The following is a 144,179-nucleotide window of genomic DNA, read 5'->3' as shown; positions in this document are numbered from 1 at the left end:
TACTGTAAAATAACCTCTTACAGATGAGTTACAGAAAACCTGATATCCAGGTGCTCTTGTACACTGTTACAGAGGAAAATTAAGTTTAACTTGGTTTGTTTTGGAAAAAAAAAATCAATGTTGCCTGCTATATAATTGTATTTTATCTTCAGGAGCTTATTGATTGTGGTGGGGAGTTTTGTTTGCCTCACTGTTGGTGCCAATGCTTTTTTTGTTCTGTTTTGGGTTTGGAGTTTTTGTAGAGCTCAAATTAAGCTGCTTAATGATTTCCCCAAGTCCCCTTCTGGAAGATCCGTTCCTTATTTCCCTTTTTGTTTTTCCAGTGTTCTGGCACTACCTTTGTCTTTCTTGGATTCTCAGAGAATACAACTAGATTTCTTGGCAAATGAAATATTTTAGGATGAAATCCATTTGGTCTAACAAATTTAAAAAAGTGAAACTAGTCCATGTGCTGTAACCTTGCCTGTTCTTACTATCTGACTTTTTTCTCTGAAGGCTTCCATGAAATAAATGTTTCAGCTGAGCTCCTGAAAACATTGATCAGATTCTGTTCAGACTTAAAATTTCTACATCACAGCTGTTTCACTCTGCAGAACATTTTGCAAAAATAGGTTAACTCTTGGCCTTTCCTCAAAAGTGTTTAGCACTTCTGAATAAACTCTTGTGCTTGCCAAGGCAAGTAATTCCATGTATTTCCTGTTGTCCTTGCACTCTTTGCCTGTTGGTAAGGAGAAATGTGCTATGGGGTTCAAAGTCCCTCCAGTGCCTCCAGTCCTGAGGTGCGTATGTTGATTATTAATAATTAGTTCCTGTACCCTTCCAGTGTGTCTGACCCATTCCAGTCTCTTCTGCAAATGCTTAAATCTACTTATTTATTCACCAAATGCAGTCAGGGTAATATAGAATGCCAGATCTGTGCAAGGAAATTTCTCAGCTAAATTTTTGTTCTTTGGTATTCACACAAGTCCTGCACTGTGCAATCTCACAGTTCTTTGAATAGTTAATGGTTTATGTTTTCTCTGTGCTGATTGTTTTGAGCTATCCCCAGTTCTTGAACTGAGATTTGGAGGATGCCCATAGCTGATTTCCTAACTCAGCAGCCCTTACCCATGTATTGTGCAGCTGGGAGGTGCACATGGTGCAATGGTCTCTAGCAAGAGTTTCTTCAAGTAGAAGCTGACAAGTGACATGAATTCAGAGTAAGCCAAAAGTGGTAAAGTTTGGTTGTGTGAAGTTACTGCTTTTATTAAGCTGACTCTCAGTTTTCACCCATCACCAATGTCTCCTGAATTTTGAGGGAGCATTCTAAGGAAAGTGTGTTTGTTCAAAGTCAGTCTTGGGTGATTTCTTGTTATCTTTGTCAACATTTCAGTTCATTGTGCTGTCATTTCAGCAGATTGGCATTGTTTGAAAACTCCACGCTATGAATTTTCTATTTAGCTCCTACTGATAAAGACTGCGGGGTTGGATTATTTTTTGCTGTGTGTGTGCTAAATTTGTGCTATTTACCAGAACCCCAGATATGCTCTTTGTACACTGAGCAAAGGAACTGTGTAGAAACCAGGGGCCCAAGAGTCTAGATTAGAATACATACATAGAATATTACCATTGCCTATACACTAAAAACAACCCAATAAACAAACAAACAAACAAAAAACCCCCCAAAACAAAAACAAAAAACCCTCAAAACCCAACAACAACAAAAAAGGAGTGCCTGCCAGAATTAATTCTATGAAAAGAAAAATCTCTTAAATTAGTAGTATAGGACTGACTTCTAGCTACATGGATCTCAGAACTATGACTGTAATGGCAGTTGAAACTGAAGGGATTTTAAATTGAAGAGATAAGTAGCAGTGATGAGGGATTTTTTCCAGAAGGAGAAAAGAAATTGATATTAATTTTTCCTTAAACTTTCCGTTTCAGTAAACTTCTGAATTTTCCATTCAATATGCAAAAGCAAACAACATATAGCAGAGCCCAGAATTGCTATATTTACTGCACAATATATTCAAGTTGTAGCACCTTTTATGGTACCTGATTAAAGCTGTGACTATTTCATTCCATTAGAGGGGCAGTATGGCACTTTCCCCCAAAACTCTCTTTCTTTTCAGCTGCTTTGGCTGCAGAGAACATACTGGTGGCAATACAGATGGACCCAGCACCAGGGCCTGCATGCACAGCAGCACAAGGCATGAGCATATGTGTGTTTTTCTGCTCCTTGCTCACTGTAAATAGTGTACAAAGAACATAATCCATCAGATATGGTTGCTGATTACTGTTCAGCCTGCTTGGCACAACCACACTGCACTAGATTTCTTGTCTGAGGGCAGATTAAAGGTATTAATAACAACCTGATTGCAGAGGATTTGTAGCAAGCAGCTTTGAAATCAAATGATATAAAGGGTAGTGCCTATGACAAACTGTAGATGTGCTGTGAATCCCAACATGAAGCTCATAAAAAAGCTGTTGAAATTCTAAAGTGGGCAGACTTGCACACAGACAAGAGCTTGCAGCATCCAATCAGTTTAAGAGCACAAATATATTATTCTTCAGGTTGAAGGGCTGGGTCTATTACAAACAGTAAGGGTTTTCAGATGCAGTGTTTTACAGGGTTTCAGTAATGAAATGGATCACTTTAATCTTAACCAAGGAACTGCCAGCCTTTATAACAACACAATATTCCTAAAAAGTGCTCAGCAGTCTAATGAGAGCAGCTCCTATTTGAGCAGTGCTGAAGTTCCAGTGAATATTCAGTGTCTTGTTCTATAAAGCTCAAACTTTTGAATCTGCAAATGATAAATGAGGCTCACTTACCTCTCTTCATTTTAGAAATGCATCTGGAGGTTTAACCTGCATCTCTAGCAGGTTGAACATTTTGAGGGTTAAGTGGTTATGGACAATCTCTGGCATGGGCTAAAATGTATTTGGGAATGTGTCTGCTGTTTGAAATAAATTTGGTACAGCACAAATGACAACAGGTTCTGATTTGGGAATTAATGTAAGATGTGCTACCTTGAGACATGTAATTTAAATGGGGTACCTAGGAAATTAAAATACTTTTGGGGGGTTAGATCAAGTTTAGTACTTCAATCTCAGGTCAAAATCTTAGCCCTTTTACCCTTATTTAGTGCACTTTGCTTTAATAAATGAAAATGCAGAAGCACTCATGAAGATGCTTGTTTTAGCTGCAATAAATACAAGGAGAGCAGCCTATTATTTAACTGAACCTTGTTTTTGTGCAGCTAGTACTTCTTTTTTCCAAGTGCTGAAAATATATTGCTTCTGTCAGTATTGGGATACATGCTGCACATAGATCCTGTGGGGTTTCTGGATTTTTCTTTTTTTCTGCCCTGCTGTCTGAGTTCATCTCAGAATGACAGAGCACACAATTCACTAACCCAGCACGATTGTTTGAAAAGAGCTTGTTTAAAAAGGCACTTGACAGTCCTGTGAAACTCAGGGAGAAAGTTCTATTCAATAGGATAATGTTAAAAAATAATTTTTATGTCAAGTTTTAGGAAAGATGCCATTTTTCTATTAAAGGTTTATTTCTTCTGATGCTTAGCTTTCTGTGACACATGCAAGATGTTGAATTTTCACCAGATCCAGTTGGACTTGTGCACATGGAGTAGAGATTCACTAATTAAGTGACATATCAATGTCAGATAATTTTCACTCATTAGTGTAATTTGGAGGGGAGCCCTCAAAAACCCCAAAACTCAAAAAAAAAAAAAAAAAAGTATCAGAAAATCCCTTCAGAGTGTTATTTGTTCATGCATACTGTAATTTGGTTGTTGAAAGCTGGGAGATCAAGGGCACAGATTTCTGGTGAGAAATCCTCATGGAAAGTCTGCCCTCCTGTAACATGTGGGTGATGAAAGAATTTTGGCTCACCTGTAAGGGCAGCCTTGGCCCCTTGGGATGAAATGAAAACCAATGGTCAGTGATTGCAGAAAGAACCCTGCTTGTGGGTCATAAATAAAGAGTGGTGGGCTCTGGGTTGTAAAGCCACCTGTCAGCTGGCAGCAGAAAGTAAATGAAGTTTGGAAGTTTAGAACAGCTTCAGGTGTTTAAGCAACACCTGTTGTGACTTGTTTGTCTACTTTGTCTTGGTTTCAAATTGTTTTTAATTTCAAGCTATTTCTGGCTGTAAAGGCCATGCAAGTGCAGCTAGGAAGGTGCAGAATGGGTTATACTACCCTTAGTTCCAAGCAGGAATGCCAATATTAAATTTAATTATTTGGTATAGGTCAAATGTCAGAATAGCTCCAGATTGTACTTTGCTGTTTATATATTAGTGCATAAAATGGCTGTGGAGGGGATCTGCCTGTGTGGCCAGGGGCAGCTGTGGGATGCTTGAGCTCTCAGCAGCTTGTCCCAAGGCTTTTTTTCAGTGCTTCTGCTTCTCATTTCCATGAGTAACATTGTTTTGTTGACACTGAAAGACAACTGCAGATATGTTGGCCTTTCATTCCTGTCCTGTGATATCTGTAATCATTAGAATGCTGATGGCTTCTCTTTGTGGCTTCCCCTGATGGCCCACAGTGGTGCATGGAAATGGTTTTAGCTGGAATAAATGAGTTGGATGAGAGGGAGAGGGGCTGAGTTCACATCCTGCCCCATTTTTCTTTAAATGAGTTATTTTTGTTCCAGGTCTCACTGAGCTGACTTTACTCACTAGATGATGTTGATGATCATCAGTAGCTTAAACATGGGCCAGGTGCCTGAGGATTTTGTGACTTTGGGTCAGTTGCCTGTTAATTATTTAACCACTTGTAGCTGAAGAAGTGTAGATCTGCAGTAGATAGCATATTTGGTGTAAAATCCTGATTCAGCAAAACTCTAAAAAATCTGGGAAGTTGAAAAAAGCATTGAAAACTTTAGCATCTGCTGCCTGTGGCAGTTTTGAGGGAGAAATTTTACTTGCTGAAATGTTTCAGAAGCAATTCCATTGATTTGCATCCTACCTGCCAGTGGCAGTGCAGGCTGGGCTGGGAATGACTGCACTCCATCAAATGCTAGTTAGTACAAATACTCTTTGAAAAGCATAGTGAAATGCTGGCCACATGAATCCTTTAGAAGTGAAATAAATATTTCAAATCCAATAAAATTAGAGATTTGGAAAAAGCAAAAATTGTTTATGTACATTTTAAGTAGTGTGGAAGGGTGAATAGGGAATATAACTTTCATGTAGTTCAATTCCTTAAATGCCTGTTCTTTGAAAATACCCAACATAATGTAGATTAAGGCAAAGCCAATAAATGTTTTTAAATTTTCCTGATATCCAAGGATTTTTATGTCTTCTGAAACATTAACATCACCACTGGATAAATGGGCTAGGTGTTCCTTTATGTTAAGGAAAAACTACCTCATTAAAAGGGCCAGACAAATGGTGGAAAATGTGCTCAATCCCCATTTTCAGTATGCTAAAGTGCTGTTGTTGCCTCAACAAAAATACTGGTACTGAATTAAATGCATGTGGAAATATTGTGTTATTCAGCAGGGTGGTGTGATGGGGTAATTGAGCTGTTCTTGGTGAATGTGAATTAGCTGTGGCTGGATGTGCCATTGTATAGCAGCGAGGAAATAACTTCCTTTTTCATGATTGGTTTGCTTCTGCCCTTGAAAAAATGGGAGCCTTAAGGACTGAGAGCTAACAACAGGAAGAGGTATGAATACCCAGGGAGCTAAGGGTAACATGGCAGCCTGATGTAAAAATTTAATGAGCTTTCTTTTGACACTGTGATTTGTTTTAGCAAATTTTTCTAGGGAGCAAGGCCAGGAGCCATATGTAAATGAGCTTTTCTTGAGATTGTGCTTGCCAGACAGCTGCAGGGAGTGTTAGGGTGATGAAATGATGCTGCACATAATGGGGTTAATGAAGATTACAAGTTACTTCCTTCAGGGAAGTGTACTCTGTTCATTTTTTTCTTTTGTTTTAAGCAAGCTTAGCCTGAAAGTCAGAAGTTTAAGTGTTTAAAATGTTGTGAAGTCTAAGTGGAGTTTGAGGCAAGGCAGCACAAATTGCAGGTGGCTAATTAGCTATTGTGATCTCACGTGAGTGCTTGTACTTCTCTCAGTGTGCAGTTCTCATTTCTGAATATTTTGCCATTCAGAAGAGCTATGGAGCTTCTCCCTAGGCCTGTGCACACCTTTGCAATAGTTAAATACAACACTTAGAAAAGACAATACCAAAATTGTTGAGCTGTTATTTAGGTGTGGAAAGACTTCTGCAAATGAAATTATTTAAATATTTAGATTCATGAACAGCTGTGGTAAAAAAAGAGAAACCAACCAACCAATCAAACAAAACCCTTCTGATATGTTTACTCAGGAAAGGAAATAGATGTGAGAAAAGCCTGTCTTAGTATAAAGGTAAGTACTTCATGTACTTCCTATCAGAGAAGACTTAAAAAGCTGTTACCTCATGAAAATGAAATTTTCTATATACTTCTCTGTCATATAGTAAAGTTAGATTTTGAGAAGAGCCAAAGGCAGAAATCTTCAGTGCTTTATAGAAGTTTTAAAGGAAAACCAGGAGGAGGTGGCATATTTTTTTTGTCACACTGGGAGAACTGTGGCCTGGATTTTCAGTTACCCAGGTCCTTGAGTCCAGATAATTTTAAATTTTATTTAATGTATCATAGAAGGGGAAGAACTGTGTGGTTATTTTGCAGAAAAATGTATCCCAGTCTGTTATTGTCAAGTCCGGTGCTCCACTGGATTCAGGGATACACTATAAAAAAAACTGCTCCTGTTTTTATTTTCAGTTGTATTAAATCACTTTGGGGTAAAATTACCTTTATTTCTACCTTTTCCTGTCTGATTGTCCTCTTAATAAATATATTTGAAGTCAGTTAGCAAGTGTTAATATTGGTTACCTTGTCTGTTCCCAGTCAAATAAGGAAGGTTACACAACATTGGGAATAATTACTTTTCCTTCAAGTTAACAAACTTGTTATGTGTTTGGTTTTATATTTATTAAGCAAAAATCCTAGCACATGCTTGAAAAAGGATGCTTCTCCTACCAATACCTTTGAGGCTTTTGTTCACCTGGGGGTTTATGCCTCATATATTGCAGTATTTGAAGAGATGGCGCCCAAGGAACAAGGTTGTTTTTTAATGTTGTTTATAGATATTGTTATTGTGTGGAAAAGATTATCCTGAAATGTTCATTTAAAGCAAATCAAATAGGACTACATATGTTTGCCTATTACGGCTTGTTTTAATGTTCTTAAATTATTTTCCAAGGCATTTCTTACAAATCCCTTAGTGCTGTGCTTATGTACATGGTTTTGGGAAGCAGATGACACAGGCTGTAGGGCTTGACAGGCTGAAGCAGAGCCAGGATGAAGAGAGAAAATGTTTGTTTCGTTTTAAATGAGGCACAGTCCACGAAAGGCACTAGCACAGTGACAGGATAGACAAACATCCATCCTTTGTAGTCATGGCCTCAGAACAGAGAGTTAGCAATGCCCAAATGAAACAAGAGAATGCCCTTGACTCAACCTTTGCTGAAGACAGGGAATGCTTGTAATCATTCCTGACAAAGGCTAGCAAAATGGTTTACTTCTAAAACAAAGACATGTTCTGAGGCACTCAGTGCATAACCTCACAAGCTGTATCACAAAATAGAGGGGGAAAACTTAAACTTCTTAAACTCTGACTCCCAAACTGTGTTTGCTGGAAGGGCACATTCCCCTCCGGACAAGGGCCTGAGCTCAAGTCTCAGATACAATTGGAAGAAGTTAGAGGTGAATAACCAATTAATTCCAGGAATAAAGTAAGTACTTCAGGAGTGCCAAGGAATTTTTTTTTCCCGGAGCTGCCAACTAAAAGCTCATTCTCTTGCTCTGTCCCTCTGCTGAGGCCTTGCTGGTAAAAGGAATTTGTGCAGCCTGCTGGGCAGGACTTGTGCTGGGCTTTGGTGTGGCCACTGCAGGCACTCAGAGTGTCACCACAGGTTAAAACTGGAAAGTGAGGGGCAAAGGGCTGACAGGAAAGTCAGTCCTCTCAAAGTTCGGCAAAGGGAAGTGCAAAGTCCTGCCCATGGGAAGGGCTGACTCCATTTCTTGGACAGGCTGGGAGCTGGGCAGCTGGAAGCAGCTCTGCCAAAAAGCACCTGGGAGCCCTGGTGGGTGACAAATGGGAGTCAGCAATGCAGCCTTGCAGCCAGAGAGGGCCAGCAGTGTCCTGGAAGAGCTGTCAGATGGTTGAAGGACACGATAATTTGGATCTCGAAGCAAGGTTCTGTTCTTAAGGCTCTTTAGTTTCAATCTGTCTTCTATTACAGCATGTTTCATTTGCAAATCTGTGCTTTTCTGCTGCCTTGAGCCACATTTTTGCTGTTCTGCCCTCTCAGTCTATGTTTTTCATTTAATTTTCCTCTTATCTGCTTTTCTGTTCCATTTCATAATTTACCTTGTTCATCCTTATCATAACTCAAATTTAGCTATTGGCAGCAGAAGTATTCTGACCCTTTCTTTCAACTGGCTTATCCAATGGTTGTTATTGTTTCTGTAAGAGAGGTTGAGTATTTCTAATACAGTTCAGTTGATTTATTTAATAAAGAATCACAAAAGCAGGTTCCTTGGAGCACAGCAGGAATCAAACTGGTTATAATGCCAAGCCTTTACTCAGGAAAAATAATGTGCCTCTTTATTGGGTGCTAAAAGTACTTGTTCAGGTTTTTCTTCTTTGCTACTTTTTTGTAGTTTCTTCAGCAGAAAGGCACACTTCCACAATTATCTGCTGAAACCCCAAGATTAGCTGTGGATGTATCCCAGTGTGGTAATCCATGTCTGTGTTGATAGTGTAGTGTTAGTCTTCCTTTAAAAAGGTATACATGCTAATGTTTAGATGCTGGAATAATTTTAGGGAATAGTCTATGATGCATAAATATTTAGTCATTCTCCAGTCCAGGCTGGATATCTTTCTGTGAGTGTGAGGGCAAGAAATTCTAACTGGCACATGCAGCTATTTCAGAATGCAGTTGACCGTTATTATGCCAGACTAGGCAGAAAAGATAAAAAATGTAGTTTACTGGGACTGTTACCTCTTAGTATATGTGTACAAAAATGATATATTTTGTACTGTGAAATGTAAAATTTAGTCCCAAGAACTCTTCTGCTTTATCAAAATAAAGTTTATTGCTGTCTTGCAGTTTGACAGAACATAATAATACATTTTATTATATGTACTTGTAATCCTTTGATTGAAAGAAACCTTTATTCCAAACTCATCCTTTTTGATGTCATGTGAAGATGATTTTGGTTACAGTACATTATTATTTTGTGCTGTTGGCTTTTGTCTCTATTGTTTTCCTATTGCATTGAAGACTTTTGTGATAAGGATTCTTGATGCATGTCAAGATCTGAGAGGGATGTTGAAATGGAGACCTAAGACTTTTTTGTAGACAGACAGAGTAATAAATGCAAGTCCATATTTTTATCTAATCTAGCTGAATTATTGATATGAATGAACTTGGAAAGGATTCTCTGCTTGTATTGGTTTCTGTGGTGTAATGAACATGCATGAAATTTCATCAGCACATTTTCTTACCTTTATAAAAATTACAGAATATGAGCTACTCAGAGCAGGAGAGAATATTTCCTTACAGCATTACCTCATCTTCCACAAGGGTTTAGTGCATCTAGCATTGCATCTGCCAAACAATATTACACACAAACCTTTAATTAATTTGAGGATCAGCCCTGTATTTTTTGATATCTTTGGTTTATGGGACACTTGCACCTTTGTGTAGCAAAGATTATTGGTTTTTTATACATGACAAACTGAGGAATGTGGATGTGCTGCTGTGCACTGTTTATATCATATAGAAAGTCTGGTGCAGACAGAATGTGAAACTTTAATCACAGCTTTGTGCCTTGGTGACTGTATTATCATTTCTCTGACTTTACTGTGGGGGAAATTTACTTAACTGCCTCTACTATTCCTCTCCTGCACTCTTTTATCTTGATATAACTCTTGACAGTTGTACATAGTTTAATGGAGTTCCCTTCACCAGTTTGTACTATCATAGAATTGATGCCATCAGTAAATACTAAGTTTTCATGTAGATCATCTATTTCTGCCCTTTGCAAAAGGTGAGGCAGGTAATTTGTAGATGAAGAGAATCTGATTAGTGTTGGAGATCCTGTATACCTCGTGGGGCTGCTTTCTGGTCCTGTACATTGTGGCTGGCAAGAGTTGAATATCAATAAACTTTGCACTGTAAGACAGTTCCTCACCTTTCCTGTAGAATCAAAGTTGCACTCTGTTTCTACCTGTTGATTCTAGAAACTAGAACGAGTTAGTGTTCGTTACTGTGTCTTGTATAGAAATTTTCATTTTAGACTGTGCCCTATGTAAAGGTTGGGAAGAAATCTATTGATTCTTCTTTGGTGTATAAGAAGAAAAGATAAATATTATTATACATAGTTAAAGTGACATAAGTATAATACATACATTTAATTTCGTTTCTAATTCTCTTTCCCATTCACCCCATATTTACAAAAATCCACTTCTCATTTAGGCTACCATTTAAAAATTACAATGTCTCTAGAACACATCTAGGAAATGACCTTTCTTCACTGGAAATGCTCTAAAATTAACTTTTCATAGACTGTAAGTAGCACTCCAGAGACAGGTACTTTAATGTACTGGTTATTGCTTTCAAACGACTCTTAATTGCCTAAATTAATAATGAATTTTTTTTCCTTTGGTTCTTATAAGGGACAAATGAATTTGAATCACTCTCTAAAGATTTGAATCACTGGACATATTCTGATTACTTTCTACATTCATGATGAAATTTAAAGATGGAAAAACATAAAAGCAAGGTCACCTTCAGAGTGTTTTCTGTTTGTGAGAAAATCAAAGGGAAGTGACACAAACTCCACTTAACTGTTCTTAGGAAAGAATAGAAACTTCAAGAACAGAGGAACTTAGGTCAGCTCTGAATGGCACAAGTGTCTGCAAAGGCAGTGTGGTAGCTTCTGTCTTGCTTAATGAAAAAAATATTTTTATTCACCTTAAAATATTGGTGTAATAACACTGTTTAAACAACTGAGGCCAATGCAAAAAGATTACTGACCTGATCTGAGAACAGAGGAGAGGGTAAGCCTGTTTTGTGAGAGCTATTTATATATTTTAGGAATATTCAAGTAAAGCAGATATAAAATTTTCCCTTTTTTTTTTTTCCTAGCTGTAAACTTTATCCATTAATATGAAAATCTTTATTATGGGATATACATGGGTATTCCATCTGGCAGCTCAGAAGAAGACAGAAAATTAGTCAGGAACTTTATTAATCACTTGGGAATCAGCTGAGTATGTAATTAGCCCAGAACAGCTTTTTCAAATGTTGCCTATAAGATATGGTAAATCCATTCCAGCTCAATAAATTAGCCTTGTTTGCAAACTTGAACTTCCAAAAGCAGCACATTCAGAATACTGATATACCAACAACTTGATAAAAAGCTCTTTTCTGCTGGGTATCAGTGATTTGGGTCCTCAGTGGCAGAACTCAAATTAAAAGGGAAGTGTGGGAACTTAAAAGATGGAGAAATTGCATTTTGGGCAGCCTCAGGTGCTGCTGTGAGGGAAGGGAACATTCAGGGTCATGCTGGTGGCTTGGCTCTCATGGTACATGGATTCTCAGACAGTACCTGCCACTGATAGAAAAAGCTGAAATTATCTCCTGTCCTGTTTTACTTATGTCTATGGGAATAATTGCTGTGAAATAATGGAGCCAAGTAAATAACTACAGCCACTGAAAGGAATGGTTTCTTTAAGGGTTTTCCCCTCTATTGCATTAGGGCTGCTACTTCAATATTAATGTTAAATAATATTCTTAAACAAAGCAGATGTACCTTTAATGATTAATTCAAAGAAAATTAACTGAGGTAGGAAGACTGAGTAGAATCTGGTAGCCAGTTTCTTAAAATTTCCTGGGTAAAGGAGCTTAATATGGGTCTAAGTTGCTTTTTTTTGTTTGTTTGTTTGGTTTTTTAAATATAAATGTATAGCATACTGTGAAAGTGATGGTTTCATTCTGAGTTTATTGTTTTGAGGGGAATTCAGCTTCATTTTATGTAGGGTTTTCCCTGGAAGAATGCATGACTTGACATTTTAATGCTAATGTTCTTCTCTTAATATCTTCTCTGTTTTGCTTTTTTAAAGCCTGGCTGGCAGTTTCAGCAATCCCAATGCAGTGTATTTTCATGAGACAGGGATGCAGGGGTTTGGTTTGTAGACCTATAATTTCCTGTTAGGAGCCATTTACTAGCCCCACTTTACACTGATCCATGGCAGGAATGCTACATGGAATTATGGCAAACAGCTGCTGTGGAAGTGCTCAGGGTACTCCAGCTTTGCAGCCAAGAGAAGCCTGCATTTTGCAAAGACTTAGAGAATTTATTAATCAAAAAAGTAATATCACAAGTTTGTTATGTATAAAGTAGAGAGTTGCCTTTTAATTGCTTAAATTTTAACATGGTGGATTTCAGGGTATCTTGAAATGCCTGTATAACTGGAGATGAAAATTCTCTGCTAGCATGGCAGAGTGTGCATCACACTCCTCCCAAACTTCCTCTCTTAATGTTTGGGATTTCTACAAGTAGAAGAGAAATCTTATTCTTAAAGATTATACAAATGTTTGGATATGGCTGAGTCTTCAGTGGGCTTTCAGTGCTGTGCATGATTTTTCATACTTTTAATCTATATGTATGTATTTACTGGGCTCTTTCTATGCAAGCTGTGAGATGATGAAAAAGTTTTATTATAGAAGGAAATTTCTAGGAAATAGCTGAAATTTTTCAGTCACTATTATATAAACTGATGAGATTGACAAGTATTGCATGTTGCAGTACTTGGCATAGCATAGTAGGTCAGAGATTATTTCAGTTCTCTTCCTATTATTTGGACCCATTGAGCCATAGTTCCAATGTCTGTCTGTGAGTGGAGAGCCCAAAGTGGCACTTTTTCTCTGATAATTACCAAATCTGAATTCATTTCAGTATAAGGACATTTCCCAGAGCAAGATTTTTGATATGCTGTAGAAGATTAATCTCACTTTTAAGAGAAATATGTGTCTGTTATCTTAAAGAAACAAGCTGCCACAGCTGAGACTCTTTGTAATACCTCAGTAGGGCTGGACCCTGAAAAATGCTTGCAGTTCCCTGCAGTTCTGAATCACAGAATGGTTTGGGTTGGAAGGGACCTTAAAGCCCATCCAGTGCCACCCCTGCCATGGCAGGGACCCCTTCCACCATCCCAGGCTGCTCCAGCCCCAGTGTCCAGCCTGGCCTTGGGCACTGCCAGGGATCCAGGGGCAGCCACAGCTGCTCTGGGCACCTGGGCCAGAGCCTGCCCACCCTCCCAGGGAAAAATTTCTTCCTAAAATCTGTATCTCCCATGTTTATTTTGAGCCCATTACCCCCTGTCCCATCAGTGAGCACTACAGGAAGGTGTTAGTTAATCTTGTTGCAAAAGCAGCAGTGTGCAGCTGCTTGGTGTGGAGTGCTGCAGTTTGACTCTGCACACTTGTGTAGTTTTATTTACACTGCTCAGGAGGCAGCAGATAGTTCAGAGAGCTTCATTGCTTTTCATGGGGTTTGGCAATTCTCTATAAAAAGAGATCAGATCACCAGCAATTATAGCATGATGTGTTAGAAATCCCTCCATATAAAAGGTTGTGCAGCAATTTCACTGGGAACTTTTGGGTCCAAAATATATTCACAATCTTAAGAACACATTAAAGAGACCTTCAGATATTGTGGTCGTGTACTTCTGGGTTAACTTTTTAGTTCCTTGAATGTTTGTCAGAAAAATAACACCTGCTGAAATGATCAAGGGAATCTTGGGGAAAAAAAAGTTTTTAGATCTCTAAAGGCTGTTCTCTGTACTCCTGTAGACTGTGCAATCATACTAAAGTTAACAGTAATTGTTTCTGCATCTTTCTGTACATCTCACTTACATAAATGACAATTTGCCAGGAGCTCTGGGATTGATTTGACAATTGGGATCAAGTATCAATTTGGGATCAAGACCTGAACTGGAGCATAGTGCATATTTTTATTTTTTTAAAAAATACCTTTGGTATTTTTGGTATTTTAAAAAATACCTTTGGTATAGGGACCTATTTTTTTAAAATTGCATTTAAGAACAAACATACAGGCAGCATCAACAAAGCCTCTACTTGTGGATCTTTCCTTTTTAACAAGCTTTCTTCAGAATTACAACAATTGACACATCAGTTGATTTTAACAGTATTTTCAGCTTTCTACAATTTTGCAGAGATCCTAAAATGATACTGGAAATATTAATCTAGGAAGATGATATTCTGCCACTCTATTGGAGAGAGCTGATTTTCCACATACACATTTTTCCCTGTTTTGGTGCAATTGCTCTCGTGGCATAGCTGGAAAGGACATTACAGGTGAATGTGAAGAAACCCTCCTGGCATCTGTGACACACCACCCTTTACTCATCTCTGCAGCTCTGAGGAATTTAGCAAGCAGCTGATCTGCCCCAAGGTTTCAAATATGAGTTAAGTGGGTCAAAACTCAAAAGATTTGAAGTGGAACAATAATTTCCAAATAAATGTGTGGAGTATTTCTATCTATCACCATATTTTATTTTTTTTGTGACATTGTCTGTCCTATGATGTGTCTTTGGCGTTGAGTGTACTGTTCAAACTTAGGAAAATTAACTGCTTTTGTAATCTTACAAAATGCAAAAGCAAACCCCTTGGTATTAGAAGGAAACTCTGGACTTGCTGCAGCAGAGCCCTTCCAGGTGTGTTGAGCACATTGCAGGGTTTAGCAAATGGGATCTGCAGAGCACTTGCAGCTGGTGGAAACCACACAATTATCAAAAGCCATTTTGTGGTTCATTACCAGTTAGAGACCATTTTTGAAGGGATATGTGCAATATACAGCATTCTCTCAGAAGCCTATCACACAAAAAAAGGAAATCTGATTAAAACGGTATCAGAAGAAGCCCTGGGATGTTCTGTTCTAACTTGAAATCTTGTTAGACTATGGCAAGTTGAAGGCAGGGCAAATTTTATGCTTCAGCAACTCGTAAGGGTCTCTTTGACATTTTCAACCATAAATAATTAGTTCATGGTGATGATACTTCAGCTTCTCTTGCAGCAGAGTATTCTGAAGCAGAACAATCTGTTGGATGCAGATAAGCATTTACTGAAAGTCATTATAAGGTAATAGGAAATTGTTGAGAGACCTCCACTAAAGCTGAAGTTGAATAACCCCAGGAGCAAAACCTAGATACTAACGGCCCAATTACACCCACAACTTACAATTAATTACTATTTAATAATTTATAACTAAGAAAGATTATATAATGGTGTGTTTCACTGCTGGCTTACAGATCTGAAGTAAACTGTGTATAAACTGGGAGTATGTTGTTTTTCCAAACAGTCATAGCAAGTGGCATTATCTTCTTCTCAGTTTGGAAGCGTGTTTGCTTGGGTTATTTAGGTTTATTTAAGTTAGTGACAAATGCAATAAATGTTACTGATACTTTTATTTCTGCTGGCACAAGACAAGAAATCGCCTTGCTTCCTTAAAATGTTGATGAGGTTATTTGTGTAGGCTGTTTGCTAGTCAAACACCAGTGTTGTTATTTTTCCTGTTTTAAAATGGAAATTATTTTGGCCATAGAGCAAATGGACTTACACACTGGAGTGCAGTGAGTGACACAAAAGGAATCAGAAACATTTTCTGGCAAAAGTAGGTGATATAAAGATGAAAAGTTTCATCTGTTGCTTAGGAGAAAATGATGCCTTTCAGAAGGAGGGGAGACATAAAATGAATTTAATACTAGGAATAAAAATATACTGAAAAGGGATCTAAGTGAGATCTGAGAAAATATTTTGATAGAAAAATTTGAAGGAAAAAAACCCACTATTATATCTGTGTGCATAATGTAAAATGGTAGAGATAGTTGACAGATTTAAGATTCAAATTAGAAAAATCCTGTATTAAAAAATACAGAAGAAAAGCATTAGAGAAATGTCTGTGTTTCCCCTCATGTCAAATTATAGGGGACTTAACATAAATACGTGTAAAATAGAAAAATTACCAGCCTGAAGACAAGTATTTCTAGTATTCAATTTAGAAGTTATGTTTATTTGTTTTTATATGTTCTTCTCCAGCCTGTCTAAAGCCAGTAGAAAATAGTGAACATTTATAGGATGTTTTGATAATCAAAACCACATTGAGGAGTTAGGTTGATGTTGAAACAGATCAAGTGGTGCTTTAAAAAATGTTAACAATTAATGATCTGTTTATGAGCATTTAATTAATGTAGGCTGAATTCTAAGGTTTTCTTTATTGCTGTATTAGACAATTACCAGGTAAAATTTTACTGTAAGATTAATGTTATTTTTAAGATGATATATTTACAGGCATTATTACAAATGAAGGCATCTGAGAGAGAATTTGTAGAATTCTTTTGAATGGATTAATCATAATTTCTTTTCCTCCCCATAATTTTTCTTATTAAAAACACAATGTCCTGGCCTTTTAATGGCCAGTTTTGTTTGACTCACCAATGTATAAACACAAAAGACAACACAATAATATTCAATATTACTCCATTAACCTTCTAGATCTGCTGTTCACTAAGTCCAAGATTATATTAGCAAACAAAGTTCCTTACAGACTAATGCTGTTTTGTGTAATACTCCCTCTAACATATCCTTAATTTATGGCATTAATCACCAATGACAAAAATTTTAACCTTTTATGGCCTCCCTAAAATTAATGAAAATGAAGCTTCACAGCATATCAAAGTATGTAGATTACTGCCATTGATGGCCAGTCTGCCAAACAAATGACTGTGTCTTTATGCTCCTTTGTGAGCTAAATTCTGTAAAAATTAGAAAAGTAATATATTTCCTACCTTAATCTATGGTAAATTCTTCAAATGGAATTCTCCATGGGAACTAAATGCTGGAATTTTCAATCCCATCTCTGATGTTAAAACCTTGTTTGTTGTTTTTGCTCTCCAAAGAGATGCTGTTAAATAGTGTGTCTCAAAAATGAGTTACTTAATTTACTTACATTACATTAAAGGACAAAATGAAATTGATGTAGTAAAATAAAATTCTTTTTCATTTTCTTGTCCTACTAGATTTATTAACAGGCTCTCTGGATGTGATTATAATTATCCCAATGTCATAAATGTTTTGTTGTGTTTTCTGCAATGCTGTTATTAAGTACCTTACAAAAAAAGGTTCACTCCTTTTGCATAAAAGTGGCCTATCCTTCACTGGGTGGGAGATTTCAGACACTCTTTGACTATTTACAGTAGCAAAAATTGAGAAAAGTGTGTGTGGAGAGTGGTGGAGATGATCCTCTATATACTAGAAATTAACTCATAAAAATATGAGTTTTCCTAGAGATGCAGAGTTATTTAAAGGACAGATGGGATGGAAAAACTGTTTGTGGCACTTTTGAGCAGCAATAAATGATGTGTTTGAAACTACTTAGATTTAAATTTTACTTTGTTCTGCAATTAAAATACTTTATTTCTGTATTCTCTGGAGAGCATAATGTCACAAATTCATTGTTCATTCTGACTGAAGAGTGAATCCTTTTTCCATGTCTCTGTCTTTTATTTATATTTATTTACTTACTTATCCTCAAATTCTTTTTCAGTGCACACTGCATGTCTGACTGAAAAGGGGTGGTCTCCCACTGCATGAAGCAGCACCTTTTGCTTCTTCATTCTTCTGCAGATGCAGGTGTGGGCCAGGATAAAGCACGAGCCTGGAGACACAGAGGTGAGTGCTGTGTTAGGAAACAGCCTCACTAAAAAGAATTGCCTTGCAGGAGGAAATCCTGTTTTCCTGCCTGTCTGTGAGACTTCCTGTGGCATGTCACTGTGCCCTAACTTGGAATGAGATATTGCAGTGGGATTCACAGCCCAGTCTGTGTGCACGGGGCAGGATTGGCACTGCCTCGGTTTTATTGAAGGGACTTTGTGCTAGAAATTTCACAAACTATCAGTATGCTTAACTTGACATTTACTTAGCAGATGCTCCCTGGCTGAGTCACTGTTTGTGGGTGCTGAGCAGCATGTGGGCACAGGCTGTGTCCTGGAAGGTGAAAAAATGATGAACACCTCTGCTTTTCTGCAAATAAAAATTAAATAGATGAATGTGGAACTGATATTGGCTCACTTTGAAATCTCTGTGTAGGTTTAGCTTAGGCTGGCAACAGGTGTGGAGGTCTAATGAGAGCATTTATGTTATTTTCTGAAAAAAACACATCATATAATGTATGCTCCTGTAGGTGGGTATTTAGTTCTTGCAGTAATTTAAATTTCAGTATGTTCCCCTTTTTGGAATTGCTGTCTGTAGACTTCTGGGGGATCCTGAGAAAGAAAAGTGTCTTGGTAGCTAACCCTGGGCATATTTCTTTGTACATGATTCTGTAGGATAACCTTGAAGTGGCTGAACAATTTTCCTCAGGTCTGAGACTGAAATTTGGTCTCTTTTTGAAGTTCATTTCTTTGCTTCCACCACTATTAAGCCTTTATACACTAACACTGTGTGTAGGTTGAATGGGGAAGGCTTGAAGGAAACTTTTAATGCTCAATGTGTCTGCTATGAGTGGACACATGGAAAGTCATTCAGCCTCTTGAAACAAGCAGAACTATTTTATGCAGGAAAGGACTATGGAATCCAGCACTTGAAAACTGGGATGCTGTGCTTAGATAATTCTTCCACCCCCACTCTGGTCCCCATAAAATGCTGATTTACCTATCTTTGCCCAATTCAGCTTTGCCATTGCACTTGCCCCATTCATCTTGCTTGCAGGTGTGCTTTGTAATTTGTCCAGAGTGCTTCAGCATTAATGCTGGGGGCCCATGGCATGGAATCCTTTGGAATAAAACAGTGCCAGGAAAACAAAGTATGGGAACTTCTTTTCCATAATAAATTTATGATCAGTAGAAATGTTCTATTTCTCACTGTGGTTGAGTTGGTCAATTAATTGCATGTAAAGGTCATTCCCACCAAATGCTGAATGTATGAAGTGCATTATTCTTTAACAGAAGCAAGGTCACCTGCTCCATATGTTTGCTTTCGTTGTTAATAATGCACACATTTTTCCTGAACTTTAAGCTAAATGAATGTAATCATGTGTGACAGGTGGTTTTCTGAGTGATAGGGAAGAGTTTAGGGAGTAGATTTTTAATAAAATGAAGGCTCATATATAAGTTGAAAATTACAGCCTGGTAAGTAGGTTTATGCTGGTGAGAAGAGCTCACAAAACAAGCCAGCTGAGGGAACAAATTAATAATTAAAGTATTGAGATGTGAGAATATATTAAAAACATAGTTTAGGGCCCTGGAGGAAATGGGAACAGCTATTTTGAGTTTGTCTTTTCTTAAGGGACAATAGTTCACAAGTGGAGGTCAGCTATTATTAGAGGAAATGCACAAAACCTGGTTGGCTTTTTAACTTTTCAGTATAAGTCCTTCAGTAACACATCTGTTACTGAAATATTTCGGGTCTGTCACTGAAATATCTGAAAAAACATCTTATGTCAGAACGTGTCAGCAAGCATTGGTGGTAGATCTGGCTAAAAAGTGTTCAGTCATCTAAAGTAACCTAATTGAAACCAAAAAGAAATAAACAGTTTTTTTTCCAAAGTCTGGTGATCCATACAATTAAATGCAAGATGGAAATAATCCTACCATGCTTTACCTTACATAGCTTCAGTGATGGTGTCATAAGTTGCCAGTAAATTCTGCCAACTTTTATCCTCCTGGGAAGAACAAAATGTTTCCTGATTTTCACATTTCCTTCAGCTCCCAATAATAGGCTAGAAAGTCTCACGACTTTTTATTTTGTTCATCCCACACAAACATCTCTAAGGAGAAGAATTGCCCTATGTATATTCATCAGAAATCAATTGACATTTTCAGTATTAATCAACAATTTGCCATTTATGGGATAAGAAAAAAAATATTTGCCAGCTGTTCTGTGTGCTGATGGATGTGATTTGTCAATGGCTGGCTGAAAGAAGCCCTGTGTTACATGGGCATTGAGATGTTTGCTGCACTGTGTGTAAATGAACATGACAACTTCCATAAATGCAGCAAAAAAATACGGCAGCATATATGACAAAGATGTCCTAGTTAGATATAGCAGTTACACAGAGAGGCTGGTGCTTTTCTTTTGACAATTTGGAGGCCACTTCATGATAATTAATGAAGAAAAAAAAATTCACACATGGGTTACAGTAGCTCAGATATGAAGAGGAAATTGCTGGTTTATTTGAAGTATCCCAATACTTTAGATGTTGGCCATTTCTTTTCCAAGAGAAGGTTTACAGTGACAATTTATTTTAATTTTTGACTCACAGTTCTATAGTACATCATGAAGTTGGAGGGAAAAGAAAATGTCAGTTATCTGCTGGCTCTGGTTTAACTGTGGAAATGAAATACAGATTTCATCATCTGATACAAGTTTGGCTGTATAAATATCTATTTGTGTATATTTATATATGATTTTATATTTCAGTGGTAGTTCTACAGCTTGGAATATCAATGGTATGTCTTGTAGTCATGCAGTGATGACAGCACATTTTGTTTTTATAGCATAGGCTGATATTTTATTTATGTTTTATGCACAATAATGTAGCCAACATAATTAGACAGTAATTTGTGACTTCCAATGTAAACATTTTAGGAGCTATGTAGTCAGAAGCGATTGCTAATTAGAGAGCTGTTAGCTAAACATATATAATTGGGAACAGACTGACAGGCTATTGCAAGCAGCAGGCTATTTATAACTCCATGCTGTTCTTAAATTATATTTTGTTTAATGGACTTTGGACAGCACATAAAAGGAAGGTTTTGTGACTTGATCTGCACTTTAATTTCTTTAAATAACATGAAACCTTGCAAATGTGAATGCCACACAGGCTAGCTGTGATAATTAAAAGCTATTATTAACTAGATGACTTTCTGGCTGAGCCATTTTCTAATTTCTTTAGGAGTGTGGACTCCCTGAAGAGAGTTATAAATTCAAGTATTACTTAATTATGCTTTTAACAATAAAGGGCACTTTAATCAGCAACCTCTCAAAAACCCCTCTCCTGTAGTCATTTATTCAAACAATGAAAAAGTCAAGAGACACTTATGTTATAAAGTCTTCTAAAAGTACAATGTACCTGTTCACAGGGCTTAATTTATGTTATATTGGTTCCTATTGATCCTTACCCTCCAATATCAAAATAAAAGTATTATTTTAACTGCTTTTGGCTAGCAGAAATGATTTTACTACAAAGATTTTTGTTCATTTTAAAGAAAAACTCAAAAGATCTGAGCATCGCAGTCATGCTCATGGATCCACTAAAGGATGTGCTATATTTCATAAGCAGGAAAAGCTAAATCTACCCTGGAGACAATTTTAACACCGAATGGGAGGTTTTTACCTTGAATTTTGAGAGACAAATCTGATAGTTTCTCTTTAGGACAGCTGTCTTTGGAGGCTGGGAGAAGGACTTGGGGTGCTGGGGGGGGGGGCTGGTGCTGGTGTTTGGGATTTCAGCCCTGGGCTGGCTCAGCTCAGGCAGGGGCACTGGGGGTGAGGTGGCTTTACTGGTCTTTAAATGTTGGAAGAAATTGTCCATGTATGGAGGAAATCCACTTGCACAGGGAAGAGCACTTTGCAGGACCCAAGGGAAGAGAGAATTCCTGTTCCACAGCCACCAGGGCAGTGCTGCTGCAGGAGTGAACTGAAACTAATATTGACAGAATACTTCAGACCAAATGGGGTCAAAAGAAAGGAATATTATCTTTAGTTTTCACATGTTTCGCTTCTGTGAGTAAATGTGCTCTGCAGACATGGAAAATAAAATGATTATAAAATGAAGACTTAATGATGAAACAGAGTAGGTTTCATTCAATTAAAATTGCTTTTTATTTGGGTTAATTTGTTTCAAAAGTCAAAAAACTCATGATAAAGTCTTTTTTTCTCATATTTATCATAAGTGTTGGTTCCATTGCATGTGAAGTACAGCTGTGTTGGTGTCCACAGTGAGAAATGAACCACCCTGATGTGGCACCAAGGGCAGAACCAGCAGAATGAGGGCACAGTGCTGTTGGGTGTCTCACAGCCTTGGTGTGATGTGCTCACAATGTTGAGAAGGTTGTGCATGCACAATGTGAGGAGCATGACCCAGCTCCTGTGGCAATGCCACCTCTGCCAGCAGCTGCCAGGACTATTTGTGTGTAAGGTGAAACTGTAGTCAAAGAGCAGCATTCCTCTAACTTTGGCTTTTCTGAGAGAAGAGAGCTAGTTCCAGTAAAATGTAAACCCCAGAGAGGTTTTTTCAGCATTTATGTGTAGTTTGGCTAAAATTGAAGGCTGAACCTATCAAATAAATGTTATATTTTAAGGATTCTGAAGCTAAAGATGAAATTCTGTCACGCACTCAGAGAACATGCATAGACCAGGTGTAAAGCCTTGTTCTGTTGCTGCTAAAGCTTGGGGGAAGTTGATCTAATTGTAGGAAGGCACAGAGACCTCCCAAACCACAGCAGAACAGGGTAACATTTAAAGGTCCCTGTTGTTGTGTGACTGAAACTGCAGGGAGAATAGAAATGCTGCATTGAGGTCAATCAAGTGGTGCCTTGAGAGTGTCATGAGACTGCTTTGGGAGCTCTGGGTCCTACAGCACTGTGAGGTCTCAGCACAGTAACTGTGCAGGATAAAAAATTACAGATGATGTACAAAGAGATTCCCTTAATCAGAAAGATTCTTTGAATTCGTGAGCCTATGAAAAAATGAGTGGTAAATTTATGAGGCAGCTTTTATCAAGCTGCATACTAATGATAATTTTCAATCTATGGTGCATAAATTGGAAATGGGGAAAGGCTGAGGTTTTGTGACATTTTATTGAAAATATTCTCTCACATTTCTTAAGTTGCTTTCTGCCTTTTGGATATCTAAGGTGGCTTTGACCATAACTGTAGCTGCCCTCACTGAAGTTACAGAGATTTTTGAAAGTAAAATTTGAGTACAAAGTGTTCTAATATTGAATAAGTGGCTTCCAATTGAAAACCTAGGGAAAGAAAATAAGGGGGAAAGTTTACTCTCCTTCTTTTATGTTTTGACAATTTATTTTCTCTTTGATGGTCTCAATTCTCATTAAAGGCCTGTGGATTATTTAAGGTTTGCTTACTTCTGTGACTTATCCAAAGGTTTGGTGATTAATTTGAAGGTATCTGTTTTTTTTTTTTTTTTTAATTAAAGATATCTTTGTTTTTTGATTAAAACCCACCCTGGACATGCTAGTTTCTAATTCGCCATTTCCAATTAAGTAAGTTTTAACGTGCTAACAACAAACAAACACTAAGGGTAAATCATTAACAGAATTGTTTTTAAAAGGCAATTTCCATTTCTTAGACTGTGTTAGTGTTCTGACATTTCTGTGCTACATTGCATTGCATTTCTGTAAACCTTATTAACTTTTTCACAAGCAATTAATTATGAAAGCAATGGGAGTAATAAGACTTGGTTTTCAATTCATGGTTGGACTCTCATATAAAAAAGCAAATCAGCAAATGCTGATTAAAGTTTTTCCTGTGGTTGGGACGTTCAGAACTCTCTCTCTGGTGTATAATGAGAGCAGGGCTCATATTGCAGCTTTTAATAAAACTTCTAAGGATGTAACTCCACAGATTCAGCTGTCAGCAGCACAGGTGAGCAGATGGGCAGATGAAGAAATGCTCTCAGAATTTCTGATTTTCCTTGGTCTCAGGCTAAAGCCACATCAAGGGGCAGGCAAAAGGAAAAAGCAGGAGTTGCACTGAGCAGTTTCTGCTGTGTGAAATACTGAAGCTCCTATTCTGAATGAGGATGCACAAATGAGACTTGTCTCAAGTTCCTGGGAGAAAACTGTTCTGGTGTGTATGGCTATTAAACAGAAATTTCCACAGAACATCCCACAAAACTGCAGCTTCACTAACTTGAATTTGTGATGGGAAAATTATCTACCATCTTTAAAGGTGGGTCCAAATGGGTCCATTTGAGCTAGCAAGGCATTTCTGACCACCTGAGTGATGACTGGATTATTAAAAAAAATACAAAAATCACAAATCCAGTTCTGCATCTGCATAAGGATATGATAAAGGGCAGGGCTGTGATTGCCAGTGAAAGGGCAGCTTTGCCTCGTGGCTCTGACTTCAGCTGGCAACATCTGTTCTCTCTTCAGATATTTCCGTTTTTTGAGTCACCTGTCTTCATTCTTGATTTTTGATACAATTTATCTTCATCTCTCCATTAACATTTCCCTATTCACCCACTAAACATAACTTTGTATTCTTGGAATCCTACCTGAGATGGCATATTAAGCATTGTAATTAGTCATGAGTTCATTAATAAATCTGAATGAGCCAATTATGATGCATCTCTGAAACAGTGATTAGTTCTAGAAATGCAGCTATTAGAAACAAAAGATATGAATCATACAGATATTTTTTCCTTGCTGTTGTTCTATGTGCTTATTTCTATTATTGGAAAAGTGTTTAGTTTATTTTTAGTTGCAGCCTGCTCTTTATTTTGAGCCTGGTCCAGGTGGACTCAGGAGAATTTCTGTCAGTGTCTTTGTTGCTTGCTTATTAATTGCATTTGTACAGGCTAGAAGAGCATGCTGACCTGTTGGTACCAAAAACTTAGCTGAAGACAGCTGTTTAAAAAATTCAGATCACTTTTCTTATTCTAAAATTGTTTTAATAATAGAACTCATGTATTTCAGCTTACAGAAATGGCTCAATTATTGTCAGTCCTGTTTCATAGAACTATTTTCAGCTATTAGTTAAGTGTTTGCTTTGAAATAGATTTTGGCAAATATTGCAAACAATATGTGAAATTAAAAATTCTGGTAAACAGGAATTTGTCTCAAGACATTTCTAATACCTGTGTGCTATTTAATCAAATTTATCCAGGAATAATTTTTAGTCAAGAAGGCATCCTGTCTTCTTGCAATGGGTTAATGTACATTAAAATTTTGTAGATTTGGCTTAAGAACCATCAGAAATATACAGAAAAAATATGGGATAAATACAATTTTATTTTCCACAAACACTAAGCAATCAAAGGCTCAAATAAGGAATTTCTTGGATTATTAAGGGCCTCGTGTTTATAACTAAGGAATCTCTGTGTGTAGTTTGATGCCTGAAGAAGAGTTTGATATTGGGAGACCTTAAATCAGTTCTATACTTCATAATTCATAAAAGTAGGAGAAGATCATAGCCTGGAGAAAGATTTGTATTTTATTTAGGAGGATAATGAGATTGATTCCTGTAGAGGGCAGAAGTCACAGAGTCAGTTTAGCTCTTGGAGCACAACATGTCAGCAGGTGCCCCTAAAACCTACCCAGAAACTCCCACACCGTGGAAATCCCCAGGGGTTTGGATAGCCCAGTCTTCATTTGTACTCTTACTTTGATTATTGCTTTCCAGTTGCTGCTGAGATCTGACAGTCTATGCCAAATGCTGAATTGAGGGTGTTGCATATTGGAGCTGGGAATAGAAAAGCGGGGGGTGGGGTAGTGGCTTCGGAAATGAAATCAAATCACAGTTAAATAAAACAGGCAATTATGCAAAAGGAGGTGATAGTCAATGTAATTTTTACATGGAGGACCCAAGTACCTAAATTTGCCATTTTTAAAACAACATAAGAAGTTGTTGAGGGGTTTTTGACAAATGTGCATAGATGAGGTACTGTTCAGTCAGGAATGCAAGGAAATTTTGGAACAATAATTAACTTAAAGTGTGATGTTAGAACTTACAATTATTTTATTCTGTCTAGTATAAAACAGGCTATAGGGACATTGCAAAATTACTGTATTTCCTAAAAAATTTATTAATTAAGGTTAGAAGGGGAGTATTTTGTGGTTTTTGGAAGGACAACTGGCTTTTTAATTAATTAAAAATAAAAAGATAAAAGGATCAGAGGTGAAAATTGGCAATGAAAGGCACTTAAAATGACCCTTCATTTTGCCTCCTCTGCTCCTCATAGACTTTTTGGTATTTGGGAGATAAGAAATTAAATTTTTAAAAAAATAATTAAAATATTATTAATTTAATTTAACAGAATAGAAATACTTTTATTGGCCAGAATGGGAATTCCATAGAGAAGGTCAAGAGTTTGTTTCAAAAATAATTCTTAATCCTCAAAATGTTATCAATCATGTAAAAACAATTTTGAAGTGTTGTGTCGATCTGTTTCTCTAATCTCAAAAGGTTTTCATATATATATATATATATATATATGGCTAGTTCTCTTTATTAGCGACTAAATATATTTTTGTATTTTGTTCAGTTTTTAATGAAAGTGAGAGGATATAACTGGAATGTGAGCTACTGTAAACCACAGTTTGATTCAATCAATAGATCTGATTTCAAAATTACCTGGGGATTCAGTTCAAATAATACAGCAGAGTAACTCCTGGGATTTGCTGTTACTTCCAGCCCCTCTCTTCCAGCTTCAGCTGAATTTGTTCTTGGAATTTGACTTGTTAAAGGTTTGCAAGTTTAACATTAAGCAGTGCCTCAAACTTTTTGGAGCAATCTGCTGTGCCTTTGGTTTAACAGGCTTAGCTAATTGGCACTGTTAGCCCCTACTTAAAATTTCTTGATATTAAGCTGTGCTTCCTTGAAAATGAAGTGTGATTTGGAATCCCTTGCCACCTGCTGGTGTGAGGATTTATTTGAATAACTAAGCTGTCCAGAATTTTAGTGGGATTTCTGAGTCTTAAATTTTGCAATCCACATGAAGAATAATTTACTAAATCCACAAAAAATCTTTTTTGGATGCCTTCATATAACTCAAGCTTTATTTAGAGTTTCTAGTTTCTCTCTTGAATCTCAATATTCTTTCAGTCTGGTGTGCAGCACTGAATATTCTGTGGAACTGAATATTTTCCTATAAATGGGTGATGAACTTGCCAATGCACTCATGAGTTGCATTGGTTGTGTGATTCCTGACTGTAGTGGTCTTCAAACCTTTTGATTATCAGCAAAAAATTTTGAGTGCTCACCCCCAGTACATGTATTTTTATTTGGACTCTGTTGCACCAAATTGCTCAGGATTTTCTTTTCTAACTGAACTTTGAGTGTTTTCAGGCATAGAGATCCAAACCACTCTGGAATTCTGTTCCAGGGCTTGATTGGTTTCATGGTGAAGAATTTTTCCATTCTATCGAATCAGAATTTTGTTTGCAGATTATGACTCCTGTGTTCTCTTGCTGCATCCTTCTGAGCCTGGCTGTGCCTGCTCTGTAAACCCTGACTGCCTGAGGTAATTGAAAGCTGCCATAGGATGCCCTGGGATGGGATTCCACTTGTCAGCCTGTGCAATTCCAGCCCCTCCTGGTGCTGTTCCAGGAGTTTTGCTGAGCCTCTGCTGGAGGGTGTCTCCTCCAGCATGAGCTCCAAAGCAGAGCCCGTGCTCAAGGCATGGCTTGGAAGTGCTGGATGTGGGGGACAACCTGGGACAACCTTCTGGGCTGGGCAGGGTGGGCTGGCTGGGCTCCTGTCAGTGTGAAATCACTGCTTCACTTCTGCTGGGTTTGAAGGTGCTCCAAGTAGAGAAGGATGAAGTGTTGGAGCACTTCCCATTTATATAAAACCTGTGCTTGACTGAGCTTCTAAATATGCTGCTAACTGTAAACCTCTGAGCTCTTCAATATTTAAGATTAATCCCCAGCATGTTAATGTGAATCCTGTCAATGCCTTATTCATACAGGCTGCAGCTCTTCCTTTTTTAGTGACAGCAATTTAATTGAGCAACACTTTTGGTATTTTAAAATCCTAGGATCTGTATTGATTTGTATTATACATTTTAAACTAAGATTATACTGTTTGATTAAAACCATGAACTAGATAAAACACTGAACACTTTTTCTCTTAAGAGATTTCATTTTGCCTCTTGGTAGGAAAGGAAAACTAACATTGACCTGGAATATTTAATATCAGTATCATTATTAAAAGCAAAAAAAAATCCCTTTTCAGACCAAAAGGATAAAGGCTTTCTGTACTTGAAGTGAACATTAGGTGATATAAGATAATGGCTGGATAAAATAATAGGAAAATAGCAAGTTGTGAAGAACAAATGGCTGGAGAGAGCAAATGTGGATCCAGGGAAGCAGCTGCATTCTGCTTCAGCATGATCATGCAGAAATAAAGTGTTGGTGTCTGTATCTTCCATAGGACTAAGGTTGGAACCTGTAAAAATACAGGCAGATGATTACTGTCCTTGAATTTAATATAGGCAATTAATTTTGACACAGACAATCTACATAGAGATGTGATTATCTACACTCTAATTTTTTTTCTGTGTTTATGGGAAATAATAAATTCATGATTCCAGCTGGAAAACTGCTTCCTGTCAGGTAAAACTGAAGTTTTGAGCAATCCTTTTTGATACATATTGTGGCAAATAAATAGAAGGAAATTCATATTATGCACATGAAATAAATATTTCATTTTCTGTTCTTCTGGCAGCAGTTCATGACATGTAACTTTTTCAAATAATGTCATGATGCTTGATCCTGTGCTATAGTTGGTGGAAATGGCAACTGAAGGAATTAGTGAAGTCCTGGCAGAATTTACTGAAAACCTGACTTCAGCAAATTAAAGGGGTTTGACTGAGATTTAGGCACCGCATGTGAGGAGAAGGAGGGAATTTGCATGCTTGCCCATATTTTTAGTTAGGGCAATCCTGCCCAAGTGATTGGCATATGAATTCTGCAGTGTGAATATTTTTCCATGTTCAGGTTACACAGAGCTCTTGGTGAACTTTACCACTTGCCCTTCCACTGCTGCCCTTTTTTTGTTATGAATTGTATTCACTTTTCTTGTGCTTAATGCTGACACTCATATGACATTATTTTGAGTGTGCTCTGAAATTCTGCTTTAATTTTCATGGTCAGTTCTCAGGTGGGACAACACTCCCTGTATCTACCTGCTCAGTTCTTACCTTCCCCTCTCTCAGTGCTGCTCCCTGGCACTCCACAGTCCACTGTCCTCACCTGCTGCTCTCAGGTCAGGCAGGTCAGAATCTTTATGGAGCTGTTATGTTTAGATGAAAAATAAGGGAATAGGGAGAAAGGCTCAGGCATTTCAAAAATAGGATTTAATAAATGCTAGGTTTGGATTCTAAGGCATTTAATCTGAGAAATTAAAAAAATAGAGAAAAGTAACTGATAAAATCAAACTTAACATGGCAACAGAAATTGTAGCTAGGAAGAATATTTTAATTATACTTTTCAACTGCTGTAACTTTATTTTTAAATATTGCATTTTAACTTCTATTTCTTGCATGATTAATCCTGTTCCTGATTAATTTGAAACACTCTGTCTGTGCTACTCCCACGTAATACTCCTGGAGGGATAATGTGCTTCAGGGACAAATGTTAACTGAATGTGCTGCATTATCTCTTCTTGGCATGGCAAACAAAGGAGAAAAAAAATCATTTATTTCCAACTTCAGAAAGCAGCTTTAGGGGATCACAGTGGCAGTGCTTTGAATTCAGTGGAATGATTGTGGCAGCTTTTCCTCAGTTTTATCAGTAGACAGGAATGATGACACTTCTTCAGTAGACTTGGCAACATAAAACTTCTATGGAATCCATTTAAGTTGGAACAGCAATTGTGGAGTTGCGTTATGTATATGTTTTATTATCCCTGTATTATGTATTGGTTTATTCCTTTGTACCCCCGTATGCAACTTGGTTTATCCCCAGTTTTCCCGCCTTGTCCTCCCTTCCCGCCTTCCCAGTATCTATCCATCACCCTGAAAGAGGCATTTTACCCCCCCCGGGTGCCTTGTCTATCACTCGGTGCCCCTTCCCATCCATCCAGAAGCTTCTACTCAGGGCACCGGGTGATTGGGCGAGGACCTGGGGCTCCCCCCATATCCTTCCCCCATTGGACCCCACCATATCCCCCCATCCCGGAGCCACCCCCTATCCCTATCCCCATTGGTCGTTGGATACCCCTCCCTTACAGTTTATAAGCCAGTGCAAGCACCTTGTGCTTGTTCCTGTTGGCTGGCACCGTTCTAGGACATTTGGCCCCGTTGGGCTACAATAAACTCGGACTTAGCCCCCAGCAGGATCCGCTCTTCATTTACCACCGCGAGGCTTGCTAGCGCTGCCCGGGACCCACAAAGGCACTCTCCAAACCCCAGCTGGGAGCGGCGGAGGGTGCCTCCATCGCCCGCCCTCGCCCCACAAGAGCTAGCCGGGGCTGAGACAAAGGGAACCGGGGCGGGAGCGCGGCAAGCAATCCTGTTTATCTATGCAACATTCAGTTATCTTCTCTACCCTCTCCACTACTCATTCTAGAAAATGAATATATTGCTGGACTAACTAAACAATTATAGATACTTCTAGACTTTGACCTAAACTAATCTGATTTTGGAGATGCAACGATATATTTGAATGAGATTTTTAGAGAGCTTAGCACTGCTACAGGAATGACATATAGATCCAAGGCATTAAATTATTCTGCTGCTTTATTTTCCTGGGAATGTGTCTGGTGACTGATAGCAGAGAATGGTATAAAGGTTCTCTGCAAGAGAAAAGAGGGGAAATGTGGAAGGCTCTTTAAATAGATCAGGAGACAAGTGAAATGACATTTGGATTCAATTATTACTGCATATTACTCCAGTTAATACTGCATTCATATGTTCTTTTCTCTGTGTGAGGTTTATATGCTTTTCTGTCTATCTGTTGTGACTGTGACTTGATGGGGGTGGAATTTCCAGTAACATTTTAAAAAGATCTGCATGCAAAAGAACAGATACAACCATGGTCTCCAGATGAGATACTTTGTTGTAAAAAAAATTCATTATTTTCCTAACTGCTAAATGAATGACTCTGTATTTGTTTTTTTTTTTTTTTTTTTTTCCTGTCTGATTGTGCTGTATTTCCACACAAACATGTAGATCAACTGTTTGAGTATATAAAGACAAAGAATGCATCTCTTGTACCACATCCACAGTAAAGGATCTGCTGTCTATAGTCAAGTTGGCCTTAGGCTCAAGTAAAATTCTGATAAATGCTTTAGAAGTGCTTATAGCTGTATCTAGCTGGGCTGTCTAATTTAGCTGCTATCTAATTTGGCTGATAGTTATCTTACTGGGAACAGCTCTTAATGGAAAAACAGAATTATCTTTCCCCCCTTATAGACTTTAAAATTACCATTTCATTCAAAGAAATAATTTCTCAGTCTAGTTTAGGGAAAAAGTCTTCATCTGAGAATATTTCCTCCTGTAAACATACATAAGCATGTCCCTGATTTTTGTACTTAGTTGACTTTGAGTTGCAGGAGAACTGTCACAGTTGAGTTGTTGGGTCCATTTCAGGAAAAGTATACTTTGAATGAAGGAAACAATCTGGAAACAGAGTTTGGAAACTTCAGGCAAATCAATATTCCAGTTGTGCAAAGAATTGCTTTATGTGCACAAATGGAATGAACACACATGAAATGAACTGGCCAATGTGCACATGGAGTTTGGTCATGGTACTTGTAAATCAGACACTCAACTTGAACACAATAATACAATAAATATTGTATTACACCACCACCAGTGGTGTCACTGGGGAATTTTTTTTTGTTAGGAGCAGGCTGGAGTTTTGAAGTCTCTAAGAATACCTGCCTTAGAATTTCCTCCTTTATCTGCCAACACAGCCTTCCCTTCATTTGCTACTGAGCTGTGCATAATGCACAGCAGAACTCATTTGAAATGGTGCATGACAAAATCCTGTGTATGAAAATCATGTGTGCATAAGAACAGACTCAGGACAGATAATAATCTCTAATGTGAATAAATCTGTGAGCTCTTGTTGGGCCCCAAACTGCAACTAAAGCAGAGTCTTTTTCAAGAGACATTGTAAATTATGGCCATGTGAACTAAAAAAGCAGATAAGGCCACAGTGTTTGATGGTCAGCAGTTCCAAATCATCCCAGCACTGACAATTTGTAGTCTTTCAGCTCCTGTTCTGATACAGCCACACAAATTAAGATGGTTTCTGAAAGCTGCTTCTTACTGATTTAACTAAATACAACATAAGTAATGATTTCCACAAGCCCATTAAAGAGCTCAAAAAAAATTTATTTGGAATATTTTACAAAGGTAAGAGCTGGAATAGAATGTGTTTTTCCAGGGAAGAATATTTGCTAAGTTAACACATTCTGAGTCTCACTGCATCATCCATTGGTTGTTAAGCATTAGGGTGAAAGGCTCCTGTGATTTTTCACCATAGTTGAAGATTTTAAGCACTGCCAGCCTGTCACAAAGTGAGGATTTTAGGGGCACAACGAATGTACAATAAACCAAGTGATTTTTGCCTTGTTTTACCGTGTTGGTGCTAGGCTGCCTTTGGCAGTGTTTCAGATCAGCACCAGCTGTATTCTGCCCTGTCCATATTCCTTTTTATCACTAGATGAGTCTCCACTCTGGGTGTATACTCAGTCTGTATTATTCAGTGCATTTTGGCTCTTTTAACAATGCAAATTAAAACCAAGATGTTTGCCCTGCATCAATAATGAACTCTAGGTACACAGCTATACATTCTGTCCATGAGTTAATTCAGCTTCATTACACCATTGTTGTGAGGTTGCTTCAGTGTTATGTTGGTTAACTAAGCAAAAAATGTAACTCTATCAGCTGTCTTAAATATAAAGGAATATTTATGTGCAAATAAGATATTGCCTGTGTCTAAGTTTGGTCTTATTGATTTATCACAAAATACAGAAGCAATTTATAAAGGATGTGACTTGTGAATTCATGTATTTACAAAAATTTATTATTGGCTGTGGTTAGTGGTTGGTGCTTCTGTCATCTTCTTTACTATTTTTCTTCACATTTATTAATTTTTTCTCCTCAAATGCTATATTTAACCTTCAACTATAAATGCCAGACAAATTGGAGAGATGGTTCTGATAGTTGCATCCTTTTTTGTTCAGTTAAATTTACAACTTTGTACCCTTGCATTATTGACTGCTGCTGTGAGAGAGGATTCACTCAGGGTAGGGGTGGGCTTTTCCTTTGTACCTCAATTTAGAAAGAGAGATCTTATTTATCTTCCTAGCAGAGCTTCTTCAGGTATATGGGCAAATTGATCATATCCAGTAATCAAAGAAAGCTATTGACTTATGCTGCAGTTCTTGTTCCATTCGAAATTACAGATGGGCATTTTGTAGTGGAATCCTCATCTTATTAAAATAAAAAAAAAAAAAAAAAAGAAAATATTATGAACATTTGTGCTCAGGAGCCCTTTTAGTTCGCTTTGACAAATAGCTCAATTGGTCATTTTTAACAGTGACATTATGCATGAAAAAGTAAAGTATTTTAAGATCACTTCTGGTGAATTATATAAGTAATGGCTATTGAGCTATCAATCAGTCAAGGTGGAATTGTTGGAAGCCACTGAAGCAGGATTTCCAGGATGGTCTTCTCTCTCTTATTTTTACATGTGTTGTGAAAAATGGAATTTTTGGAGCAAGTGATTGATTGAGCTGGCTCAGATTTGATTAGGAGAACCATGTTTTTCCCTGGCCCCCTCATGTTCAGGTAAGAAGTGTCAGGCAGTTTCCCCAGCAGAGGACACTGTGTTTCTGCTGTTGGCTTTGTGGGGTTTTGTTTTGCCAAAGACCCATGGAAATAATTCAAGATATGATTTTGTACTTGGTATTCTGTATGGACACCATGACTGACATTACAATTATAGGTTTTTGCATTGTTTATGCTTCTCCAAAGGTGCATCTCAGTGCTCTGAAGCAGTGCCTGAAAAGATCTGTGCAAGGTTTTATTACAGTCTATAATTGTATTTACCCGTTCAGGCTTCCAAGCGTATTTGTGCTTTTCATAGCTCAAAGGCTGTTTGTTTTATTTGTAATTAAATAACTGATTAAATGAGTCTCCAAATCAGTTTTGTAAAGAATGTGATTTAACACAGTTCATGTGAAAGAAATAGACCATGCTCTGCTTTATATTTCTTTCCTTGATGTTCAAGGGCATGGCTTGTTATCCCCCTGCCTTCATTATTTACATAAAACACATTTCCTCCAAAGCAACAACTGAGCCAGCCCAGGTGTTTTTACAGTGTCCCTTGAGCTATGAAATCACAGACAAGCAGCTATCCCACCAGTGTGTTTTGTCAGAGGACACTTGGTTTGCAGCGTCCTGAGAACAGGAGCCTGTTTTGAAACAATGGAGGTTCAATTTCTTTTCAGTGATGTGAATTAATCTTGCTGAGTTGATTTAATGGGAGATCAGATATTTTCCATCAGCTGAGTATCTATGAATTAACTTAGAGCTTTCATAAAGGAAGTCATAATTGTATTATTTTAAGAACATCCTAAAGAGGCATAGGAGGGTCTGTTGAGTAGAATTGTTGAAACATAACAGATAGGATGAGAAGAAATAATTAATTGAAGAATGCTGCTTGTCAATTTTGTTTTTCTTTGCAATGTTTCTAACATTTGCTAGGGGGAAATTAAGATTTCATAATAACAAATATTTGGAACTGCTTGTTGCAGTCACAATGCAATTTAAGATGGCCAATTAGACACATAAAAAAGGAATATGTGATGAGCTGTCAATTTGCAAGACAAATATAGAACTACAAATTGTTTCTTTTAAATACCTTGAAATGTTTTTACAAATTAGATCCATATAACTGTAGCTTTCTAATTATAAAATTATCACAATGAAAACCTGAGACATTTATTTATGCAGTTTATGGCTTGCTGCTTTTTGTAAATCCTGTTTGATCACTCAGTATATACTTGTGGACTTCAAAATGCTTAATAATGAAGACAGATGTCATTTATAGCCCCAGTAAATACACAGAGAAATAGAGTTCTGAAATTAATTATCCAAGGAGGTTTCTACAGCAAGTCAATAACAGGATGAGAGAACTTAAAATTTTCCTTTATTTCCAAAATGGAATCTGAAGAATTCTTCCTTTAAGTTTTAAAAGTTTTATTTATTTTTATTTAGTTTTATCCCCTCCCCAAATAAATTAAAAATATCAAACTCTGCATACAAGCTTTATGTTGCTGGAACTTTTGAGTGATGATGATTTATGTACATTTTAGTGCATGTCCTAGGTAGATGAATTATATTGGATCTATGGAAGAAACTATTCACACAGGTACCAAGGAGTAGAGAAAGCAGAAAACTTCAGTAATGATTGTCTCGTCAAATTTGGTGCATAAGATAATGAACATATTTTGTGTTCGACCAGTTTCTAAGGCTTCCTACACCACTTTTAAGAAGATATGTACTATGTTAGGGATTAGATAAAACTTGTCTTCTGGCAATATCCACCTAAGTAGAAATAATTCTAAATACTCAATCTTGACATTTTCTTTTAATAAACTCTATTTATTGGAGATCTATTAACCGCATATAGATTATTTGCCACATAATGTTGAAATTTTTAAGTGTACTAATAATTTACATGTGTAAATGATTGCTGATGCTACTAAGGAAAAGATCTGATTTTTTTTCCAGCTACTGCTTTTTGTAGTAAATTATTTTTGAATGGTGGTCACTCAGATCTGAGATATAACTGTGATTTACCTTAATTTGAATTCCATTTTGGGAGTAAAAGATTTGTATTAAGTGCAGTCCTTCTCTATGTTTTGGTTGATTTGTTCTAGATTAGCCATTTAATGAGAATGGAGTGTGTTTGGAGAGCAATAATGCTGCTGTCAGTTTATAAAGTCTGCACAGGAGTGGAATGAAACCAGTTTGAGAGCTCTTTTAACAGGAATAGTGCTACTGTGAGCACATTTTCCTTAGATTAAAAACAATGGGTTGAGCATCAAATAAAAACATGCTATTATGGTCGCCAAGCAATTGGTGTATTGGTGTAATTCATTGAAACTCCTAAAAAAAGAAAAAAGCCCCCAAAGAAAGCTAAAACTGAATCCCCCAAAAACCCCAAACCAAAAACCAAACGCAGTCAAACAACAAAACCTTCACAGAGCCCTAGGCAACTTGAGATAACTTGACTGGTGCTGGTGAGGAAGGTGGGACTGATGTAACAAACCTATGGTGAAGTGAAAGGGCTTTTTCTTCTTTTTTCCCCTCAAGTCCAGAGCTCCCTTCTGGTGTGAGAAGACCATAATAGGGTGTCTGTGTGGAGGTCTTTTCTGTGCTTTTATTTTAATTTCTTTTTGTTGAATGTAAGTTATAGTTAATCGTGGCAGAAAGAAATACCATGACTGCCTCAACAATCGCACATGGATATTGAAATAATTTTGACATACTGTTTTCTGACAATTTCTTTAAAAGTTTGACACTCTTAGCATATTTAGAAATATGACCCAAACATAGCAATTTAGTCCCAAAAAAAGACTGTGGCAGGTTGTACTGTGCTCATTTTTCCCAAGATAAACACATAAGTTCTGTGCAGCTGAGCTACTTCTAGTAGAACATTAATTTTTACTTTTTCTTAAAATTGCTTACAAATTCTAAATAAAATAAAAAGAAAGCTAAATAAATAAATAGACAAAACTTTTCTGATGACAAAAACTAAGTTTAAAAGTATTTTGTGAATTAAGTGAATTGCATCAAGTAAATAAAATGTATTCTACCCATTTAGTATAGATGTTCTGTCACCAAGATAAATGGAGTAGCTATTACAAGTATCTGTGTGGCTGAAATGCATAACAACATAATTACTTTGCCAGCAAAACGCTAACCTGCTTTAATCATTCTGTTCACAGAATAATGTAAAGTGATTTAGTAGGTAGAATGAATCCACTTACAAATTGTTTTATGGTCATAATGCAGTCCCTTTGTAGAATGTAAATTGATGATTATAATTTTATGGGCAAATGATTTTTCAATTAAAATGTCTTTTCACTGACAGAATGGGAATGTAACAAACTGCTCCAAATAAGAGTATGTCAGGGTGAAGGCGTATAGGGTTATCTAATGTCTCAACCAGAGCTTTAGCTGAAAGAACAACTATGTTAAAAATGTGATTTGTTTTAGTCAAGTTTTTAATTTCTTTTCATTACATGTGCAAACTCTCCCTATTTGGTCCCATTTGCATAATAACCAGGGTAAAAATTTACCACATAAACAATATCTACTAATATTTCTTCTGTTCTCTTTGCCTCTCTTATATGCTAATAACTTAGGCTTTAATAAATATTTTCAACTAACAGTACCATTTTCTATATTACAGTAATTGCAATGTCTATAAGGATCAGAACAAATTGCTGCAGTACAGTCATCTTTAATTTTAAAATGTGATGAGGAAATGAACTATATTGCCCAGACTAACTAGATGAACTCCTATTCAGCATAGTAGGAGATGATTTGATTATTGCTATATTGCTGTTCTATTCTAAGGTGTTTATATAGAGCCTGTGTAATTTTATTAAGTAAAAATCACTCCAGCCATTGATAGTGTCTGCTACTGCATATAAATATTTGTTTATTTGGTGGTAGATCAGCCAAAGGAATGGTTGAATAATGACTCTTAAAGAGTTAACTCAGAAGTCTTTACAACAGAATCAAAGGCTCTGCATGTTTTCCATACAATCAGAGTCAGACCCCCCTGCAGAGCTGCCCCAGCCTGGCCAGCCCAGAGGAGGCACAGGAGGAGCAGAGGATGGAGCAGCTCTGCTGGGAGGAAAGGCTGGCACAGCTGGGATTGCTCACCTGGAGAGGAGAAGCTTTGGGGAGAGCTCAGTGTGGCCTTGCAGTGCATGAAAGGAGCCTGCAATGGAGAGAGACAATACACAAGGGATGGAGGGACAGGACATGGGGGAATGGCTTCACACTGGCAGGGAGCTTTAGATTAGGCAGTAGGAATAAATTCTTCTCTGGGAGGGTGATGAGTCCTGGTGGGCACAGGTTGCCCAGAGAAGCTGTGGCTGCCCCTGGAAGTGTCCAAGGCCAGGCTAAATGGGGGCTCTGAGCAACCTGGGGCAGTGGAAGGTGTCCCTGTCCCTGAGAGAGGACTGGAACAAGATGATCATTAAGGTTCCTTCCAATGCAAACTGTCCTGCAACTCTGAAAATTGAAACGGAATTTGTGTGGTGTTGTTTTGTAGCTGAGTTATTTGTGGAAAACATTTTGTTGTCTTTTAAGAATCATATAAATATTTTTTTACTAAGCTGCTCTGCAGCATTCAAGACACCAAGTTAATGACTCTAAACTTTGCAGTTTCCTGAGTGAACTGATGCAGTAGCTTGTCCTTGATGCTAAGGCAAGTAGGGAAGCTCAAATATCACTGTAAGATGCAATGCGCAGTTGTGTTACAAATATAATTAGCCCCAAACAGTTCTGTTGATTGGAGTTTAGAAATTTTTGATGAGCAGCATCAATATTTAGTAGTTGCAGAGATAAATATGTCTTGTGAGTTAGAACCAGCTACGAACAAAAATGAGCCCCAACGAGAACAATCACATGTGAGCAGCATTGTACCTTGGGAGTGCAGTTTAATGAAGGATAAAAACACAGATGGGTGTGTGATGTGTTGTTCAGTCTAAAATGGCATCCTGAATGAAAATTTTAAATTTTGAAACCTATAGTAAAGGAGGTACCAAAAAAAAGGGGGCAGGTGAAGTCATCTGTAATGAATGTGAGTTATAGAGTGAAATCTGTCCGAGGTTTAACAGCCTCTTAATTCTTATTTCCTATGGACTTTAATTTTTTTCTTTCAGACTTTTCTCACTCCATTTCTCCTCTGCATGAGCTCTGAGAGTTATAACCACCCTTTGAGCATCTCAGTTCAGCCTTCTGTTTCAAGCTCCACATGTAATGTTTAAGCTTTCCAAACCCTCACATATAATCTGATTGTTTCTGCACTTCCCAACAGTAATCTTCTCTCAGGCTGTTTTTTGCTGTCCCTTTTCTGTCATCACTTCCTTACAGAATGCTGCTGTTAACAGCATCTTCCTGACTCTACTGCTCTGATCATCACATGCCTTATTAAAAACAAATTTGTGCTTCCTTTTCATGATTGCTGCTGCTCCTTTTCTAATCTGATCTGTAATGCAAGATTCTGTTTTACAGTTTCATTTTAAAGGGATTAAGATAGATTGGTTAATTCCTTAATTCTGTCTCTAGTCCTTTCACACTGTACAATGCTCCAATGAAGGAGGAGTCCTTCACCTTCAGAGACAGTGTGTGCTCTCCCTGCATTCTGCTTACAGAGAGGGATGGGACAAGTTGCATTTGCATTACTGTGGGCTAAAACCTGTGCTATTTAGCTAACTCTGCCACCCCTTATTTTACCAAACTTTTGATTCATGTGCCTGTTCTATCTTCAGATTTAAATATTACAATATTTGTAGTGAATGCCTTTAGAAATTTCTTCCATTTTTTTATTCTGTTTGGTTTTCATCATCATCACCTGTAACTGGGGCTAGTGACTCTCAGTTAACTTGGCTGAGTCTTACCAGACAGATCTTTTGGTGTTTTGTACAAAATGAGAAACCCCAAACCTTTTTTTGTTATTCATACCAGTTATCAATCACATGTTAACAATTTGAAAATTCTGAGAATATGCATGTCAGAGTAGATTTTCAAGCCAGTCACACTTTACTGATCTCTTGGTTTTAGCAAAGAGCAGCTCCATTGTTAAAACCAGACATAATTTTAAAAGTATTTGTATGAGTGTAAAAAGGATTTTTTTTCTTCATTTCAGTAAGAACTATTTTTAAAAAAATTGAAAAAGTGAAGGCAATTCTCTCTTTTTCTGTTGTGTTTTGTTGGAGCATCTAAATGTTGAGTCCATGGCTGTGCCCTCATCACGTATCTCTCTGATATTTGAAGGTCCATTGATGCTTCTTGCTTATATTGAATGTAATAATTAATAAAGAAGAGAGCAGTCTTGGGATGCTAAATCTTTTCAGTTCATAAAGTTTATCTTATGATTCTGCATGGCCTAATTTCTGGAGAAAATAAGAAAAATATTTTGTCCAAGATGATTTCGCATTTAGATTTTTAATTTGTAGGGATTCTTAACTGCAATATCAAACAAATGATTTATAGGCCTTCAAAATTTTTAATCACTGTTTTGGGTTCTAATTAATTTTCTTTCTTTCTTTCTTTCTTTCTGATAAATGACTGTAACTTAGTAAATACCCTCACTCTGCTACTATTTCTGCCCTTTTTCATTTTAACTAGAAATTATTTGTCTTCATTTCTGCATCAGCAGCCAGGATTCACTTTGATAGTATCTCTCTCATAACATTTTTCCAATAGGGATTGTAGCTGGAACCCTAACAAGAATAGCAATTTGAGAAATGTCTATAAATTCTCAAGGCTTTGTCATATTGGAAGGAATTTAGCTGTATGATATGGGCAGGAAAGATGCAGAATCAATAATAAAAAATAAGTAAGAAGCAGTGGGTGGTCTGAATTGATATCGACAAGCCAACAATACAAGCTGTTTGTGCTGATTACACTGACTGTAACTCTGGGAGGACTTTGATGCCAACTGATGGTTTTGTCATCTTCTGATAGTTTTGAAGTGCATCACCTTGGGGTGTCTCGTGTATTAGTTCCTTTTGTGAATGTAGGAAGGAGCTGTTCTGTTCCTGAAGCTGTAATTTTATTACCTGCAGATCTTTGCAAGATACAGAGATTCTTTTGTCCAAAAACCAAAGGAAAGAATGCAGATAAAATCATGCTATAATTACAATGTACTTGATGCCAATCATAAAGAACAACAACCCAAACAAAAAAAATAAGATTGTGTAAGTCAAAAAATAAGAGGTAGATTTGTTTGTTTGTTTTTTGTTAAGAGAAATGGCTACAAAGGAGGAACTACAAAGAGGAACACAGAAGGAAAAATAGTGTAGTAACCTTATAATACAATGGGAATATGTGCATAAACCTATTAAAAAAAATGGTTAGTCAGCTTCATGATTTAATTAAACCTGGTTAAAACCAGTGTGACTTTGTGAGCTCTGGCTTGTTATTTTCATATTGGCAGGCATAGACCTAATTCAGGGGGAACTGGGTTTTGGTATTAAACAAGTTTTTTGTACTTTATAAGCATACTTAATTGAGAATAAATCTGCCACAGAAGAAGTGGGATGTACAATATTTGGACAGTAGGTTTATATGAGTGTTCTCTGCTGATGCTGTTTGATCCTAATGGACAAAATCTGCCCAGGTAACTTTGCAGGGCCTTAGACAATTCTGACTCCTAGCTGCACTTGTTTAAATTTTCTCAGAATAATGCAGGAGGTGGGTTTTTCACTAGAAAAAAATGTGCTCTGAATTTAAATTAGAATTAAATTTTCATCGAAAATGCTATCAGGCTTACATAAATTGAATTTGCAGAGCAACAAAGTCAGTTTGAGTGGGATTTTGGGAATAGGCAGGGAATGTGCACCTGCAGCCTTTATGACATCATGATGGAAGGATGATTTCATACTTCTGATATTTTGCTCATCATCAGCATTTCTCTCAGGCCTGTTTCTGCTGAATCTTATATCCTATAGTTCTTGGTAAAGATAAACAGAAAACTGAATCAGAACTCATCTCTGTGGCAACTGTGCAATAACCATAATAAATCATGGCTTCATACAAATATGGTGACAGCCCTTTTTGACATTTACTTGTAGAAGAAGTTATCTGTGGTTCTTTGTATTGAAATAAAATCAGAAAAGTAATTTTTTGAGCTGAGAACAATATGAATTATGGCATATTTAAACAGTGTCACACTGGATCCTCTGTTAACATCTTGCATTGGGGGTAGCAGTAACGGTGTGAAGTTTTCCTTGGCTGGGTGCTGCTTATCTTCATTTGAAGAATATTTAATGAATTATCAATGTATGAGGGGAGAAACATGAGTCCATGACGGAGTAGAATGTCTTCCATATGAAAAACGGTTAAATAGGTAAGAACAGTTAATGGTGGAAAAGTAATGGCAGAGAAGGATGAGAAAAAGGCCAGTGATATAATGAGTAATACAGGGAAGGGAATGATTTTTCCCTGCCTTTCACAATAGGGCAACAGATGGCATCAATATTAAATTATCAGGAGTGTGTTCCAAGTAAATAAAAGGAGCACTTCTTCTCATAGAATGTAACCAAGTTCCAGAACTCACTGGATGAGATGTTATGGCTCCTTGCAGGACAGTTTAACACAAAGATATAGCTTCTGCCTCAGCCTGGGAGCTTTTGGGCTCTGAATTGCTGGAGAATGGCAAGACCAGGGCTAAGACAGATGGTGCAGAGCAGAAGGGATGAAGGAAGGTCATGGGGTCATCACATATCAGGATGTGGAAGAATAACTGCAAACGCAGTTGTGAATGTTCTTGGATATCAAGCCAGATTCATGACCAGAAGCTCTGGCTGACTCTCTACTGTACACATTTTCTTTTCCTAAATGATGTGAAGTGCTGGAAAACAGGGAAAAAACTACTCTCTGATTGATAGCCCTATATGTGCTACACAGGGCATGGTGAGCCAGGTCTGGGAAAGGGACAGCTCCAGCTGGAGTCCATTTCCCACCCATAGGCAGTGGGGCAGAGTTTGGGATTTTGTATATGCTGCAGTGACTAGAAGGTCCGGATAATTCATCCAGGTTTCCTTTAGCAAAGGCTGGTTGGGAATGGTACCTGACACTACTATTATCTTTTCCTGTTTATTTATATGTTGAAATATTTGCTTGTAATTTAAAACATGAATATTTTTCCCTGTGATTTCATAATTGCTCATTTCAGTGCATTCTTTGTCTTGGCATTAGCTCTTTTTTTTTTGTTTGTTTGTTTGTTTAATAAACAGAAAGTATCACTGCAGTGAAATCTTCTATTAGCTATTTTCTAGAGTGATTTTAGTGCATTTGTTACACTGTTGCTATGGAAAGTTTAATGTAAAAATAGTAATAATAATGATAATCTTTCATGTAATAATAAAACAGAAGCAGAAAAGAAAGAGGGAAGAAAATAAGGACAACCTGAATAAATAGGGGGTTTGTGGCTCTCATAAAAAGTTGAAAATACTTTTTGAGAAAATGCTGACCTGAGAGGAGCTTGGAATTCCTGGGGAAATACACAGACTCTTTGTTTTATTGCACACGCATCTCTTGGGAAAGTGTTTGGTTCTTTCAGTAAGACCCCAGATATTTATAGAAAAAAAATCTGATAGAACATCATAGTAAAATATGGGGTTCTCGGTAACAATTAAAGTAAAATTTTCTGTTTATAACACACTAACACAAACAATAATGAAAATTCATTTTGGGAGGAGTATTGAATAATTTATTGTGTAATTTGATAGATCTTAAAAATTCACTATGGCAAATATCTAATTATATTTTATTTCAAGTATAGCTTAAGATAGCAGGGCTGATCTTTTGATATTTCAAGTTACAAGGCTATTTCTCAGCTGAGATAATTAAGTTTAGCATATTGTAAGAATGATTATGGAGTGTTTAATTCTCAATTGTCATTAAAAGCTTCTTAGGGGATGCTTTTACTAAGGTCTCTGCTTCAGTTTGGATTTCAGAACAGCCAGTATCATTGTGCTTAAAAGTTATCAAAAAATAGGAAAGGATTGAGCTGACAAGGTAAAGATTGTTTCACTCTCTTAACAAAAACCCATAAACATTGGGATTTTAATTTTTGCTTTTCATATAAATAAAATAGGCTTTTCAGGGAGAATATATGCAAATGATTAATTTATAGATGTTAATCTAAATATCAGATGATATATTTTCTGTAGAAAAGTGTGTTTTAACTGAATTAAATGGATTTCTGATGAAATCTAAGATTAACTTAATATATTCTTACTCGTGGATTGTGTTTCAGGTATCTCTTCTGTTGATGGGTGAAGTCTAAGAGCTGTCAGTAATGTAAGAAAAGATGGACAATTGCTGGTGCTCTATTATATGTATTTTCTTGTTTACATATGTGCTATACTTGAGAAATAATTTTTGCCATAGCAGAGGTTAATAATGTATCTTATAGGGAGGTTATTTAAGCCTTGTAAATTAATTAGTTTGCCTTTCAGTGCATTATCTTCTACCTCATTCAGTTTTGTATTCTGATTACTCTGTTGCACTGTAGTTGTCCTTGATACTGAATTAAAAAAAAAATCCTAATTATTATTTTATAGCATCAAATAAAAAAAAGTCAATGAATTGTCAGAATCCAGTTTTGGACTAGCAAAATACTATGAATTTGAGTTAGGATTCTAAATAGAATAGTGGCTTTCAGCCCAACAGGAAGAAGATCAGTGTTAGTCAACTAACTGCTTTTAATGGTGAACATTTTTCAGAATTACAGTTCCAAAAGAAGGATTCCCATGACATTGTTGGCTTCTATGTAACCTTTTTTTCCTGAGTAAATTGTTCATCCATTTCTAGGTTAGAAATATAGTAATAGAGCATTTTTAATTGCAATGGAAAATAAATTGTAAATGCTATGAGATGGAGAGCATTTGATGTGTTTAATAATCTAAAGAAAAAAAAGTCATCTTGTCCAATAAATTATGTGGTTCTCCCTTAAAAACTGTCTTTGGCTTTGCAAGGGGAAGAAGCAGCTGGTGCTGTGCACTCCTTAATTATGCAGCTAAACCTGGCCATCAGTGGTGGGGATCTGGGTGACCTTCCCAAGTGATGACCCCTCCCAGGGCACAGAAAACATCTCTGGTTTGCTCTAAATGATCTGTGGACCTCTGAAAGTGTGAGTGAGAGTTCTTTGGGCAGTTCCCCTCCTTGCACTGCTCCCAGGAGGGCACATGGTGGTTTCTACCCGTGCAGGTCCTTGGAGAAAGCAGCAAGGCCCCCCAGAACCATTCTGGTCCCCACTGAAAGCAGAGCAGGACTGCTCTAAGGCATTAGAAACACACACGTGTCACTGCTGGTGCTTCTGCTGCCTGTCTGCACAGATTTTGCTGGGCTAAACACCACCACACATCTTGGAAGTATCAGGTTTTCTAATTCTGTGTTTTTGGTACTGAAAGTTACAGATAAAGCTGAGCAGTAGCAAGTGGGACAGAAACAGCAGCAGCACAAGCAGAAAGGACAGAGGGATTATCCAGTGCCTGACTAGTCCATGCTTGTAGAGGGAGAGTAATCAACCCGAATGTCAACATTTATTAATGCTGTTCACATCAAAATCTGTCAGATGAGCACTACATGAGAGTCCCTGGCTTCAAAAAAGAAATATTGATTGAAATAAACAGCAATTGGAGTTCCAGCATCCTCACTCAATACACACCCAGCTTTGTGCTCTCTGAAGGCTGGCAAAATCAGGAAAGTACTTACAGAAATGTCAAATCATGATCTTCATCTGGTGAATACTTGTCTGTCTGATTTCTTCCATTTACTGTTAAAGTAATAATAACTGCAAATGGAAAAGTTGCTAAAATCCTAAGCTCAGACTCCTGCACGTGTACAATGTACTCGACATGCCTACAACACATGTATTACCATATGTGTTTTAGTGGCACTATGTAATGTATCAAATTGCTGTAAAATAATGTGATATCAAAAGCAAATATTTAGGCACTGGAAAAATCTTAAATGTGCAAAATTTTTAACATAAAGAGATGAAAGTTATTTTAAAATAAAATTATGGACTTCAATAGGGTTATGTGATTGCATCTTTGGCAGGGCTTTAGTGATCCAGTTATGTGGTCGGCTAAGAGAGACCAGTGCCTCAGGGAACATATATTTATGTTGAGAGGATGGAAATTCCACAAAAACAGAAGGGTTTTAGAGCCATTGCCAGAACACTAGCACTGCTTACATTGCTCAGCCAGTACCCTACTCAGCCTTTCCTCCTTTCTCATTTCTGGTTTATGTCTTGGTCTTTACACGAGCCTCAAATGTAAGTGAAGATAAATTTAAGTATTACCTTTGCAAAGAATGGTAACTGCTTGAAGAACAATAATGCCAGCATTAAAGTTCCTAAAATGTGTACCCTCTTATTCTGTATTCAGTACCCCATAGAACTCTCCTACAATACATAGAGGAATTTAGTTGCTGAAATTGGAAGTCTCATGTTGTTATTTCAGGCTATTTTCCATTTAGCTTTTCATGCTTTTGCCATAACATGCACAGCTTTTGATGAAGTTTTGAGCCTTGTGGCTTTAATATCTCCAGGTGCTTGGATATCTGCATATGTCCATAGCAGGCAAGCATATGTTAAACTTTTATTATGACCAGAAAGATCTGAAGCACCAGGTTTATGCATTGCAGTTGAAAAGATGGAAGGCAGAGCTCAGAGGAGTTGCCATTGAACCATTGCTTGTCTTTACTGCCAAATTCCTCAGTAAGTATTGAATAGAACTAAGTGACTTGGTTGTCTTGGTTTGATTTTTATTTCTTTTCTTCTTCTTTTAATGCTGCTGATCTTGTCCAGTGTTGTAGAAACTGTATAACACCCACACTGGAATATAAGGCAAATAGTAAAAAGAATTTTTTTCCTTTTTTTTGATGAGAATTGCAGAAGTTGTTAGACTTAACTTTAGCCCTCTTCTGCTTAGGGATGAGGGTTCTTAGCAGCTTTTGGAAAGCTCTTCTAAAAAAATTTTTCAAGTTTGGATCAGTTACCATTTAGAAGTTGCTGTCTTTTTAAAATTCTGCTACAAATTATGTCTGAATTGAGAAAATGGTGGTGGCTGCCTGACAATGCTACCATTCATGCTACAGTTTGTGTAGAAATGTGGTCAGGCTCTATGGCAAATACAGCTCAGTTTTAAATTAGACCCAATCCTGAGTAACTTGGACTACTGGCTTGCAACCATGCCATGATTCAGGCATCCTTTTCAACTCTGAAAGTGTATCTTATCTTTTGTTCTAGAAAAATGGTTTCTTTATCTTCTGTTTAGTAGCTCCTGTTGTTTCATGGATCTTCTCAATGTTTCATGCACTGCATGTGTCTGAAAATGTGTTTCTTTTACTGAGAATGTGTAATTTCTGGTTACAAGTTTGCATTTTGCCTTTCTCTACTGAAAGCAAGGCAGAAGTTACTGTGTTGTTATGTTTTTAAAATTTGTTGTTAGCTGTGTATTTTGAGGATTTCATGAGGTTGAGGAACATCCTTTTTTAGAAATAGGTCAAAAGTATAATCTGTGTTTCAAATGTTTTATTTCTTGGTTGCTGGGAGTATTCAAGGTAGTTAAAGATTGTGCCATGTTGCCTCAGATAGAGGAGCTGGGGTCTCATCAGTGTATTTTTGCAAAATTTTTATAGCAAAGAATTAAACTAATTGAATTTTTTGATACAAGCTTCTCTGAGGTTCTGTGTGTGTGTATATTTATATATTTTTTTTTTTTTGAAAGAAGATATGGCTGGTACATGCTTTCACAAAGGTTATCTTACAGCTTTTTGTTTTGCCCAGAGAAGCAGAAATACAGTGGAATATGTGTTTAATTTTACTCCATCTTACTGGTTTTCTCTCAGAACATTTTGCATAAGGTTTATAAAAGCAAATATATTTTGTATCCATATATGCATAAACTAATAAGGGATAGAAAAGTTATTAAAATGGATGTTCTTAACCACAAAAAACACTGAATGTTCTGCTGAAAATGTCTCCTGTTTTGAATGATTAGGCAGAAAAGAGCTTGTTAGTGTTTTTCTTATTGCAATCTTTACATGTCAGAAAGATTCTTAAAGCAAAAAAGCAAATTATTCAGATTAGTTCCAAATTTCTCTTTGTTAATATGTATGATATGCAGCTTGGAAGATGAATTTCAAGTTGTTTTTCTCTGAAAATGTCCAAATAATTGATATCAGTGGTGTATCTTTTAATATATATTCATAACAATCATGTCTTTCAAATCTGATTTCTTTTTTTGTTTTGTTTATATCACTAGTAGCTAATACTTACTGTGGCATCTCATGATTCCTTCTGTCTTTCTCTGTATCCAAGCAGAGGAAAATGGGGGGACAGCGAGTGTTGGGGAACAGTTAGATCCATCTGATAGTTGTTATATTTAGGCTAAAAATATTTCCTTTAGCATGTAACTGTCAATCTGATTTGGAACAAAAATGTATAAATTGTATTCAGTCTAACTTATGCCATCCTTAAGTGGACATAGTAAAAGCTTTTGTGTTATAGCAGCGCCAGGGAGAGGGGCTGGGACCTTGATCCAGATGTCCTGCCTGGCTGAGAAATTATTCTCTGAGTGTGCAGTCAAGCAGCAAGCCTGAAACCTATAGAAAATCTTCACTGTGCAATCTTAAATATGCACCTGTACCACTCCTCCTGGCATTTTCTAGCCCTGGACCCACGGTACAGGAGGTACCCAGCTCACACACAGCTCACACATGGCCACACTCGTGTGCAGCAGAGCCCTGCGTGGCTGCCACCAAGGACTGCCCCCTTGTCCTGGCACAGGGAGCTGGGGTGCCAAGGGCCAGTCACACCCTGCACGGCTGCAGGTTCTCTGTGTGCCCTGCATGTGTCAGTGCACTGACTCTGGGAGATGAGATGCAACATTTAGAGATGATCTGAACCGTCAGAAAGGGATTTGTAGTGGCAAAAAAACCAAAAAAGTGATTTATGGGATAAAGTGTGTATTGTGTGGACAGGCAGGCAGTTTATTGCAATGGGTGAGTGTGAGGGCTGTGCTCTGGCTGGAAATGCAGGGACATCCCTGCATTCATGTGTCACCTTTTTCCCTTCTCTGCCAAGGGTAGCTCTGCCCCTTCTCCCCCACAGGAGTTGTAGTGTGAGCAAGAAATGTAGAATCAAACATTTTATAAAAGATTCTCTCCTTTCTATTTGCTTTTGTTGATCTGTTCAGTGAAGCCATGCCAGTTCATGCCAGCTCAGGGTGGAGGAATGGATTGCATGATCACAATGCCTCTCTGGAAACTCAGGTTCAAATAAAACACAGTCTCCCTCAACATGGTGAGAGTGAATGTGAACCAGTCACAAAATCCAACCAGTCACAAAATCCACTAGAGTGACCACCAATAAGGTGGTCTATCAAGCTTAAGAACTGTCTAGACTCATACTTTTGGATCTGGCTTACAATATCAATTACCCAACAGAGACTCAAGGTATTTTTTGAATTTATGATTCTTGCTTTGTGTAAATTTAGAAAATTCGGTGGGTGAAACAAAGGCACCCATTGCAGTGGTTCTTCTGAGCATCTGGAATTGTTTAACACCAGGACTGTTACTATTACTGAATTGCTGGATATCTTTTCCTTTTTGCATCAATAGGTGAGAATTACAGTGAGGACTGAGGTCTATTTTAAATGCTTCTGTTCAACTTTCACAATTGGAGCTATCAATCAAACTGATTATATTCTTGGATGTGGCATCACATCTAATAATAAACAACATTTTTTGAGTGACAGGAAAGGTTAGGTTATCTAACATGTGGATTTAACATCACATCCACTTGTTACAAACTTTCCTTGTGACAAGCTGTAAATGAGAATTTTATCATTGACTTATGGTAGGAAATAAAATGACGTGTGTATTTTTCACAATTAATCTTTTATCATTTTATTGACTCATGAAAGGAGGAACTCTTTGGTTAGTAAAGGTAAGGTATGAGTTTCTGAGTTTCTGGTTTAGCACTGTGCCAAGCTGGACCTCTATTTTCATTTGTTGTGTTCAATTTGTTGTATACTTACCAAAGAAAATAATAACATCTGTGTTAATCACAGTCCTCTGTAGTGTCAGGGACAGCAGCAAGTGCTGCTTCAACACAAAACTGTGCTGAAATAGCAATGGCTCCAGAGTCTGAACAGAGTAATCCTGGCCCTGAGAACAGTTTGGGGGTTTGTGTATCATTCAAAAACTATAAAGTTCAGTGACAAAACTTAAGGGACTTGGTGGCTTTGATATCTTAACACATAAGGACATCAATTCCAGTACCCCAGTGATTCTGGATACGAGCAGGGCAGGCACACTGCACCCCACCCTCTGTGGTACAGGATTTCCTTCAGCATGGGTGAGGCATTTAAAGAAGGTACAGTCATTTTAATCCATGCTGGTTTTATGCTTTGGCACTGAATCTGGCAGAAGCCAAGAATATATTTGCTGTCACCTGAGCTATTTGAACACAGGACTTGCGTGTCTTGGAGCAGGGGAACAGTTTGAAATGTAGCAAACATTGGCTGTAATAATGCACCGTTGTTTTCGGCACATGATCACAAGCATTTAAATTCAGGAAGAGAATTAGTTTTGAAACCTCACTCTTGAAACTCGACCTGTTACCAAGTAATAATGCATCCTAGGACTTGTTCTTTGATCAAGACCCAGATTGTTTTAGCAAAGCTGTGTTGTTGTGCACATTCTGAAATTAAATAGATCTGCCTGAGCAGCTGAAAAGTGTTGAAGCATGAAAGAGAAGCTTTTGACTGAGTAGGCAGCAGAAAAGAGAAAATCTGAACCAGGCTGTTGGATTCTGAAATGGAGCTTGATCATAGGCATTTCAGAGGTGATTTCCTGTACTTCACTATCTGGACATAAAATATCTATTTATATGTAAATAGTAAAACCTGACAACTTATCTTTTTCCACTGAAGGTTGAAAGGTGTGCAGTGCAGCAGTTAGCTGTGTGGAAAGGCAAGCTCTGTATGTTTTCTATAATCTCTTGGAAAGGGTAAGGAGTTTTTTATCATTCTGAACCTCATACCTGGAGCCTGAAAAGCAATGACACAGTATTCCTCTCTCACCACTGTTTTTGGCTGATAGTACATGTTGCATTGCCAGATTCTGCCAGATGTATTTATTTGCTCTTTTTAATCTGGCAGAACTTCATTGGGAGTACCAGGGGTATTTTTTCCTGGAATAAAACTGTGGGACCAAGCACCATATCTGTGATTCAGGTTTTAGAACTGCAGCTGTAGGCAGGGACTGGGTAAATTGTATTAAAGGTAGAATGCAGTTCACTGCCACAAATTGACCATGAATAAACTGTATGTGCTCAATGAGATATTTGTGGTTGTGGCCCAAAGACATTGCTGGGTGACAGTAACATCATCTGGTTTTAGTGTTTCAGCATGTGCATTATCCCAGCAATCTCAAAACCTGATGGAAGTACACATGTGTTTGATATTTACCATTTGGAGGAAGATGTGTTGGTAGAACTGGAGGTGTTAAACTTATTTATTAAACTTATAATTCCCGTGGCTGTGAGGGGCCAGTGTAGGACTGCAGGCATTGGGTCTCTGAGGATGGTCATACCAGGCTGGGGAGGGAGCAGAGTTTGCACACAGCTTTTCAGAACCTTATATCTAGTGTTGGAAGGCTAGAAAAGTATAATTCAACTTCCAGGAGTAATTTTTAATGTATGACTTGGCAAACTAAGCTTCAGCTTAATGCACACACCAGTGTCAGTAAGGATTGGATGCAATTTAAAGACCATGGCAAGACTGATCTACTTTCACACTGTGATAGAATATGAGCATCAGAAAATGATCTGCTTCTTCTGGGTAGATTTAGTTTATTTATCATCTGCTCAAAAATTAGAATGCCCACATGACAGTGGCTTAATATTTGACAAACAGTGGTGCTGTCAGCAAGAAAACAGAAATAAAGGGCAGGGAAAAGTTAATGTTCTCTTTGAGAGAACAACTTTCAAGAATGTTACTATTCAAAGTAGAAGTTCTTAAGTCAACAAATTAAATCTGAAGAGAAAATAAGTTTATATAAAGTCTGTTATAACTTAACAAGCTCTGAAAGGAAGAGCATCTGCAAAGGTGAACTAAGGTGTCCATGGTTAGAAAAAAAGTCTTGAACTCCATTTAATCTTGTCCCTGAGAGAACAGGGAAACCAAAATCATAGGGAAGGGTGACAGTTATCCAAATATAACAGAATGTCCTCAGTCACCGAAGAAACTGCCCCAAAACAAAGATATGGCATGTTAACATACTGTGTTTCTATTGAAATTCTTTCAGAAAAGTCTCATTAACTGACCCTGCAAGTAATTTCCTGTCACATTGTTTGTGAGCACCGAAAGAGCTGTGCTGTATTTTGTAATCCTTTAGACTGGGGCTCTTTCCCATATACCGCCCATTTCTCCAGTCTCTATTTTGTTCTGTTCTCTCTCTTTTTTTTTTTTTTTTCTTTTCCTCTCCTGAAGCTCTGACTTACATTTTCTTATTTAATTTCAATGCACTGGGAACACAGAACCTGATGCAGTTTTAATGCATTGGTTAGCATGAGACAAGGATATGTCTATATTGTGTAGGTTATGTCTATATTGTGCTAGGCTGTAGTGTGTCACTACAAGTCCCATCTGTGTCTTGGAAACATTTACTAATGAGCTTTTCCCTGGCTTGAAGGAGCCCTGGGCATGCCCTGGGAGCTGCTCCTCCTTGAAGAACATCCCTGGATGCCAGGAAGCTCCACTGACCCACCCAGTGACCCTGGTGACACTCAAATATCTGCTGTCTGTGTTAGCTGTGATCATAAAGGTCTCGACTCCTTACCACTCATTTTCCTGCATTCTGTGACACAAGCAGCTGTTCAGGATCACACAGAGATTCTGCCTTTATAACCAGCCCTCAGATGGAGTCAGTCACAGCTGATAAGTGATAAAATTACATCAAGGGCTCCTGAGTCCTGTTGAGATTCATCATTGTAGCTCCTCTTGGCTGGGCTGCACTGATACCTTTGTCAGAGGAAAACTACGTGTTATTTTCAGATCTTATGGAATGAAACATCAATTTGAGACTTTCAGCTTTAATCCTCTCTCCATGAGAGAGTTTGGTGCCATATCTGTGTGCCCCAGATGTTTCAGGAAACCAGTTGAGTAAATCAATAGGTCATCAAAGCAAGCTAGGAAAATAGGAAAAGTATTACTCTTACTGTTTTGTAAAAATCAGCCCAGTGTGGTGGAATGTTTTTCAGATCAGAAGATGTACTCAAAGAATAAAACCTTGAGTGTCACCAATGAGGATTTCACCGAGATTGTTCTGCAGGAGTTTTCTGATGGTTGTCTAGATAGATAGAGTTCTCAGTGCTGGACATTTTTTATTTTATTTTGTTTTATTTATTTCATCTTATTTTAATGGGGAAAAGATGAAGAGAGCTTTCTCTGTGTGTTTCTATACAACTGGATATTAAAGCCATGCTGGGGAGTATTCAGTCTTTAATTAGTCCCTCTTCTAAGCCTGGAGATTTCAGCACTATGAGCTGTGAATTGCTGTTCTCAGCTTTGCCTATTTCCTAATGTTGACATATTGAGATTAAGTTAATAAAATGATGCATGAATGTTGCAATAGGAGAAACAGAAAAAAAAAAAATCACCCAATAGGAAGCAAAGATTGAACAGAAATAATTCAGGTGGAGTGAGAGACTTCCCTGGGAGCAGACTGCAAGTGCAAGCTTTGGAGCACTCGCCTGCTGTGGGCACAGGCAATGAGCTGGCAGCCAGGGAAGGAGGTGAAATGCAGCTTGTCACCAAGGCTGCCAAGGGTGGAACTGGTTTGTCCCAAAAGAAAATAAAACTATAGTGACCAAAAAAGTATGTCTGCAGGAAGGCCAAATATAAATATTTTGGACTCAGTAGGAAGAAAGCTTTGCTGGCTTCCAGATAGGAACTGCAAAGGGAGATATGGAGAGGAAATAGTCCTAAAGTAAGGGAGAATCTGGGGTGGGAGTTAAAAATACCATGTTGAAAAAGGCTGTATTTAGCATTATCTTGAGTGAGCTGAATTTCAATCTTCGTATCTTCAAAATAATTACTTGTGGTCAAATTAATTTATAAATTTGATAAAAAATTTCATTGTCATGTTTTTTGTTTGTAGGAGAATCACAATCCCTGTCATTGTTAGCTATTTTTATACTTCACTTCAGCCATCATGAAGAATTAACAAGCAGTTTTTGAAAAACCTCAACTGGTAATTCCAATAGTGAGACAGGTTTGAAAAATGCCAGCAATGGAAATAGATTGTGCTACTTTTTCCTCAGGGAAATAGGATCTTTTCATCTTTTTTTTTTTTTTTTTTTTTTTTTTTTTTTTTTTTTTTTTTTTTCTGGAATGAGTAAAACTGGAGAAAAGAAATGTCAGAGTCATTGACAAATCCTCCTCTGTCCCCAGGGAAATTACCCAGCGTGGCTTTGGGCATCAGGTAAGTTCTCAGGCCAGAAGACAGTGCAAGAATCCAGTAATGAACACCATTAGCTTTTTTCTGCTCTGCTCTGCTGTGCTATGTGTAACTATAACTTCACTAGAATACTTTTGTTGGCGACTTATTTGCAGTCCAAAAGGCAGATCAAGAAGCTATTTCTCCACATCTCCCCAGGCACAGCAGCTTCCAGGGAATGTAGTTCTGTGTCACCTCCTGCCATGGCCAAGAAACACCTGGATTTCATGTCAGAGAAATGTTCCCTTCAGCTGATAGCTCTTCCAGTTTAAAATTCATTATTACAGAAAGATAATCCATTCAAGAATTTAGTTATGACTAATAAGGCTAGATTGCCAGAACTGATTGGATTGCATCTGGTATTTCTGAAAGGAAACTCCTTGACCAATTGGAGTAATCATATTTTTATAGTAGAAGTGATTAGACAAAACCTAAAGAGCTGAGACTGAGGAAGTCTTGATTATTGTCTGTTATCTCAAGAACAGGCTGTGGGAGCATGGACTTATTTTCAGCTTTAGTACAGCAACTGAGGTTGAAGTGACCACAAATGGAGTTGTTTTCTGTTTTTGCAGATTTAATGGATGCCTGAGAGCTTATGTAGCCCAACAGAAAATTGTCTGAATTTTGTAGTGCATTAACAGTATTTCTCTGCATTTCATTGAGTCTTTAAGTAAATGACATAACAGATTGAATTTATAATCAGTGTTCTTTATTTTCTTGATGCTATGCAGAAATCATAACAAGTGAAATTTAATTGCATATTGGAAATAGGAAAAATGGTTGAGGTAATTTGTGTGAATGAGAGTGAGCCTCTTTCATATGTATCACCTAAATCTCTGCTAGTTCTGACCTTGTCATTGTTTAAAAGTAGTGCCAAGGGGTGACTTTAAGCTCTTTGTTCATCTCTGCTGTTGTCAGTACTAATTAGTCAAAGTTAAAAAAGAATCTTTCATGTGAAATAAAATATGTTGATGTATAAGCTTGTTAAGGATATGTTGCTCCTCCTCTTAAAACCTCATCTTTCTGTTTGTGCAGTCTGACATGTGAATTAATCAGAGAGATTCAGGGCTATTTTTTCAAGTAAAATAGAACCATGTCAACAAGCTATCCACATTTCATTTTTATCTTGTGAACTGCTTAAGGCATGAAGAGCAACGTTCAAATTGTGATCTGTTCCTTGTTTCCTATCTCATTTTCCTACTCGTTGTCTTTGCTTTTGAAATGCTCCCATCTGGATTTACATCTAAGGGTGACAGATGAGAGAAAATTTCAGCACACTGTGGTGTTCTGTGTGTCTGGCAGAGCATCCCACTTCAGTGATATGCTCTTATTTACATAGCCTTGTCCTCAATGTTTTCTGCAATTACTTGACTCAAAATCAAGATCCTGCCTCAAGACAGAACAGCATCTATTAATAAATTCAGGTGAAATTTTTTAGGAATTTTTAAATGATGACAATTTTTTAATAGTCTGTCAAAATGCAGAAGGGTTTTAAGAATAAATAGCAATTTCTATTCTGTAACAGTGTTATTTATTCTGAAGACTTCCTTCTCATCCCCTGAGCTGCAAATTGAAAATGGATCTGTTCTAAAAAACTAAATGAAATTTACAGCCTTGAAGAAATTGAAAATATTCTGGTTTTAGGATACAGTTTTCACTATTTGTCACTGTACTGTGGAATGCACTAAATTAAAGACCTGAGTATCTTAAGATGCTTTGGAATTTCAATGTGCTCCATCTGTTTGAGTGTGAGTTCATACCTATGGAAGGATGAGTTATCTCACACATCTTGGCAGTGCAGATAAATGTATATCAGAGATCAGCCACTGCATTAAATAAATAATACAAAACCTACAGTATGGGGTCGGGGGGTTGGGGGGCCCACAAGGTAGACATTTATGAAAATAAACCAACATTTATGAAAAAGAATGTGAGAATTGAATTATTTTTACTTGTGGGATGTTACGTTTTTGAATATTGAAGTAATACCCAGACATCTCTAATGGACAAAACAAATGGAATCTTAAAAAATACTTCAGTAATTTAAAAACAAATGTGCTACTTTTCAAGATACTTCAGTCAATGATAAATTCTTGCATACCCATGTTATTTTTAAATTTTTTTCACAATGTGGGCATTGTATGGGTTTATTTTCTAAATAGAAATATGTGCATTTCAGTCGTATATCTTAGTCCTGTATTAAAACCTAAAATATATGCAAAATGTACAATGCAAAGAAAATGGCAAATGCACAGAATTGATTTGTCTGCCATAAGGAATAATTGCATTTATGATTACTAATTTTTAACCATAGATTAATATTTTATTACACTATATTCTTCTGTTCTTAGGAAATCTCAGGGGGAAAGTTGTGTATCTTTGTATTATCTACTCAATAGTAGTTTTTAGGGCAAGTAGAAGAAAAAAAAAATTCAAATTATCTTATCAATGAGCATTGCCAGGTATCAGCTTCATGTCCCAAATGGTTAAACCGAGGCTGTGCAGTGACAATTCTCTGTGTCTGTGTTGATGTCTGTGTTATCTTATGGAGTTAAGGAACCTGGTAGATGGATTTTCATGTCTCTGGATTCATATTATTTGGATTCCTTGAGCTTTCTGTTCTGATTGAAATGATTCTTTATCATTACTGTAAATCTTCCATAAACTCATTCTGGGCTGCATGTAAGAAAAATTGTGGACTTGAAATCAGTTGATTTCAAGTAAATAAAGTGTTTTCTTTGAAAACAAGTCAAGGCAGCCTTTGTGCCCTGAGCTGCAGAACTCCTGTCTGAAGTAGGTACTGCTGGGTAAAAGTCATCTCTCTGGCTTTGTAGCATCATTGCGTTCTGATCTTACTCATTTTTAAAAATACAATTATTTTTCTCATTACAGATTGTAATTTATTTAAATAAATTATATTAATTTATCTTAATATTGCCACATAACAGAAAAGGGCCATTTGAGGTCTTTTGTCTCTGATAATATAATTTCAAGAATTGATCTTACACATATTGCAAATTGCAAAATAAACAAATGACAAAGGTATCTAAAACAGAGTTATTTTACATCTTATACATTGATAGTCAGTAAATCTTGTTTGTCCAGTGTCACATGGCTTTTGGAAGCAGGTATGTAATAATTTTTAAAATAATGATCAGAGAATAAACAGTTTTATAATTTTGTAATTAATCTTCAGTAGTGAATTTTTTATAATATCTGTTAAAACAACCTTTTTACTGGAGCATCACATGGAGCTAGTTTATGCAAAGATAGTATTAATGTTTGTAGCATTGCCAAACGGAGCAGAACCTGACAATAGGAACAAACAGTTCTTGTGATGTAATTAAATCTCCACCACAACTGAAAAATTGCTAAAAGGTGAAAATATTTTTTAACTTGTAGAACAATATTATTTCCATTTTTCTTTTTTTTTTTTTTTTCCTATTTTTTCTTTTGGTATTTTTTTGTTTCAATGTTTTTGTGTACTTAAAAATATATTGTATTCTGTGTAAAGTTTGAAAACAAGTTGAAAATGTTAAGTTCTTGCACTGTTCAGGTAATGAATACTCTTTTTTACAGAACTGCAATAAAGTCAATAGACTTATGACAAGTATGATTTTGACCTGTTCATGCTCTTATGAATGCATTAGTGACCATGCTAATAGCAAGTCTGGAAAGGATTTCCATTCTCATAAATGAATTGCAGATATTAAATAATTAATGTATTTTATACCTGCTTCAACAAAGAGACTTTTTTTCCTGAAAGCTATAAGAAGCTAAAAATTATTCTTGGTGTAAAGCAGATTTAATTTAGTCTTTTTCCACTGTAAGGAAGAATCTGCTTGTTTTAAAAGCTTGTAGTTTACCACCTTAACTTCAGGGCACTAACAGTAGTAAAAACCCAAAAATTAAAGTAATGAAGCATAAACATCAATGCATACAAAAGGCAGTAAAATAGCTGTAACAAGGCTTTTAAATTTTTATTACATTTTCCTTTGTCCTGTGAATGCAAAGCAGGAACAAGCATTTATTGGAGAGAGGTGGTGTGAGAACGAGGAGCTGGCTGAGCAGCAGGTGTGCTTAGTTCCAAACACTTGGGCTCCAAGGTCTGTTCTTGTTGCCTGGTTTTATTTCCCACTGGAGGATTCTACTTTTCAAAACAGACATAACTAGAATGGCTTCAGTCTTTGTGTCCTGTTCTCTCTTTTCTTTCTCTCCATTATTCTTACTTATGTTTGTCTTTTGCTTCAGAATTCACTCTCATGTATGTTATTTACTTCCACGGTACACAATTCTCTGAAGCCAGCAGTGTGTAATCAGTTCTCTTGCTTCTTAACATTTTGTGTCTTTGGTTTCAGAAAAGTACAACTGTGAAGAAATTTGCTTGCTTGTTTTGTTGTCTATCTCGAGATTCAGAGAAATAATTCTAACAAAAACCTGCTGGTAATTTTTTTTCCTTAAAGCATCTCTTAGGAGACTTCTACTTTATTGAAAAATGAAATGCCTTTGGAAAGCATTTCTAGATACATTTATCTGAAAACAAAATCACCTCTGGTAGAAATGAACCACTTGAGGTCTTCTAATCCAAACCACTTTTCAAAGATAGGTTAATTAGATTGGATTGCTCAGAGCCCTGTCCAGTCAGGTTTGAGTTTCTCCAGGGTCAGATGTTCTGCAGCATCTCTGGGGCCCTGTTCCAAATTTAAGTGCATTCAGATCCCCAGCCAGGTCTTTGCAAACATCAGGTCCAGCAGAGAACCTGCACCTGCTGCCGCCTCGGTCAGAGGCATCAGGGAGTTATTGTCAACTCACTCTGATTTTGGGCTCCTCCTGGCTTGCTGGCGCCATTCTGCCCTTCCAGCAGGTACAAGGGTGGATAAAGAATCCAGGAGGAGCCAAGATCTGCAACTGTGGAGCACTTGCAGTTGTCTGAAAAGGTTTCACCTCCTGCCTCCTGCTGACGAGGCTGTGGCAGCAGGAACCCCCCACCATTTGTGCCATGGTGCTCTGCCCCTGCCCCAGGAGCTCATCCCCTGCCCTGGCACAGCTCCACACATTCCAGCTGCCATCCCACACTCAGGACACTTTCCTTCCCCTCCTTCCTGCCTGTCCTTCTTAAACAGGATGGATTCATCCAGCCCTGTGAGCTGCCCACAATCTCTGTGGACACTTCTTGTGTTTGTTTGAATTAAAGCAGATCAATAACAAGATCAGATTTCCTTGGATGATGTACGTTTCTTATCTTCAGGGTGTATGCCAAGAACTAAAGGTATTCCTAATCACAGAAGTCAACAGATCAAAATGCTTCCTGATCATATTAGTCTGATTACAAGGGCAGCTAAAATCAAACCTGTTTCCTCAAAGCAGCAATAGAACCCTTGTATGGTGATGCACGTGGTTTTACCTGATTTTGTAGGAAGAGTTAGTTAACTTCCTTTCTTCTAGGTTCCTCTACATTTTGCACTGTTTGCTCTGTCTGAAGAACCTGTCGCTGTATTTTTGGTTCCCCCCTTTTGCTGTTATTTAGTGCTGCTCTGATGATTAACAGCATTTTGCTGTTAAGGTTCTGCAGCAGATCTTTGGTTCTCAGAACTGATAGTGGGACAGATGGCTTGGACTCACAGGTTGCACTACAGTAAAGGGGAAAAGTGTATTGAAGTTGTGCATCTTCAAAGTTGAAGTAACTTTTTAGATTCTTGACCTTTTCGAAAATGGGAGGGGGAAATTTTGAGTTAAAAAGGGATCATACCTGGAATCTCTTCAGATCTGGTAGAAGGAGACTGCCCAGGCATGGCAGAAAGTAGAAAAACTGAAGGATTGGGCCAAGTTCTCCATATGTATGAAGATATTTAAGGATTAATTAACTGATCTGGCAATAGAGAGAATGTCCAAACTGCAGGCACTGTCCACACTAGGGTTGCCAAAGGGAAGGTCTGTTCTTTGTGAATTTACTTTTCCTGGATCAGCTGGGATGAGGAGCCTTTGAGTTGGAGGGCCATCTGATCCAGCAAAGCAGAATAAAAATTCTCTTTATCTGGAACTGTAATCCCAACTGAATTAAATGTGTAACTACTTATATTCATGCAATTTACTTGTTTAACATCCTCATGATTTGATATTTGCTGTGTCTTGCATGCAGCTCTCTGATCCTCAGATTTCTCCTCCAGCTGTCCTTGGGATGCCTGTGTTCTTCTGTTACACCATTCTGGTATTTAGTGAATCACATATTAAAAATATTGCTCTACTTGGTGTCCTTTAAGGGAGCACAAATGTTTATTCCTCACTTATATTTTATCCTGTGTGGGAAACCTGTGTTCTTAAGGGTAATAAAGACTTGACTTGTGTTTAAATTTATTATCCAGACTTATAAAAGAAGTGTCTGGAAAGAAATTGCTTTTCTTCTATCCAGTCTAACCTTACACTGGCTTTGCTTCCTACTAAATCAAAACTTTTATTGACTTAAAATGTCATAATTTGCTTTAGGTTTATTTAGCAGATCATCACTATTCTGCATACTTATGTGAGGAAATATATTAAAACACTTTCAAATTAGTGTCTAGCACACTTTGAGTCCCTACTGTAGTGTTGTGGTGATTCTCCATCAGATGGTGCTATTAGGATTTAAGATAAGTACTTAGCCTGGTTTGGTTTTATGAAAGCTGTCAGCTCCTCATCCTGTTTGTCATTTTTTATTTTAATTTACTTAGTGAAGTTTTATGAGAAGTTTTTTATCCTGTTCAAACAGTGAAGAAAGACATGTGTGAACATACGGTAAATGTCAAATTCACTACTGATTTGAAAACATGCATCTCAGCATCTTTTATTCAATGTTGTGGATTATTCACTAAATTTTTACCTTATGTGTCATGAGTTCTGTGAAATCACACACTGTTCTTCTCCAAACCTAGGATTAACACAAACATTCCTGAAAGCTCCTTCTGCTGTTCAGAACCACTTGATATTTGGGATGTGGTTCTAATTTGGATACTTATAATTTCCAAAGCTTTTTTGTATTGGCCTGTCAGCTGCCTTTTGGGTATTTATTATGGTTTTTTTTCCTCACAGAGGATCAAATTTTTAAGGTATTTTAGTTCTTCTAGAATATGATCCTAAATTATTTAATAATGTAATCAAATTAGTACTTTTATTTTCTTCAAGATTATTGATGATAAAATTTGGCTGGGATGTGCATGTAAGCCCTGGAAATGAAGTGAGAAATACTTCAAAAAGATTTCCCAAATGTCTGTTAATACTTAAATAATGGTGGAAGCAAGGATACAGTTGTCAAATTTGACTATTTACTCTGGGGGAATTCTAAATATTTTAACTTTTAACAATTCATTGCTCAAATTTGCTCAGTATAAACAGATAAATCTCAAGCAAATGTAATTCAGACTGTTTCTTATTTGTGCAGCTCCTTCCTGCTGCTGAGCATTGCTGCTATAGTGTGATGGGGAATCCTGGAAAGCTTCTGGTGCTTCTTTTTCCTATTATATGGATTTTAAGTCCACTAAATGCTTTTATGTTAATCATGATCAGGACTCTTTATGAAAATACGTGTTCAAAAAAGGCCATGCAATGCCTCCATTTCAGCCATCTCTCTGATATAAAAGACCCCAGTGAATAGTTTCTGTAATGTTTTTGAAAATCATTATAGCCATCCTTTAAACTAGTTCTGCTTCACATTTCATTGAAGTGGTACTTATCTAACATTGTAGGTTGCTAAACAAAAACCCATTTGACCTTGCAATTGGTATCTAGACCTTGCTCAAAGAAGTTAATCTAGAAATGCTAAAACGCACTTCAAAGTTTCTCATTTACAGCTTTGCAGTAATTTGCTTTTCCTCTGGTAGTTTTTGGCACAGACATATTTTCTTCTTTCCTATTAGAACATAAAGATACAAAAGAAATTACTTTACATGATGTGAATGCTTAGAAGCACATTTTAATTGCATTTGGTATTGCTTGATATACTAATTATTGTTATAGCCAGATACTAAATAGTGTTAGAGCTTTTGACTGATTTTTCAGTGATTAAAGGGAAAAATTCAAAATGTTTCTCATTATTTATTCTTGATTTGGCAAAAAAGTGAAAAATAGTTAAAACGCGTTTTGATAGTTTTTAAAATATTGAAAATTTCACACATGGTGAACAGAAGGTGGCTCTGCTATAGGTCTTTGATTTTATTTCTTTCTTGGATCTTCACTTGAGAAATATTGATGGAATAATCATCTAAATCTTAAAGCAGTAAGGCCAGGAAAATCATAATATATGTATGTGTTGTCTTTATTTTTTGCTTTTGTGCTTTGTTTTTTTTTCTTTTGTTGAAGGTTTTTTGTTTGTTTGTTTGTTTGTTTTTCTTTTTTCTTTTTTTAATATTTAAGGATCATGCTTCCACACAACCCCATGGAATTTTGCTGTTGCTGAAGTATGTTTTTTTGAGAGCATAGAAAATATTGCAGCTGTTGGGAAAAGTGCTAACTTGGGTGGTAAAAGTATACTGAAATCTTGGCTAGGTCTCTTCAAGGACCTATCAAACCCTCAACCCCTCATCCAAAAATTTTGAATGTTGATGCATGTGTAAAATACCTTGTGTTAAAATATTTAACTTTGCATTTAATATACAGGAAAAAAGTAGTAATTTTAACATATGGTTCAATTTACATTCCTAAAGGGTATAGGAGTAACCTGAGCCTCATTTTCAGAAACCATTATGGAAAGGGGCACCTTCCCATAAGAGGGAAAATTTCTGTATTTTTAGCTCCATTGAAACTGCATCCCGTGGTGAGCCTGTGTTTGTTAAATCATGGATTTCTGTGTCTGTGCAGAGGAGCTGTGGGAGAGGTGAAACATCTTTCCCAAAGCCATGCCCAGAGGCAGGCCAGTGCTCCTTTTCCCCGTTCTTCTGGGGGTGTTTCCATCATCTCCTTGCAGGTGGTATTAAAATGAGTTGTTTCAAGAACAACCATAGAGGGTAAAGGGGAAACAAGCTGAAATCCAGCAGTTTATTTATCATATCAACTTGTTAAGTGGTGTGAGTCATGAAAAGTGAAGTGAGGCTTTTTCATAGTCAGGAAAAGTATAATGAGCAGCTTTCAGGTCTCTGCCAGACATAGTTCTGTGGAGGTGATTTTTGGTAGCATCCACACTATTATGGGATAGTGAGTGTCTTTAGACCCGGCTGCACTGCACGGCTGCACAAAGCTGCTGGAAACAGTAGGATTGAAATGGGTCATTAAAAGGCATTTCTGTGATAGTGCTCCACTATCAAAAGAAAATATTTTGATTGTGTTCAGTGTTATCCTTGCTGGGCAAATTAAAATTCTTGTCTAGAGATCAAGAGGTGTAGCTTGGATTAATATCTTAGAGAAGGAAGAGCATATTATCATCTTCCACAGTCTAATGCCTTTATCTGAGCCAGCAGTTCATGATGCTGTGAACTGCTAAATCCAAGTGACCTTTCCTGGTGATCTTCACAGCAAGTGGCAAGAATAACAAGTACACACACAAGGCTGTTCTGAAACTCTTCCTTCCTCCCTGTTTGTATTATTGCTTCTTTATATTTAAAGATTTCTTGCAAACAATGGCTGCTACCAGTATTCCCACAGTAATGATCTGATGGCTGGGATCTCACCACCGGATGCAATTTCATTGGAGCTAAAAAGACAGAAATTTGCCCTCTTATGGGAAGGTGCCCCTTTTCATATTCCTCTGGGATAAATTCTTATTGTATTGCCACAGTGGGCACACTCTATTAATACTTTATAAAGACATTCCCTGGGAGGATATTTTGATAGAATTTCATTTGGCAACTGCTGGTTTGGTTTCACTCATATTAATTCATTTCTCTAAGTTCTGCTCCATGTGTTTTTTTGCTGGATCCATAGTAATCAGAGATAATCCTGAGAACAATTGCCTCTGAATCAGCAGGTCTGCTCTTAGATAAAATCATATAGACTCTCAAAGCCCCTTATCCTTGACTGAAATTGATTGATAGGAATTAGTGGTATAAAGTGCATTTTTTTATGTACAGTGAACCTTGTTTGTATTTAGCTTCTCTGCTTATATAGATGGAAAAGTGAATTAGCAATGTGATTTTTAAAAATGGGATTAGGTATTCCAGTTTGGTGAATGCTGATATCTATTTCATTCATGCTCCACTTATGTTCTTTGCAGGATGAAGCAATTTAGAAACACTTTATTAATATGACACTGCTTTTGTGCCAGTGTTTGGCAATATCATCAGTGATTACTTGGTCTGTCTGGCTTTTATAGGAATTTACATAAAGCAGAAAATTTTATTATTACACTAACCCGAGTAAATTCAATTATTTTGATATTTGTAATCTTGTTTCTATGCAGGCTGTCTGAACAAAAAGTCCAATAGTCTCATGGTTTTAAAGCTAACATGTCTAGTGAAAATTAAAACCTTGCTAGATGACTTATATTACTTGTATAATAAATTTATAGAAACTGTTATTAAAATGGTTCCAGCAAGTGATAAACCAGCAGTAACACAGAACACTTACCAGTTGTTAAATTCAAGCCTTATAAATTGCATGGTTACTCCAGTGACATCTGAAGGAGGAGTGATGACCACAAAGATGTATTTTCCTCCAAGCATTCTGCCAGATTGTCTGTGGGTTGGATTGTTGTCTTTCCATGGGAATTCCTGCCAGTTGGAGATGCAATCATGGAGTCACAAAGCTGTGGTCTCTGATAAAGCACAAAAAACTGTATGAAATAAACCCCAAGGCCAATCCCTGCTCTTGGTGCCTGCCCGACTCTGCCTTTCTAGGAGCCCAAAGCAGCTAATCCAGTATTCCCCCTCTGGACCTAAGAAATGGCTTTCTATTCCAAGCTTTGAAGATGCAGTCTGGCATTCAGGCTCAGAGGGAAAAGTCATCTTCATTGTTTCCTTCCTGGTTTGCCAACATACCTGAATTGGAGTTAAAGTGCTCAAAGTGCAGCCTGCTGGTGCTGCTGCAGCAGCCTCTTACTATGGGATGTTAGAACACACTGACCTTTATTCACAGACATCAACAAACTAGTGGTAAAGACTCAAAATCCTATTTTTCATTCCAGTCTCTCTGACTTGTTGACCACTGGTGAGCTCTAAGAATCAAAAGTGTGGAATAACTTCCAGTTCTTACTCTTTTTCATCCTATAACTGTACTGAAAAAAATTGCCAGCATTTCAAGATCCAAACTTGAGAGAAAAAAATTACAATATTTTTGTTTTTTGAATAAAAACCCCAACACAACCCATTTAAAGTCAGTAGAATTTTACTTCTTTCAATGTGTCTTTTATTATGGGATTTTCTTACATCCTCTCTCCATTTTTGAACAAAAATGAGTAGGAATAAGCCTCTAAAAGTAGGGGTCAATGCTAATTCTGAATTGAGACTTTTAAAATTTCATATGTTGAATTTAACAGAATTTTTGAGTATTATAATATTTGGGGAGAAAGGTACAGCAAAATATGTAAGTTTCACTAAGCTGTATTTTCAGGCCTTTAAAAAATATTTTACCTGCAACTATTTCAAATTTGAATGTTGACCATCTGTTAGTTGTTGTGAGCTGCACACTTCTGAAAATGCGACAAACCCTTATGAGAAACATTTTCTTGAGCTTGCCCAAGGAGTTAGAATAATGGCTACAGCTGAAGAAAACACTTCTGTGTTTAATTGAGATGATATTTTGGTATAATTCTGAGAATATGTGCCAGATTCTATAACCACATAAAATGTAATACTCTTATTTTTTTTTTCCCCTCCTGCAATTCCCAGTAAAATTTTCTGTATTGTTAATGAAGAAGATAACTTATACATCAGTTACTTTCAGGCAAAAAGTATTCTCTGGGGTGTGCTCAGTTTGAGAGAAATCTTTCCTGCTGTATGCTGACAAAGTTTTCCATTTATCAAGACAGTCTGACAGGAGTGACCCACCAGTACAAGAACTGGTCACATCCATTTTTTTGCTGAATATCTCAGAGTGTCATTTCAGTCAAGCTGGGACAATTCCCTTAAGAGATAAAGACAGCTATCATAAAAATCTGCATGGAAATAAATTTTTATTTTGATATTGAGATGGTTCTGAGATCATCTGACCTTCTTGTTTCAGAATTTGGCACTTGCTTGAGAAGTGTCATATTTCATGTGCTGAAATGGTGGCAAAATGGGAAATGCAAGAGTCCAGCTCAGGCAGTCCCTGGCCACAGCTGCAGGTGGTGGCTCAGGGTGTGTCGGGGTGATCAATACAAGCAGTGTCTGAGCTTAGGCTGAATTCAGGCTCCATGGAGGAGAAGTGAACACTGAATTTTAAAACAGGTGTGATTTTTGAGCAAAGTGTTTGATAATACTGAGGTTTCGAACAGTAATAATCCTATGACTCTCAAGTGTACATTGCTTTTTGGTTTGTTTTCTCCCCCACTCTGGTACCAGATGTTTCTTTTCATTTTCATTTTTCCTTTGGTTTGTTGACCTTGTTAAAACTAAAGAAAGCCTTTCTACCTTTTTTTTTAATTTATTGAAAAATTATTCAAAGGAAATGAGACTGGAGCCTAAAAACCTTTGGTTTTCCCCTTAAAAAGGCAAACACCTTTATGTGTTATCATTGATCTAGTAAGAAGTCATTAAGCTTTCAAGTATTCCTTATCTACATAACATATTTTAGAAATAAAAGCCTTGTTGGTAAATTGCAATTAGACTGCTGTTTTTAAGTTGGCTGACAGAAACTTGCTCTGTATTGAAGGTGAAGATAAATAAAGGCAAATAGACTGTATTAATGGCAGTTCAGGGTTTTGTGCAAGGTATTTTTTCTGTGAAAACATACTTTGGGCTATGAGCAATACCTGTAGGATTTGTCAGTGTCAATAATTTAATCCAGGTGAGGTGGCTGTGGCTGTGCAGGACACTGAGTGGAATCCACGTGCCCAGGGCTGCTGCTGCCTGTCCTGCTGAGCTCTAAACTGCAGAGAAAAGAAGGGATGAAGGCAGAAAATTCTGGCACGATGACAAAACTGAGACTGAAATTGTCCACCTACCTCAATGAAGACACAAAACAGTAAGTGTATATTTTCTGGATGAATCGGGTAGTAATAGAGAATTTAATAAAAGTTGACAGCATAAGCAGAAGTATGAGCTGAGTGCAATATAAGAGTAATGATCAGTTAAAATTGCTTCCATGTCGAATGCCAATGAAATGTGAAGTGCCTGATTTAGCTTTTTGCTCATGCAGAGCACAGAGCTGCACCCTGGAGAGGAACAAACCTGGCAGGAGTTCCAAGGTGAGAGACCATGCAAAGCCTGCAGGATGTGAGCTGGAAAGAAGGGTGGCCTGTGTGGTGGCTTTTTAATAACTGCATGAATATTTAGTATGAATTCTTTCTTCTTTTGGACGCACAGGACATGAGAAACCTGGTGTCATGATGGGGATTACTCTGTTGCTACTGGAAATAGAGAGTTCTATTAGCACTGCTGCTCCTGGTATTTGTCCTTACAGAACTCCAGTTTGGTTTGGAAATTTGAATATGAGCTGAGAGTAAGGTGTCAAAAGCAGGAAGACCTTCTGAGAGTTCATTAAATAGCAGATTAAGAAAAGGTTTGATGAATTTTGCCATTGTGGAATTGGCCTTTTTGCTTTGCTGGGTAGCTGAATAGTTTAAGCACCAAGGGGAGTCTGCAGACTGCTTTCAGTGCTCCAGCACCGTGGAATCAGGGGAAAAGAAATCATGCCAAAGTACACGAGTCTGTTCTGAGAGAACTCACAGATCTGAAATGGAAACCAGCTGTGATGGGGGCAGAGGGAATGAAAAACACTTAAGTAATAGAAATTTAATTACCCTGAATTTTCATCATAAACAGATCAGAAGTAGATCACACCTCAGTGTACTTACTGGTCTTCAGTTATCTTTAATTAGAAAATATTCTAATTATTTTTATTCCCAGGAAATTGTATATTGTTAGGCCCAGGGGATTCTATATTGTCAAACTATTTTTTTCCTTATGCAAACATTAAGAGGTATGCTTTAGAACTGAGGGACCTTCTGTTCTTTGATATTAGTTAAATGTTCTGTTTCATCACACGTATCTTGAATTATCTAGGTTGTTTAAACATTTAGGCATCTTTAGTTTTAGAAATTCTGTACTCAGGTATTAATTTGTTAGGAACTTACTTTTTAATTAAATTGCTTGCAAATTGCATTATACATATAAATGGGTAAATATATATATTCAAATAAGCCAGGCAAAGTTATCTTAATGCTATTCAATTGCTTCTATATTTTGATTTGCAGCATGAGATTTATTTGTCTGTACCGTTTTCTATGCTCAGTATTATCCCTGTCACTAAATAAGTTATCAGATTTTTAATTATCTGTAATATTTTGTGAATTCTAAAAGATGCTTCTCAGCATATAGAACCATTGCAGTGCTCAATCATTGCCATTTCACATATGATGAAATTAATAGGTTGTTTTTTTGTTTGTTTGTTTGTTTGTTTGTTTGTTTTTATGTTAGGAGTTTAAATTTTGCTTCTCCTGTTCAATTTATTGTACACTTGCCTAAGTTTGGGTCTTTAAAATTTGAGTTTCTAATTTAAGCTTCTTCTTAAGTGCCCCACCCTTGTTTTCCTTCCTTTCCTATTTGAAATATGATCAATCTCCTCTGTATATGCTGGTAAAAATTCTGTGCAGATAAATCAAAGCCTGGGTTTGCAAAGGAGAACATTATTCCATTATCAAATAAATCACAGAGTTTATGACTCTTTTTAACAGCACTGCCAGAAGTTATTTACTGAATGATCATGAAATACAGATGGTATTTCACTCAGAGTCACAGATACCTGAACAGGTCAAATATTTGAGTGCATAACTAGAGCACAAAACAAGAAAATGTGAAGGCCAAATCTAATAGCTCTTTGGTATTTCACACATAAATAGAGCTTTATATATTTGCTTCAAGATTAGTATTTCTTGGTATCTGTATAGTTTATAAATGAATATGTAATTGCACTTTCATTCAGGGGATCCCACAATAGTGGGGTTGGTGTTGGCAGTGCAGTTTGGTGCTGACTGCCATGGGTGGATGGCTCTGCTCCCTTCTCAGCTTTGTACAAGAGCAAGGCACAGAGCAGCTGCATGAAACTCCAACCCACCCATTAAAAAACACCCCAGTCCTGGCATCAGGGATTTGTTGAGGTGAAGTCTCATGATTCAGCAAAACCCCTCCATGCTAAGGACAGAAAAATGGACAAAAATGAGCAGCTTAGATGAGTACATAAAGTCCCAGTGTTTCTGTTAGGGTACTAGGGAATCTGGAGTTTCATATCCATGACTTCAGTTCCCACTGATTGTGATTGTTGTGATGGATTTCAGTAATGCAGTGGCTGTTGCATCCAGGGTTTCATTCCTTGCCATACTGCACAGGGTGTTGTCGCCCTGCTTGGTTTATTTTCTGCCCACTGAGATATCGTAAATTCCCTTTGATACAAGAGAGTTTTCTTTGGTTCACTTGTGGATCCTGTAGTACAGGATTTTTCTACATTTTTGGCATCTGAGCTTCAATAGTATCTCAGAAAGGCAGGGTGACCACTGATATTTGTGACTCCTCTGCATGAAGTCTGGAGCTTGAAACAGGTGCCTGAAAAAAGATCAGTGTGTTTTCCATTGGGGATGGAGCAGGAGGGCTCGTTACTTCAGACTGACACAGGCAGAAATTCAAATAGTCTAGAGCAGCAACGATGGTACTCATGGCCTGGGAGATTTTCAGCTGCATCCTGGAGGTCAGATCCACAAAGGACTAAAATCATCCCATCAGTTTAAGGAAATGCTGTGAGAGGCCAAAGGAGTATTGTATAGCACTCTGCTTTGACTTGCTTTGCACTGACTGCTATTTCAGACACAAACCAGTATGTTTGCAAAATGGTTTGATGCTCACTTAAAACAGTCTGCAGAGCCCTGCAAAACTATACCAGGACTTGCTAGCAGCAATGTATCTTGATTCATATTTTTATAAAGAAGTATTTCAGTTTGCACCAGTTTGCCATAAATGGATGAAACAAAAGAATAATGCTTAGCAATAAAGCAGAATGAAATGGATTTATGAACCTCTGCTAGTAATTTTAGGATAAACCCTCTGAGTTCCTCATGAATTGCACTCAGTGAAGTAAATGCAAATAGTCAATATTTCTGGTGAAGCAGGCAGGTTTACTGATCTAGATCTTTGTAGATTTTGACAAACTGTCCCCAAAAAAATAAAAATAAAAATGGAAGAATCCTCCAATAAAACCATCATTTTTAAAAGTCTGAATTGCTTAGCTTTCACATTTCAAATCAATTCTTAATTTGAAACTGTTGTTTTACTACACAACACTCAGAAATACTAAAAATTGATCACATTAAGAGGGAACATTTGTTTGGTACTGGCAATTTTGATACGTTTGAAAAGCTAATGAACTGGGAAATGATGACTTTATATTCAAAATGATTTTTGAGTATCCTGTCATGTAAAAACAACTTTAATTATGTATTACATCCACTGCTTCCCAAAGAAGCAAAAAAAATTCTTATCTAGCCATTTCTCAGGATATCCAGCATATCCAGAAACAGATCATCTTATTACAGAGAATAAAAGCAGCAGGTTTTTTTTCTAGTATTTATTATAATACAAATATTGATCACTTCTTTTAAAGACCCAGTTTATTAGGCATGTAATATATAATACACATGTATATTAGAATAATGTGTTTAACTATATAAGTATATTTATATTTTAACTCTAATTAAATAACAAAAAAAAACAGGGAAAGAAATACTCTGAGCTGTGACTGTATATATGTAAAAATATATGGGCTGCTATTTCAGGCTCAAAACTGAGAGTGGAGTGTGTCCTGATGCTTGGTCCCACGAATTGCCAGAGGATGTGAATGTAGATTTGTAATCTAGTTTAATAGATATTACAGAGGAGTATGTCTTAAGGAGTGGCAGCACTTTAGCTTTGAAACAGATGCTTATAGACTAATGCTATCCCACTTCATGTGTTCCTGAGAATATTCTTCTTGCAATTATAAACCCAGTACCAAATAACAACCAAAAGGTTTTTATTTTTACCTTTTCCAGCATTATTTTGATCCCATAACACAGTATAGACTAGACCAGACACCCATTGCAAGTGCACACTTGACTTTCCACAGAGCTCCTTATCGTCTGATCAACTAAAATCTTTTCTCCCTGGGCATCTGGACCCCAGAGTGATAAAACCTTTTCTGACTCAAAATACAGCCAATTCATTTCTAGGCTGCCTGATCTGTTAATACACCACAAGGATAGGCATTATTTCATTCTTCATGGATGAAGGACCAGACTGTAACTGCGAGGCAAGAGATGAATGAGGAATGGAGAATGGAACTAGAACAGACAATCCTGGCATATGCAACAGAAAAGAGTGATATGTTGGAAAGGATGCTGCTAGTGTAGTGGAAAAGTTCTTAAAAATATTCTTCCTTTCTCAGAAATTAAATTATATCCAAAAATGTGGGTTGAATCTATGGCAAGTGGACTTTGCAAGCCAGTTCTGTCTCTGACCTGCAGGACTCTCACAAAAGGAGCATTCAGTTTCATTTTCATGGAGTCCACTGTCATCAGAGAACTTGACTTTCCTTTCCATCTTCCCCATATCACTTACTCTGTCTGATTTTCCTTATGTATTTTTGCCTTTTTACTTGTACCGATTACCAGCTTTTTTTTTTTTTGTTCATGTAGCAGCAATTTAATCTGTCTACTTTTAAGAAAAAACACAAATTTCAAAGAAGCAACCCAAGCAGGCTACATAATGCAAGTGTCAGATGGATTGGAATATTTCAGCCTAGCACATCAGGAAAGCATGGTGGGTAACAGTATCTTAAAATGAAGTAACAGAGAATAATGAATGAGCTATGGCTCATAATGAAATCTAGAAGAAAAGGATGTTGAAGCTTGAGAGATAACACAGTGATGCTGAAATGTCATACATGTCATAGAACTTTACTGAAAAATAAGAAGATTTGAGCTGAAGTTCTAAAAATAAAATCTGTAAGACAATAGGTTCATTTTCTGATTCTGAATTCACTGGAAGAGGAGGAGACTTAAGTAAGACATTACATTTGTCATAAGAAATGTAAACCTAAGCCTGCTGCTTTCTTAAAAAACCCCAAACAAAAATGGTGTGTGGGTGTGAATTACTGAGACAGGCTCTATATTTCATTTACACAGTAATTACAGCTGACAGGTCCCTTTTCTCATTTACTTCTCAAATAGTTCTCCTTTGTGTCTCCCTATCTGTCTCACTTTTTGCAGTAAATTTCAAAATTTAAGGTAAATGGAGACAATAAGCAAGAATCCTGTTGCAGAATTAAGCCTCTTTAGTTGTGATGGTTGTGGCAGCTTTATGCAGAAGGTTCCAGTTAGAATTGTATAAATATCAAATAATAATCAAGTTTAGGTATAGACTGTCAAGACTACAGCTGTAATAAATGCAGAGGATCAGAAAATTGCTTCATAACAAAAAGATATATGGCCTTGTTCCAAACCCAAATTCACACCACCATCAAATTAGAAGAGGGTATTTCAAGAACATTTGAAATAGGTCCCAGTTATTGAATGCAAAGTGACACGTTTGCAATGAACTCATTATTATTCTGTTTATTCTAATTTGATAATATACACACTTTTCTGTAAACACCTAAACATCTAAACTTTTGTGGGGTATTTTGATTTCTTTTTTCTAAAAGTTTGCAGTTTTCTCTTTATTTGTTGAACAATTTTTATTCTTATAGAGTGAAAAGTATTTTGTGGAAACAGAAGAGGCTGAGCCACAAGAGCCACCAAAGATGGATCTCTGGTCAAGACAAGCCAATTCTGGCCTGGTGAAGGTAATTTTTTAGGAAGGTGTGGGCCTTTCTGTGTCTAACACATTGTGTGGGTGCTATGCAGATGAACCCTGTGTTCATCTGAAGAAATTAATTTCCCAGGTGCATTGAAGCTTACAGCATTACTCTGAAGTGAAGGAAACCATTGCAAATAGTTGCAAGCCCAGGCAGCAGTAATGCAATGACTGGAAAATATCTGAAGTAGAAATATAAAAAGGACATTGCTTTTCCAAACAGATGTAGAATTGAATTCTCAGTTATTGGTGTGAATGTAATGTTTCAACTTCTGATGGTCTAAGTCTCAAGGACATCAACCCAGCTTCTGGCTCAGGGCTATGCCACAGAACATGCAGATACCAAGGTAAAAAAATCCTATCTAATTACAAATTTACTGTGGCAAAAGAGGAAGACGTATCAAAACAAAGTGAAATACAGCTATTTTTGAAGGTTCTTTGTAAGTTTCCCTCTTTATTTTCTCTACAAAAGTAATTTTAATTTGCATTTCTGATGCTCACATGTATCTAGAATAGTAATCAACCGGCTACAAACAGAAAGTAGAAGTTATCCTCATCTTACTGGCAGGAACATTGCTGTGCAGAAACCCTTAACTTCCTCTGCTGACTGGTGCATTAGAGGGAAAATGACTGTAAATTTACTGCACTGACATGGCTGAATGAACGAAGACTTCGTGTAAAGAATCATGAGCCAGCACTCAAGTTATGCTCAAGGTCAATTCATTTACATTTGGTAATTAAAAAAAGGCATATTGAAATGCTGTGAATCTTGAGGAGGATGTATGAAAGCTCATTTATCAGGCTATTATGACGACTATTTTATGCTATTAATGACTTTCCTTCAGACATGCTCATGCACTTGCCCTTCAAATCCTCTTACATTTCTCTACCTTGCAAGTTTGACTCATGAAAAACATTGCTTAAAATTCCATGGTCAACAACATGTGAATATTCAGTTCTCTGGTGTTCCTATAGGAATCTTTACGTATAATGCAGCATTATTTAGTATCTTACATAAACTTGGGTTAGAGGACCCAAGTGTTTATTTTTAGTATTTTATTCAGTTAAACATATTCTTCAAAGATTTAGGCACAAAAAGAATAATATCTTCTTTTTCCCTTTCCTTTTTACAAGGATAAACAACAGAATATGCGTTGAAGTACTTAATTACAATTTTCTGCACATTTCTATTTAAAAAATACTTCAGTACTGAGACATAGGAGCTATGTGGGAAAAGGAATCACAATTTGCACTTACAGCAAGCTCAATGCCCTCTGCCAGTGAGTGGTTATTAGCCCTTTGCCTAAACTTTGAAGCCTCAGTGGTTATACTGCCCATCATTACCAAGTTCTTTTAAAAGAAGTAAGTTATTAGAATATGTTAATATTTTCACAGTCAGCAAAGGAATGTCTCAGCTGGAGTCCTGTGTCCATTTTTCTGAACAATCTGCGTGGCTTGACTTCAGGGCAAATGGCTCTTCACTAGAGGCATCAGAGAGCTTCCTGTGGCAAGAACTTCCCTGTATCATGGTCAGAAAAATGTAATTCTGATCCTCCAGAATTTTTTATCTGAAAATTCTTTGCTGAGATGTTGGGAAGAAACTGAGTTTTGAGTTTAGAGCATTGGAGCTCTAATGGTGTTTAAAACTTGATGAGGGCAAGTCCATTCAGGCTGGGGGTTATTTTCTCACAGGAACAAAAGGGAGCAGGGGCTCAGCAGGTCACCACATTTGTGCCTCCTGTCCATGTGATCTCCCAAACCCAGCTTTGGTTCCCTCTCCACGAGCATGGGAAGAGCATTGGTGCAGGTCTGGGTTTTTTTCCCCTTAGCTCAGGATTGCCCCTGCACAGCTTTAGTCGTACTGACGATTTAAAAGTGATATTTAGGGTGGTCTTTTTAAAGTCCTGGTCAGATTACTTGGCTGTTCAACTGAAGCCTGTCCCTGACACAACTTGCTTTCTTTGCTGCAAATCCCACAGACTTTAAAATGTTATACTTTTCAGTCAGGAATCCATTTACTGCTGAGTTTGCATTATGCAAACACCCTGACAGCCAATGCAGCACTGTGGGCAGCCAAGGCAAGATCAGAAAGGCTATTTTCAGAAAAAGCAATGAATCTCAGGACCTTCCATCTAGCATTTGGCTTTGGAATGAAAGATGGCTTACCTTGAAAAGACAGTGGTGAGTTCTAGGAAAGCTGAAGCAAATTAGTAAAAATCCAATTTGTCTGTAATACATTTTTAATGAAATGGCTTATCAGTATCTCAACTACTGTAGTGATGTTTATAATTTTTTCCTCTCTAGATTGTGTGTGGATGATTTCTCTCTCTTCATGATCTAAAAATGACTTGCTCTGAGTGAATGACTGTTGTCTATGGAATTCTGGGGTGGTCCAGTTTCAGTCTCAAAAGGTGAAGCATCCCAAGTTATTCTGCACCATTTTAGTACTGCTAAGGAGATGGTTAATAAAGAGTTCCAGAAAACCTGGAAGTATTTTGAATATCACAGGTGGATTTTGAGCTAGCAATACCCCACTGAAAGTGTTAAAGTATACATTTCAATTAGTTTTAAAAATGTGTACATGATCAGGCGGCTGCATCTTTGCTAACTCTGTGCATATATATACTAAAGTGCTTAAAATTGTGCAGCTTAAGATTTCTGAGGATGTGTAGTCCTTATAATTTTTACAGTATACCTAGAAATATTTCTGCCTGAACACTATTAAACAATGCTGTCTGTGTCATTCCTTGTTTTCCTCCATGGATAGCTCTGCTTGCAAACCAGTTTTGGCTGCATTTGACAAAATATGAAAGTCTCAAAATTATTAAGCAGCACAATTATGTCCCAGCAGCACCATGGGGTGCTAGAAGGTATTCGCTTGATATGGTAGCAACCAAAAGACAGCAGGTGATGGATGTGAATTTTGCCAAGCCTGGCAGCTTACAGGTATGATTAGCAGCAGGTAATTCCTGCCCAACTTGAGAAAATGCACGCTGCTGAAAGATAAGTTGAATTTCCCATCCATGGAGATGGTGTTTGTGCATAATCAGAGAAGCTCTGTCTCACTCTAGGTTTGGATTCTGTGGGGACTGAGCAAACAGGAGTTTAGGATGTGACTTCCTCACAACCCAGGAAAATATGCCATGAGCCCCAGGACAGCCCATGGTTTGTTTTGGAACAGCAGTTTCATCTTATTTTTCTGAGCTTTATCTCTCTTATATTCTTCTTGAGATTCCTTTTCCTACCTGTGCTCCTGTTTGCTGATATCACCTTTCACAGCTTCCCTCATCCTGTTAAGTTATGCTATTTGATGTTTTAAAAATACTCAGATCCAAAAAATAGGAAAAGTAGGAAGTAAAATGGAATAAACATGTCAGTTCAATTTCTTTTCATCTCAGCTGTTTGTCCTGGGTACTGCAGGACATCCACCCTAGAATCACAAAGTTATGCAAGCCCAGATTAGGGCAATTTTCAATATATCAGCATTTCAGACTTAGGTGGTGGTGATAGCTGATGAATATGTACACAGCAAAACAGATGAGGCATAAACCTCATGTGGAGAGAATCCCACTCAATCATTAATAATAGTGACTTAATCATGCCTGACCACTGTTGGTGCTTGCAGCATACTGAGGGCATTAAAGGGTTCTTAGCTAGATCAGCTTGCATATCTTCTCTAGATCTTTGGCAGGGATGGAAACACTCAGGGAACATTTCTGTAATACAAAATCTAATTTTTTTCAAGCACTACTTAATTATTTGTCTAATATAATTCTAAGAGCTTTGTCACTACAATATGGGTAAATTGTTTAGTGCCTGGGAATATAGTTTTATTTTAAAGTTTAAGTGAAATGTTTAACTCAGAGGATCAGAAAAAAGTTTCTGGTCTGGAAAAGTACAGAAACATCTAGTAAGTTGTATTTGCTTGGAAGGTTACTATTCTCTTAGGTGGCTGGCTTTTGATGGTATCAGTACTGGCCTTAATTACTCTTGTGATAGTAAACTATTTTTAACAAATTTTAATTTATCATTATAAGGAATTAATATCTTCCTTCCTCTACATATCACTCAAGATAAAATGGAATCCAGTTATTCTGAAGTATAACAAATATTCCAAATATATGACTTAGTGGGAGGTGTTACAACATCCTTAAGCACCTTAATTACTTCAGCTGTTCTCAGATGCTGCTCCCAGGAAATGCACCCTGAGAAGATAGAAAAGGAATCTCTTACTGAAGGTATTTTTTGCTTGATCAATGCCCAGATGTTGTATCTGAACTCATATTGTGGACCTGAAATATCTTCTTCTGTGATTTGATTTCACAAAACTGAACTCTGGTGATATTTCTCCTTTCATGTAAACCTTGCATGTAGATGCTGAACTAAAGTAGCTTTCATAGGAATTCTGTACCCTGCTTCAGCATTCTTCTTACCAAGTTTCACCAGAGAACATAAGAGGTGTTCTGATTTCAAATGACACTGTACTTCTTCAGCCTCCAAAAAACATTCACTCCATAGGTGTCCAGGTTTCACTTTTTCTATTGCCTGCTTTTTTTTTTTTTTTTTTTTTTTTTTTTTTTTATGAGTGAAAATTCAATGTCTTACTCCAAAAGTGAAAAGTAACTTTATACAATATCTGCACTTGGAAATGTAATTCAAGTGAGAAAGTTTGTCAGTACAGCAGCTCTTAGGAAAGAAAAGAAACAAGATTGAATCACCAGAGAAAGAAATGGAGACATTTCTCTGAACTGGATCCAAACAATGTTGGTGTTGTTCTTCCCAGGTTTTGTTGTATTATGGGATAGCTTTTGCAGGTGTCAAGGAATAAAAGTGCCACCAAACACTGTAACTCAGGGCTTCAGCAGAGCTAAATTTAACTTACTCTTTTTTTGTAGTTAGGAGAACACCTTCAAGGCCAGGCTGGATGGGCTCTGAGCAGCCTGCTCCAGGGAAGGTGGCCCTGCCCGGGGCAGCAGGGCTGGAATGAGATGGTTCCTTCCAGCCCAAGCCATTCTGTGGTTCTGTGATAATGTGCCTCATTTTGAAAGCTGTAATTATAAAAGGCTACACAAATGCTTTCAAAAGTAAGCTGTAGGAACTGAATCTGAAGCAATTTCTTGTGTAAATCACAATACATCATACTGATTTTGCAGTTTATAGCTTTATAGGTCTTTCAGGATACTTCAGTTCTCAGTCTAATATCTTTTATATTCAAAACAAAACCTTTTTTTTTTGTGGTTCTCTGTCAGATTACCTTTGTTTTCTAAGTGTAGTTTTCATGAAAATCTGCAGAGTTACTTAGACAATACTAAAGGTTTCCTTATTGCAGTGGTTATCCTGTGCTTTATGCAAAGTTTTTGAAGTCATGATGGGGAAGGCTGGCACTCAGCTCCCTCTAACGTAATGCCATTAATGTTTCTGAAAACTTCTCATTAATATTTTATCTCCACAGAAACCCTCTTGGAATATTTTGTCTAGTATATGGGGCTTGTGATTATTTGTGAAATTTTTCTTTCACAAGAGTATTTTTTTCTGTTTTGTTTGTGCAAGGAGAATGCATTTGTTTTATCTTCATATTATTAATGAAAGACTGGAAGATAACTTGCAATTGTTTTCAGTCATTTGCAGTGAACAACAGTTTGTGAAATATATGTGAAATAATATTTTGGCAGTATTTTAGAATTTTTTTTACCCAATTCCAGAAATGTATGTGGCCATTAAATAGGATAAGTTTCAGAGCTTTACAGTTCCTCATAGTGTGTGTTAAAGAATTCCACTGATAGCACTGCATTTCTGTTGGAAAAGCATCCTTTCTCCAGGGAAGGCACAAAGGTTAATTTCTAAGAGTAATGTATTTTTCATGCTTGTAGCATATCAACAAACACGTTAATTATAAAATGTTATAATTAACATGCTCAGAATGATTTGAATATTTTACTTGGACATATTTCTGTCTTAGGGCGTTTTCTGGACTGCTGATTTGCTGTTTTGTATGAGAGCTTGTAATTGCTGTCTGAGCTGCCAGCCTTGCTTTATGACCTTACTGTGCATCATGGCTGCTCATGTGAGAGATAGAAATAGATGTCCAAATTACCAGTGTTCAGTGTCCATTCTCATGATTTTGCTATAAAGGGTAGATGGAAAAGCTCTTTTAATGTTGTATAATCATCATTATAATTGTTCCGTGGTATTCACTCACCCTTTTAATGTGCAACATGTTTTCCTTCAGGAATAAGGAAATGAAAAATCCCAAACTAAAATGTGCATTCATGTCTCCATAATGTGATGTTACCTGGTGACTTCTCATGTGGAATATTGTAGCCTCTCTTATTTGGTTCCCAGTGTGGGATGCTGGGGTATAACCAAGTGCCTGACCTCATTTTAAACTCTGTTGGAGTAGTATTTCCTATATAATCTTTTTGACCAGCTTTGATCCTGGAGAGCTTTGATGAAGCTACTAATTAGTTTTTTGATTCATCTGTGTTTAGGAAAGAGAGATTTATTATAGTAGCACCCGCTTGTGCCACTGATAATTAAAAGACTGTCAGCGTTTTCATTATATAACTCGTCTCACAGCAGAGAATCCCTCCCCATCTGACACTTTGGATTATTTGTGAATGACTGTGGCACTGTGAAGGACTTGCCACTTAGGCTAAAACTGACTGAAAACAGCATTCCCATGAACCATTCCAGCCATCACTGCTGTGAGATAAGCATGGCCTGACACTTGCCTCTTCTGGAAAAATCAGAAGAAACAGAAAAATCAGGACCAGACCCTCTAAATTTGGAATTTGTGCATGTGATTTTTTTTTTTTTTATTTAGGAAAAGAAGCTGTGCTGCAGATAAATTTTAAAAAAAACAACAAACTAAGAAACAGAGTCCCCATTTTTTAAATTTCAGCCTTGTGTATCTTTATAAATCTTCAGAAATAATGTGTTGTTGCCATGAAAAGAATTTTTAAACCCTTATGGTTTTGTCAGCAGCTGGACCCTACATTCCTCATTTTTGGCACATGATCTGTTGGCAGTATGTTATGTATCTGCTTTTTAAAATCTGCTTTTCCAAAATACACATATGGCCTTTGCTCAGCCTAAGATGTAAGTTCACTTAGTCTGGATGCAATTTAGGGCTGCCCTTGGCTATCATGTGTGAAAAAACTCAGTTCACACAGGTAGATCATTCTCCATGGGGTTCAAATCCCACACATTTACCACACTGTATTAGAAAGGAAAACAATTACAGGATATATAAAATTATCAGCAATTCTGATTTTGCAGCAATCTACAAAATTGGACTATGACCTATGAGGCTGAAAATCTTTCTTTCTATAATGAGATATTTTGGTGTCTTTCTGTGCCTTCCTAAAGGCCCAAGGTGAATCCATGTCCCCTTATGGGGCATTAGAAGCAGCTCTCAGTGTTTCAGGCAAGGCTCTAATACACTCCTTTGAAAATTTATGTATGTTTTATAACAAGGAGGTAGAGCACACTCACAGACAATATAAATTTTACTGCATAACAATAACTCAGTTTCTTTTCTTTTAAAGACTCTTGAAGCAATACATTATTTTTACTTGGCTGTCAATGCATTTTACATTTATAAAAGTGAGATGGCAGGGGAGGAAATGGGATTGTATTAGACCTCTGCTTGCATTTATGCATTTGTGAAATACCATATGCATGGTTTATAAATTCTGTTAGATCAAATTCCTACCACTTATCACAACATAAATTTATTTTTTATATCTAGTCTCATTGACTTTTCTAAATGGACTTCTTCTCCCTCATCATTTATTTTATCATTTTCTCTATTGATAAATCTGCTGTCAGAAATAGGAACTTCTCATCAACTTTCTCCATCCTGCAAATTATTTTTTTTTTAATAAGCAGCTTTTAATGATCATCTTGAATAGAAACCAGATAGCAGTGTTTTATAATTGGGAAAGAAAGAAAAAATGAAGCAGGCCTGGTGTGTTCAGTCACATTGCTCCAGCTCTGGAGATCCTGGCCATGGCAGCTCTTCTGCTGTGAGCTCTAGAAAAGCACAACACATAACACAGTTTGTCTCAATGCTTGCCAGAAGGGAGAGAAGGAGAGGCCCTTGCCTTTGGACAGCCAGACTGAAATGGTGAGCCATTTTTTCAGTTTTTTTTTTCTCTCTCCATTTCGTCTGTTGTCTTTGATCAGGAAGTTGTGACATCTGCTGAGCCACATCAGCTCTTTGGTAAGCCCCTGGATTTTCTGTATAAGACAGAAAATTGTCTTTTGAATATCTCCTCTATCCTCCAATTCTCCAGAAAGCAAGCAGGTTGTGGTGAATTGTCACGGGTGGATTTAGCTAAACAGACTTTAAAAACAAAATATGATATTAATATGTTCTTGAATAATTGCTTCCTTACATTGTAAATACAATCTACTAACAAAAGATAATTAGTATTTTCACATTTTTGAACAACTAAAGTGCTATTAAAACCACACATGCATTTGCAGTTGCCCAGAACAAAGAAAAAATTACCATTTTAATGCAATGTGGCCATTAAGTTCAGAGGAGACAGGAGATGACATGAACAGGAGTCACTTGAGGGAAGTAATGTGTTACAGGCTTGGTGGATTTTAATGTTGTTACTTTTCTTGTTAAAATCCCCTGCTACCACTTGGCTGGGCTTAATTAATGGTTTTGAATTTTGCTGAACTTCAAAGACTGGGAGGTGCTTTCAGATCTGATATGTAAAAATGAGAAATGATGTTGGAAGTTATTCTCAATCAGATAGAACACAGACTTACTGTCTTATTATTGTAGTGTAATATATCATCAAAGAACAGATAAACAAAACTCTTCTGATTAGTTTCCACCTCATTTATCTACTTTGTACAAATTAACTATTGTCCTTGACATGTTGAGGTGAAACAGTCAAATTCGAGTACTTACAGGCAAAAATAATGATATTCTGTGTATATAAACCCTGGTTTTGCACATCACAAATACTTTTTCACATAAGTGGTTTTATTATGTGTGAAATAGTTCATAATCCCACTCCTTTCCCCTCACCTCTTGTAGTTTATTGTCTTAGGATAGGAATATACACATGACTTCAGCTACAAAATTGCTTTTGTACAGTAATGAGCTACTTCTGGCCAGAATAAAGCACTGGCCAGTCAGGCAAGGCCACATTACCCACTAATGGGGTGGAATGAGGGGCACATTTTAAGCTACTAGTAGAGATTTTCAGCAGCTAAGATGTAATTACTCCAAAAGGTACAGCAAGCCATGCCTGAGGGATATATAATTATGTGCTGGTGGCTCTAACCTGGTGTTTGTCTTGTCCACCGAGGTGGTGCCCTGGCTGAGTGTCAGAACTGATGCTGAGTGCCCAGCACCCCTTCACACTCACCTGCGTCCCCCCAGCACTGCTCTCTCTCCAGGACCATTCCAAAAGGTTTTACTTTTTGGAGTAAATTTTTTGTGGTGCCTATCTTACAGCCAATTAAAGATTGAATTTCCAACTGACGTTAAAATTTTTTAAACAAATGCTTTTATTGAAATTCAGTAAATTTATCCAATGTTCTGCCTAATGAATTTAGATGTAAGTTTCTATGCCAGAATATCTTAGAATGCACATAATTCCATGATTTACACATTGCATCTCTGACTCATAAGACTGTATTGTGAAAACAGCAGAACAGACATTGCTTTGTGCTAACCAGTAATTCCAAGGAAAAGATAATGTACTGGAATGCAGTCCAGAAGCATAAAGCTGTTCCTTTTGCCCTGAGTGGGAAGTGGCAATGTGGATTTCAAAGAAATGCTGCCGGCAATATACAGAATGGTCAAAATGGATGCTTGAAATAGAGTTGCTGTGCTATGAGTTGGAGATTTCAGCATTATTTTGCCTTGTACATGTTGAACAGTCCCTTTAATTAGCATATGAGTCAGAGGATTTAGAAAAGTCTGGGATTTGTGTCTTGTGTTAAAACTTGAAGGCTATTAAAAAAAACTTATTTTTACCAAAATTCTATTTTGGCAGTAAAAGGTAATGAACAGAGAGAGGAAGGATGTATCTTTTGCATATTTTGTACAACTTTAGAGTAAAATTTATGCTTCATTTTATTGAGGCCTGGAGCATGTGTACATGTGTACCTGCACGTGCCTATATTGTGCAGGAAAACCAAAACTTTCTTTTAGCGGTAAAGAAACTGCTTGAAAGAAGTGTATTTTGGAGATCTAATCCTTCTTCAAAGTTATTAAGCCTTTTAAAATTAATTAAATGAAAGTTAGATTGAAGATGATACCTATTGCAATTTCCTTCACTGTATTTGCCTGCAAAGGGAGATTTGGCTTCAGAAGATTGGTGACTTGTATGACTGTTATCTAGACTTGTTTGGGGGCAGGATTTTTCTTGTGAAAATTGTCCAATTTTTTCTCTGCTAGCAGTGGGAATGACAGCTGGATGTAGGGGCCACAGCCGGGGTGATGCTGTGCCCCCAGCCAGGCTGGGGCTGGGCTGGGGCTGCAGCAGTTCCCCCTCTCTTCTTCCCTCCTTCAGTCCTGCCCACACTGCACAACTCCTTTGGGAACTCTCCACCTCCCCTGGCTGCTGTGGGAGCTGGAGAGTTCCCAGAGGAGAGCTCTTGGTGCCCAGAGTCACCCAGCTCCTCACAGAGCTCCTCCTGCTGTTCCTAATGCTGCTCCTCACACTTCCCCTCCTGCTTTCCTCCCACTGCTGGGCAGTTTTGCCCTTTCTCACACACCCCCACTGTCCCTTTGCCTCATATCGTATTTAAATGTACCTTAGGGCAGATGGAGCACAGACACTGTGGGCATTCAACCAAATGATTGATGCTCACTGTAAATTGCTGTGATCTTTATTTCCTCTCATAGATCCTTGACAGTAGTTTAGGACTCACTTGAATTTCTCTTGAGTGGCAAAAAAGCAGAAAAACAGCAATGAAAATCCCAAACAAAACAACACAAAAAAAGAGAAAAGGAGAAGGAAAAAGAAAAAGAAAAGTTCTACATGAAAATCCAGCTGGTGTCACATTTCTTCTCTGTACATTTAGTTCCTGAGAATGGGATGTAGAGAGCTGGACCTGCACGGATGGGACTTTTGGGGAGTCATTCTGGGAAAAGCCTCTGGAATTCCACAATGCCACGTGTCTGACTGACTTCCCCAAATGTAGCATGGAAAACTTCACAAGAAGGGGCTGCTGATTTTTAATAATGCCAGTGTTCTGCAAAGGTGAAGTCACCTCTCCCTGGGGCTCTGTTGCTCCTGCAGCCTCCAAAGGGTGCACAGAAAGGGGACTGTGAGATGGTGTTTCTTATTATCATATTTTCTTTCTGCTGTTAAATTAGGTTTTGCTTTTATTGATGTGAAAGAAAGCCAGCAGTGACCTTTCTGTTCTCAAGTCGTTCTCAGGAAGCAGAGGTGAAAGTAAAGCCAGCAGTCAACTGCAGTGACATCTGAAAGGACAGCAGTGGCTGTCAGCACTGAAGCTGGTACAAACTCATCATAGCTTTTTCTACTGGTCCATTTGGATGTGTGGAAATACTGACCATTAAAGCAGTTAATATGCTAATAAACATTTTGTCATAGAAGTCTGAAAACTTTTGTAATTGCAAAAGATGATTTAGGATGTAAGGTTTGTTTAATTGTTTTTTTAGTATATTTCTGGTAAGTGGTACTAGGAAAAGCCTTGTTAGGAAAGTCAAATGAGCACTGACAGACCTGACACAGCAAACTGGCAGACTTCCTATGGCCATTAACTGAAAGAGTAAAAGGAATCAGCTCCTACATATTTATGAGGAAAACCAAATGCCTGCTTGGCTGGCCATAGTCTTTCACGGCCTGTTGTTTTATTTTGTAATTACAGCCTGTCCTTATTGCCTGGTTACCCATAGGACAGCCAGCCCTTGATGGTCCCTGCAGCCCTCCTGACTGTCCTAGCAATGGACCCCTGGAACAAGGAGTGCCTGGTGTCACTTTGGCAAAGAAAGTTACCATTAAATGCCAGGAGCTGGACCAACACATTCTGGAATAAACCTTGTTCAAACCCCAGGCGGGTCGAGTCTGATCCCAGTGCTCAGCAACTTAACTGAGGAGGCTTCAAATGAAGAGAACACATCACTAACGCAAATTTTTAATGAGATAAGGATGCCTTTGTTTCTTTTTCCTATGGAATAGCTGTCTGATAAAAAGGTACAGAAGCCCAGTCATGCTGATACATTTATCTCAAGAAAGGTTTTTTGCAGGCTATCAAAGATTATCAAATAAACACACGACCTCGACATTGATTCAGTGATTTAGGAATGCAGTAGCCCTTTTCTTCCACTACATGGAAGAGCTCTCAAGAGAAATGAAAAATTGAACTGTATCTTCAACCCACTTGAGCTAAGGTACAAAAATAGTAAACCTTGTAAGAGAGGCTTTTGAACACAGGTTTTTAATACTTCAGAATCTGTCAAGGTCAAGTTTGAAGTCTTGATTTCGCTCTGAGGTTTGACTTATCATTCTACAACTTTTCTAAGTAGAAGCAGCAGTTCTGTAGAGTTCCAAAGGAAAAGGATTCCATGGGCCATGATGATCCTTTCCCTTACCATTTCCACAGAGTTTAAAATATGTTGATTTTGACAACTGAAGGCTTGGAGACTGAGGCTTGGACACTGGGCTCTTGGGCAGAGGCTGTGCATGGGTTTCTCTCTCTAATATCAGCTGTATTGACTGACTCTCCCTTCTCCATCAAGAGTTACACTGATTATGTGCACCCTGAAACTGTTAAGGAGGGGTTAAAGGTAAATTTTTGATCTTAGACTGCAGTTTAGCTAAAATATTTTGCTTTGCTGGGTTTGATGTTTTTGGTTCTGAATGGTCAGATCTGTGTGCACACACTTTTAATTTACTGTGGCGTCAAAAACACACCTGAGTTACACTAATTTGTATCTAAATCTAAAAAAAATAATGTGAAATAAGAGGAAGTGATTAAATACAGCCACTCTGTTTTTCACTGGAAAATATGTGCATCACCTGCTGTAAACATATTAATTGTGGTAAACAAGATAAGATTTTTATCTGCTCTCATCACTTCTGACAAGAGGTGTGAGGAGCTGTGCAAGTGACTTTGAGGATGACTCAAGCTCAAGGACTGTGGTTCCACAGGGAGTGAATGTGGCTGCAACACAAGTTCTTTGACACCTAATTTTAGCCAGGAGCTACAGAATTCCTGAAAGGTCTAGCAGAAGTTTTGGTACTTCACAGGTTGTTTCACCTAACTCATAGATTTACATGGTTTATGTTTCTCCATAATAATAACGGGTGACAAAGCATCTAAACTGTCTTTCAAACTGTTTTGATTCTCTAAAAACCTTATTGGGTATGGAGATCAAAGGTTTTCAGTTCTTGGCCTTATGAACAGCTTTTACAGAAACAGTAACAAGTAAATGAGGGTTATTCGGGTTTCTTTCTTCCCTCCTTCAAATTTTGAAATTAACTTTAGTTCTATTTCTGTCTGCACTTTCTTTTCCCTCTTCCTTTTTATATGTAGTAGTAAAAATGGAATACTGGTCCAATTTAATCAACTTAATATTTAATTGTCTATTATTTGTACTTTTATTAGGAAGATAGTATCAAATTTTCTGAAATAGTAAGAGGTTTATATCCACCATTGTTTTTCTTTCTGAATAGCTGTTCTAAATTCAACTAGCAGTGGTTTTTTTTTGTATTGTATTGCTTCCTATTTGGCTGCATTATGTGTAGAAGGGTCAAAATACATGCCTTTGATTTATGTGGCAATGTAAAGAACAGCTACAAATGCCATGAGGCAGAGAGTTTGAGTCTGTCCTATTGCTAAGTGTTTCCCTGTGAAAAATGACTCCTTGTTCTTTGGATCACAGAGATTGTACAATTACAATTTTAATCAATCCAACACAAGATTCATTGGTTCTTACTGTGCAGAGCACATAGTCACAGTCCAATAAATCTGCTTCTGATGTGCAGATCCAGGCTCCTGGAGCCTCCAGAGACTGTGTACAAATGACAGGGATGTCTGCCTTGCCTGTGGATTTGCATGCTGTCAGGTGGAGGGAAGGTGTGCTGAGATTCTTCTGACTTCTAATGTGGCATTTTATGGCTTGCATTTGAATGATTAGAAATGAGGTGCTTGACCTGGTGGATGCAGGAGGTGTTACTTATTCCTTTCTCAAACAGAGATTTTGATGCTCTTGGATTTTTGTAGCGGTTTAGCTCTGGGTGAATAAGCTCTTCATTTTCCAAGGGCTGAAAAAGCATTGCAGTAACAATTAAATAGGTTCTATATCAGGGAAAAGTTTTTCACCCAGAGGGTGGTTGGGCACTGGACAGGCTCCCCAGGGCAGTGGGCACAGTTCCAAGCCTGGCTGAGCTCAAGAAGCATTTGGACAATGCTCCCAGGCATGTGGGGGATGGTTGGGGTGTCCTGTGCAGGGCCAGGAGCTGGGCTCGATGAGCTGATGGGTCTCTCCCAACTCAGCTTATTCTGTAATTCTAGGATTTTAAAAGCCTGTCTGACAGGGCTCTTTTGGAAAAAGCACTGACCTGTCAAATCCTGGGAAGTGAAGCAAGTGGTGGATGGGCTAAGACACATTCTGAAAGCAACAGGAGTGGGGAGAGCAAAGCTTTCCCAGCATTCCCCATGATGCACAGAAATGTTTATAAGTTATGCATCAACAAAAAAGAACTCCTAAAGACAATGAACAATTCTTCCTGAAAAGCAATTTTAGATCTAAGGAACATGAAGTCAACGTCCTGGGAAACCTCTCTGGAGAATGTAGACAAGCTTTAAACTTCTGCTCATTCCAAACACAATCCATCCAAGTTTGTTAACAACTCCCCCCTACACTCTTGGGACATTTTGTCTTTCCTGAATGTGATGGCTTTGCACTGCAGCACCCCAGGGCTGAGAGACAATGAACACGCTCCAGCCTGCGGGAGACAGCTGGCAGGAAGGCAACTCTGCTGCAGGGTGCAAATTTACTGCCTGGCACAGCTCCTGGGGGCTGGCAGTGCCCGTGCTGGGTGGCAGTGCCCGTGCTGGGTGGCAGTGTGCAGGCAGTGGGAGACACCTGTCTGAGCTGCCTGTAGAGGAATGGCAAGAGAAGATAAACAAACAGTAACCTGCTGGTGAAATAAAGGGCAGATAAGAGCAGAAAGCTATATAAATATATATATATGGTGGCAAGACAGACAACAGTGCTGAATAGGAAAGCCCAGGAGCAGGATGTGAAGGATGCAAGAACAGAAAGAGCTGCAAAGAAAAGGGTGTGGGCTGGACTGCAGCTGCTGAGAGCAGTGCAGGCCATGGGAAAAAGCAGGAGAAAGGGACACACAGAAATAGGTTGGGTCATTCCTAACATGTCCTTAGATGCAGCTATGAGGTTTTAAACCACAAAATTCTTCTGATGCAACCCAGGTTCTTTAGGATTCAATGCACAAATATTTTCTGACTGTCCTTTTAATATTTAATTTTTTTACTGATTGAGGAAGTAAGAAATAACTTAGAAGTTACTGCAAAAAAATATAGACTAAAAAAGGCATCTAGAAAATCCAGAAATTATCAAACATTTATGTCTTTTAAAATGTTTGTTAATTTAAAATATACTAGCAAACAATAAGCCATAATTTATGAGTGACAACATATGAAGTTCTGTCTTTTGATAATTTTAGAGATACTACAGTAATAGAGAATGAGAAATAAGTAATTTGGAAGATATTTTTGCAGGTATTCTTTTCATTTAAAGGTCTTTCTCAGGTTAAGTCTGCAAATATTATTTGCGAAGGCTTTGCTCTGCATCACAGATAATGTGATAGTGATAAGGAATATAAAAAATTGGAGTTTTCTGTAAGTAAATGTTTTTGTTTACACAGGGTCATGGTACACACAATTTGGGATTAAGGATCTCTGTTTTGTCTGTATGGCAATTTACAGAACTTTAGTTTGGGAAATGATGTTGTGCTTACATCCAAACATTGCCTTTCACATTTTGTGCAGAGATTTATAACTTCTCTTTAGTAGCAGCAGCTTTATTTGGTGCTGGTCTATTGGTACAATGTTTCCAAAATATTTTTTGTTGTTCACAGTAAGTACAAAATATTTTCACAGCTCTGCTCTTGCCATGTTTCCGTTCGTGAATTTTTCTTCAAATCTGGGAGTGTGGTAGTACATATTGGCTGTGGTGCTTGAGAGAACATAAAGAAGTATTTAGGCCCTGAGGGAACAGACCCAATATTAATCTGAAGTCACATTTCACTTTGCAGTTTGCTTTCCAGCCTACATTCACTGCTCCTGTGCACTGCTGATATTCTGCCTGCTGGCGTAGACTGCTGGACATAGTCCAGGGAAACAAAGCCTCCAAATAAGAAAGAAAGGTTTTAACATCAGGATGATTTATTTTGAGGAATCTTTCATATGCTCTATCAAAAAGGACGTAGGATTAGTTACTAAATAAAATGTTTATGACTCTGCTGCATAATAAATGTCTTTCTCCTCTTGTCCTACTTATGCCTCAGTGTAACCTGGTCATGTTTTCACTGAGCAACATCTTCCAAAGATCTAAGTCTTGTCAAGCAGCCAGGTTCAAGCAGGAGAGAAGCAAAACCTTGCTGGAAGGAGAGGGGAAGGAGACACTGAGAGCCAGGTATTCCAGTCTCATAATTGAGCCATACCCCTGAGTGAGGCAACTCAATTTCTTTGGGGCATGGAGATAACAGAACGGGGCTGTGACTGTAAGGATTGGGTGGTTATGGACATAGGAAGTACCAGGGGAGCTGAGAAATCAGGCTTTATTTTATACCCCAGGAGCCCAGGGCAGCTGGGCTTCCAGGGCTCCTAAGCATGTCTGGGGTGCAGTCCTTCCCTGGAGCCCAGAACCTTTCCAGCTTCTTTCTTCTGGACAAATGTTATCACTAATGTAATCTGCCTATCTTTTTAGAAGCTTTAGAACACAAATAGCTTTTTCAGGCCTGAAAAGCCATTTCATGATTTATTTTACATTCCAAATGCAAAATGGCATGAGAGACTAGCATTGTTTTCTGACAGATTGTCAAGCCTGAGGCTAGTGTGCATGTCTGGCTGTACTGAATTCAAAATTGGTATTTTTTAGAGGAGGATGGCTGACTGAATTCCTGCTAGACTGGTTTCTTTTTAGAAATGTTCTGTTCTTCTGTGTTGTGATTCAGATTGTCTTTTCCTTTGTAACAGGTGGTGACAAGTCCTTGGGGTGCCCTTAGCTTAGAATTCCAGGACAGTCATGTAGATAACATGGCACATAAAAATTCACTGAAGCATGTTCGACTTTCCTCTACAGTCATGTTTCTCCGTGTGCTGCTCTCAAATTTCAAATACCCATTTCTCCTTGCAAACTATCAAGAAGGACAAGGCAGACTAACCTGCTTTGAGCAAATTCAGTGCACAAGCTCCATTCCTGGGAAGTCTGAGGCCATGTACATGATTTGAGCAGAGAGTGCTTTAGGACTGTGAAGGTTCTGAAAAAAGGAGCCCTTGCTGTTAGATGCACCAAGCTCCAAAATGCTGGGAGGGCATTGTGGCTGTCAAAGAAAATTCATTTATGCCAAAGTTGGTGCAGATGTCTGTCAATAAGGACAGAACAAAGTTTTCTACCAAATAATACATGTGTTTTGCTGTTACATCATATTTTGGTGTCTTCATTAAACTATGGGTTATGTGACTGAAGTACCTTAATTTCTCTCCTTTCCTCATTATGATGGCATATTTTTTTGTTTTTCCAGTCTTTTTTTTAGAGGAGCAGGAACACCATTCATGACAATCCTTTACCTTTTCTCTTAATGCAATTAATAATACCCCAAATGATGTACTGGGCTATAGTTCAATAGGCAGAGGAAGAGTGCTAAAATTGAAAAAGGCACTAATTTAGCTGGGTTGTCATGCCACTTTTCATAAGGGTGCAGATGGTACCAGTGAAAATAATTTCCTCTGCAGACTTTAGCATCTGAAGGCACACAGGTGCATCTTGGCAGCCAATCCTTTAGTCTTTAGCTACTTTGGCCATGCCTGATTTACAGTGCCAGTCCAGCAAATAACAGAGGAGAGGAGCTGAAGCAGTGTGAGTGAATTTACTATATTGAACACGTTCATCTGTGATGGTTTCTGCTGTCTGAGAAGGCTCTAAGAGGTAGACCAGACTAAAACAAAACTTCAGGAGGCAAAATACCACATGAAACATTTGGGGCACAAATCAATGCTCCTTGATTTCAGTTATTAGCTGAATCAATAATTTCCCTTTGTTTTTGTTTTTTTTCCCCCATCCTTCTCTTATGTAACTGTCCCTATCTGCTCAATACCTTTATTCCTCTTATTTTGTTTGCATTAAAAAATGCAGTGCCTGGGACATGACAGCACGTGCTTTTGACCTTGCAGTGCTGACCTTATCAGTAGAGTGTTTCATAACCTCTCCCACTGAAGAAGATAAGGTTGACTAAACTGGATCTGTCTCAAGCCATCGGGCATTCATCCACAATGCTAAAGCCAATTTCAATGAGATCACTTTTTCACACAGCGAAACTATAATAGTTTTTGTCTCCTACTGTCTGATTTATTCTGCTGGCAAGGACTGCTGGTTTTCCTGAAACTGAGGAGGCAGTTTTTATTATTTTTTTTTCTCTAGACAGGAAAGCAATATTTATTTTTAAGACCATAAGCTTTTATATATAATACTTTACCACATCTCAGTTGTGAAATTACTTCACAATTTTCCTTTTGATCTGCCTGCATTTTACGCTCCTGCAGGATTTGCATTGTGAACTGTACCCTGTTGCTATACATACAATGCAAAGTATTTAAATACTTTCCTACTTTATGGAGATAATTATAAGCTCTATTTCTTGAACAATGAAAGCAAGACAAATGCCTATGTCTTCCCATTTCAAGTGTAATAAAGCAGATGTAAAATGACTTCCAAGGGATTAAACACCCTGGATGTACTTTGAATTGTCCCATTAAACACCTTGTCCCAGAGAGCATTGTAATTACCATGTCTATTTGATAGTTTCTCATTAATTACACTGCCACTAATTCTTAGTATCCTATGCATTCTCTTCCTTTCTTGAAGTTCTCAGAATGAACTAAAAGGTAAAGAATATGTGTGTGTGTAAGAATATAAGTGTGTGAATGTAGAGCAGTTATTTGGGTCATATTCAGACTAAGGTTAAAATGGGAGTGGAGTCCCACACTGGGGTGGGGGGTTTGCCCAGGTGACAGTGGGGTAAGGCAATCGTTTGACTGGGAAGTGTTTCTGCAGTCTCAGACAATGGCCTGGCACTTTGTGCTGCATAAATCAGCCATGGATGCTTAGCAATGGGCTGGGGGATGAGGAATCAAACAGTGATCAGGCTCATGTGGGTGCTGGTCAAATTGCTGTACATGGAGGCACCCAGATGTGTAATTATTATCCCTGAAAGTACAATTGCAAATACACAGCTGAGCAAGAATGATCCATTATTGCATGTCAGATTAAAAAAATTACAGTTTTCCTTATCAAATGGTAACTGCCCTTAGAATGTTAGAATCCGAATACCTACTTAGGCTTGGTACAATCAGACTCTTTTCAGAATAACCTCTTGCATCTTTTCATTATGGACATCCACAGTCACACAAACTCACCCCAAGCAATCATCCCATGTCAAGAGAACTACATTTCACCAGCCTGTGAACCTTGGGTCAAGTATGCCCATAGGGTTAATATGAAATTAAAGTATAATTCTAGTTTATTCATTGAATTGATAGAATAAGGCTGGGAAAAGAGAGAATATTAATTTTTTTTTGACCAACAGATAGCAATAGAACAGACAAGATTTCAAACATGCCATCAAAGGCATGGATGCTATCAAATTTATTTCTTTTACATGATTACTATACTTTTCTAATTAAGAGAGGTTTTTAACATATTCCAATTGAATGGATTTAACTGTTGTCCCACAATAATCTTCTCACTTCCATGAACCCATTGATGGTTGCTAAAGGAGGGAGATGTATTGGTGTGATGTGGTAAAAAGATTAATTTCTTGCTTATGGTCAAACTTTCTGCAGATACCATCTTAGTCTAGAAAAGGAATGATGCCATTAGTTCTGATGTCAAGGTAGCATCCTTGGCTGACTTCTAGTGCAAATCATCATGACCTGTGGATTCATCACTCCTCCTGAGCCTTCTCCTAGTTGAGGAATCTCAAATGCAGCCAGCAGCAAGTCAGTCAGCCTTTCACCTGCCATTCTGGAGAAATGGGTTTCCAAACTGCCACAAGGAAAGGACTAACACATCTTACTAAACCACAGAATGATGTGGAAAGTGTTGAAATGCCTCACTGACAAGCATAGCAAGGAACACATCAACCTTCACAACACTGATGGTGAGGCTTGCAGTGATAATTGTGAAATGGCACAGATCTTCATTAGCTTTCAGTGGAGGAATTCTTTCTCAGGATATTCTATTTCTGCTGCCATGTCTGGATTTCCACAGTTGTGTTGGTATGTGGTGCTGTAGTAGCATCTGTCTTTAGGGCACAAATGTTCCTAGATTTATAATGGCACTGGTTTAGAGCCGTGGTAGAATTTTTCTTGTGTTGCAGAAATGCATCTCAGTCTCTCATCACTATGTTATAACTTTCTCTAGGGTAGTGTTTCTAGCACTGCAATATTAAACTACAGCTCTTTCTTACTAAGAGATACCTGCAAGCAGGGGCTCCCAATATTTTAAGCACTATGTTATGCTTCCAGAGGAGAATTCTTGAGCCAAACCATAAACTTATCCCTTTTCCTTTGCTTCCTTTTTTTTTTTTTATCCAAAATAAAAGTTTTTTCCTGAGTTACTCTGACAGTACACTTACATAATCCAGCTACCAGCACAAGATTCCCAACTCCCTCTTTAGAGACATGCTTGTATCAAAGAACACTCAACTGGTAGGATCAGCACCCATTAATGACAAACGTGTATAAAAGTTAATGCATCTGTAAAAGTTAATGCATCTGTCTGTTTTCCCTCCTCTAAGACATTTAATATTCACAAGAATTTCTCCCTCCTGCTTTTCTGAGGGGCTCCGTTGCCATATGTTCTTACTGCATTAATTACTTCTGTCCACTTGATAACTGCATCACAGGGGGAAATCATGCAAATAAATAGCCAGTCAGGCTTGAGCAGAGTTAGTACATAAACCAGATAAATGAGTAGTGAATTTGTTTTCAGTCACAGCAAGCAGAAGTTTTGGACTTGCACATTCTGCCATTTTTCTTTGTAATGTTTGGTGTTCCAGCACTTGGTCAGGCCTGACAGATATGACAGCAAAGCAAGATTTGTGAATGGGATAACAAGTAATTACAGTACATAAATTCAGCAGCAATAATGCACTCTTTGTTTCCATGTCAGAAATGCTGTCTGGGATCTAGATGTATCTAGGAACACAACTACCAAGACAGATGCTAATACACAACAAACACTGATAACTGCAGAGTACAAATCTGGCGTTGGTGTTGAGATTTACTGTGCTTGCTTTTTTAATTTTAGTGAACAAAAGGCTTTTAACTCAAATAGAATCCGTTTATGAATTTTAGCAAAACTCTCTGTAGATTAGATTTTTCAGGGCATGTGAACATGAAGAATTTCCAGGTTTAATAATTTCTGAGCCCCAAAAAGCCCTAATGTTTGCATTTATCAGGGTGAACTGGATGCTGCCCTGCTTTTATTCCTATTTAACTGCTATTGTCAGATATGCTCAATAGTTGGGCATTAAAATAAGGTTGAATTAAAAAATCATAGGATTTAAAAAACAATAATCAGATATAGTTTTGTCATTTTCTGGGCTTGGTCTGTTCAGTTCTTTCAGAGGACATCTATTAGAACAGCTCAGATTGACCTGTACATTAACAAATCTCTTTCTGAATAACACAGGCTGTGCTTGGAGAAGGTTCTTTCAGAAGGTGCTGCAGCCACCTTTGTGGATTTGTTTATGAATCAGTTGTGGTGAATCAGCCACTGGCATCCAGAGCACTGATGCTACAGTGCAGAGCTCTGACCAGGCTGCAGCACAGCTGCTTTTTGCAATAAGATACACATATATACCCCCAGAGGTATCTGGGCCAGTTTAGGATGAAGGAGTTGATGAGGTGCAGAAGACTTTCAGCTTTACAGATTGCATTAGGCCTACAGCTATCTGTTCTTTTCCAAAGAAGACTCCTTTTCTAAATAATTCTCTTTTTGGATAAGAGCAGTTAAATTATCAAGATGGTGTACAGGAAATTTGGCACGTGACATCTACTAAAAAATAATAGTGGACATTTACCATCTGGTTCAAGAGAGTTCAGTTTTTGATTTTGAAAGTTAAATAAAATGAAGTCTTTCAGCTGATGTGGGGAAGTTAGAGAGCATGGACTCTCAAAACTGCCCAGAAATTATTTAACTTGTAGTTGCTTTCTTCAAAAAATGACCATGTTTTCCAGAAGCATGTTAGAGTACAGCTAGTCAGTAAACCTAGAATTATGCTATTTCTGGTGAGAGAAAGAGGATGCAGAAGGACAGAAGGTAAGGCAGGTGTTGGAGGAACTGCTTTGAAGCATTTTCCATCACAGAAGGAGGAGAAATCAAGGACCAAAGATCAGGTCGAGCTTCTCTTTGTCTAATTCATGCAACAGCTGGCACTACACCAGGGCTGTAAAATGATAATGTCAGCTCCACTGATATTAACTGGAATCCATTATATGATACTGTCTCCAGAGTTTCACTTCTCACATGAAAGGTTCATTAGAACCTGGCCCCAAAACGGGTCTGTGAGCCCTGTGGCATGGCCAGCATGGCTGAAGGGGTTGAGTGTTTCAGTCCCATCCCTATGGAGTTCCACAAGTGAGCTTGTGCATGAGTTATCAGGTAACCCCACTGTCACTAATGCTTTACTCAGGCATGGATTTAATTTATTGTGTACAGAAAATATGTATGCTATACAAAATGTTGGTATAGAATAGACTAGAGATGTGAATTTAAAAAACTGGAGATGGATCCCCATAAGTCGCTGTTGGTTCTGTTCTTTTTTTTCATTACCAAAGCAGATATTTTTTTCTAAGAAAAGAGGCCACCTTCTAGAAAAAGAATATTCTTGAATTGTAAAAGTCTCATTGCTCAGAAAAACCTGAATCTTTTCAACTGTGTGTATCTTATGCGTACCTAAACTGAAACAGCTAAAAAACCTGGACAGTTCCTCCTAGGGAAAAATAATTATACTCCTCATGAAATAAAAATTACTCTGGTAAATGTGACCAGTATAAGCAAACACCAAAGAATTGGTAGAGGCACAAGGTTAACAAAACATAGATACTTAGATATCATAGATAGTATCTGATATTTTAAATAACATAGATATTTTAAATAACATAGATATCAGATAGATTATCTGATTTAAATAAGATACTATCTGATAACCTAGATATTATAAACATAGATGTTATCTGATTTAAATTTCTAGGTTTTATTCATTTAATTCTGGTCTTCTGTTTGAGGGTATTGGTTGCTGGAAATACATAGATTTTTCTATTTCCCTTACACTTCATCAATTTCCCTTGATTTTTTTGGTCTAATTATCTAACAGATTACACTTTAAAGCTATAGTGAGTATTTAAAAAGATGCGTTTATCCACTCTGGTCTGTAAATTTGGATTGGTTTTTCTGGGCTGGGTACCCTCAGCAACTATTAGTTACAGGATATTCATGTCTTTGCTGGTTACAGTAGGAACAGGATGACCAGCCTCTTCCCCACTACACTTTATATCAGATCAAATGCTTGCCTGCAGCAGCAGCAATTTGATAATTGTCTTCATGAAACTACTACAGACTCATTACTCTGGGCAAATTGCTTTGTATGGTGTAATGTACTGGGCTGGAGTCTAAGGGGACATGAACCCCAAACAGTGCTTAATACAGACCATAAAATATTTAGAGCCTGATACATTAGTTTTAAAATGCTTACAAAGGTTACATTTTTATCCAAAAAGAGTGAAAAGAAATGCTGTTCCCATTAAGTCAGTGATTTAATAGAGTTTTCAGTACAATGCATTTACTCCATGATAATCAATTGCCTCCAGCAAATTAAAATATAAATTAGGTTGTCTGGGAGAAAAGGAAGCTCTAAATCTGTTCATTCTGGCTGCACATAAATACAAATTTTATAGTTATGGTTTCCTAATGTCAAAAGCAACACATCATGACAGAAAGATATTTTTAGCTCCTTTGATTCTTAATGCATCAACTGTATTGATTGTATTTTTGTCAAAGTTGGGATTATTAAAATATATATCTATAACCTTTAAAATGTCCCTGCATTTCTTCATTATATACATCAGGTATGCATGAATGGTTTGAGCAGCAAACATTGTATTTCTACTCAGCAAAATACTCAGAAAAGCTCAGGAGACTTTTTTGGCTTTCCTTTTCCTAGTGACCAAAGAGATTGAATTGGAAATTTAATTCCTACTCAGAACTAGAGATGTTAACTATATTCAAATTAAATGCTGCAACTGATAGATGAGCTACCAATACCATTTTATATAGTCCTAATCAATACTGCATCATACTGAGTAACCATGGGGGAGAAAAGGCTGATTTATTCTGGGAGCTGTATGGGTACTGCTGGATACACCAATATCTTGGTGATATTTTTGTACAGTTTCTCTGCCAGTGACAATAAGAGGAAACATGCTAAACATACTTTGAGGGGGCATAATTACACATATATATTATATACATAATATCAGAGATGTGGTTGGTGTGTTATCCCTCTTCTCTCACTGGTCTGTCTGTAGGGTCTGTCTGGATGGAGCAGTGGTATTTGGGGTACCATGGCTTTGCACTACCTCTTAGTTCTAGGTGAGATCATGAACCCTCTGTTTTTATGGAATTTAACTGGAAAAACAACAGACAAACTGGTCCTGCAGTAACAGCAAGATCACACAAAATGCCCACAAGTTGCAGTCCTGCTCAGACCATGGCAGAGAAGGGCCATGTGCTTGGAAATGAGGCGCATGAGAATGCCTGATTTCAGCTCCTTCTCTAATTATGGAGATTATCTTCAGGTGCCAGACAACAGATGCTTGTGATTCCCCTCACTAAACTGCCTGAGCAGCTCCAAAGGACCACGGAGATCACAGCTCAGAACAAACTACTGGATTTGTTGTAAGAAAAGCTTGTCAGGATTTCATCTGCAGAAACCAGATTCTTCTGATAATCTATAAGTATTTTTATTTCTATCCAGGAGAGTGGTGCTGTCAGACAGCTACCAGCTTTCCTTCTCTTAAAGAGCTCCCACAAAGCACCCCATTCCCAGCTGCAGGCATCCTACACACACTGCCCCTGGATCCTTCCCACTGGATAATCTTTGAGTTACCTTAGCTCTCAGCTGCAATGTTAGATCTTCTGTCAAATGGAGCACACAACTAGGAGTCTCTAAATATAGTCCATAAAGCCCAGTCCATGCTTCAAATTAAAAAAAAATACTTAGAAAAAAAAGAGAATAAAATCACAGGAGCATTAAGTGACTGGAGTAAAAAAAAAAAAAAAGGCATGAAATAACTACAACAATTAGAAGGAACACCACTGAGTTTAATATTTCTAACAGTCAATTAGTTTCCCTGTCCCATAGATAGATATTCTCACACTCAGGGATGCAAAAGAAACATGTGTTTGAAAGATGTCAAGCAAAAGACCAGTGCAGTTGAAAGGGCAGAATATCAGTGCATGGGCAACAAAAATCAAATCCATGCTGAGAAATTCTTTTGCAGATCTCCAAACACATATACAAACAACAGTTTGCTTCATATACTGGCAGTTGATTCCTGCAAGTCACACAGAATAAACTTTTAAAGGAGAAAAATAAGACCTAAAAACAACCAAACAAGCCCACACCACAGAACAGAAATCTCTTGACAATAAATGCATGCATTTCCAAATGATGTACAGCAAGTGTCCAATAGCAAAAATCCATATGAAGTGCTCCCAGATTCACATGTTCTCAGCATATGACTCGTTTCCAAGGAATCACAAGTGCACATCTCAATGGCCTGGGGCTTCACAACTGTGTACCTTTTTTTGTTAACATTTCCAGTAAAAGTAATTCCTCTGGACATTTTCTCAAATGAGAAAAGCACACTTGGGAAAAAGCCTCTGCAGAGCTCTCATGCTCAGAGTTGAAAAGCTCTGTTAACTCCTGCTTTAGTCAGCAAAGAACTTCAAATGTAACTATTAAAGGGAAAAAATCTCTATAGAGTTAAGAGCCAAGCTAGGGAAAGCATTCCAGTCAACTCTGCAGTGAGGACACACTTGTTTATTCACATATTCTGTCAAAACCCAGCACATTCTTGTCTGCCATGTGAAGCTAAGGGTTACTGCTTCAAAAAAATCCCTCTAAGAGATGTTAGCAGACAAATCTCCAGGTTGCAGCCCCTTGAGGATAAACATTTTCCACTGGTAGAGCTGTTTCTGTGGGCACAGGAAGGAACATATTTTACACCACTGAACTACTCTGGAAGAATCAATCACTACAACATTCATTTCTGTATAGTGAAGGGCATAGCCATGCAAGAACAGCATCTAATAGGTTTTTTCCTTATTCATAAAGTATCCTTTAGAATCAGAATACAAAATACTTCTGGGATGTTACCACAGTAACACAGAATTGAAGGATGGGTCTCATCTTCCATCATTCATCTCTGTTCATAATACCCAGATTTCCCCCTTTCCCCCACCCCACACCAGCATCACTCACTCAGCATCCTCTGAGGGGCCTGGAAAAAAAGCCAAAAAACAACAAAAAGGACCTAACTATGTACATCTGCTAAGGTCTTGCTGCTAATAGGTGACTGGGGAATTGAGCCCAGCTGCTTCTCCTGACAGGAGGGAAACTGTAGCCCCAAATTACATTAGAAGGAGAGAGAAAGAATCAGTTACACCTGAAACCTGAGGCAGCAAAGCTGGAGATACACCATTGGCAGATGCATTCAACACAACCTAGACTTACAAGTAGGGACAGGAATTTGTCAGCATGGCCAAGAGCACTATTATTCAGCTTGTAGAAAAGTTATCTGTTGAAGATGGCATTTAGAGATGCAAATCCAAGCTAAGTGTAGTCATAAGAAACACCACTGCTCACCTGCATTAACCTAATGTGTTAGCATTTACTGATTAACATCACCACCACCAGCCACCTTCACTCAGCTTGTGCCCACGTAGTTGTTAGCATGGCATGAGGCCAGCACCAGCTGCAGTGTTTGGTAAATAACACAGCTCCATCTCCCCCGGCCCAGGTTTCTGTTGTCACCCCCTCCCATGCAGCCTCACACGGTTCTCAGCACTCAGATTTCAGCAGCCAGAGTGCCCAGCCATGCTGGGAATCCTCCTTCTGTTACTGGTGGTGCCTCATCAGTTCCAGGCAAATAGGGAATAGATGAAGTTTGGAAGCTGCAAGCAGAGGTTGCATCCCAAAGTGCCTCTCCCCAAGAGAGCCATGCCCTGCCCCCATGACAAATGCTTCTCTCTCAGCAAAAAGGAAACTGGGAACACGTTTTGCCTGTCTCTGCCTGTGCTGCTTTCCCACAGCACTGCTCACCTTGTGGCCCACCAGCACACAAGACATAAAAACATCTTTTACAACAGAAATAGTTCTGCCTATATGAAGTTGACCTTTCAGTTGTTGTCTCAAGAGGACAGCAGAGTTTTTTAGAACAGAAATCACCACTTACTTTCTCACATGGGTACTCAGCCCCAGACCAACAGTGGAAACTCCACTCCTCCAATGGTTCACACCCCACCTGGGGAGATTCAGGGGGCGTGTGCCATGAAGAGACACCAGAAGGAGCCAGGAGCAGGCAAATCAATGACCCCAGCAGGCTTAGCCTCAGCTCCTCTTTAGGACAGAGGGGCACCACCTCACCCAAACACATCACTCAGAACAGTGCTCTAATTCATTCAAATCTAACAATCATATTTTAATGTCAAGTAGAATAGAGATCTAAAAATGTGTAGAATAGAGATCTAAAAATACAGATATCAAATGGTAAACACCACAGAAAAACTAGAATGGAGACCACAGAACTACAACTCATAAAACCAAACTCACAATTTGTTTTGAACCACATTGACACAATCTCTAGTTCATCTGATATAGAATCAAGCTATCACAGAATTATTCACAAAGCAGCTCTGGATCATGGTGGGACTTTTATGTTTTAATTTCTTTTCAAGACTCACTCAATTGTGCTGTATTGGATGTCAGAAAGAAAGTATTTTTCATAAGAAAAACCTTTGCCTCCTGCCACATGATTTTGATTTTATTTATGATCTAAGAAGCTCCCAATAAAACATTCATACATAAAAATTAAGTAATACAAGAGTTTACAAGCCTCAGGAGTGTAAACTTAAAATATCTACCTCTGATTTAAAGAATCAATTCTTCCTGTGGAATACAAGGGATCTTTGTTACATTAACAAATCTGCAAAATTGAGTTTTTCACTCCTAGCCATAATTTATTATCTTCAAAAACATGAAACCACAGAGCACAGTAAAAAAAAGTCCTTTTTAAAATGGCAATACATTTCAAAAAGGTATTTTAAAACATATCTTCTTCCTATTGTAGCCAAGCACAAGATGGGAGGGGAACCATCCTACAAAATCAATTGCAAAAGCAATTAGATTGTGCTGCGGATGTAAGGCTAAAATTGCACACAAAGCCCAGAATCCGAGGCTCACAAGGACAGCAAAGAAAGACCAGGTGAGAACATTTGCTGTCCTGCTTTCTGTGACATAAGAACAACCAGGCTGTCCCTGGGCCCAAGGCAATGCTGCTCCCAAATTTGGGGATTTGGCACTGTGCATGATTGTGGCTCCCCCAGAATGGAGGTGCACAGCCCAAGGCTTTCACTGCAAGGACCAGACTGTCCCCAGGGTGTTGCTGAACTCGAGCACATTTCCAGCAGCTCCAGCCATCAGCAGGCTGAAACCCCAGCCAGCCTTTCCAGGCACGTGTGGTCAGGCTGCTGACAACGAAGCCTGGAGCTCCCAAGTGTCCTTTAGTGAGGAAGGAGAATGATCGCAGTGACTGAACCTTGCACTACCCCTGCAGGCTACCAAGTGATCTTCCCTCCACAGGCTGGTTTGCCCACACAGCAGCTATTTTCAATTTGCTTAGACAATCATCAGGATTTAATGACCTCTCTGTTCTTAGCCCTGTATCATACCTCACATGGATTTCTAGCATTTTGCAGATAAAAGCAATGAAAGATGGCTAAAAGGCTACAAGTGCAGCAAAATTACGTCTTTCAGTCTGGCTTTGCCTCACACCTTTTCTTCACAGGTAAATAAATGAATAAAACTCTGAGAAGCAGGACAGTTGCCCTAAGGAAAGTCAGTATTTCTGAGTTTCAGTCAAGACTTCCGTGGGTGTATAAAACTATAACTGTATAATCACCCTTAGCAGATCATGGTGATGCTGCTGGCTTCTTCAGTGTGCAGTTTCCCTTTTGTAGAAATTGCCAAATGTCTTTGTTCTCTGAAGAAATATATATACTACTCAAGAGATGATATTAGTGACTTAGGCAAGTATCTTCTTTTATATACTACTCCCACCTAAACACCTATAAGAAGCAAACAGTAGAATAAATTGCCTGTCTGGTTCTATAAATCAAAAATACAACCTTAGTCCAGTGCAACGCAAGGCAAATACAATAATGGCAAAATCTATAGCTGTAGAGATGATAAAGTATCAAAGGCATCTGCCCTCCACTGAGGCCTGAGCATAGGATGCATTATTTAAATGTACAGTAGGCAGTGAAAGTGATCAATACTTTAGAAGCATCAACTTCTACAAAGTGGTGAATTGATTTGATCTGAACAGTAGATAGTGTGGGGGCAGTAACAGGGATTTCTAAAATACATGCCATGGTCTTTATTCTCTTGTTGCAGTCTTTGCACAGCTGTGTAAAGCTGGGGAACTGAACATGGGAGTGTTTGAATTGGTAGTAAATAGCCAACTGAACCCAAAGCATTGGAGAGTCTGGCTAGCCTTTGCATTCTCATGAGATTATGGGCATTAGGCTCCCCTGTAATGGTAATGCCATTTATTCCACTTTCGCCAGGGTCATTGAAAACAGGGAACCCCTATTGTTCAAGCCTTTGGAACACACAGACCCTGCTGGGACCACCAATTTGGGCAGAACTTGCCCTTGCTAAGCAGTCAGGAATGCCTTTTGGGGAACCTTTCTCTTTTTCCTGCTCTTCACCTTGTCTACTCAGGTGGTTTTATTAGCATTAAACTGTTGTCTCTGTGCCACTCATCTGCTGTAATATTTCCTCTGCTCTGTAGGCTTCAAGAAAACTATCTTGAAACTTGTTGGTATTTTAGGTGATTGATTTTCAGTGCAACACATCTCAGCTTCCTGAGATGCTAGAAATGCTGAAGACTTTTCTAAAAACAAAGAAAAATACTTGGTAACTGCTGAACTGCTTCAGCAAGTTTGCATTGTGACAGTTTAATTAGTAAATGTTCTCAAGGACTTAGTCAATAGTGAGATGCAATTACAAGTCCACACACAGGTAGATAGGAGTCCTGATATCCAAGACCACAAGCTTTCATTTTATTTGCATTCTAATTTCTAGGATACTTTTTTACTTCTTCATTATAAAGTGGTGATACTAATGATCTCTTTATATGACGAAAGGTTAATAACATTGTGTCTGTGCTTATGGCTGTTGTATGTTTTTCCTCCAACTAACTTTATTGGTGATCAGTAGGTTTTCACTACAATTATGTAAGTAAATGGTTTTACATAGAAATTACTGTGGGGCTCTAAATAGAAACCAGCAGAGCACAAAAAATGGAGTAAAATACTTGGAAAACATGAAATTGGCACTTGTGGGTTTTCCAGTGAGCTGTAATTGAAAGCTAGATTTTCTACTTGTTACTCTTTGGGGTATATTCATGTTCTTTACTGCTAATGCCCTGCTAAGCTTCCCCATGTGACCAGCTGCAGTTTTAGCCTCTTCTTGTGACAAAATGAGAATCTGGGGCTGGATGCTGAGAAGCAGACTCAGCCTCCAGGCACTTAGAGCAACGTCTCTTATCTGTAGCTGCTACTATGAGAAGTAGTGAGGGGAGGGGGACAAAGCCAAATAAAAACCCAAACAAAACCCCAACAAGATAAGTTTGGGTTTCTGCTCCCAAACCCTTAATATTGGTGAATCATATGGAAGACTGATCACAGCAGGCTGGACTTTGTAGCTGTGCTGTGCTTGAGTTTTCAAAAGACTGGAAACTCAGTGGGTGTTATGCTTAAGGATCTTATAATGAGAGATAAATGAAGTGAGTAGACAACTTGAAAAGTATTGGTGATCTTCTAGAAAATTATATGCTAATATGAAAAAGATGCTAATTCACAAATGTGGTGAAAATTGTAATGAAGATGAAATAAGGCTGTTGGAGGGAGAAGAAGATGGAAAAGGATGTTGGATGGATGGTGGGGAAAAAAATATGAGGTCCATGTATTGCAGGGCTGGAAAATAACCTTTAGGGCCCTCTGACACAGCACTCTTGTTTCTGAAGCAGGATCAAATGGCACCCCCTGTGCTATTCCTGTACTCCCTGTACACCTTCTGTGTTGTATTTTATAATCTTCATTACTTATTCTGAGGATTTTTTTGCTACAATGTAGGAATGCTGCTATTGTCCTCATTCCACATGGACACAAAGGCAAACTGTTCTCTGCAGCAGATTTTTATTGCCTCAGTTTTCACTTCTCTATGCTAAATTGTCCATTTTATTGCAGTAGCAGATTGTTTGTGCTGAAGTCTTGGGCCTTTTGGTCAGAAGTTGTTTTCCAAAGCACTTCTCCAATTAAAAATTATTGTGAGTCTGTCCAGGCTCCCACTGTATTTCCTGACCCTTCCAGCTTTGGTAGTTTGAAAACTGAATAATCAAAATCCTTAGTTCATCAGCCAGGCCATTCTGGTACTTGATAGGACTGACACAAAGGATTCATTGCTGCTGACTCCCCTTCAGTGCAGCCTTTCTCTTGGCAGGAAATTGCAGTATCTTCACTACAGGCTGGTTGTGTGCACAGTCTGTTGTAGTACACTGCACAGTTGTTCTGATGCCTTAATTCTAATTTTTTTGGTGCTTTTATTTGTCAAGATGTAGATAAAGAATTATTGCTGTTTTATTTTCCTAAAGTGTGTTACCTGTCTGCAGGAAGAGATTAGATTTATTTGATGTGTCTTTGTGATAAATCCTGCTCGCTGTTCTTGGCCTTCATTGTTGTCTTTAATGAGGGGAAACCCAGTCATTATTTGCTCTCTGACTATCCAGGTCTTCCTCTTCCACAGGTACTGTCCATTCTTACAGTTTAACCTTTTGCACTGTGGCCATCTCTCCTGAGTTCTCATAAATAAACTGTTGAGGTTTTAAGGATAGAGCTCTCACCAGCTAGTTCTTTAAATATCCTCTGGGAAAATTAATCTTACCATGTGGATCTGGCTATTTGAGAAAACATACCACCTATCTTCCTCCCTAGTGGTTTCATTTACCTCTCTTGTACAAAAACCAAGTTATTCATCAGTGCACTCAGAAGTAGAAAATTATGATTCCAAGTATAAGCAATAGGTACAGCTACATAGCAAGTGAATCTTGTTCACACAAGACTAAATTTTTGTAGAGGTTGCTGTTGGTGCAATGTACAAAATGAGGTGAAAACAATAATGTAGGAAGACAGTAAAAAGGTCTTAATTATTTTATTTTGGGAACTTTCTCTATTTAGAAACTTTCTCCTTAGAAACATGAAGATAAGGCCAGTCAGGTGATTGTATGTATAATGCTGTGTCAATGCTTATTTCTAAACATTAAACCTTTTTCTATGAGGGCTGTGTCTTGCTGGAGATCAAAATAAGTGTGAAATAACCTGGCATAAATTTAAGGTGCATGGTGACACCAGCTGGTAGTGAAATATATGCATATGAAAGTGTGAGTTCAGGTCTTTCCACTGAGGTGGATGGAGAAAGCCCTGGAATAGTGTTGGCACCGTGTCACTGCAGCAGGGAGTGCAGGAGTTGGGTTCCTTTCCAGAACCTGTGGTGAACTTCACCAGTGCATCAGTGCCACTGACATGGCTGGGAGTTTGAGACCTACAGGCTCACAAGCCTGACAGAAAAGGAAAATCTTCACTATCATTATTAAAGCTTTCTGCACATTGAAGCTTTTGGATTGCACCTTTCTTCCAGCACAAAGGAACAACAATATCTTCAATAAAATAGTGTAAATTGAACAGTCTTGGGGCTTGACTTCTGTGGACTGGGTAATCTCTTGAGGCAGCTGAATAAACTTGGGGTTAGTGGATTATGAGGAATATTAAAAAGGATTGAACTCACATATTTCCTCATGTGAAGACTTTTTAATCTTAGTTGTTTGTGGGGAGGAGTGAAAGCTGGCCCATTTTTGCTTTGGAGTGGAGTTTATTTAGGAGCCAGTGAAATAGAGCTGCCTTGGTTTGATCTGGAATAACTTTCACCCATGTACAGACCAGAAAGTGTAAAGCAGGGTCAAGCACTTGTACAAGAGCAAGGTATTTTAAACAAAAGGAAAGAATTCCCCAACTGCATCTTCATAAAATACAAAGGTTCTGTTAGAAAAATGTTGGTTTTAATGATCTATTGTCACTTAATCTGCATTATTCTCTTGAATTTATTAGAGCTTTGGCTTTGCTTGTTTATCTTGTTTAAGAAAGAAAACATGGCTTTGAAATGTCTTGGAGACTGTCAAGACTTTTCATCTCTGTGTGTTTCTAATGGAATAATTCAGAAACATGCATTATCAAACAGTGTATTAACACCTAAAAGCAGTCCCTGGTGTGCCCTATATGCTTCTGTTTTCAGTACTGCAGGTTTGAAATACACCAAGCAATTTAATTCTCCCAAGCTGCATTGTTTTGATAGGATTTCAGTATCTGATATTTCCCTGCCTTTAATGGCCGTGGGGATTGTCTGTGCTGAAGGGAGCAGCTGAGCTGCCTGTTAAGCAGTTTTCTTGGAAAACAGTTTTCTTGTGAAAGGAAAAGCCTTGCTTGGGTGTATAACATGTGGAAGGGCATGATCTTTCAACATAATTGCCTCAAAGGCTCAGTATACAAAAATTAAATGTTTAATGAAAATGCTTTTTTCTCCCTTCAGCAAGTAGTTGTGTTTAACTTTCCATTCTGCTTTCATCCCTCTCCTTTTTCCTTTTGCATTACTGAAAATGTGGGAGATTTGGAATATGCAGCCCAGAAAGTCAGATTATTTTTCTGTTTATAACAGAGAATGCATAAATCAAATTAACTGTAGTAGTATGCACTTTTGAGGTGCAAACACAACTGAGGTGCAAACATAACTGAGGTGATGTGGGAGTCCAGCATGCAAACGTAGACAAAAAAATATTCTACTTTGAGTTCTGGTAACTTTTACAAAAGTTAAATTAATTCTTGTAGTATTGTAATGGTTCACTTCTGGTTTGCTTTCTAAGAACAGACTACTCTAAATTATGTTTGCTCCCAGAAGTTATTGGCATGACCCCACCAAGATGGGAAGTTGTTTCTTGCTAATCACCAGGTGCCAGAGAGGTGTGTGCTTTTTAAAAATAGGTTTCAAGGCCAACAATAAAATAACTAAAACCCCCAAACAGCCAAAAAACTAAGAACCACAGCCTCAAAAAAACCCCCCAAGCAACCCTATGTGAGAGAAAACTCCTTTCTTGTGCCTCCACCTGAGCTCCAGCACCCTGCATTTGCTGTCTGAGGAGTGGAAAATGACTGGGGTTATGGTGGTTGTCATGTTATGACAAAGCTCTTTTAGCTGCAGCCTCTAGCCTCTGGAGATTGTTCAAAACTGTGGGCTTTGCTGTAATCAATGGAGCTCCCCTGAAGTATGGCTTCAGTGTGGATAAATTCTTTGAGGCTTATCTGCAGATTATTTGGTTTTCTGTGCTCGGAGCTGTTCTTCCTCTTCTCTTGCTGAGTATCCAAGAGGGAATTTGTAAGTGCCAGGGAATTCCTATCAATCCCCTTCATCCAGTGTCCCCTTTGGAGGTGTTTTGTGTGTCAGCTCTGCTCTCTGGAGCTCTGCTCAGTGTTTAGGACTGTAAAAACTTTCCAATGACTCAAACTGCAGCACACCAGAAAGGTCAAAGTAATGCACTTTTCCATCTCTCAGAGAATGCACAGAGGGTTAGAATTCTGACATTCATTCTCATAAAACAAGGATTTTCACAGCAACATTAGTTCTAACCTGTGGAGTGACATTTTTCCATAAACACCCCTGGTACTCCCAGGTGGTTGGCTGATGTAGGACAGTGGTGTATTCCTCAGTTTGAAATTAAACCCTAAATAGGAATTGCAAGAGCAGCAGTGGCATTACTACCACTAGCATTCTTGCAAATAGCTGATGGCAAGACAAGATAAATGAAGTCATTTATAGCATGAGATTATCAGTATGCTTAATACAATGAAATGTAAAAGCACTATCAAGAAAAAATACTTGATATGCAAATTATACAAGATAAAGTACTCATTCATGTAAATCTATTAAAATTACTGAGGGTATAATACCATCTAGGGAGTCTATAAGGTGTTAGTAGCTGCTGCAGTTGTTATTCTGTCCTGTTCAGGGTTAGACTGAACCAGTCATGACCACAAGCTGGTTTTGACCATTTTTTTCTGAAGCGGGTAGGAGTTTACTCAGTTCTTGTACCAAGTTACACCAGAAGCTTGTTCCTACAGTGATCCATAGGCTATCTGCTTCTTCCCTGATAAACTGATTCATTATGGTGGCTTGCATTTCCTGTAGTCATTTGCAATGATATGGAAATATCTGCTTCATTATTAAAAAAAAAATCTAGAGATAGTGGCAATCCCAAAGGAACTTGTACAATGAATTAATTTTTTGTAGTGGATTAAAGTGCATGGATTCTAATTAATTCTGGCATTACCTTTTCCATAAAAAGAACCATCACATAATAAATTCATAATTAAGAAAGATTGTGCATGGTGAGAATGACCTTTGTACCTTTACTTCTTTTTATTTAATGCAGCTGTCTTCAAAAAGGGATTTGGGCCTTGAGTAATCTTAGTAAGAAAATAAGTGGAATGGAAAATATCATGAATATTTACAAGTACGTTGCCTTTTTGTTGCCATAGTTTGTTTATGGTTTGCTTATATGCCCTCTTATAGGAGACTATAAATGTGCTTTCTGGTGCTAATATTTTATTCATTAAAGATGCTGTTCAGACCTCAACTGAACAGTTGGGTGTTGTCATCTCCACATTAAATTCATTATTCAACAGAATTTTCCCTAGAGAAAACAAACTTTTGTGGCTTTTCTTCAATCTTTTTACCCTCTTCAATGCTCTCCAGTCTACACCAGTCACTCCAGGGAGCCTGATGAAGAAAAATAACTTAAATGAGGTGTTATCTGTCCCTTTTGAGTCACTGCCTGCCCGTGGCTGAGCTCTGGAGTGGCACTGTCCTTGTGGCTGGCAGTGGGCTGAGAGAACAGGCAGGGGAGAGGGTTTGGGCTCCTCTGTGCCCTGTGCTGGCTCAGCTCTGGCTGCCAGCCTGAGCAGCAGCTGGGGCTGGGATGCTCTGGAAGTGTGGGAGGGGAAGGGGCCAGAAGATCTCAAGGAGTACCATGTGGCAAGTAGTGATATCTGGGAAAATTTCTCCTATGAAATGTGCTGCACAGCTCTCAGTCCAGTTTTTAGCTTCTAGCAGACCCAGAGAATGTTCATCTGGGTGCTTGGTTTGCTGAAGAGCTCAGTGGGAGGTGGAAAGTTGGCTTTGAGCCAGCAGGAAACTGGGAAAAATTTGTTTTTCTGCTCCTGGGAGTGATTTTTGTCCCTTTATATTCTCTCCAAGTGGTTCTGCAGTTTGGTTTTATGAAGATGTTATTTTAAGTTGGTGCTAGAACTTGTCTACAAATGAGTGTTGAAATGCAGATCTGTTATTCTGATGAATAAATTGGATGACAGCTGCTAGGGAAGAGTGAATGGATGCTTTATTGGGAGAATAAAACCACCAGTAAATAAATGCTACTAGAAATAGAAAAAAAATATACACGGGTACATTTGTTTTGTGTCCAAAGACAAAACCTACACATTATAAAACAACATTCGTAAAAGTAAGTGGAAACCCTCTTTTCCAGTCACTTTTTACAGCCTGTGTTTTAAATCAGTCCAGATTTCTCAAAATTCAGGAGACTTATTTTTTAGTGCTCATCACATTTTTGCCATAGCATTGCCAATCATCTATACTTCTGGGTATTTTAGACCATTAGAGTAATGTATTCCCATTTCTTGTGTCCCTCAAGATGCTGTTATTCCCTACAGTTGAGATTTAAACAGAAAGGGCTGTCAGACTTGTTTTGATGCTCATGGAGGTGAAAGTCATTGATCCCACTGAGGGGGCTGGTGCTGGGGCTCGGGGTACATGTGGGATCAGGTTCTTCACCTCAGCTTACCAGCTCCCAGTGAAAGCTCAGGGAGTGAAGGTATCCTTCCCCTAGCTTTGGGTTTCTGGGTTTTTTTGCATATAGCTAAACATTTTGGTTAAAATTCTTCTCAGGGGATTGGAGTGAGCTGCCTGCAATGAGTTGATACACACAGATTGTGTAATTAATGATACAATTAACTTTGCAGCGCTGTTTTATTGTGGAGCATCACTAGATGGTGCTGCATAGTAGGTTTGGTTGGCACTTTGATATTTAAATTCATGGAACCCAATCGATGTTTAAAGCCAGGGACCCCAACTGGACCATAGTGCCTGTGCTTGTAGGGTTTTCAAAAACTCTTAATTTGACTTTACTCATTTCTTTTCTTCTATTGAAGACAACAGCAGGCCTTCCATTGAATGCAGTGACCAGTAAATGAAGTGTTGCCAAGAATTTTTGACAGTATTGTAGTTTTGAATGTGATTTAACACCAGAAATGTGGGCAAGCATTTACTGAAACTTCTTATTCAGGGCTAAACCCTTATTATATATATCTGACAGAAGTTTTGTACCATATTGTTGTATAAAATGGTGAGTTTTTAAAAAGCATGGAATTGAAAGTGTAAAACACTTGTGTCATTGCTTTATGACAAGAGCTGTGGCATCAAGGGTTGTCCATGCCACAGTGCCCTGATGTCACCTCCTTACAGTCCTGCTTACAGTAGATGCCCCAAAACTCCCAAAACAGGTGAAGTCAGAGGTTGCACTGGCACAGATAATAGTTTTCCCTGTCTCTTGATAAAAATCCTCACTGGTCATTGTCCAGCATTGGTTCTGATCACGGTTCATTTCAAAAACTTTTTATCTGCCCTGATGGTTTGAATATTTATTAAACAAATAAAAATAAAGAAGTTCAACTACGGGTAATTCTGGCCCACTGCCTTCAGCTGTCCTTAAACTATTATTTCCAGGTAATTTTATACATCTTTAAGCTACATATTGCTCGTAATTTTTCTCTCTGCATTAGAAATAAATGACAACTTATAACAGTTAAAATAAGTCTTTAAGCTCTAAGTCTATATCGTGGACCAATTTAGTAGATCCAAAAACCATTCAAAGGTTTTGTGGTTTTTTATCTAAGCCTGTAGCATTGTAATTAGAGACAGGTGTTGAAAGTTCTGGTTGAGAATTCAAGCTTTTGTTTTGTAAGCTGTGTTCAGAATAATGGGTTTGGAAAACAAGAAAAGCAGTTATTAAATATATATTGATGTGGGGTTCTTTTTCTCTGAAATATGGTGTTTAAACTTTCTTTTGTATTGGATTTTATTTTGTAGTTTTAGGATTTGTTTACCTTTTGTGACATTGTGAAAACTCATTATCTTTGTCCCACTCAATCTCCCCAGCAAATCTGAGATAAGGCAACCTATAAATTTATTTTGCTCTGTAAGAACAATATCTAAAGTATTTTTAACAAATACAGCCCTTTAACTCTCAGTAATAGTCACTATTTTAACACTCTGAGAAAAGCATTTATATTCAATATACAAGAGACTACTGGGATATGCTTAGAAGTAATTATTCCCTGCCTAGATCTCCCAGGAATGCCTCTGAGGGCAGCTTAGAGAAGATCTGGGAACCAGCTGCCTTCATCAATGACACAGTTTATTAGATTCACTCCCCCTTAATAACAGTATTCATCTTACGACTAAGACACTGTGGCAGAGTTATCTGAGAGTGGAAGTAGATTAACATCAGCGCCTTACTAATTGCTGCATTTTATTTTAGAGCTGGTTTCACAAAGGATGGGTTTCACACCCAAAGATTCCCTGGAGCCTTCTCTTCTCCAGGCAGGCAGGATGTGCTCTGTGTCTGGGCTCGGGGAGGGTTTTGTTTGTGTTTTCCATCATGTCAGCTCTTTTACAAGACTCCCATCAAGGCAGGAGAGCAATGTTAGAGTGGGAGTGGCAGGGTTTGGTGCATGGGGTGCCACTGCCCTGGTGGCTGTCGCTGGGTGGTTCTGCAGTCGGAAACACTGTGGTGTGGCAGAATTTCTGAGAGAGAGGGCATGATTTCTGTCTGGAGGGAGAATTGAGCTACCCCTCAGAATAGGCCCTGATCAGCAGCCTTGGTGGGGCCGGGAAGCCTTGGACACAGTGAGGATTCAGTTGTGGCGCAGTCAGAAATTGTATTAAGGTGTGATGGGGAGCCCTGGGCTGTCTGGGGGTGAAGTAGTACAGGTTTATAGTGTGAGGTTTAGGCCACCTTCACACAAAGACAGGCAATGCTGGCTTGCCAATGAGAGTGCCTTTGTAAATGGTAAACCATGTGGAAGTGTATATAAAATGCCATCTTCTCTCTAATAAACGAAGAACGTAGCATTAAAATATTGGTTCGATGTGTGTTCTGTCCTGTCCAGCTTTCCTGTTTTATGAGGGCCCTGGGTTCGCCGCGGTGCCAGTCCTGCCCTGGCACAGGAGGGCTGGCAGAAGGGACAGCCACCATGGCTGCACATCCCGGAGAGGAACCAGCTCTCAGTGCCCTTCAGAGGTGCCTCTTACGCTGCTCAGTTCCTTTGCTCCTCCAGCACACGTGCAGCAGCGCTGGCCGTGGCTCGGAGTTACGCCACAGTGACACAGACACGCTTGGTGACACAGACAAGTTTGGTGTCACAGACAAGTTTGGTGACACAGACGAGTTTGGTGACACAGATGCTTGGTGACACGGACACGCTTGGTGACACGGATACGCTTGGTGACATGGACACCCTTGGTGACACAGACAAGTTTGGTGACACAGACATGCTTGGTGACACGGACACCCTTGGTGAGCTTTTCCTGCTGGTCCAGGTGTTTTCCCAGCTGTGCCAGGAGGGCTCTGCCCCTCCTGTGCCAGGACAAGGCAGGGCCAGCTGCGGAGCTGCCGGGCTGCTGGAGGCTCCAACAAGCCTGCTGGTATTTTGATTCAAGTATATTTGCACTTCATAGGTAACTGAGAAAGGGTTGTGATCTTTTAATTATCTACAGTGCAATATTTTGGCCAAAGTCTAGTTGTTTGTTTGTTTTTTTAAAAAAGAATTTCTGTTTTGACTTTCCGCTGCTTCTGTCACTGTAACCCAAAGGCTTTAATGGCTTCCTTACTGGGGCTGTGGCTTATTATGATGAGGACTTTTAGGAATTTTTCTGCAATAACTCCTGAATCTTTTCCTTGGTCACTATAGTGCAGGTCCATTTGATGTTGCAGACTCATTGGGCTTTATTGTTCCAGGACCTCTGGTGATCACATAAAAGAGAAATTCCCTTTTCCTCTCCCTTATCTCTAAAAGTTTGCAAATCTACTTTGGTTGTTTGAAGAAATGGGGGAGAAAACGATTAGAAAATGGAAACAAGAGCTTTCCAGCACATGTCAAGACACAACTATAAGTATTGCCATGCCTGTTAACAGTTAGATGTGAGAGAATAATTTAAAATTGATCATGTAGTCAACAAAGCCAGCTACCTTTTTGGTATGTAGAAGTGTGGGAGTTGTATTTATTCAATTTTCATCAGAAAGATCTTATTTTTTAAGATATTTTTGATAGAATAAACTGTGTTATAAACCTGACTGCAGCAGTATCAGTTGGAAACATGGACAATTCTTACATTTTCTCTAAGGAAGTGATTTACTGAATGTGATTCTGCCTAGAACAAAATAGAATTGAAGCATGGAGAAGTCTATACTCTTTTTTTTTCTGCAATATGTATGACTTCATATAGTCCTGGCCAGCATCTCACCTGCTCTGCCATCTACATTCTGCTGCATGCAAGAGAAATTTAAGGCTTTTTTGTTTTGTTTTTTTTTTGGGTTTTTGTTTGTTTGTTTTTTTTATTGTTTGGGTTTTTTTTACTTCTTGCCCACCTTTTTTTACGTCTTCCAAAGCTATTGTGTAGGTAATATAGAAAAGAGAATAAAACAAGAGACACTATTTTATCATTGAGCGAAATGGATCTAAATTCCACAACAAAAGGTGGTAGTTTCTGCCTTGCTTTACTAGAAAATGAAGATTTGATTTATGGCTGGAGTGATTAGAGAAAAAAAATTGAGAACTTTTAATAACAGAGATTTTCAAGCTAATGAAAAAAAAGATGTTTTAGTCCTTTCAGTAGTATACTGGATATTCCTGAGAGAACTACTACTATTTTAAAATATTGGATTTAAAAATTAATTTCTTTCCCTGAATTAGGTCTGTAGCAAAAAAGTAAATATGTACCTCCAGAACCAGTAACACAGACTGTGAGTTCAAAAGTATTTTTACCACTTAGTAATTGAAGCTATAGGGCATCTCCTTCACAAATGGGTATCTTAATACCTTGATGAACAGAGATTTAAATTTTGCATGCACTGGAGTAACTTCACTGATTTTAAAACAAACAAACAAACAAACAAATCCAAACAAACCAAACCAAACCTATCTCTTCTTTTTCCAAGTCCCTTGTGTGAACAGTTTTGTGCCTTTTCAGTCTAAGCCTAAACACAGAAGATTTTAACATCTACCAATGCAGTTGTCTTCATTTGTACTCTAATTTATTGCTCTTAGGTTTGTCTCACTAGGAATTTTATCTTTTAACTTTCATTTGAAGGCAAAACACTTTATTATATGAACTTTGCTCTGGATCCTGTTCTGTTTAACTGGCAACTTTTCTCATTGATTTGTGCCTTTATTTCCCCAGCTCTGGTAGGAGTTAGCCAGTTTTCCGCTTAGGTCTATTAAAAGACCATTATTGCAGCATTTCCTCTTGAGGTCTTTTTTACCCTTATTACATTTGCTATAAATTCATGAACTCCCATTTCACTTCAAGATATTTATGCCATATGGGCCATTTTCTTTTATAATCAAAATGTAAAGGTAAGTTCCAATGTTAAATGCCTGTTACAAACTTTTACTGTAGATGAATGATCTCTACATTTTTTTTGCAATTACTGCCCTAAAAGAAATGACATCATGATAAAGACATTGCTTAGTAAAACAGAAAATGGCAGAAAAAGTAAAAGGCTTGAAGGGGAGTTTTGCTTTTTGTATCCTTCAATTACTTTCTAAGTATAACGTTAAATTTAATACACATTTTAATATTAACAGCATACTGAATGGCAGGGCAAGTTTTACAGCCACCAGAGATTCTCTTTTATTTGAAATCTGCCCTTTTACTCCAAAGAATTGTATTCTTCTAATATCCCAAAGTGAATTGGGATACAAGATCAAAAAAAAAAACCAAAAAACAAAAGAACTCCAAAACACAAAAATGAAAGAACCTAGGCAATGCTGTCCTATCTTGCTGTCCTGTTAGGTGTCAGATGGCTTTTTACAGCCACAGGAGATATTTTCTAGGTGAGCCACAGAACAAAGTGATCTACCAACACTGCCAGCAAACCTTGCAGGAGAGAAATCTTCAACCTTCAGGAAGAATATTTCAAATACATTTACAGGAGGCAGCCAAAACTGTTTGAATCATCTGATGCCTGAACAGGAGCCAGGCTGTGTTGCCTGACCCCAGATCTGCTGGGAAGGTTGGTGCAGTGGCTGTGTCCCTGGAGCTCACATTGTTACCTTGGTCTTGGGCAAGGCTGGAAAGTAAATGTGACAAAAGACTTAAATTACTGTTTTGTTGCCTTTTTTTTTTATTTGAAGACTATAAAGCAGGAATCCTTTGGCTATTGCTGAAAAAGGACAGTTGCTTTGAACTAGTTAGAAAAGAAATCTTCAGAGAATTGCATCCAATATGCAAAATTCAGTGCAGTAACAATTCAGTTCTGTGAAATGAAAAGGATTGCTAGAAAACCATGACTTTTAAGATGCAGCAAATGCCTTTGTTGCTGAAGCAGGAAACATTGTCTTTGGCTTTAGAAGCTGGTGGCACGCTCTCAAGTGCAGAAAATTTGGTCTGTGATACTGTAGTATTATACTTGCTGGGAAGAAAGAAAAGCCAATAAAGGAAAGAATAATAGTACATTGATCAACCCTTTATCACAGCAGGGTAACGAAATCTGCTGTCACAAAATCTATCACACAGCCACTTGATTAAACTCCTGTAATTTGCTGGGATGGATGCAGGAGTTTAGCTGTCATCAGCAGCTGTGGACAGAGGCAGATAAGGAACATTGAAACTATAGGAGCTTCCAGCTGAAAATTTCACTTTGCTTTTCAAAGGAGGAGGGTGTTCCAATGTTCTCCATATTAACAGCATGAATTGTTGTCTCCTTGTGGTTTACAAATCACTAATACAGCACAGAGACACTACTGGCTTCAATTAGCCCTATTCAGTTATTGAATCAGCTGGGAGAAAGGTTCTTTTTATTTAAACATCAAGGAGAGCATGGGGAGTTGAAGGTGGGGGATAGTTCTTGGAGAGTGATGGGGAACAGGCAGTGGAACCTGAAGGGAGGAAGGTGATGTTCCCTTTCAGCAGCAGAGGTGGCTTTCATGCAGTAAAGCCCACACAGAGTGAGTAGTTCTTTCTTTTCCTGCTCAGTGTTGAAGAATGAAAGTGAGCTTGGATGGGGGAGCCTTAGTGTGTGACAGTGAGTCCCTCCTACCTCAGCAGAATGTGACTCTGCTCATAAGTGGGCAAACAGTTGCTTGAATAGGAGGAAGTGAGTCATGGGGAGCTGGAGGGCAAATGGGCATGGCTGGCCCGAGCTCACCCTGGAGCAGAGCTGTGCTGTCACCCACCAAGGCTCCTCTGGCTGTCCTGGCTGCACAGAGCTGACCTTGCTGCAGCTTTCCAGCTCTTCTCTCCTGCAATGTCTGACTCCTGGTGTATGAGCTCTGCTGTGATCATAAATCCCTACTGAAGTTTATTATAAGAGTCCAAATTGCTTTACTTGTCAACAAATCACAGGATCAAGCATGAAACATGATTCTGCTGTACATGTTTTGAGACGATGTAAGCCAAATTTTTAATATTTCACTCTTCTTCCACTGAAATACCATTTCTAACTGGTCAGTGTTGCCTGGCTTTTGAACACCTTGTCACACACTAAGCTGAACTCTCAGAGGAACCCCCAAACCAGGTTGTCTATAAGCTTCAGTTTTCTCACTAGGAAAAAACAGTGTATGAACATGGCCATTAATATAGTAATAAGCGTAAATACTGAGTCAAGGTGCTTTGATTCTGGCACAGAATTTAAGGAGGAAATGGAAATATCTTGCTATGGGATTGTACATCAATTCAAAAGATAATGCAAGTGAGTTAAGCAGCTTCTGGTAAAAATTGTGCAGCTGAATTTTTATAGGCTAATACAATGGGTCATATTTGTGAGTGATTTATAGGGTGGGAGTCACCATAACAATTGCTAGAAATCAGCTCAGCCTTAGTGAAAGGCTTCCTCATTAGATTATTGGGAAGAAATATGTCCAAAGCATTGTGCCTGGTACAAGGAAACAGAAGAAAAGTTCAGAGGTTATGAAAATACCAGGATTCAAATTGCCTATGAGAACTGTAAGCTAAAGCATTTAACTGTTCTCTAACTTCAGAGAAGTGGGCTCTCCCTCTTTATTAACAAGAAGATATTTCTGCAGTACCTCTCCTCTGTGGTTTTGCTCAACATTCCCCATGTTGCAGTTTGTTTTGTGTTCTCTTATCACATTACACTCCTGAGATTATTGCATCACCAAAGTGATGGAGGATGTATCTGAACTCAGGGACTGTTTTGGGTAATAGCAATTAGAAATAAGTAGCTATTAGGTTCTTGAAATATTTTCTAAAGAACTCAGAAAATATATCTAGATCTACATTTCTGCACTGTTTAAATGAAATAATGGATCTGGGGCAGTATGGTTAGCTTACACCATCTTTCTTTACTGATGGACAATGCCAAGTTACTGAATAAAATCCCATCTCTCATATGTTTTTCCAAGTAGGATAAAGATATCATAGAAAATGACCAAATTATATGATTTCATGCAATAGCTAGGTAAATTAAAGCAATGAAATACTTCTGATAATTTCTTTAGTTCTCTTTGTATGTCAAAGAAGTTCACAGTAGCTCATGGGTACTTTTCTAATTGGTTTTCATGAAGTTAAAATATGATAAGGTTTTGCAGCTTTGCTACAGAAAATAGATATTTAATTTCTTTCATTTATTCAATCTCGTTGTTACATATATATTGTATAGCAGCGTTCTCCATAGTTAGGGCATACTGTGGGATTGAAACAGATTTTTTAAATTAATTTTTTGTTAATTTTTTTCCAGCATTATCTCATTTTTTGTGAGTAAATCAAAGCATTTTTGACTTTAAGTAATAAACTTATGATTCTCTCCAGCCTAAAAAGGGCTTGTGCAATTAAACATGAACAGGTGATAAAAGCTGGGTGTTGCTAACCTTGTTTTTTATGCTGGAACTTCACCAGAATGTTTGCCAGTGCTTTTCCAAGGTTTTGTTGTCCCTCTGAGTGGTTAATGGCATGGCAGGGCATAACTGGACATCAATTTTCAGCACCAAGTTCCTGTCCCCAGTGGGACAGTGAGGGGCACTGCTCAGGGCAGGCACTGCAGCCCCTTGGCTCTGTGCTGTTCTGTCACAATTCTCTGGGTTTGGCTGTCTTGGTGAGCACCAGAGGACAGGATGCCAGGTACAGCACCTCTTATTGCTGCTTTCTAGCTGGAAAATCAATTGTGATTATTTTTTCTTTATATATACAGAAGGACAAAATGGGCCATAAAATCATTCCTGCAGGCTTTCGTGTGCTTTCAGCTATTTTTGGGTCTGTGCCCTTCTACTGTGCCAGAAGCAGAGGAAATGTCTGTCCAAAACTTTCAGCCATGAGCTGGTAGAAATGAAGAGATTTCTGGGCGAGATTAAGATAGTGACTTTCAGGGAAGGAGGAGCCCCAAAAAAGTCTGGGAGTGTCAGAATATGTATTTGTAGGTCAAGGGAAGGTAGGAATAGGAGTAGTCTTCACAGATGTAATGTGTTGGGTATTTATCCCTCAACACTTTGAATGCTTAGAACACCAAAAGATCCCCAGTTTTAGCACAATAGAGCTATGGCTCCATTTGGAGAAACTAGTGGTAGTTACGGGAAACATATTTTGTAGGCAGTTTCTAGAATTACAATTAATTAGTGGGAAAGACATAGCTGTGGTATGTGGACCATTCATTGCCATATTAGTGAAAAACTGCCAGCTCCAATATGTACTCTACAAAACCCTGGTGTAATTAGGACTTAATGATTTTTCTCATTTGAATTATTTGTTTCTAACTTTCTTGATCTCTTTATTTAGCCCAGGCATTTATTATAGGCAAGGTCTAAGGCAGAACTGAGGTGGTGGGTTTGCTGCATAAATTTGCTTCTGCCTATGTACAAAACTATGCATATATTGTGAATGCAGTTGGCTTCCTTTGTGTGTCTTCAATTTTATCATCAAATCACTTGCCAAGCTAAAAAAACTCAAATGAAATTCTGAGCCAAAGAGTAAAAGGTGTAAGAAGGGGTAGGAAAGGTGCTTATCTCAAGCATCATCAGGTTTTGATTCAAGAACTATCAAATTTCTCATTGTTGCGCTTGTGTTTTGTGACATTTAGGTTTAGAATTTTCTTCTGCAGCACTATCTTGATGGACTGTAATAGTTTTTGTAGAGTTTGAATACTTGGTGTGGCTCTATAAAATGAACTAAACTGCCTGGGAAACAAGCAGCTGCAAGAAGATACTCTGAACAGTCACTTTTTGCCTAGAAGTTTATGGGGTTTTTTAATGCCTTTTTTGTATTTTGGGGGAAGGGACCTTACTGGGTTTGTTTGTAGGTTGGCTGGTTGGTTTTTTACTTTCACATACATAAACCAATAAATGTGCTAAACCTGGCAGCGAGGTGCAGTCCTGAAGGACACTTGCCAGTGCCTGCTGTGTTTGGGGAAGATGATGTGCTGTGCAGAGCAGTGCCCTGCTTTGCTGGGAACCAGTCTCTGCCTGCCTGTCACTCTGCACTTGAGTCATCTGTTCTGTTGTGCACTTTTCCTCTCCTGAAAGGAAGGTGTTTGTGTACCTACCCTGCTTTACTGCAGCACAGCCTTAGCACTGCAGTGAAAAAGCAGGACCCTCCATCCCAAGGAGAGCAGATGGTGTCTGCCCTGCAGAGCTGCCAGTCTGTCTGAGCCTGCAGAGCGTTCCCAGGGCACTTTGAAGCAATCCATCCTTGGTGCCCCTGCTGCCAGCAGCTCCGTGCTCCTGCCTGGGGCTGGCCCAGTTGCCCTGGCCTGGCTGGAGCTGAGCCAGCAGCAGCTGCCCAGCTCCTCTCTGCTCAGCTGTGCCTCCCCAGCAGCACCTGGGGACAGCTCCTGTCCCCTGCGTCCCTCAGGACACAGTGGGGACGAGGGCAGGGCTTGGCCTCAGTGCCTGCTTCCAGCAGGAATCAGTTCCTTTGGAGCTCACAGTCACTGAGTGTGGGAATAAATCACACAGACTCTATTGTAAATGCAGGCCAACCCAATGGGAAGAAATGACGATGTCTGATTCAATTCAGAAGGCTGAATGGTTTCTTTATTATAACTGCTAAAATACATTAATATACTATATAAAAAGGAAGATACTAAAACTACATACTACTTTCTCTAACTCTAACACAACTTGTGACCCTCTCTCGAGAATCCAGCCACAGGTGTGTTGGATTGGCCATCAGGCTCAAACAATCCTCACCAGAATCCAATCAAGCACTCACCCCAGGTAAAAAATTCTCCAAACACATTCCACATAGGAAAAACAAGGAGCAGAAATAGAAATTGTTTTCTCTTTCATTTCTCTCTGTGCACCCCTATGAAAAATCCTGAGAGCGAGAGAAATGTGCTTGTCACAGGACTCCATTTTCCTCATGGTGGAAAAAGGCCATTCTTTATTCCCATAACTCGTTTCTATACAGTTTTACACACCTCGTGTGTGTCTCCCATTGTTCAGGAGCTTTCTTGCCAATTACTTTATTGGTCAGTAATAAGTTATCCTCCTGTATTGATTGGTCACTCAGACCCCTGGGGTGTACATGCAAGAAAAGTTGTTTGTGAGAGAGAGTTTTCATTTTTCTATCTAATGGTGTAAAACCAGTTTATACAGGTGCTAGTTGTTTTGCACCCAGGAATAGATTGTTATGTTAACCAACTGCTCACAACAGGATTGCTTTCACATGGGACCTTGCAAAGTGCTAGCTTGACAAGGCTAGCCACTGATTTTAGGAGAGCAGGCTTGATTTTATGAAGCCTTTCTTTATGATTTTTCTACCTTACTGCAATAATTCAACTTGAGGATATTTAAGCTTTTGTAATCCATAATATAAAACAAAAATGGTCCTTTCTCCTTTATGCAATAAAGGAGAATTTGTCTATTTGAAGTAGGGAATTAGACATCTTTTGGGGCTATGAACCAAGGTATTCACATGCCACAAGAACAACAGGAGAGGACAGCAGAGGGATTGCTTTTACCTCCTCTGTACAAAATGTTTTGTTCTCCTTCCTGTCTCTTAGAAGAACATAGTGAACATGTCAAAGCAACTATTTATGTTCTGTCATCATATCATGATTAATTTGTTTTGTTGTTTGTGGAAAAGAAAAATGCTGCCTTGGCTTGGGCTAGATGTTCACATCCTGTACTGAGTTTTCACCTATGACAGATGCTTCAGATGGTGCCAGATTTTAGTTCCCCTGCTTTGCTTTTAATTGCTAATAGTTTCCTACAGAAACAGTTAACAAAAATTTAAAACTCCAGAAGCAATGCAATGCTAATGGATGGAACAGTCTGTTACTTGCTTAATTAGTTATGTTAAACAACTTGAGCTTTGGTGTTAACAAATCCACTTAATTGTAGTAAATAATGAAGATTATAATTGAAATTGTGACCTTTTGCCCCTCACAGAGTTACTAAATTGTGCTGAGTTTGCTTCACACCTGCTAAATCAGGGCTGATCAATGACAGGCAATGGCTGGATATAATAAAGTATTTGCACCTCCTAGAAACTCTAGAGGAAGGAAATCCAGTTCAAAGAAGAATTGAGGATCTGAGGAGCAATGTGAACATTCTCTACCGTGGAAAGTGACTGCAAAAAGAGAGAAGTGCTGGTACATGTTGCTCATGCAAATACAGAGAGACCAAGAGAGCTGATTCTGAGCCCAAACTGGTTACAGCCTAAAACCAGGAGCTCTTCCTGAACCAAGGGGAGTGGGGGAATGTGGAACTTGGGTTTGTTGCTACTGTTTTCTGAAACTTGATTGAAACGACTAAACTGAAAAAGTTGTAAAGAATATGGAAAGCCTTGGAAAAAGTATCTTCATTATGCAGTGGTACAAATGCATGTTCATTGCAAATGTGGTGTAAAAAACTGAGGGGTTTAAAAAGATACTGTCCAGTGGCTATTCCAAGCTATTCCAGGGCTGTACACTGCTGGCTTCACATTTTGCACCTTTTCTGCAGTCTGAGATCAAGGAGTGCATTTCCTTTTTACAGATCTAATGATATCAAGTGCATGTATTCAAACACAGCATAAAAATATTGAGGCAAAATATGACAATATTGGCTTACAGGGGTCCAAAATGTATTTATAAGTAATTTGCATGGGAAGACTTTGTTTGGATATATATGTTCTGATCTGAAAAATGAGGAGAAAACTTTGCCCTTAGTTTCCCTTCCTACCTCCTGCTTTTTTCCTCACAGCTGTAGTGCACACTACCTCCCATTCAGCGTGTTTTTGCTGCTGCCTGCCTTCCCTGTGACCTTGCTTTGGTTTCTGTCTAAATAAAAGCCAAGTGTGCCCATCTGTGGAGGACAAAAAGGGAAGAAAATCCAAACCAAACTTAGTTTCCTAAGGTAGCTGCCAATTGCAAGTTTCCCAAGAATTGCTTTGTGGGATGGAGCAGGGTAAAGCAAGCTCCCCTTGCCTCAGACCTCTGTGCCAAAGGACTGTTTCCAGCCCTGTGGAGAATGCAGAAAGGGAGTGTGGAAAAATGTCACTGCTCAGGAATATTGTGGAGCAGAGACCTCCACATGAAGAGCCTGAGCAGGGAGCCAGGCCCTGCCACGGGAGGACCAGCACTGCCCCTGGGAAGAATATCAGCTCCTCTGCAGCCATTGCTATAGTAACAAGCTGCAGCAATCTCTCTGCTATAATTAATTTGGGAAAATGATCTCCCTGTGATAAAAGCAGGACCACCGAGCACACACCTAAATAGGTTTAGATTGTTTCCCTTGCACTGAAACCATTGAGATGGCTGCAGTAGACAGCTGTGGGTGTAGAGTTGTGTTATTGGGAGCCTCAAGCAGTAGGAGCAGCTACAGCCACAGTCACTTTATTTAATACAAAGCCTCAAGTTTCCCATCTTCCCCAAATTTAATAAAATCTAAAGCATTAAAAAAACCCTAGCAAAGCACCACTACTACAAAAATCCCCAATGTCCCCCATCCCCCAAACAATAACAACACAAACAAACAAAGCCCCCAAAAAACCTAGGAACAAAAAAGCCCAAATCAACCAGCCAAAATCCCTGATTCTATCTTTGCCAGAATCTGCATAATATATCCTGGATCTGTGGCACTTGCTTTTGGGAAACAGTGGATAAAGCCAAGGAAGAATTGATAATTCTTGCTACAAAAAAAGACTTTGAGAAAGGTATTATGAAACATTTCATGGCAGTTGCAGACTAGGGGTATGCTGCAGCTCCTTCTAGTTTACTTAAGTGCCTCAGGCAGAAATTTGTTTGCCTGCAGAACTGAACATTAGAGAAAGAAGCTCTAAGCTATCCACTAGCAATCTATGAAGCACTAGGAACGAATATGTCAAACCTGACTTGAAATTAATCTACTGTGGAGCCTACAATCTCTCTTTAGATATGCTTGGTCTTGTCTGAGATAGGACTAAACTTTCTGATGAGTATAATGAATGCCTGTGAATAAGGGAAGGCCTCAGGTTGCACAGGAACAAGAAATAAATAGCTATTGCAGTCTGGTGGGGTCTGGCAGCTGCAGATGCAACCAGCAGTTGTGTGTCACTGGAGCTGCTGGCTGTACCCCAGGAGCTGTCCCAGACCTCTGACAGAAGCCAGTGCAATTGATTATCCATTTTTAAGCCTGAGCATAGGAGCCCCAATTTTATCCTGGCACCCTACTGTGGTAGTTAAATGCAAAACCTAAAGAGATTTTCTTCTGAAAAAAGCACTATGTTTATGCTCTGAATGAGACAGATTCAGTTTGTGCTGCAGTATGAACACATTTGTGATGTATTTAACATTTACACTGATTGCAAACAGGTTGAGCCCCCATGCAGCTGAAAACCATGGAATGAGGGCTAATGTGGCTAAAAAGGGTGGTGAGAATGCAAGAAAAGCAGACAAGATGGGTAAACAGCAGAAAGAAACAGTGCAGGCAGTTGGGGAGGTTGTCATGTTGGTGTGTTTTTAAGAAAGGTTTGAACTGGGCTGTGTGCCCTGAGCTCATGGGAGCAGTTTGGGCAGACCAGCTGGTGAAACCTGCTGTAAAACTGTAATTTCTTGTTGTTCACAAACTTTTGTGACCTTCATATTGCACCTAGTAAAGGTTGTTGCTATCGACATTTGCAAAATCAGGTATAAAACTTGGATCAGTTCTTGTCAGGAGAAGCTGGAAGTGAATTATTAGAAAATTGCTTAAAAGGAAAGCAAGAAGTCTAAACCCCATATTACTATTCCTATAAAATATTGTCATTTCCCCCAGACGAGATACCGAGTTATAGAACCACAGTATTAAAACATCTATAAACATTTAGGATAAATCAAATATTCTCCTTTTGGTTTGCTTTAGATTGCTTTATAATTAACTAATGTGCTTTTCTGAAACCAGTTTTATATTGTCCTAATGGCTTTGGCTATGAAATGAGATCACCAACTAAATGGGTGCCTAACCACAAGGACCTTTAATGATCTTTTAGGAAGCTCTGCATTACCTTGGACTGAAAAATTTTGTTGCTGCACAGTAACACTTACATGCATTACAGAACATTCACATTGCAAAAGAATCGTGAGAATGAAATTCCACATACAAGTATTCATTTCTATGTTGTCAATGCTCCATGAGAGTTTTAGGAAAAGGTTTTTTTTTTTTTTTTTTGTAATTTCTTTTTAATAACCTGGTTTAGCAATGTACTAAGAAAGCATTTAAATCCCACTGAGGTGGATGCTGAAGCTCCATAACTGTGATATATATCAGCTGAGGATTTATCCCTATGGCACTTAACATATAGTTACTTGCTTTCCTGAATTGAGACCACAGAGAACTACCTCACATTAAGGTGGTTAAGAGTGCATAAAATATTTCAAGGGGGTTAAAGTGAGGGTAGGGTTGATGATGACTGTTCTTAATAATTTAGGGAAAAAATAGAAGCAACATAAACACAGAAACAGACTCTGCCTTCAGAGATAAAACCTTTAATAATTAAACTTTTATCACAGGAGATGTTTGATATCATTAGTAAATCTTTTCTCTCCACTGAAGGAATTCAGTGGTCTATAAAGCAATTACAATTCAGAATCATCATTTCATTTAATAGCCTGTAGCATTGTTCTGGGTTTTTGCTCACTCTGGACAGTGTACTTTTAATTAACTCATGTAGTACCTTATTGGGTTTTGTTATAGAGAAGCTAGAGGTCACCAAATACAGTCCATTCCACTATAATGTGGTTTTTTTTGTTTAATTATACTTCTCCTCGCCTTGCTTTCTCCACTAATACTGGATCCTAACAGCAGTTAATTTATTATATTTTGATCACTGAGTGTTTTTTTATATGGTAGATGATAATGCAGGAATCTCTTGAGGGGAAAAAACAACCAAGACTTCTAACTGACAACAACAATAATGTTCCTTTCATTAAGTTTTTGGGGAGCAAACTTGATTAGATGTTAATATTGCAATGAAATGTGAGAAGTGAAAGCTTTTTATTGGATTGCCAGCAAAGGGATGTTTCTTGATGCCTGTTTGGATTTCAGGTGTGCACTGCCTTCCTTCTCTGTCCTCAGAAGAATGATATACCATGGCAGGGGACACCAGGCTTTCCTGTGAATCCTTCTCATGCCCATCAATTTTATTTCAGCTGATATTATTTGGAATTCCTGGATTCTTTTGGCTGAGAAAGTTTCCAGGAACTACCCAGAAAAAGTGGTATTTTAAAGTTTGACTTGTTGTCTTTAGGAAGCAAACAGCATCCCATGTGGAAGAGCTTTGTGTGGTGTAAATTTACAAGAGGAGGTTACTTCAGAAGTGCCTTACGAGTAATATTCAGCAGTGACTAGAATGAGGAGCTTCCTTTTGAGCAACTCTGTTCTGAGGGTGTTTGGTTGCTGAAGGTGGCAGGAATATTCAGATGTGTCTATGATCTTGCCAACAAACCTTTTCATCCTCTGAATATTTTGATAAGAACTGAGATAAATTATTTCATTCTAAAATAATTTGACTTGTATTCTAAAATAATCATGAAGCAGAATCTGTCAGGAAAAGTAATGCCTTTACTCTTAACAGTCCTGTAAGACTCTGCTAACTATTCTTTAAGCAATGAATTCCTTTTCATGTCTGCTGAACAGCTGCAGCCAGTTGTCTGCATGATTTATGGGCTACTTGCCTGACAATTCTGGGGTAGTTAGTTGGTCTTATACACTGCTGTACCATTTTTTAATATATTATCAGTTGCTGAAGTCTCTGTTCTCTTTGGATTTTAGTGTTGTGAAGTTTCTGAAAGGACAAGGAGGAATGAGATGCTGGAGGAAGTCAGAAAGTAGCATTGTCAAAACTGTCAGGCTGACACAGTTCTATTTCCAAAAGCAGCTTAGCTTGCTTAGGTGTCAGGAGACAAATAGGTTTCTGAAATCAGGTTCCTGAACACCTAAATCATTCTTGACAGCATTTAAAACTTCTGCATGTTGAATGCACTTAAGTTCCCTCCCCCTTTTGAATTTGGAGTAAGTGTAGTTCTTTAAAATAATCCATATCAAAGCTTTGACTACAATAGAATTTATGTTTTTGTTTCATTAGATATGTAAGCAAACATTATGAAGACCAGTGTCTAACAGGCCAAAAATGGTTTCTTTGGCTGTGAGGTTACCTCATGAGTTTTCATAAATATAACATTTAATTCCAGTTAATACAAACATAGCAATGTCTGAAGCACACCCTGTTTGCTGAGCTGGCTTCTATTAAGTAAAGCAGGAGGGTTCACAAGCTCTCCTTTTTAGGGGCAGGAGGAGGATCACTGTTTGCTGTGGTGCTCAGAGGCCTCTGAATATTTGTGAGCTGCAGGTTCCCCATAACCCAGACACCCTCCCCAGGCTGTCAGGAGTTTATTGGAGCTGGTGCAGCCCCTGCCCAGCACAGCATGAGTGTCACCCTTAGAGCAGCCCAGGGAATCTTGCAGCTGCTCTTGCTCTGCAGTGAGTCCTGGCTGTGTTGGTTCTGTGGCAGTTCTGTACAGTCCCCTGGGTGGCTGTCCTGCACCTTTCCTTGCCTGGAGTGCAGGAGGGGCTAATATACAGGCACAGGAACCAGAATTAGTAGATATGAGATAACTACTCTTAAATGTAGAAGTGGGTATTAGAATGGAGATTATTTCTTGCTGATACAGTCAATAAAAATTCTTTATAGAAGTGGCTGAAGGAGGAGTAGGAACTTATGGCAAGTACAGAGCTGTGGTGTTATGGCTCAGCATTTAAAATCAGAGTCAACAGATGCATAAATTATCATGGGAGTGCAGTACATTCTGCACCATAAAAATATTTGGAAGACTTATTTATACTCAGGTTGACTGAGCTAATATTTTTGCCCAATATGAGTAGCATGAGTTCTCAACTGCTTGTATTCAATATTCTACAATAAGAGTTGGATTTATCTTGAAAAGCACAAAGAAGTGAGCAGGTTTATTCCTGGTATAACTGGGCACTCGCTGCTGAAGGTGTTTGGAGCCCTTGGTGTTCTCCACTGTAGGTTCTGGTACCCCAGGGGTGCCTGAAGGATCTGAAGGCAGCTCTGTGCTTCCAGGACAGGAATGCTGCTCTCTGGGGCAGGAGGGGAGGGCTTGGCAGCCAGGGGCCATCAGCAGCATCCTCCAGCAGCAGCATCCTCCAGCAGCAGCATCCTCCCCCCACGAGTGCCCACGTGGCTGCCACTGGCACCCCAAAGTTCTGTGTGCCGAGTGTCCTGGTGGGAAAGGGAAGCTTGGAGTGCAGGCTGGGGAGAGGAAAGAGGCAAAGCAGAGGAAGGAAGAGCCCATTTGTTTCTTATCTTTTGTGTGTAATTCATATTGAATATGTTGCTCTCTGTCTGCTGTTAATGTGCCCATACTGGGTGGCAATAAGGAAACCAGTTTGATGATTCTGCAGCACAGTAGTTAAAATTTTATTGCTGAAAAGATAAAACTGAGCCACACACCTCCTGTTAAACTTCAATCTTGCCTTTAAACCTTTCAGCTGATGTCAGACCTCAGGATGGTTCTATATAATCAAAAGATTTTCCAAGAAAAACAAATCTCTTCCCTGTTGAGGATGAAATGGGAATCTTTCCATTCTGCAGCCTGGTGCAACCATGCAGATTGCTAAAACGAGCATTTTACTGTCAGTGTAAAGGAACACACCTCAGGACAGAGCCATACAGCTCACAAACCACCACAGCAGGCCCTACATTTTGACTTAAGGGTGGCCTCATTTAAAGAAATAACTTGGACAGTTTCTTAAATTCTGGTTTACAAGAAATTGAAAAATGTGCACACTACACTTTTATGAGGGTTTTCCTGCTCTCTTGGTAAGGAACTGGGGTCTTGAGGTAGCTTGATTTCATATACATATGCCCATGTTATCACAGGTCATTAAAGTTAAAATACAAGGCTACATTTTTTGTATTTCCTCCCCCAAAAGAATTGCTTTTCATCTTCAGTGTCTTGCAAATGTCAGATCAAAATGCTGAGAGAGGCAGGAAAAAGTGGACTGTATCTAAATTTACATATTGTTTTGTTCCAGAAAAAATGTTATTCTCACTATTCTCATTTAATTGTCATTCTTCAAAGCATCATAACTCCTTGCTTCATCAGCACAAGTAACATGATATCAGTAGTGTCTTCCTTGTATTTTTCATGCAGTAATTTATCCCTTGAATTACTCCTAATTTATCCTAATGGATTACTATCAATGCAAGTGATAAAGCTGACATTTAAATGTAAGTTTAGAGTTTTGCTTTTTCAGAGTATTTTTCTCAAGGTCTCAAATGGCCACAGGGTAGGAAGAAGCAAAAGTCACACAGCTGGAAAAACCCCAAGTTTCTTTTGAATCCTTGTCAGTGCCTGTGCTGGAGTGTTCCCTCTGCGTGTGAGTGCAGGAGCTGTGTCCTGGGTGTCCCTTCCAGGCAGGGCTGGCAGCCCGGCAGTGCCAGTAATGGGGCTGGGGCTGGGGCTGGCCCTGCCAGGGCCAAACAAAGGTATTTCAGTGTCAGGTACATTCACCTGCTGAGGGGGCAGCACCAAGGTTGAGCCTCTTGAATTGTCTAAGGGAAACCTCCAATGTGAGGGCTGTGATTTCTGGGGAAAATTGTGTTTAAGAGAGAAAGGAGAAGACAAAGACCTATTTCACCTTTGATGAGCCATCCTATCTGAATGAGTATGGAATTCTTTGACATCTGTGATGTACAATCACAGGTGTGAAAGGATAATAAAACCCCTCTCTCTCCCTGTGGGAAGGCAAAGGGGCTCTCAGTGAAACGCCAGCTCCAGGACTGGAGCCTGATGGAACAAAGCCCATGGGCACAAGCTGGGTGTTCCTTTACTGTGACATGAGTGGCATCTCCCTCCAGCCCTGCCAGGGCTGCTCTGCTGGGTTACAACAGATCTCCAGCCAGGACAGGAGACTGCTCTGGAATTTTCTGTCCTTGATCTTTGGCTAAACTGAAAGTGAACTACTCAGATCTGACTGAAACATAAAATATTCCGGTCAATTTTTATCTCGTTTCAAGCATCTATTTAATGAATTCCCCTGGTTAGGTGTCTAGAAAGGATCGACTGCTGAGGAGCTCAGGGACTCTTCAGACCTAATAGGACTAAGATTAATCACCTATAACTAGCTGTTAGAAGAAAGTGAGTTGTTAAATTGCCCTATCATATCATGCTAAGTAAAAGTTATTATTTTGAGCAAAATGAAAGTACTTTGAGACCACGGGAAAGTTTTTCAAAGCTATCAAAGTGAAGGACAGACTTAAAATGAAAATCTATTTAGGAAAAGAAAAAAAAAAAAAAGACCAAAGACAAGTTGAATGTGAAATAGAGTGGTCGTTTGATCTGAAGTTTAATGTTTCCAAACAGTGATCTACACACAGCGATTGTTGTGGTCAAGTAGAGTTGTAGTAGCTATGCAAGACTTCAAGTCTTCTATTTTAATAGATGTAAAAAATTGGTAGACAAAAATAGTTGAAAAGCATGACAGGCATGACAGGGGTTTTAAAAGTAATATTTTTGAACATGGTGTTGGTAGAATGAAATGTTTTTTGTGAATACTGACCACTTGATCTTCTCTGTCAGAATATTACAGCTGCATCACTTTTTTCCTTTGAGCTTTTGTCACTCTGGTTTTAGACATTGCTCACCTAAAATATCTCCCACAATAAAAGGAAAGTGTTTGGTTTACATTCTCTCCTTGTCCATCATCACCCACAGCTGCTGCAGTTTGGCAAAGCACAGTGAGCTTGCTGACAATATTCCTTTCTTCTCTGCTTGATGAGTCTGATGATAAATGCTGCTTCACTCTCAAGTGATTTAATTCATGGTCTTTGTTACATCTTGTATACCTTAAAAGAAGAAATAAGTGTGTAGTAAACAATAAAAGCCACTGAATGGGGAGGCTCAAATGGTTTGGCAGACTAACTTGTAACCTTTCTGGGACTGAGAATTTTAGTAAAGAATATTAGAAAAAGGATGTCCTGCTTCTCCTGTTCAGAAATCTTTCCAGACCTAGGATGGGAGGTTATTTTCAAGACTGAATATGATTTATGCTGTGTTATTCTAGGGGTCAGAGTTCAACATTCTTTAATAGCCAAATTTTCTACTGACCTCAAAGAGAGCTTTGTAGGGGAAAGGACTGTGGGATTCAGCTCACAGTGATTTCTGTTCTTTTTTAATAAGGAAAAGTCTTGGCTGGCTAAAAACTGTGCATTCCAATGAAATACTGGTCCATCATTTGCAGAGTAAATGTACTGTTTAATATTAAAGAAATGATTCAGTCTTCTAGTAGCAAAGTTCTTTCAGGCTAATTAAAGTAGCATTATAATTTCTGTTCTACTGGTGTCACAAATGAAGTTCTGCAGGATGGTTGTGACCAATTAGCAGCAGGTTGAGCCTTGAAAAGGATAATTTTAATCTCTTCTTTCTATCCAGTGTTCAGTTCTTCAGAGTTGAATGAAGGTTTGACACACAGTAGATTAGCAAATCACGGAGTATTTCCCAGTTTTTTTTCTTTTTTAAACACTCCTAAGCAGGGCTCTTATCAGTAGTAAGGTCTTGTCCTGATGTCCTAACACAGCATTCATTTCTTTTCTTCACTGTGTGATGCAGAGTGATACAAATAGGTGCCTTCAGCTGAGCAGGGACCCAGTGACATTTGGGGAAGATGCTCTTTTAGAACAGTTTGTAGTCTAGGCAGGTCAGAATACATCTGTGCACACTGGAAGGTTAATCAGCTAGAAAGGAAAGAGCAGTAATGGAGTTAAACTGGTAGTTGACAAACATTTATTAGTAGCAAATAGTGATTATTTGATATTCTAACAATGGGCTTCTCTCTTCTAGGTTTTGTTTCCACATACTTGCATATTTTACTATCCTTGTTTAAAAAAGTTGCTTTTCTACAAGCTTACATCATAATTAGTAACAAATGTAGTGTCACAGATCATTCTAAGTATCAGAATATGAAGAGAAGAATGAGGTTGAATGTACTTGTAAGATTTGAAAATACAGAAGAAAGGGTTTGACTGATGTTCAGAGCCCTTTGCAGGGGAAGAAAGGCTATTCATCTTGGTTTCTGGATCCAGAAATTAGCCAGGCTCCCTCCTCTTACAGCTGTGACAAATGTTTCTTACAGCAACGCTAGTGGGAATAACCTATTTACAGATAATGTGAAAAATGAAAGATGATAAATCACCTCTTGATAATGGAGCTAGAGAAATTTTAAGCCAAAAATGAAAATGGGTATTTATGATGGTTCCAAGGACGCTTTTAATAGCTGTCTGTTCCATTTTCCCCCCGCTGTCTAGTGTACACAAATGCTATAAAAACACACGGCTTTTTTTATGGTAGAAGTGTCAATGAGAATTAAGAGATTTCTGCATGGTTATGCACACTCATGGTTCTGTGGCAGGCTGGTGGCTGGAGTCTTCATTTCTTGATGCCTGGATCCTTGGAGTGCTGGATTGTTTGACAAGCCATATGCCCATTTCCCTGTATGTGTTCAAGTGGTTCCTCTTTTCCCCTGTTGATTCTATATTGCTCTCTTTTACAGATTTATAGATTTAAAATGCTGTAACTATGATAAATTTGTTGCTATTGTTGCTTAAATTCAGTATTAGCATAAACACAATCCCAGAGCAGAACATTTTTCAGGAAGGGCAGTAGAACCTTACCTGCAGTGGGTAACCTTGGCTGTGTCCCTTCCTGAGGTGTGACAAGAGCCTCCTGTTCCTGCTGTGCCCTGGGAGAGCAGCAGCTGAAGTGTCTGCAGAGGCATTAAAGGCCTGAGCGTGCAGCTGCTGGGGCTGCCACTTCCACTAAACACTTCTCTTTTCCTGGGGTTCTTGCTATGGTACATTGCCTGCAAGGCTTCGTTCTCAGCCTGGGACTTCAGCCAAAATAAAAGCCAGAGACACATCAAAGCACTTGCTTAGAGGATCACCAAATAGTGCTTTTAAAGAAAAGAAATATTTTTTAAAAAAGTATTTCTTCCGAGACCCTAGGTTGGGCATGGAAACTATTTTGTAAAGGAGAAATTTGGAAGTCCCGGGGGAAAGTAATTGTGTTGGACAAATGCATGTGGTTGCCAAGCTTAAAAAGGACATCTTGGGAGCAGTATGCTTCAGAAAGGCCTTCAGCTTCTACAGTTTGATTAATAGAAAAGATAACTGCAGAAGGATTTTGTGAATAATCCAAAACCCGTGGCATTGACAATAAAGCTTGTGAAGTGCAAGCAAGAGATTATTTTGCAGAGCCTGACTGAGAACCAATTTGAACTTGGAGCAGTGAGTCCTCCAAAGAAATTGAAGGGAAATATAAACATATTAATTAAAAAGGGAAGTAAAATATAGTTCTATAATATAAAATATCTGCAATTTCTTGTCTTTGTCATTACAAAATAAATTTCCAGGACCCTGCTGACGTAGCCTGGCTGGCTACAGGTGATATTACCCTGGGCAGGCAAAGGAGGTGCTGAGTTTCAGAGGCTCTGCTGTAAGCCAGCACCTGAGCTATGGACTGGCTGGTTTTGTTCAGTGTTGCTAAGTTGGTGTCAGACTTCTTATCTCTGAGGGGTTACTGAGCAGCACAGGAGCCTGGAAAAAAATGTGTCTCAATGCTGAGCAAGAGACAAATCCCAATGATGCGTCCCTGCTTATTTAATTGGAGTTTTACTGAGCTCAGGATCTGATCCCTCAAGAGTAGGTGTGAATTACATCCTCAGAAATGTTCCAAAATGACTCTGCCCACTGATGAGCTCGTCTCCCCTAGATTGGTGTTGGTATTGAGCTGTGCTGTCACTGCTGTGATCCTTCTCCTCCCGTGTGCAGAGCACTCCACAGATTGAACTGTGCACCACAAACAAATCCTCAGGCAAGTGGGGATCAAGAGCAAATTCTAAATGTTTTGGACATCGGTTTTGGATCTTAACTTGCCTAAATATTTGTGAAACACTTTTTCTAATTATGTTCCCAGTGCTGGTAAAAATAGAAAAGGCTCCTGAAGATACTTAGCAGATAGTTTTAGATACCTGCAGACTCTGCTCATTCTTTTCTTTTGTTCATCTGTATGTTCATAAAAATTGCTCTTTTCTGTCAATTTTTTTCAGATGTTTCAATTTAATTTCTAATTTTTAATATATATTTGCTTTCTTCTCTGGAGAGTACAGAGCCCCTGATATCTTAAACTGGCACACTTTGATGTGTGAAGGTGAAACATTTTTCTGCAGTATTAACAGCAGTGAGGGGGATTTAGAACTATGTAGCAATACAATACAGAGAAATAATCTTCCCCAAGACACAGAGACTCGTTTTGTATAGGGTGCTGTCTTTCATATTGAACTATTACTACTGAACCCCAGAATAAGCAGCTTTTACCTGCTAATATATAACTTTAGAGCATCTGAGATTAAACTGAAGGGAAAGTACACTTTTAATTTATACTGTTCATATTTATTCACCATATTTCTTTGAAGTCAGGTTTTAAACATGATAATACAAAAATATTTGCTTTTCAACATTTGATATGAATTAAAGCCTCTGCTGTAACCACAGAGCACATAGGTTTGCTACAGTCCTTAAGGTTACAGATTTGGGTTTGATACTTTGATTATTCCTCCACAGAGGATTTACAATTTCTCAATTTGAAATGTATTCCTGAGAAAAGACTGCTGATCTCACTGTCACAGTGAGGAATATTTGTGGTATACAAGGTTAGAAGATTTCTTTTTGTGTGAGTAGGTAGATTACAAAGCCTTGTTGTGATTCATGTCTAGAAAGTTATTACAGAACATTCTAGATTAAGAAGAAAATGTGAGACCTTAAATTACTTGAGAGCAGCTTCTTCCCAGGAGAGCACAGCAATGCTGCACAGTGCACAGGGCCTGTTCTATTCAATTCCTGCTGGACAAGAGCATTTCTCTCCATGGCAGTTTGCTGAGTGCCCTTCCCCTTTGTTTATATATAAAAATCCCCTGCAAGATGCTGATTTTTCAGATTTAAATATACAGTTAAGCAGCCTGCTCTGATAAAATAATTATTTTTCCTGAGGGTTTTTCTCTTTGGTACTTAAGAAGGATTTAAACATCTCAAACCTGCTAGTAATGCACGTGTGGTATCATCATGCTTAAAAACCCATGTTAACAAATCTGTGTTGGCTGGAGGTTAGGCTTTTGCAGTTTGCTGCCAAGTGTTTTGGGATGTCTTTCGTGACTCACTTGTGGGTTTGCAACTCAGATTATGCAGTATCTCAAATGTGTGCTGTGAATTTTAATTCCCTTTTATGCTCTTTCTGTTATGAGTGTAGAATGAAGAGCAGAGCGAGGAAATAGCAGTAAGAGGCGCTGTAGTATGAAAACATGCTTATGAGTAATTTGATGTAAAATTGCTACAGATTGTGCAAAATAAATATTTGTGAGTGTATTTTTAAAAACTGTAGAGATTTATATTTTTATTTTCATTCTTGTATTACACTAATTTGTCGTGTTATCTGTGCCCATTCATGCCTACTGATCAGCTGTCATTATCCTAAGCCTTCAACAGGATGTGTGCTGCAATTAACTTCAGCACTCTTGTTAAACTTCATGGTTATTCAGTTACAGCTTCAATATTTAAGTTAGTTTGCCCCCTTGGATTTTTAACAAGATGTGCTTGCTCAGAGCCCTGTCCAACCCCATCCTGTGGTTGGGATGGAGCCTCTCCCACCTCTCTGTACAACCTGTTCCCAGTGAAACTGAAAGGTTGCCAAAAGGTCTCCTCAGAGCCTTCATAATACATTATGGATTTCTTCAGTGCTCTGCGTTTCTTTTTTGAGTTTTTCTACCATTTATTCTTTCAACAGTGTTTTATGGTGCTTTTCCTGTTCCCCTCTTTGGCTGAGCTTGATTTTGTGTTAAGTAACTTTAACTTCCCTGTGTTAGAGGCAACATTTCTGTCTCTGTAGCACAGAAGGATTTAAGAAATGGCAGGAGGTGAAGGATCTATACCAGCAGCCTGTGTCTGCCCCTGCTGTGCATGCACTGGGCAGGATAATAGGTGGTGGGAAATAGAAGTGATCTTTGCTTTCCTGGTCTAGACATGGTCCTGAGGAGGTTACAGCCACCCTTTGGAGGCTCTGTGGGAATGGCCTCAGCAAGCTCAGCACTTAGAAAAGCCATCCCCTTCCCAGGGAGGAGAAAGCAGAGCGGGGCTGTATCTGCAAGACAGGAAACAAATTATTTGGTTTATTACTGTGCTCTCCTATCCTGCCCTGTGCTCTGGATGTGTTGCTGGGAGAGTTTACAGGTGCCTTGAGCCTCCCTCCCCACTCCCATTGCTGCTGGGGCAGCCTCTGCCCTGTCCCTCTTGTTCTGAGCACAGCTCAGGCAGCCGCCAGTGCTCTCAGCCTCTGCCAGGGAGAAAAACCTGTGCCACAAACCAGATGTCCAAAGGAAAAATTCGAAAAAGGCAATTTTAATGAACACTTGCTGTTTCATAGTCTTCCCCCCTTTACTAAAAAAATGCATGAAAATGAATAATGATGTAGAATTATTGCATCCCTAATTGAGCACACTTGCAAACATTTGCTATCTTTAGTTCTTTCTAATCTAAATTAGAATCTGTGAATAATAATGTGAGGGGAGGGGGCACAAAAGTAATCCTACTGAGCAAAGTGTCAGTATGTAGAGTCTTACTGATCAGAGCAATACTTAAGTGAGCTAAATGCTGCCTGTAAGTGTCAGTAAGTATCAGAGTATAATATTTTACCAGTGCTCTTTGTTCCTGAGGCCAGTCACTCTGAGTCTGTCAGAGAGACTCCAAAATTGTGAGCAACTTGCTCTGAGCAAGGCTGTATCCTCAGTCAGTGCAGGAGCTTCAGTGTCACATGTTGTTGAAAAAGCTTTGATAAATTTTATTTAGTTGCTATATTTTCACTGTAGGTCTTATGTTTAGTTAAAAAAACTGTAGAGTATGTGTAAGGAAAAGGAGACCTTAACCTGTGGTGAGGAGTCACCAATAAGAATGTGAAACATATTTGAGATGTTAGTATGTCTTAGCCAGATGATCCAAAGGGTTCTGTAGATCTTGATCTTGAAGAAATTGAGCTCAAGAATGGGATGCATAAGAGTCCACAAAAATTAATTATTAGTCATGTTTGACATATGTCTAGCAGAAAATTACATTGTGTTCCATATATTAGAAATGATAGTATGGTACATACTCTCTCCCCTCAATATATGTTATATGCATGATCTTTTATGGCTAGTCCTGCATGAATAACTGTTACAGATATTGTCTCAAAGATCTGGCTAATTCTCAGTACCTTTTCATTTTCCTAATCTTAATTAAATCTGTGACTCAAGAGGATGCATGATGAGAATGAAAAAAATCAGCTTGTATAAATCAAAAGCAGTGATATGAAATCACATCGATCAGGATAAAAGCGTCTTTTGTGCATAGGCTATTGAGCACTTTTTCTTCACCCCCTTGCCTTTTTGTTTGTTAGATTGAAGGCACAGAATTGCTGTTCAGCTCCTGAAGCAAACAGAGCGGGGGATTCTGCAGCTGGTACAGAGGCCCCTTGTGCAGAGGAGCTGCAGCACATCTGATGCTGAGAGCTGTGCTGGAGCTGCGGCGTGCTCCCTTCCGCCCCTCGGTGCAGCCACTTCTCCTCCCTCACCCCCTGTCCTGTTCAAAACCCCCTTTCCTGCGCAGGGTGTTGTAGGCACAATCCGTGGGGGCTGTGGTGAAAAAGACCGCGTTGGTGTGGTCGCAGCCTCCCGCAGTGATGGTCAGACTGTTGTGTGCAGCAGATATAATTCACACCATCTCTAGTATGATATGTGTGATATTGAGTATTTGTTGGAGTATACAGGTTTGTATTAAGAGTCCCCCCCCACCCTCACAGGTGAAACCTGGTGTATATTGGAACCCAATTTAGAAGTAAAAGGATGTGGCTTGGCCAGGAGATGGGGATGGACCACGGCTGGGGAGATACGGGGGGACCCCAGGCGCTGATCGTTGCCTGAACGACCCGGGATGGATCTCATGGAAATCCTCAGGCAGATCCATGTGAATGCAGCCTTCCCGTAAATCTCATCAAGGGATTCAACAACTCCGGACACTGAATTGTTCTCCCTCATCACCAAAAAAGAAAATCTTATTAACCTATAGACTCTGAATGGAAGAAAAGACTGACTGCCGAAATCTTGGCCTCAGGCGGAGTTTTCCCTATAAAAACCGCTTGTGCCCGGATGGAGGTGTGTGGGCACAGAGGAAAACCTCTGCTGAGGCTGACTCCTTGTTGCACACCCAGGGCTGACCCCGGGCTCAGCTCTGTTCTTTCCTTCTGGCTGGCTAGATAGAATTTGATTGCAAAATAAATATTTTATGCTTTTCATTTTAATTTAGCTAAACAAGTTTTCATTTATAACAAGACCAAGTGAGGAGGCAGTGCTGTCAGAGCAGAGGCTGGGGCCAGACAGGGTCAGCTGTGCTTTTTTGCACACAGAAATGTGAAATGTCATGAGTGGGAACCCAGCCCTTGGCACAGCAAAGCAAAGCTCTCCTCGCTGGCTCCGGTGCCCAACTGACAGAGTTGTGTTTATTTATGGCCATAGCTGTGAATTTGTTGGAGTCCCGTAGTGTTTGTAGGAAATCACACAAATTGCTGATTCCAGTGGATTAGACTCTGTAAGCCTGGCTTGAGCAAGAGGATGTGTAAGAGTTTGCAGGAACTGCTTTTCTTAATTTGACAATGTCTTTTGATAAACTGATGCATCTGTGGTGCAGGCTTAGAGCTGTCTGGTGGTATAAATCAGGCACTACTTCATTAGTCTAGCTTGAAACCAATGCAGGATGGAGAATTTTATGCAGTTCTGAGATTTTGCCAAGTGTTTGGGAGTAGGATAGGAAGCGGTTTATTGTAAATCAATATGGCTATATGCTGTTACATATAGCATGTAAGTAACAAGCAAAGTTTACTTGATTCACATTTAAGCATTAGAACAGCAAACTAATAAAAGGAGATGGTTTAGTATTTTACATATATCTATATATAACCCCTCATATTCAGTCAAAATTTTGAATTAACTTACTTTTCTGTCCAGATCCTTTAAAGGACCCTTTAAGATAGAAGGATATTAAGACCTTGGGGCAATTTGAGTGATAAGAAGTTGATTTAGTTTTGTCTATTGAAGTCTTGGCTTAAAAGAACATGTTCAGGTCTGCTGATTTTTTTGTTTATTCTTCAAAGCTTTTTTGGCAGATTTACCATGGGCAGCTTTTGACATAACTGAATTGATAACACTGGGGCTGGGGACTGGATTGCCCTATGAAATTAGAAAAACAGAACACGCCTTTCAGCGATGGAAAATACTGTTTTCCTTAGGAGTCTGACTGGTGGTAAATATTCCCTTGGAGAGCTTCAGAAGGTCTGTGTGGCACTTGGCAAATGTTTTGATCAATATTAAAATTCCAGGTGCAGCTTCCATGCATCTAGGGGAAGACTAATCCTTTTTTATTTAAACTGCCATAGCTGTGTTAACTTTCCCTCCTTGCAGATCCCCTCTGTGCAGCCCTATAAGATGTGGAAGCAGCAGCTGCAATCTCTGTCACTCAGGAAATGTATTAAAAATGAAAGGAAAGCACCTCTTGAGCATTTTGTCCTTGTGCTATTTTGGTGCAAACATCATACATTTAGTAAATATGTGAAGATACAAATGCCACAAAGTAACTGCTTGGGATCTCTGAAATTTTGTTTATCTGGGTTCAAAGTCAAGTATTGCCTGCGAGTATGTCTTTTTGAATAAAGCAGGGATCCTCATTTCCCAGCCCAGGAAGCATTAACAGAGCAGGGCTTGGCTCAGCATCAGCAGTAAGGAACAAACAGACTCCTTGCCCCCAGCCTCTCCCAGGCCTAGGGAGGCAAGAGTGACTTCTGATAAATGAGTTTAAATATGAATTGCATAATATTTCATAGCAATTCCAGATCCAGAAGTGTAGTCCAAGGAGAAAGTTTTTAGCGTCATTTAGTTTCTAGGAGAAAAATTAATTTTAAACAGACTGTAATAAGAAATAAAATGAACATTAGATATGTATCATTTTATAATCAGTGTCAGCTTTGCTACTGCAGATGAAGTGCTATTACCTACCTGCTGAAATTCAAGGTTGAAAAGGCTTATTGTTGTTCAGCTGACTTCCAGAAAGCAATGTTCTTGTCAGAATCTGCAGTGTATTTGTACTGTACATGCTCTGTTTTCAGTGCTGCTCTATATCTGTGACTGTGTAAGTGTCTGAAGGCACAGTGCCCTTAATAAGAAGCTTTAACTTGGCCAGCCCTGAACTGGTCAGGAAGTTGGATGGCCACTGTAGGTCCCTCCCACCTGAAACAGTTCAGTCTCCTCTACTCTAAAAGTCTGTCAGGGCTTCCATTTCTGAACTGCCCCTTGATTTGGGAATAGTGAGCCAATAAAAGTGTGCAATATGAGCTTGCTAGGAGAAGTTTAAGGAAGGCTGTTTGGGAAGACTAACTTTGGGTTGTCCTCTATAAGTCACCTTAAGTACTGAAGAAATTTGATATTACACTGCAGCATTTCCACTCTGGAGCAGCACGTTGTAGTGCCACATGGGGGTTTTCTCAGCCTGCTCAGGGACTGTCCTGCAAAGGGTTTATTTTGCAATGGCAAGAAGATGATTTACTCTTTAGGATCATGTACTTTCCATTTTTCTGGACTATTTTAGTATCTCTCCTCCCTAGTTAAGAGTCTACAAAGGGGCTTAAGAGAATTTTGTTTCTCTTCAAATCATTCCAGCATGCAATTGTCAAAGACCCATAGCCAAGCACTAACCAAAGACAGGTTTGAACCCAGTGCCTTTATATTTGATAGTGTCTTTTGAGCAGTTTTCTGATGGATTTATTGTGTTTCATCTACCTTGTAACAGACTGTATAAATAATGAAAGACACACAAAAATGTTTTTTAAACTGTGAACAACATAAGTTCACACACTGCATTCCATTTCCCTGTGGCAATATCTACACCTGAGGGATTCCCTCCCTCTCCTTCTTAAAACTTTGAATGATTCTGTCTTGTAAAATTGTTTTCCAGCGCTGTTTACAAAAGAGAAATTTTGTTGAAATCAAGATGTGTTATTTTGGGACTGAGATTTGGTCCCAAGAGAAAGTTTTTCAGAAAACAACACACAAAGGCAATAACTCAAGAAACCTTGACTATAATCCTGAAGTAGGCAGAGAAGGGTATTTTTTCACTTGAGATATTTTTATAAAAAAAATAACTTTCTACCTTTGTACTTCAAAATCATCAGCTGATGTGTGTTTCATTCTGTGTTGAAGGGGGTTTTATTGATTTTTATGGACTTGTGGCATTGTAGATTTTATATTCCACGATTTCTTTCACCTCAGTTACTGATCACATGTACTCTCCTTCAGCAGAACTGTGGTTTTCTTTGTTATGATTCAGTGGCAGCAAAAATGTGAAAATTTGTGCCAGTTTACCTGTATTTCTTATTCTGCTGTAAAATCCAATGTATTTGATAACTTGCACAACTTTTCAACTTTAAACTAAGACATATTTGAACTGTATGCAAGGTTGTTTGTATTGTATGGAAGGTAATGTGGCTGTTGAGACTTCATGCTACAATCAGAGCTCTGAAAAAGGCTGTTAATTATAGAATTGATGGCAATACAGTGTTAATAGATTTTTTTTGCTTCTTTTTGACATTGAAAATCGTCTTCAGAGTTAATTGCTACTTATTTTTTTTAATTGAAGTCAAGTGGTTTTGCCAGGATTATGTCCATTAAGACCATGTTGGCTCATTCATAGATTCTAAATACTGTAAGGAAAAGAGGAGTAGCCTAGGAAATACTGAAGGGAAGAGACCATTTAACTTCTTTTGTAGAGTGCATTTACATGTGTGCAACATTTTCTGTTCTAAACAAAATGCATCAGAAATTCTGCAAGCCCAGACAACATCATGAAAAATGATGCAGAATAACCCTACTTGAGTTTGTCCAGCATTTCCCACACCAATGTCTATGCATGCACAACACAGGATAGTAAATTCAGTGAGATGGTCAGTCCATATCTGGACAGTATTTTGAGGGAATTTGGGACCAACAGTTTTTTCTTTAGTAACTTTAGAAATGAGGAACTATTTCATAGTAAACTTCATGCCACACTGTGCCCTGAGGCTTGTGGAGCTGCAGTTCCAGAAGTTCTGGATAAATGTAGACAATATTCCCTTTCCCCAGAAAATTATTTACTGAGAAACTGGGATAGGGTCATGGGAGCCACAGGATTTGGTACTGGAAAGGTCTGAATTGGACACACTCTTTGCCAAAGAGCTCTGTGTCATATCAACTGCTTTGAAAATTTTCACCTTTGGCCTCCTTATAGCATACAGCATATAGAATTTCCTTTGAGAAAAAAGCTCCAAAAAAACATTTCATTTAATTTTAAGTTGGACTGAAGTTTCAGGCAGAGTTTTGCTATGAATGAAGAATTCTGGACAGTTTCATCTCCAGAAAAACTCCTTCACAGAAGACTGCACTCCTCTGCCGTCTTTCCATTACTGTCTGGAATGATTGACATGCATAGATGCTTCAGCTAAAGAATAAAAAGCCCAGACCTTTTAATTTTATAAAACAAGATTACATTCAGTAGAAAAACATTCTTCAGTATTGTGTGGTGTGCTGCTTTTGTCTGGGATAAAGCCAGTTTTCTTTGTTGGGGTTGATATGGGGCTGTGCTTTGGCCATGTGTTGATAATACAGACTGAGGCTGCACAACACCTTGGGAGGGGACACAGCCAGGACAGGTGACCCCAGCTGACCACAGGGATGCTCCAGACCTGCTGGCATCATGCTCAGCATATAAAGCTGGGGAGAAGAGGAAGGGGGGGTGTCTGGAGCGATGGCATTTGTCTCCCCAAGTGGCCACCAAGCATGATGGAGCCCAGCTCTACTGGCAATGGCTGAACACCTGCCTTGCTCATGGGAAGTGGTGAAAGAATTCCTTGATTTGCTCTGCTGGTGTGTGCAGCTTTTGCTTTCTCTGTTAAACTTTCATCTCAGTCCATGAGTTTGCTCACTTTCACCCTCCTGATTCTCTCATCCCAAGGGCAGTGAGCTGCTGCACTGGTGCCGTGTCACCAGGTGGGGTAAAACCCCAACAAAGGTGTGTAAGCACTCGTGAGCAGCGTGCAAAACTCTGAGTCTGATTTCAGGAACAGTTGAACTGTTAGTGAAGAGAACAGCCTAAAGCTCTGCAGGTGACTGACTTAATGAGGAAAGCACAGCTGATTCATCTCTGGGAGCAGATAACTCACGCAGATGAGGCCATCACTCAGCTCAGCCAACTGCTAAACAAATCTTCATCATTCATCATTCAAATCTTTGGGAAATCTGTCACTTTCCAGGGATAAAATAGTAACTGTCTGAAAACTGACCTGAGTCCCAAATACTGAAATTGAGTACAGAGAGAAGCAAGATGCCAACAGTTATAGCCATACGCTTTAATGAAAAACATTCCTTGTGGCATTTCATCAACCAATGCAAATTGTAGCCAATCTGATTTTGTTTTTTTAGGTGCTTGGTTTTCCAGGAATAGAGTTACTTGTTGGTCACTGGAACAAAGACACAAGTGTTTGGATAGGTGTATTCTCTGTTCTGCAGAGAA

The sequence above is a fragment of the Lonchura striata genome, chromosome 11 (genome assembly GCF_050655825.1).
Source record: "Lonchura striata isolate lonStrDom1 chromosome 11, ASM5065582v1, whole genome shotgun sequence".
Classification (NCBI taxonomy): Eukaryota; Metazoa; Chordata; class Aves; order Passeriformes; family Estrildidae; genus Lonchura; species Lonchura striata.
Note: the sequence above shows the minus strand (reverse complement) of the source record.